The 144,179-nt window shown below is 43.9% G+C and overlaps 1 protein-coding gene across 3 annotated transcripts; it reads right to left on the bottom strand.

The window, feature by feature from the left end:
- Positions 1–28,642: 28,642 nt before the first annotated feature.
- PTPRC (protein tyrosine phosphatase receptor type C) lies at positions 28,643–130,350 on the bottom strand. 3 transcript variants are annotated; one of them, XM_072948787.1, is made up of 32 exons: positions 130,255–130,350; positions 130,057–130,172; positions 83,840–83,866; positions 79,801–79,998; positions 75,945–76,088; positions 75,088–75,168; positions 73,929–73,955; positions 71,980–72,198; positions 70,728–70,859; positions 69,147–69,305; positions 65,007–65,126; positions 60,990–61,142; positions 58,929–59,140; positions 54,369–54,429; positions 51,647–51,755; positions 51,023–51,057; positions 48,261–48,370; positions 47,613–47,703; positions 47,446–47,522; positions 45,024–45,060; positions 44,829–44,926; positions 43,829–43,954; positions 41,905–42,062; positions 41,560–41,695; positions 39,802–39,951; positions 36,800–36,890; positions 35,401–35,534; positions 34,333–34,467; positions 32,811–32,933; positions 32,416–32,594; positions 30,712–30,847; positions 28,643–29,922 (listed from the first exon to the last, which is right to left on the bottom strand). In XM_072948787.1, exons 2-32 carry the CDS (start codon positions 130,127–130,129, stop codon positions 29,647–29,649), a joined length of 3,807 nt encoding a protein of 1,268 aa, XP_072804888.1. In that variant the 5' UTR covers positions 130,130–130,172; positions 130,255–130,350; the 3' UTR covers positions 28,643–29,646. The 3 variants fall into 3 exon arrangements, with proteins under 3 accessions (XP_072804888.1, XP_072804889.1, XP_072804890.1); XM_072948788.1 differs by lacking the exons at positions 75,945–76,088; positions 79,801–79,998; XM_072948789.1 differs by lacking the exons at positions 75,088–75,168; positions 75,945–76,088; positions 79,801–79,998.
- Between the last annotated feature and the right edge of the window lie 13,829 nt (positions 130,351–144,179).

The following is a 144,179-nucleotide window of genomic DNA, read 5'->3' as shown; positions in this document are numbered from 1 at the left end:
TTGCACACACAGTCAGCTGTGTGTGAAGAAATCCAACAGGACAGGGGCCAACTTCTTTCAAAGAAGAAAGGACAGTAGGACATGCCCCAAGTGGGGAGCTTGCTTTGTGACCATCCCAAGCATCTTTTAAACATCAGCCAAGAGGAAGGGCTGGGGGAGCACATTGAATGTGAGGACCTCTCTACCTGGAGGATGCTGAGCAATTCCTTAACTTCTCTGAACTTCAGTTTCTTTGCTGCTTACTGAAGATAATACATTTGTTACTGCTTCCATCTGAAGAAAGCATAAGACTTGCTCATTTCATCTTCTTAAAAATAGGGCAAATAATATTAAGAGGCAGACATTGTTAACTCCATTTGAGAGGTGAGAAAACTAGGAAGTAACAACATTTAAATTAAATTCAGTCATTTCTGAACTCCATACTTTCCTCCTAAACCATGTAGCCTACCGTAAGGCACATTTTCTACATTTCTAAAAGCTTCAGTGGATTTTTAGGTGATAAGAAGTTCCTTCTCCATGGGGATGTTCATTTGTGGGCTGGAGACTGCCCAGCAAGGAAGTAGTATTTGATTGGAAAAGGAGATACATAAGGGTCCTTCTGAACCTGAGATTCCTTGACTGTGTGATCACCCAAGATGGGGCCACCCATGCTTCTGACTCTGCAGAAGAATTCTGATTCCACCCTCGAGTTCTTTCGTGTAACCCATTGTTACAGTGTCTCTCTGTAGTTAGTTAGCTTACCTGGTTATTCCATGCTTCTAATTATATTGAATTATTGAATCCAGAAGAAGGTATTGATTACACTGTGAGCCAGTAAGCTTTGTGTTCCGTGACCCAGAATTAAAACATTAAACCCATCAAGAGTCCTTCAAATGTAAGGATGGATGAATTCACTCAATCCATCTCAAATTCTGGGCAACAGGCGAAGATACATGCGTCCTTAAAAGCAAGTTGGTAGCCTTGTCTTCCTCAACTTCTGGTGTCTCCACATCCAAAAGATATTATTCTTCCTTGGGTGAAAAACAACTCATTGCCAAAAAGAAAAAAAAGAAAAGAAAAGGAAAGCTCCACTTCATGGAGGGTCATTTCAGCTGTATTGTCCTAACGTGCTCCCTAAAATCTGAAATAGACCTGCCCATTTCTGAATTTATACTTAAGCTACACCTGCCATGCTAAGTGGGTTTATTTTTAAACTAAATTCGTAATTAAATAAATAATTATAATACCCACATTGGAACACATCTTTTGATGCAATTTACTTTGCTAATACCATCTGTTGCCTTTCGGAGGCGTTATGAACATGTCAGGCGAAAGGTTAATTCAAGAAGAAAACAGCATTCTCTTTGAAGTATTTTACTGCAGCTGGGCATTCTGCTTCCATCGGTTGTGTAGAGTTTATACACTTTTGTTTTTGAAGAGTCAGGCTTCTCCTGAAAGCAGGACTTTCCTGAATTTGCATTTTTTATTTGTTATGCCTGGTCCTTCTGTTTTTATGCTCAAAGGCCATACTCAGTTCTCATTTCAAATAAACAAGGAAAGATCAAGTTGAATGAATTGGAATAAAGGAAAGATACACACACGGCACTTAGCCACTTGCCGAGATATGGGAGCGTCAACTTTGATCTGATTTTTAAAAGAGATGAGAGTGAGATTCTAGCCAAAAAAGGCCGGGGGCGGGGGTGGGCAGATTTTTTAGGTAAATCTTCACTGAGATTTTCAAGTAAATGAGGATGATACTAACGCAGGATATCAGGCGTAACATCCAGCGTGCTCCAGCTTCTGCTTCACGGTGGAGTGCTGCTCTGGGTGTAAGCGCCCAGCCACTCCTCAGCACAGAAGCAATCTTAAAACTGAATAAAATATGCACGGCGACACTTTGAAGTACCCAACAACAGAAAGCAGAGGGTACGAGCCTTAAGAGCAGGAAACACATAAAATAAACTCCAGGACTGTCCATACTCCAGAGCAGAGATGTAGTGCCCAGGGGAGAACAGGGGTCCATCCCGCAGGCAGAGGCTGGGATCAAAGCTGAGCCGATGAGGCCCCGGGAGTCTGTGGGTCTCGACGTCTGAAAGGTGGAAGCTGCCTGGAGAGAGAAGCCCCTGAGTCTTCAGGGGAGTCCTCTTGGGTTCGAGGCTGAGGGCTGGCTCGTACACACACAAGACCGGATTCACAGCTGAGTGTGGTGAGCAGAGGCAGTGTACTAGGTGGAGACACCAGGTGTTGTGCGGGGCTGGGAACAAGTATTCACTAAGCTCCTACTGTCTGCACCAGGGCACCATGGTAAGCATGATTGTGTTTTTAAACACAATATATAAAACATATAAATTATATGTATGTAAAACATATTAAGATATATGCAGCAATATTTACAATAGCCAAGACATAGAAGCAACCAGGCAGACGATTGGCTTAAGAAAATGTGGTGTGCACACAATGGTGTACTACTCAGCCATAAAGAGAATGAAATATTGCCATTTGCTGCAACATGGACAGACCTAGAGGATGCCCTGCTTAGTGAAATAAGTTAGAAAGAGAAAGACAAATATTAAATGATATTACTTATGTGTGGAAGCTAAGAAAATAATATGAATGAATGTATACAGAAAACAGAAACAATTTACGTTCATATATAACTGAAGAATTGTGCTCTACACTGGAATTTGGCACAACACTGTAAAATGACTATAATTCAATTTAAAAAAAAATTTTTTTAAAAAAGAAAACAGAAACAGACTCACAGACGTAGAGAACGCATTTGTGGTTATCAAAGTGGAGAGGGAGGTGGGGAGGGACAGATTAGGAGTTTGGGATTAGCAAATACAAACTACTGTATGTAAAATAGATGAGCAACATGGATTTACTGTAGCACAGGGAATTACCCCAAATCGCTCGTAATAACCGATAATGGAATATAATCTGCCAAAATTACCAAATCACTGGGCTGTCCACCTGGAACTAACACAACGTTGAAAATCAGCTGCACTTCAATAAAAAAAAGAATGGGCTCAAAATGCAAATAAATAAATACATTTATAAGTATATAAATAATATTTATAGAAATATAGACACTCTTTCTAAATACATAAAATATTTAAAGAAATGTAGACAATATTTCTAAATATATAAAATAAATTTACAAAATCTATGAAATACCTAACTGATATTTCCCTTTTTCTCACCATTTTTTCACCATCTGCCCACAAAGACCCAACGCAGCCTCTCCGAGCCACCTTTCCCAGTGATAGTCCGAGGGGCACGGGGAATGCAAACGGCCCTCAGGAAGGAAGCGGGGTACGAGCCAGCCGTCCACATGAGCAGATGGAGTATTGACTGTTCTGTGACAGCTTCTGAAACAATCTGCCTGTGAAGAAACTCAGGGACAACTGCTTCTTGAAATTAGCATTGGATGGACTGAGGGTAGAGCCGTGCCTGGCGCCGTGGGAGCCCGCACGTCGGCTAGGTCAGTGTGCTGAGTGTTCCATCCCGGGCGGAAGGGCTCCGTCCTTGCCTTCCCTTTGAGGACCTGTTTCCTAAGGACGGAGATAAAATGATAACTTGCTTTTCAATGAAATATTTTTATTCACGGAAAACTTGTTACTCAGTCGCCTGACAAATCACGATTTTGCTCTCTGTAGAGGAAGTGGGAATAAGCCGGCAGCTTTCCCTCCGTAATTCCAGAGGGAAAGGCTCTAAGCGAAGCCGTGGTGTTTATCACGAGACTGGGCCCTGTGACTTTCGTGGTGATTTCGTTTGGGCTTGGCTGATGGCGCTTCCATTCTTGCTGGGCGACCAGTAGAAGTGGGCAGGATTCTTTAAGACCACCCAAACTGGACTAATCTAGAAGGTTCCAAGCACCATGGCAAACACGCTGGTCTAGAATCCTCCTGGGGGTCCCGTGGCTGGGGTGTGTGTGCTAGTCACCTTTCACCCCCAAGCCTTTACATTCAATACCAAGCACTGGAAATACTCTCTTTCTGAAGTGACCGTCAAAGCCTTTCGCAGTTCTGAAATGCTGTGATTCTCTGTAAGTCATATTGTTTTTCTTTTTTGTAGCATGATCTCTTCCTTCTAGCAATGCGGCCAGTTGAACCACTTTCTGAGAAGCTGTCAGCCTTGTAATAGAAGCGTATCTGGTTGTCGTAAGTCTAGGCACAAGAACTTCAGGATGGACTCCCCGGGGTGGAGTTATCAAAGAAGGAATTTATGAAAGCCAGGAGAGCACGTGGATTTAAATGCTCTAAAAGAGTTAAAGGTAATGCACTTGTGATGTATTTTTTAAATTCTTCTAACGTGAGACTTAATTTGTGAAACTGGAGTTATCTAGAAATATGATTTCTAATTAACCCTCGGTCTGCTCCAGGACAATTTCGACCGCCTAGAAACTCCCTGACCAGAGGAGTACACGGGCACCGAATTTCACTGCATCCCTGCTCTTAGTCAGAACCTAAAGATATCCCCCACGACTTAAGAGTTTACAAAGCTCCTCAGCATCAGGGCTGGACGTTATGCTAGTCTTTGCTTTTGAGAATGGAGGGTATTGCGTGTGTTTCTAAAGAATGTGTTTTATTAAAGCTATTTCTGCTCAGCACGTAAAAAGAAAGAAAAAAGAAAAAAGTAAGAAAAGGCCGAGTGGAAAGTGGGAGAAAAGAAAGTAGCAGCTTTTCAAAAAACCCTCATTGACTGCTGGGAAATCTGCGGCGCTCTGCTTTTAATACTCAACATCTGTCTTTGAAAACATATCAATCACATGATCACTAACAGCTGTTGCAGTATTTTAATCAGCCATGATTTTCAAAAGGGAGAAAGAATGCCTTTGGATCAGTTGATGGAAAGTTATAGCTGAGAATGCACCAGCTTGGTCCTGGCAACCAATTCAGAACTTAAAGACACAGAACTCTACCCAGCACCATAAACATGTGCAAAGCGCCTGCTATGAACTGCATAAACGCTCCCGCGTGTTTGGAAGCCTGAAAAGAACAATGCAGGTCATGCCATGTATTTAAAATGATGCGTTTAACGTGATATGAAGCGTATTAAAATGATTCCAAACGGATCTTTACATTCGTAACAAGGCAGGAAAACACAACAGCGGGACACACTGTGATCACAATCAGTACAATCAATACGGAAGCGAATGGGTCCCCCAGGTCTGGGGAGCCTCTTCCTCCCTAGGTGTGTGCAGCTCCTCCTCATGCACCTGGAAGCTAATCATCCACGCGGGAGTGAGGACGTCAGGGGCTGCAGCAAGCTGACACGTACTGGGGACGAGGTTGCTCCTGCTTTGCATCACCTTCCAGCTTTCCCGGAGTCAGCTTGTCAGGTCTGCGCCACGTGCCTTTCCCTGCTAGGCTGTAGTGGCAAGACGCTAAAAATCCTTGCGTCAAAGTGCAGCATGTTGTTCCACATTAAGGGGAAGAACATACTTAACTTCCAGCACAAGCTATTTCTTAATTCATCAACCATTTGCTGCTAGAGGTGGTCACAGGGGAATCAACAGTGTCCAATGAGACTGAAAGAGCATCACATTCACGTGTGGCTCTCTCGGGCAAAGTAACCCTGTTACACCCCAAGAGCAGGCAGAATGGGAGGGTGTCCTCCAGAGTCATAGTCATTGAGACCGTGGAGGTATTAATGTCTCACGTGTGATGGCTAAAATAAATTACAACTAATTTGTAATTTATACACAAATTATATAGAAAGGGAATTTAATAATGAATTCCCTTTGAAGATAGATTTCTAATCAGAAAGACTAGACGACCAAATGACCTTAAATGACCGATACAACAAATTTATCCTTCCTCTTATTTATTTTAAATAAAAATTACAGAATAACCGCAGACGTGACTATTGCACAGCACTTAATTTCTATGTTATAACAGGAAATGATTTCTTGTAATGATTCTAAATTATATCCTACAAGATATATGAGGATAATCATGACAGTTAGCCATCCCATCCCATTCTAGAGCACAGCAGACATTTATTGCAGACATAGTCTACATTAAAAAATGATGATTGAAAAAAGTCTACAAGGACGTGGGCTTGCTTTCCTGAGTTCAGTCCTAGAACAAACACAGGACCATTGCAATTGGGATACAGATGGAGACGAAGACAAAGTGAGAACTTCCATCCTGGAGTGTTGAGGGTCCTGGGATGAGAACCTGAGAGAGCTTTCCTGAGGATGGGACGCTTGTGCTGGGCTCGGCGGTGCGTGCATAGGGCGTCCTAAGGAAAGGAAAGGGCACACCTGGTGGTGTGGGAGAGAGCTATGAGCAGCCAGGGTGGCTCCAAGGGGGACCCCAGCCACAGAAGGAGAGGGAGAGTCAGGACATGAAACTGCACACCAAACCTGGAGTTAGCTGGTGAGTAGCCATCCATGCCAGGCTCTCAGATTTGTAACTCTTTTCTCATCAACGTGGTGGCTCCATCTGAATAAGTCATTCTCAGACTCTGTTCTGAGAGGCCACAGGATTCATCAGGAGACCCATCAGAGACTGCTGTGTGGGTGGGAGAAGGGCAGTGAGTTCAGGGACCTCAATTCCCACTTAGAGTTCAGCCAGAGGTGAGCCTTGCCCACCCACAAAAGGTTACTAAAGGAAGAGTTCTGCTGGGGGAGGAAAAATGAATGAACTAAAGAAGGAAGAAGTTTAAAACCCACCACACTAAGGATTTAGACGTGGGAAGACCACAGCGACTCAGTGTTTCAGTGGGTTGGTTGGCTGGTTGGCTGGTTGGTTTTTGAAGCCACTCTGACGGCTGTGTGAAGAGTGAGTTTGAAAGAGGCAGACACTTGGGGAATCCAGGTGACAATGAATGTGAGAGAGAGCAGAAGCTGAAAACAGGCCAAGTGAAAAACGGAAAGAAGAGGACAGATTTTAGAGACAAATTAGAGGCAGACCACTCAGGACTCACAGCAAATCAGAAGGGGACACGGTTTGGAGGGGGCGGCGTACTGCAGGGCTACTCGCAGCGTGGCCCGGGGACCGGCAGCTTCAGTGCGACCTGAGAGTCTCGGCCCACAGCCTAGACTTCCTTGATCAGAATCACTGGGATGGAGGCAGTGTGGTGGCAGGGGAGCCAAAAATCAGTGTTATAAGAAGTCTGCCAGGTGATCAGCATACCTGCCAAAGCTGTGGAAGCACCGGCACAGAGGGTGAGCCCAGATCCCTAAGGTGGTGAGTAGAGTGAGTGGTGACTGAAAAAGAGAAAGATAAGTTAGGAAACCAAGATATCGTTTCAGCTCTGCATGTGTGCTTAATGTAAGAGTAGCCGAGATTTTTCGAAATCTGGGTCTGGATCTCAAGACAGGAGCTGGCTGGGCTATTGGTTAAGGTAGCACATGCTGTTTTAATACCACAAACTACTAAATTTCAATGTCTTAACCTGTAGGCATTTATTTTCCACTCATAAAAAGTCTCAAACAAGTATTCTTCTTTTTTTTTTCAATTGAACTATGGTTGGTTTAAAATATTGTATTTGTCTCAGGCATACTATGTAGTGATTTGATATTTTTATAGATTATACTCCATATGAAGCTATTATAAAATATGTTCTTGATCAATAGCTTGCTGAAGACTTCTCTGACTGGTGACCTCAAGCTGCAGAAGAACGGCACATAGGAGCACACATGACCGGCCTGAAAGATGCGACATCAGGTAGGAGAGTGCAATCTTTGGGTCACATCTCACTGCAAGGGAGGCGGAGAAATGTCTATTCTAGCTGTGACTCCAGGAAGCAGTTCAATGAGAAATTGCCCAATCTTGGTCACTCCTGAAGATAGCAGTTTTAGCATCAGAGGCATGTATGAAGTGCTCTCTCAGACATGGAAGAAATCAGTGTTTCCTACAAGCGGGGGCCATGGGCCCCATGCTGCTCCAGGCGTGCTCTCCACAATGCCAGAGTCCGTCTCCAGGCTCGTGAGTGAAAGAGAGAAAGAGATGGGGAAGGCACGCCATCACTAATTAAGTTGGCAGGAGCGCTCTGCTCGCAGGCTGTTGGTAAGAGTTGTTCACAGGACCCTCATTCACTTGCACGTGGGAGGGGTACACATCAACCTTTGGCAAGACCTAACGTTCTTTAACAAACTCATTAACAGGTTACCATTCGGCATTTCATTTATTTTCTATCAGTTTCTCCAGCCAAGATCTGTTACCTAGAGCAGGGAAGATCCCCAGAGGATCTTACTCTTCAGGTCTCTGTTTATCCTTTAGATATAGATCATTCATTCCTGTCACCTTTTTCCTCTGGTGGCATTATTCTCTCCAGCGGTGGTCACTACTGTCTCTGTGCTGTTAATTCATTTATCAGTCAATCCACTTACGTGTTTGACAAACTTCTTAAAATGATTGTCCAGACCTGGCCAGGAGGCGCCTGCAGTGTGGTGGAAACTGGGATAGAAATGTGCACAGCTCACCGCAGATGCGCAGCATCAGGGAGGGCCTTCCTCGTCCTTGACAGGTCCAGGAAAGAAGCCTTCCCCTGCAGGGGCGCGATTTTCCCAGAAGTAAAAGCTGTTAGAACTCTCCAGGGCTGGGCTTGGAAGTCCCAGAACATCACCTCCACCGCAGGTTACTGGTGGAAGTTAGGCCCAAGGTCAGGGAAAGGGAAGTGCACTCCATCTCTTGATGTGAGCAGCGGCGTGTGCATGGCGGGGAGGGAGAGCTAATGTCCATCGTCACCACCTAGTTACCCCAAACTACCCTCCTTATTAACCGTGTGCTTGTGTGTATTAGATCTCGGTTGACTACTTTCTAGAACTATTATTTTTTCCTGTTTCTTAAATTATAGACTTTTTTAACTTTTATTTTTCTTTCTTATAATCTCCGTCTGTGTTCCTAATTAGATTATTAACTTCTTTTCCTTTTTGCTTCCCCCCCACTTACTTTCTGACACCTGCCAATTAAATGTCTTAAATATCATTTTCTTCTTCAAGCCCTACTTCAACTTACTCTAAACAGACATTCTAATAAACATGTTTATAAACCCTCTGCATGACTGGGGAACGTCTCAGGACCTTGTGTCCACCCGATCCTTAGTGGATAATTTCCGAATCTGTGCTCTTCAATGACCACTTCTTTCTTTTGCCATTCCTTTTTTCTCTTTTAGGGGTAACATTTATGCATGCATTCTTTGTGGTTTCCTCTTTGAGTATTTGAATGAACCATCAGATTTTGGAAAAATATTGTGAGAGAGAAGTCAGGGCATCAAGAAACTGACTCTGCTCTCAGCAGAACGTTCTCTAATTCAAGGTTGCACATGTGTGTATCTGAATATTCATTTAAACTTTCCTTGTGCATTCAGTTGGCAAACATCAGCCGCTGCATGTAGCTCATATCATACACCCCATCTTCTCCGCTCTGCCCTCAGCTGCCCAGGGGACACCCCTACACCCCTCTCTCCCCGCAGACGCAAGCTTCCTGTGTCCACTGCTGCGGTCCTTCTCTCTCCCTCCACCTCCTCCTTTTTTACCATAGTCCTCGTCTGCAGGCAGCCACAAGCTCCAGTGTTATTGTTCCAAACGGTGAGCCCGTGGTTTTACCCCATGGAACGTGTGACCCACCTGGAGGAATCTGCACTTGTCTGTGGTTTTCGTGAGTGGCCCCTCCCCAAGTCTTCATTCACCCTGAGTGTCTTCATAGGCACTGAGCTTCAAATTTCACTTATAATTAGTGATATTAAGACTTTTTAAGAACTTCAATGGCTTCTTTAAATATTGTAGATTACAGCTTAAAAATAATTCTTCTGCTCTCCTATATGTATATATAGTGTAGGTTGGAAAAGTGGATCTGGAATAAGGAAATGGAGCCGCTGATTCGCATTGCCCTTCTGAGAATGCGAAGTTGATGGAGAAAAAGCCAGGGTGGGATGCGCAGGGGGGATGGCAGCACAGAACGTTGTTCCGGAAACAGGAAAGACGCTGGTGGATCAGGGTGGGCACCGGGAGCAGCGAACGCGGGGCAGAGAGGTGCAGAGGGCGGTGCAGGGCGCGTGAGGCCGCGGAGCCCGGGTCACAGGTGGGGCCCCGCGGGACCCTGGCCGGAGGAGGAGCAGCGCTCCGGGAAGGGGGCGCCGCAGGACGGAGACGAGACGCGGAGGGACCCCGAGTCCCGGACACAGGGAGGCACGTGGAATCCGCTTGCTCCGGGTGAAGCAGAAGAGTCTTACTACGTAAGACCGGTGAGGGGCGGAATGGGCTGGACCACTGAAAATCACAAAGGGTGCCAAACAGTTCAGGAAACAACTTTGTCATCCACCTGTGGCAGCATCTACAGGAACACACCTATTTCTCTTTTATGATTATGATTATTATTATTGCTATATTTTAATAATACTATTCTAATACTATTAATACTATTTTAATAACAGCATTAATATTTATTGCATATTATTATTGTATTATGAAATGTTAACATTAAAATATTGATAAAATAATGTTCTAATAATAGTATTAAAATATGATACTTCAAATAAATAAATCACATTAGATTCAATTACTGTTATTACTGTTGTTTTTGTTGTTGGGCTGTGATTGCTTTGTTTTCGCCTAGTTTCAGATTTACATTCCTCACAATATTAGCGCCAAAGAGCTGAAGGAGAGATTTGCCTTTACCGCCTCCCTGCTCATAAAATATGTTAATAGGCAAAAATAGAAATCAAAGCCCATCTCTCTTTTCTTTTTTTTTTAATGTGAAATTACAGAGCACACGTTTAGAAAACAAGTTTTCCTTTAACTCCAGAGGCAGACCTAAATCTTGAGGGGTATAAAAAAAGGTTTCACATGGGAGGCTGGAATTTTAGGCTAATGAATGCAACTCTATTTTTGATACTATGCTGTGTGTTTATATAAAATAGCGGAGCATTTTAGGCCAATTAGTGGCTTGCAAAACCTCTACTTTTACCAGCAAGGGCTCAGTTTGATGAACTTGAGAAGCTAACAGAAAAGTTGTTGGCAGGAAATCGTGTGGTCGGGTGGATTCAAGGCAACAAAGCCTTAGCATAAATTAGTTTTTATTTGTCCAAAGAAAAACAAATTCTGTTTGTTTTTGTAATACAGTTTGTTGGTTCTTTTAATTTGGGGGAAAATTTGGGGAATTCCAGTTCTCTGAGAAGTGAGAGGCTCAGGCCAGCGGGAGCCAGGGCCCAGCTCACAGGCCTGTGCAAACAGCCACATGCGGCCCCTGCGGCCCCCGCGGGCAGAGGCGGCAGGGCCGGCCTGTTATGCCTGGACCTCAGCTGAGCCAGGCGGGCCGGCCAGGCGAAGACCGGTGTGGGAGGCACACTGGATTATTCAGACCACCAGAAGGGAGCCTCTGGCACCGCCCCCATCACCCATCCGGCTTGGCCTTTGTGCGGCGGCTCTGGGAACCCAGATTCCGAGGCTGCTGGTGGAGTCCTGTCCCTTCATCTTGCAGATAAGAAAAGGCAAGATGGGACGCAATGGTTTGGCGTCATCTACACCCACGTAACACCTGACAGACTCAAGTCCCAGGTCGGAGGATGATATAAGCTGTGTGATCAGCAGCCTCCTTCGCCTGGCTGGCCACGTGCAGGGAACACAGGATGTGGCGGGCTTTCTGAGCCCCAGTCCAGAAAAGATGACCTGCATCAAAGGCAAGCAAGTCGCAGCACGGTTACCGGGAAGGGCTCCGAATGCAGAGCCCCGGCCGGCGCTGGGCGCCTCCCCGGGCCTCAGCCGCGGCTCCGGGGCCAGCTGACGGGCCTGCTGCCACGACTCGCTTTCAGGAGCTGGTAAAAGCTCAGGATTTGTGGGGCCAGAGTTTCTTTAGAAGAAGTCTGTGACTACGGTTAGCTCAGTGTTTGGTTTTTTCCCTTCGGGTCACAAAACTCTCTCAGACTGACAAGGCCTCTGAGACGCGGGACGACACAGCGAAGTGCGGTGGCCGACATTGCTCGTTCTTCCCAACCCCTGTTTTCCTTTTTCTACGACCGCAGAATTCTCATACTAGCAGGGGGTCCCCAGAGAAGCGGAACCAGGAGGATATATATATACAGAGAGAGAGAGAGAGAGAGAGAGAGAGAGACGAGAAGAGAGATGTTACAGGGACTGGTTATGGAGGCCAAATGCCCCACGGTCGCCACCTACACGCTGGAGCCCCAGGGGAGCTGGGGGTGCAGGGCAGCCCGAGTCCGGAGGCTTGAGAACCAAGCGGGCGGACGGGAGAAGATGGACGTCCCAGCTGTAGAAGAGAGAGAGAGAGAGAATTCACCCTTCCTTGACTTCCTGCTCCATTTGGGCCCTCTGTGGGCTGGAGGACGCCCACATTGGTGATTCAGTCCGCTGAATCAGATGCTTATCTCTGCCAGAAACACCCTCACCGCCCCCTCTCAGAAATACTGTTTTACCAGCTATCTGGGTGTCCCTTAGCTTAGTCACGTTGACACAAAAAAATTATTATAATTCCTAATTTTTTATGGGCACGAAATAAAGGCCGCACATCCCAGTCCTAATTGCAGGGCGGTGCGGCTGTTCACGCAGGTGCTGGCCGATGGGCCAAGAGCAGGGGCAGGGAGACGGGCCGACCCGCTGTGCGGCTTCCGTGCTGGGCTGTCGGGTGGCAGCGGGGCTGGCGGAGGGGGGAGCGCAGCGGGCGAGCGCGTGCTCAGCGTGCACGAGGCCCTGGGCCCAACCCCCAGTGCCTCCATCAGATAAACCCAACCACCTCCCCCAAAACAAACAAAAAATTTAACAAAAGAAAAACAAAATTAAAAAAAAAAAAAAGCAAGGGCGAATCCTTCCCCTCTTCCCCTTTCCGCTGATAACACGGCTCGATAGCGCCACGGCCGAGAAACTGCGTTCTCGGTGATTCAGGCACGCCAGCCGAGAGCAAACGCGAAGACGGCTGTCTCGTGCGCGCTCATGGCTGTGGCCGTGGGCGCGTAGGGTGAGCATTTGAAGTTTGCTTCCTTAATTTAAATCTGAGGCACTAACAGTTGCCTCGAGGCCTCTGATGAAATCAGAGGGGTGTCTGTGGAGCGCCCATCACAGGCCCAGCCTGCTTTTGTGAGCTGCAGGCTGACAAGAGCCGGGCAGGGAAGGCGGGGAGGGGCCGGGGGGGCCGGGACCCTGGGACCCGAGGCCTCGGCAGCGCCCCCCGGCTTCCGCCGCTGTGTGAGGCCGCTGCCGGCTTTCCTCGGGGAGCAGACGGGCCTCTGTGGTTAGTGCGGGAACTCTTTGTCCTGAATTCGCAGTAGCGGGAAGAGTGACTCAGTCTCCAGCCTCAGAGGATGGGGGGCTGGGTCTGGTTTGGAACTTCCTGCCCCAGGTCGGGCTGGTCTGGGAAGCAGAAGAACAGGGCTGCGTGTGGGCCTGGTTCACAGAGGCCATGGCGCCGGCAGGCAGGGTGGGAGGGAGCGCAGTACGGGGAGCGAGGGGCACTGGCAACGGGGATTTTTATCAGCCTGGTGCTTTGAGCCAAGTTTTAAAGGCCAGTCGATCTAAGCTCGAGCCCCAGGTCTACTAGTTAGCGCCTGTCAAGGTACCAATTTCCACGTCTTTAAAGGGGTACCGCCTCCTCTGGGGAGTTGTGGGCAATGGCTATCACTGACCGTTCTCTTACTTTGTGTCAATTACTCTTGTAACTTTTTTTTTTTTTTGCCAATTATCCTGGATAATCTTCCCAACAACCCGAGGAGGTAGCTCTCCTGACTTTCGGGAGACAGATGAGAAAACGAGGGTTTGGAGAGGCCGGAAAAGGGCCCGCCGCGCAGCCGCGCAGCCGCGCAGCGGGGCTGCTTGTCCGTCGGGGCGCAGCGAGGAAGCCCGCGCGCGCGCCCCGCGCAGAGCTCGGCCTGACTGCCCTGCGCACACGCTCCTTTAAAAGTGTTACCCCAGCTGCAGAGACGGAAGAGCTGAGCTGAGAACAGCTGAGTAACCCTCCGCGATCACACCACCGCGTGGGCGGAACGAGGCTCGGACTCTCCGCCCCAGAGACTCCGCTGCCCTCGCGTTCTGCCCGCGCCACGGGGGCGCTCGGCTGCCGGAAGGCGGCCCCCCATCCAGGGTGCAGTGGCCAGGCCACCCAGCTCTCGGAGCCCAGGCGGATGCCCCAGCCCCTGAGGACACGGCCTCACGCTGTCACTGAGGATATTTTCCTCGTTGGATGGATCTTACAGCAGCAGCCAAGAGCAGCCTCCGTCCCACCGCCCCGCCCCTCCCCTCCCTCCCTTCCAGGGACCCGAGCTGAGCTGCCGGGAGGGCTGGGGTCACGTGGTCCCTCGCTCACTTCTGTTTATGGAGTTTCTCAGCCAAGAGGAAAACCATTAGGTGTCAAGTTGCAAGTAGACAGCATCCAAGGAGCTGCCTATTCCAGCACGAGTTCCTGCCAAGGAACCTTAAGTAAACTCGGTGGAGGGAAGATGTCTAGGCCTATTCTGTAGGCAGTATATTTAGTTTGTTAGATTCATACATAGAACTTGATTTTGTCTAATTAATTACCTTAGGTTCTAAAAAGCAGAGGAAAACATGGGCCTTCCTCCCCCTTCTCTTTGTGAGTTTTTTTTGGGGGCAAAAGTCTAGTCAATGCACTACTTCAGATAAAAGAAAAATCCAGCTGAAGTGTTTAGTAAGTCTTTCTTTATATTTTTAGCCAAAGGTGAGAGGTAAAGTCAACAATACCTCTAGGCATCGGTGGCCGTGCAGAGCAGTGGCACAAGCAGAGAAGACTTGGACACGTAAAAGGGAGAAGTCAGTCCAGTTAATGGAGGTGAGATCAGGGGCCGACATCTCACCTTCACGCAAAATGTATTTTCCCAGAAGACCGTGCGTGTAGAGAGCGGGCTGACCTCCTCTGTCCGCATTTATTAAAATGCTCCAGGAATAATTTTTTGAAGAAACTGGGTGGAGTTCAAAGCAGGTTTTGAGACTTTCTGGAAAATCAGACAGTAGGAAGAGACGATGGTGTAAGGAAGCGTCAGACGGCTCAGAAGGAGGTGCTGCAAGAAGACAAGGCAAGAGGCACAGTTTAAAGCAAGAACTAAACACAGCGGAAGTGGCAAGCTGGCTGCCTCCCCAGTGAGACGCTAGTGCAGGCAGTCAAGACGAAAGCAGTGGACAGTTACTTGAGCGGAAAGTGGACCAAGGGTCAGGAGGGCAAATAAAACCTTCAACTAAGGGGCAGAGAAGTTACAAACACGAAAGCAGTGAAAGGTCCAGAATCCGAACTCTGGAACCAGCAGGTTCAAAGTGCCAGCCCTGAACAGCGTGCCAAGGAAAACCTCAAACACTGACAGAGGGTGAGAAGAGCGCCCTTCTCCTGGGACAGCAGCAGCTGGAAGAGGAAAAACACATTTGTGTGAAAAGCAAGGTCATTTCTGCCCCTTGGCACAAAACTGTGGAAAAACGGGGAATGCTTGTGAAAGAAGGAAAGAAAGGAGAAAAGAGACCGTGAAAGGCAAGAGTCTACCCCGCTGGCCCGCTCCCCCTGGTGCCCCCCCCCCCCCGCCAGGACAGAGGGCTGTGGGAACAGCCTCGGTACCCAGAGGGGAGAGGCTCTAAGACACAGAGCCTGCGGCGTTGGGATCCGTAAATCAGAGGCCACAGGTACGTGACAGTGAGTCTGAAGTCAGTAGAGACCATAAGGACAGAGGGATGAGCCTGTTAAGACACTCTGCAGACCCTCAGGTCAAGTTAAAGTGGTGTTTCAAGTGCAGAGTATGACGAGAGCAAGGAGCCAGTTTCCCTGAGGAGCTAGGACGTTCCTTCCCCCTCCCTCTCCCCTCCCCCTCCTTTTCTTTTCCTTTTCTGCCCCCTCCTCTTCCTCCTCCTCCTCAGCAGTGGGATTTACAGCGCGCGAAGGTGGAGGAACAGAGGCAGACGGAGAGGAGAGAGACGCGGTGGTGGAAGCGGGGCTGGGAACCCGAGCTCGGGCCGTGTGAGCCCAGGCCGGGGGCTGCGGGCCAGAGCTGTGTTTCACAAATAATTGCATTTGAGTGCTTTGGGGTATGGTATGCGTTTTCCGTGTTTTTGAAGCTGCCACCCTGAATATTTTATCAGCCTTTTCCGTTCATTCCTGTTATTTTGCTAACCTCTGAGGGTATTTGCATTTACATTTGAACAGTTCTGGAAAGATTTTGAGGCCAGCCTTTTTAGAGCTGTAACCTCCAAAGCTGATCAGCTCAGTGGAGATACACTCGGGCCCAAGAGAAGGAGAGAACACGCTCAAGGTGACAACCAGCACGAAGGCAGAAATGGTTCCTCTAAGGACACACTGTCGCTAAGAGCTACTGCACAGCTTCAAATTGTTGTCGTTAAAACTCACACAGATTTATGCACACGTATTTTTCTAAAACCTGTACTTTCTAAATGATCTTTATTAGACACGTTTCTAGTTTGCCATCCTGTATGGTATTGAGTTCTCCTCAATTAAAAATTCTTTTGTTTTCAAAAGGCATCCGAAGAAGATGCTGAAGTACTGAAGCTCCCGTGAGCACCGGCTACCTCTGACGAATACACGTCTGACCACTTTGGCAGGAAGGACCCTTGACTGAGCCGTCCAAGTAGCCAAAATGCATCACACGAACGGGCTTCAGGGGATGTGTTGTCGTATCTGTGAGATTTGTACATTGTTCTGATTTGGGGCAAAGGAAAGTATGACCCAACATGGAGCTCCTTTTATGTTTCTTTTTGCCCAGAAGGGAGCTGGTGTTAATGTGGGCAGATAAAGGGATATGCCTGGGAAGGTTAGAGGCATAGGAGCTACACATGGACGCTCTGACCTAAAGAGACCTCCGCTCCCAGGGCCCTGCTGTCGGAGCAGAGAGACAGAAGTGGGTTCCCAGAACGTGAGCGGAGGTGTCAGGCTAGACCCCTTGGGGGAGATTGTATAGAATGTGCTCTAGAAAGAATTATTCTCTGCAGAAAGAACGTGACTGACTTACCAAGTCGCACCATCTCAAGTCAGCATGAGTGAGCTCAGTCGTATAAAACATCAGCTCGCGTGTGGAAGGAAACCTGTGAAGCAGGCGTGTCTGCTGCGAGTGTCCTGACCTCACACACGCAAGTCCGGGCGTCCGGAAGCCTCCAGCCCTCTCCACCGCGGCCTCCAGCAGAACAAAACCATTGCCAAGGCTGTAGCACAGCCTGGTGGTCGTTCTACGTGGTGCGCTAAGGCGAGAGAAGTGCTCGAGCACATGTGTGGAAGAGCACCTTGCGGAACAGAGTTACCCCAGAGAAAAGACAAATCATGCCCACGAACTGTACTGTTCACCGTTACCTCGTGTTAAAATGTGACCCTAAATCAGTAAAATAAAACGTACATTTGCTCAAATTCGGTTTTGCTCAGCACTCATTCAGAAAGGAAATCTGAATATTTTAGATGAAAAACCGTCCTGAATGGAGAATGTAGTCTCCACAGACTTTCTTGCCTTTTTTTCAGAGGATTAGTTATTTCCACAGAATTAATTGTCAAAGTTATTTTTAAAGTTAGTGGTTTGGTCTTCATCAAAGAAATGGGAACTCGGGGTTTAAAAATAAATTAATATCTTTTAAATAAAGGGAAAGTCTTAAGAAGTCCAAACTGAAACACTGAATATTTGTATTTTGTTTCACTAATATGTGAACCTTCCTCTTAAAGTAATGAGAAAGTTTTAAGTGACTGTGTAACTTACTTACTGGCTTTACTGACCCTGGCCCAGAGACCCCACTGAATTCATTTATGTTGTGTGTGTTTATGAGTTTTGTTAAAACATGTTCTATTTCTCATAAAGCAAAAGCTAAAATAGCTGATTTGACTGACCCACCATCAGGCTGGCAGCTCGGGGAAGATTTACTTTCCAGGGCGCATTTAGGGCCTCTTTCCTCTGACATTGTAGATGATAAGTTCTTGGGGTCAGAACTGTGTAAGTCTAAGAGTTTTAAATCTTCTTCCAAGATTTTTTTTTGTAGTGTTTAAAGAAAATTTTTATCAAGCACATATAGAAACAAAGCGAAGAATGTCCACGTCGCGTTCCTCGTGAGTCTGTAGTCCTCTGTCTTTGGTGATGTTTGCAGTTCCTTTAATGATGGAATAACCTTTAAAGGGTTAAAGACCAGTTTTATTTTTAAATTAATGAGTCAGTGTTACTCTCTGAGTCATTAAGAATTACTACCCGAATATGACTATTTCAATAATTGAAATATGACTGTTTTACTGAAATCAGAATGGAATGTTTATGTAGCTCTCTGTAGGGGGCTCGCCCAGTGTTGGAGACCTTCACACAGTGGGGGAAGAAAAAGGGGGGAGAAGCTTCTCTTTTTAATACTACAAAGAAGTTGTACTTTCCTTTGGTAAAATTTACTTATTTGGGAGGTTATTTCTATTCGTATAAAAATGAGCTATTTCATGTATACAAATGCTTCATTTATTAAAAATACAGATTCTCATGAAAAAGAAATCACCCACATTTTAAGTGCCTATTCAGTAATAAAATCCCTTCACTGAGACTCTGTAAAATTCACAAAACAGTCCATGATTTGCACTCTGCACTGCACCACAGTCGTAATGCCCGTGTGGTTAGGGACCGTGGACTCGCTTTATTGCAGTTCCATGCACCCAAATGGAAGTGAATCACATGTTGATTTTTGCGTATGTCTGATCAAAAAAACAAAACAAAACAAAACTCAAAAACAAAAACTCCAATTATGACTTCCAAGGCATTGCTTTCCATTAGCTGTTTCAAAGAAATCCCCATTTCTTATCTTAAAACTTGGTAGGTAGAGTGTGGAATTTTAAGTGAAGTAAGAAAACCAGGGGGAGAGGGCATAGGGCCAGATGTTTCCCCCCAAGACAACAATTTCCCTTCTAGAGAAGCCTGGAAACGGGCGGGCAAAGTATATTTAGATTCTCATAGTCACTCATTTTAGTTCCTCTTTGAAATCCCCTCGCTGTCCCCCACTTCCTGTCTGATGGCAGGAAGGTGTCCCCAGGCTGCAGACTCCTTGTCACACGAGCAGGTAAGCTCTGGTCCCTGGATGGGTTTGTGGCAGACCACAGAGTTCCCCACAAATTTGCTTCCTTCCACTCACTAACACTCTCATTAGGATGTCCCCAGAGCCGTGTGTGTGTCAGGTGCTTGAGATGCAAGTGACAAGCTCACTGGGGCGTGAGCTGCTTCAAGGTGAGTCATGGGGAAGATGACACACAGGGCTGGAAGGAGGCATTGGTGGGGTACAGACTTGCAGTAACCAGGATTTCCCGGAGCCGGGGAGAACGGCTCAGCTTTTGTCTTAAGGGTGGGTGACTTGATTGAGAAAACATGGTCATGATGCTGGGGATCATCAACTTCATCATCATCAAGTCAGTATTTTCCGTGAGGTTGATGTGAATTTATACAGGCAGACCTTGGAGGTATTGCAAGCTCAGGTCCAGATAAAGTGAATATCATAGTAGAAGGAGTCATATACATTTTTTGGTTTCCCAGTGAGGGCAAAAGTTTGTTTACACTGTAGTCTATTAAATATGCAAGAGCGTTTTGTCCAAAAAAGTACATACATAAGAATAAATAAATAAATTAATTAATAAGAACTCTTGTTAATGAAATTATATTTTAGAGGAAATACGTTAACATAAGATAGAAAATAAAGGTGAAGTTTCTCAGAGAAGGAACTAAAAAGGCAATGAGGTTCTTCAAAAAATAGCAAAGTAAGTATAAAAAAATTAGAGAATTTGGAAATTCAATATAAAAAGAAAATAATTCTCACCTATGACCACACACACACACACACACACACACACGCAGACAGGAGAGGGAGAGAGAGAGAATGAAAAAGGAGAAAGGGAGGCGATCCTTAAAGACGTAGTTTAGGGAAATTTCCCCAAACTGGAAAACATTAGTTTCCGTATGAATGAGCCTGTCAAGTGACTAAAACAGTGAAATCAAAAAGCAAACAAAACAAAACCTGCCCACATCATGGCGCCTCACTGTGAATAAAACATCCTAAAATATCTCAGGAAGGAAAACGAGAAACGTCAGATACCAAGTACCAGGAACCAGGTGGCATCAGACTACTCAGAACAGCAGCCAGCGGTGGGAAGCGAGAGAGATGCCTTTCAAGAGCTCAAGGGACCTGCTGGTGCAGAAATGTGAACAAGGGTCCCTAAAGGAAACCACATGCATGGAAGAGAAATTCAAAGAGACAGTAAATAAAAAAAATCATGAAAAACATAAAATCCAAATATAAAAACTGAAAGTACAGAGAGTCCAGAAATAAGTCCACACGGATATGGTCAATTAATTTATGACAAATGAACAAAGACTATGCAATAAGGAAAGAACATTCTCTTCAAGAAATGTTGCTGGGAAAACTGGAAGCCACATGTGAAAGAATGAAATTGGTCAACTGCTGATTAGAGATTTGAACAAAAGACCTGAAATGATAAAACTCCAACAAAAAGCCATAGAGGTAAGTTCCTTGACATCAGATCAGTCTTAGCGATGTTTTTTTTTTTTTATTTGACACCAATGGCAAAGGCAATAAAGGCAAAAAATGAGCAAGTGGGACTTCATGGAACTAAAAGCTCCTGCACAGCGAAGGAAACCATTAACAAGACCAAAAGACAGCCTACTGAATGGGAGGAAATATTTGAAAATCCTCTATCTGATAAGAAGTTAATATCCAAAATATGTAAAGAACTCATACAATTGAAAGATCAATCAGATTTTTAAAAAGTGGGCGGAGAACCTGAATAAGCACTTTCTAAAGAAGACACACAAAAGGCCAAGGAGCACAGGGGAGGCGCTCAACACCACTCAGCATCAGAGAAATGCTCGGCAAGCGCACAATGACCCGCCACCTCACACCTGCTACAACAGCTGTTACGAGAAAGGCCAGAAACAGCACGTGTGGGTGGAGCTGTGGAGAAACTTGCGCACTGTCGGTGGCAATGTAAACTGGTGCGACCACTATGAAAAACAGTATGGAGACGCCTCCTAAAATTAAAAATAAAGCTACCGTGTGATCTAGCAATTCCATGTCTGGATATTCATCAAAAGGAACAAAAACACCAGCTCAAAAAGATACATGCACTCCCATGTTTATTGCTGAAGTATTTACAATAGCTAAGATATGGAAACAAACTAAATGTCCTCTTACGGATGAATGGATAAAAAGCATGGTCTATGGACACCATGGGATATTATTCAGCCATTAAAAAAAATGGAGTTCTGCCACTTGTGACAACATTGATGGATCTATAGGGTACTATACTAAACGAAATAAATCAGAGAGAGAAAGACAAAGTCCCTATCATCTCGTATGTGGAATTAAAAGAAACAAAAAACAAAGGCAAAACAAAAATCTAAGTCATAGATACAGAGAACAGACTGGTGGTGGCCAGAGGTGGTGGGAGCGTAGGGGGGTGGGGGTGAAGTGAGTGAAGATGGGCCAGAGGTACGAACTTCCAGCCACAGGATAAATAAATCCTGGGATGAGATGTACATCGTGGTGACTATAGTTAACAATTCTGTACTCTATTTGGAGTTGCTTAGAGAATAGTTCTGAAAAGTTCTCATCACAAGAAAAAAGTGTATGCTTTTTCAATTATATCTCAATTTTAAAAATGGTACGCACTGTGTCCCAGGAAGACTTCATAGGGAAAGTCAATACCAAGATAAAGTGGGAGGAGTTTTTGAATTTCAAAGCTCAAGAAAGAGTCATGAAATTATCCAAGAAGAAAACACAAGCGGATGATTAAAAGATAAAAAAGATTTGGCTTGGCTCCAACATTCCACAGCAACAATCAATGACAGAATTCAGTGAAACAAAGTCTATAAAAGTTTCTGGAACCAAAAAATGTGACTCCCAAATTTTATACGTCCTGCATGCTCTCTTTCTAGTAGAAAGTCAATTTTGGACGTTCTGCAGTATCAGATCAGAGGGAAACAGCATTGTAAAGAATACCTGGTAAGGCCCACTTCACAATGAGATTAAATCAGTCAGAGATTAATCAAAATAAGAAATTCAGGCGCGGCGAAGCCCTTGGAAAGGACTCTAGACCCCGATTCAATTTGAGTGCAGGTTTAATGCAGTGCTTGTCAGCTTGACATCGTGAAATTAGCAAAAGAAATAAGAAACACATCAAGGGGTAGAGAAAGATAAGGTTGAAGGAGGTGTGGATATGACAATTCATTGTCTTTAATTGCAGGAAGACAAAGAACAGTAAGTGAAGTTAAAACATTTTGAAGTTTTTATGATCCCTGTTTGCCTCAAGTTCAACGTGAAGTCATTTAAATTTAATACAGGTATTAAAAAAAAGATAATTTAACTATAGGTGAAAATGTTTTTCAACTCATTGAAATTCCTTTTGCTATAATAAATTCAACTGGATTAAATATAATCCATTAAAATTTTTTAATCCAATTATGATTTTCAAATTTTTATGTTATTCTAATTTTTTCTGTGTTTTTCCTAATAAAAAAATTCTTATTTATTCTGGCCTTTTATCCTCCCTCTGTCCCTCCTTCCCTCCTTTCCTCTCTTGGGAACTTCTACAGATAGTCACCAAAACACAGTGATGTTTATATCTGAAAGTACATTCGGGAACTTTAAAAATTTTCATTGTTTTTCAGATAGTAGTAGATTCACAGTTTAAAATTCAGACAGTATGCTAAGATGTACAAGTCCAACCCATGTCTCCATCCCGCTCCGACCCCAGCTGGTAAGTTCACAGTTGAATTCCAACAGAAGCTCCATTCCATTGAAAGGGAGAACCTTAGCTTATTCCGGAAGCTTACAGATGGCCACTGGGTTGTTTCTAGTGATTAGTCCTGATTTAGAGAAAGATATTATAATTTACACACGTGACATTTTGTAGCTACAGAGCTATTTCTTGGAGACAAATCTGGAGACGTGGGGTCTCTGGGTAGAAGTGGAAATCCGTCTGTGAGTTTGATGGCTGCTGGGACGCTGCCCGCTCTGGGGCTGTTTCTTTAGTGCTGGGGGGATCAGGATGGGCTCGCTCCCCACCGCTCTGCGTGTCTCCCACTAAGAAAGATCGTGTCAATGTCCTGTTCATTTGCACCTCCCTCATTTGTGTGAGACTGAGCTGCCCTGTGTTTAGGCCTTTCGTAGCTCTTGTGCTGTGAGCTCTCTTTTCTTCTTCAGCCAATTTTCCACTGGATTCGGGATGGCTTTTTAACTTTTCATTGGTGTTTTCTGTATTGCTTGCTTTTCTATAATGAACGTATCAGTTTTACGGAACAAGACTTACTCTACAAAACACAAAGACCACAGATGAAGAGTTTAGTGAAGAGGAGGGGAAACCTCTTCTGAAAGAGGAGTGGGAAAGTGAAGGTGGTAAGGGTAGAAATACATGCTTAAACGGGTAAGAAAAATTTAGGTGAGTGGCTTCTATTTTTGTTCGTTTGAAGTAAATGGGTCAGTGACTTTTGATGAAATGATCAGCCCAAGGAGATGGCCTGAGCTGGGAAGAGCAGCGAGGAAGATAGTAAAGGAAATAGTCCATCCACCACACTGTGGTCCTGAACCGAGTCTGGGTGCATCTAATGATACTAATAGGTAAGTTTCTTGTTTTCTGGGTTTTTTTAAATAATAGTGGCTCCAAGCAGAGAAGCTCCAGGAGGGGAAGTGGGAGCAGGGAGAGGAGGAATCTGACTCATTCAGATGAACTGTCCGTAGGGCAGGGTACTTCTGGGCCAGGCTGGTGACAAGAACTGCTGATGCTGTTGTCCCCGTGTCTGAACTGGGGGCACAGAAAGAAGAGGGTCGGGACGGAGGAGGAGCAGAGCTCCCCACGGGGTAACCGGACTCCCAACCACACCCCGCTCTTTTCTTCTCTTTTTTGTTTTCTTTTGTGAAAATTCACATCAAAGCATATCTTGCACTTGTAACAACTTCACCTGCTGCATAAAATCATAGAACACAAACCTCAGATAATATTCCCAGAAAAATAACTTACATGTAAATCTCCACAGACTTATGAGTTGCCTACAAATTGTGTCGTCTTGCAACCCTAAATAAAGTCAACTCTTCCTTGAACACTGTATAAATATAAAGTTGGCTTTATTTCTGAAATTCACATGTTCTCTAATGACTACAGGGCATTGAATTGAAACCTACTAGTAAAAGTCTGCAGCGAGAAACAGTAGATTTTAGTAATTTGACTGAATTTGTCATTCATTGACTTGACTGATTTTGACCTTTTTTAACTTCCTGCATTTAAATTGTGAATAAATATTTTGCTACCTCCTGCAAGAACAAATAGAGTTTATTTACCACTGGCTCTCATCAAAGAGAAATTTGACCTCCATGATTTAATGCTACTTTAAACAAAGAGAAAACTGCCAAAGCATGTCTGCTTACAGAAATAACTTGTTTCATTTAAGAAGTCACTTTATAAAACGAAACCTGACTGTGAGCGCAGATGAGAAGCATTAGACTATGTTAGGGGAAACCCACACCCTGGCACAGACGCTGAAAAATCCAGACGAAAGTTCACTGCATTTGAGTCACTGATAAGCATTTCTCGTGGAATTCGCATGATTCTAGCTATCGGAAAGAAACCCCTCTTGTATGTTGAACTAAGTGTGATCCTTTGTGGTACTCCTCTGTCATCCAAGAAGGATGCAGCGTTTTTTATGGTTACCAGACATTCCAAGACAGTGCGGGAGCCACGTCCAGATGCAGCTTCTAAGACAAAGGTCTGATGGCTCCTTAAAGACCTGTAACCTAATCAGAGAAACTACCCTGGGAAAGAACAGGGTAGGGGGAAAAACACACGTTTTTAGAAGATGATGTGCAAATAACCATTGCTGACATGTCCCACAGAGTGTTACCTTAAACAGCTAGCTCACTGTTCTTTGCTCATGTCCACGAAGACCCACCACCATGTTGAGAAACGATGAGAGGTTTATCCACAGAGTCAATTCAGAGTAACTCAAAGCAGGCACCAGATACCAATGAGGAAGTTTCATTTTAGCAGAACCAGCTGGCCAGTGAGCAAGTTTCGGTTTTTTTTTTTTTTTAATTTCTGTTAATTACGATGAAAATATCCAAACTTGCAATTTTAAATCTTCTGCATATCCTGTGTTTTCCATCCCTGTTTAGGTTAAGCTGTCAGTGCAGTGAAGGCAGATAATTAAAGATAAATGGAACCTCCGTTATAGAGGGATTGACTCCATGTCAATTTCCTAGAAAGGTAATCATCTATTTCATCCCTTTCTGTTTTCTAACTTGCATGACAAAAGGCATGAATTGTAATTCATGAGGGATAACCTAGTCTGAATTAATGACAAACCTGGACTGTGGGTCACCAGTAAAAATTCTTGGTATGAAGCTACCTTGGAACGTGGTGAGGAAACCCTATGTGGGTCCTGGGTTAGCGGCTGAGGGACAGGTGCTGAGGGCAGCCCAACTGCTTACCGTCTTTCATCCAGTGTGATGACAGTGGGCAGTGTTTCCCTCCCTGGTGCCACATCCTCTCCCCATCTCACAGCCAAGATTACACAAGCCGTAAAAATTCAAGACAATATTTTCAGTCTTTGAAAGGTCACCAGCCCCTAACGGCAGGATTCGCCCGTCATACCTGAAAGAGACTGAGCCCCACACGTTCTCCTTTCCTGGAAAATTAAATACAGTGCAGCAGAGGTCCCACTTTTACTATTATGCACGTGAATCAAGAAAGCCCTGTTTTTCTAGAGGAAAATGCACGTGTCGTTTTCCATAGGCAATCCGTGTCCAGGTCCCTGGCATCCTACATTGGGGGACAGCTAGATCAGAGAAACCAAGTGCCCTTGGGCTCACTCGCCAGAGAAGGAGTGAGTCATACTCTCCGAGCCATGGTTTCCATTTTATGCACCCTGTTAACTTGCTTCAAATGCTGATTGATGGGTTCTTTGGCAAACGCCCTGAAATGTGATCTTAACAGTAAGAACTTGTTCTGATTACCAAATTGAGAGACAATGGAACAATGACGTGTGACTTATCGCTGGGTTTTACTTCCTGGCTCTCACTTTGGGAATGAAGTGATCTTTGTTTACATGCATTCTGAGAACAGCCCTTTCCCGTAGGTGTTGAAGAGCGTGTTTATTTTTGTGTAATCACTTCAATCTTGTGAGTGAGTTCAGCTCAGCTAACTAGACCATACAGGGTTGTTGAGAGCATATGTTACACGTGGTTTTATTTTTGTTTTTGTTCTAATCACAGGATTGAGAAAAGACATAAAAGAAATTCAGACTGCTTTTTTCCCACTAATTTTCCAAAATATGTGAACAAAGTTGATACTGGGGACGGCAGAAGATCAGGAGCTTATAAACACAGACGTTAGTGTCAGTAAGAGCTGGTTCAGATCCTGAGTCTGTCGCTGACCAGATGTGTTGTAACAGTCCAGGTACCAAACTTTTCTAAGCTTCACATTCTCATCAGTAAAATAGAAATATTAAGAGGATGTGCTTTGGAGAATTTGTCTTGAGAAACAAATACAGCTAAAACAATGAATCAAATGGCTGGCAAGAACTGTGCCTCAATAAATGTTAGTAGTAATAATAATAATAATTTTTTTATTTATTAAGAAATGATATAAGATGCATACCCTTTGATTGGGTTAGTATTGAACTGGGAAAGTGTAAAGAGAAGTATAAAGGGGTTTACAAAAGAATAATGACAGAAAATGGACCTTTTGCAGAATAAATCTTTTCACCCAAAACAGGGAATGAAAAAAATGCTAATTTTGAATGTGTCCCTTTGAAGAACCTTCAGGTCATTCCAGCTGTGAAATCTGCATAAGAAAATGAGTCCTAGCTCCTCCTACTCATTCTAAGAGATATTCCTTTCCTTGCAAGTTGAGCATCTGAAAGTCTTCACATCAAGAAACACTCTGCGATTAGCCAGGACAGTTTGCATCTACTTCCTTGGGCCTAATATAGTGCTATGAGAACATCTGCTAACTAATCTCCAGTGTAAATTAAAAATTAAGACCAGTCTTAGTTATAAGAAATAATAAACTTCACATTCAGTGTTTTAGCAGGAAAACACCAAAAAGAGATGGAAATTTCACTGCGCAAGCATTGCATTCTGAGGAGACACTTACACTTTAAAAACAATCACGGCGAAGACACTCAGCTAATCACTTCATACAGGCTTAGCATTACAGAGAGATTAAAATGTATATTTCTCTTCTGCAAATATGCATTTGTCATATGTAAAAACAATGAATGGCTTGGAAGCTGAATTTTTAGAGTGCTAAGTGTATCTTTTATTCCCAGTGAATTTTAGCACCAGAAATAAGCAAACTTTAAATCGAACGTGACACAGTCTCTTTCTGTCTAATAATATACAATAGGATCCAAGCCTTGCCCCTAAAATGGACCAGGCTTTATTAAGTTGGAACTTTTTGCTTAATTTTTCTGACTAGGTCCTGCAATTACTAATGGCGGTGCCAAAAAGGAGGAATTTTTAATGTCTCATCACAGATTCCCCAGGAAAGCCACCCCGGTCATAGACATGGGTCTGTGCTTCACGTATTCTTTCCCTTTTTAAGATAAAAATCATAGACATGAGTCCCTGCTCCAGTGGGACGGGCCCCGACTTCTGAGCGATACGTGTTCTCACGGAGTAATGGAGCCTCTGACTGCCCACCGTGCTGCCCCTCCTGTTACCACAACTTCTCACACACACAAGGGGAAAAAAATGTGCCTAGCTTGCTTCTGGTAAACTAATAGAAATTCCCATTGCTCTGTTATCTAAGTATTCATTTTGTGTCTTCTTGAAAGGATAGAGTCAAATGGGAAAACACACATCTAAAACCCACATCTACCTTTGGAAGGTGTCACTGGCAGCTAAGGCCTCTATACTAAAACTTCACTTGTGGATAATTTAGAACTGAGACTGTGTGCCGTTTGTGCTTTGAAAGCGGCTCGCGGAAGAAACAGACACACACGACATTAGTCTACTGAACATGAGGACTGTAAATTTCAGCCACATCCTCCAGTGGGAACTCATCAGCCTTCAGGCACTGGGGTTTGCACGGCCAGTGAGGGGGGTAAAAGCAAGTTTCCTTTCTTGCCAGAGCTGATAGCGGATGGTTCACAATCCCCTTTTTTCATTAGTAAGTAAAGAGACAAAAGTAAACAAGGTAAATTAGAAACTATTGCTTCATTCTAAAACTCCCTTCTTGTCTTTGTTAATGGCAAGGTGCTGTACAACGCTGTGAGGACTGATAGCTAATTTTGTGTGTATAGGAATAAAAGAATCAGAAGGATGATCACAAGGCAAATGGGAGCTGATCAGGCAGCAACTGATGACAATAGTTGAGAGATTTAGAATCAGGCAGGAGAGTGAAGACACAGAAAGCGAACCCCCTTAAAGGCAGCGTGTGGTTAAGGGAACAGGCTGATGCAGAATTCAGTAAAGGAAGTTTTGTTTATTACCCTTTGAAAATGACCATTTTTCTTGAAGTTTTTTCTAGATTCAAAATTAAACTATAGATCTTTAAAAAAAAAAATGAGACCTGCAGAGCTGCTCCACAAATGTTAACTGCATGTGCCTATATTTCAATACATGCTTCCAAAATCCATGTGTGAATGTTTATCACGCCTAAAATATTATGTACAAAAAGAGATAATAATTGAATTTTATTGTAATTATTGACATCAATTCCTGGTAAAAACAGTCTAAGCATTTGAGAAATTCAAGATAAACGCACTTTAATGAAAGTCAAAGACAAATTATACGATGAAAAATAAGCATATTCAATGTTCTATGTCTCATATCGACGTCTTAGTCCATAAAAAAATAGCTATATTAGGCCTGGCATGTAAATATTTAGCACAAATACATTTTCATGACTCAGAGGTTTTTAACCTCTGGATTTAATAGAAAATGCATTTGTTTAAAGATATTTAAGTTCAATTGCAACAAACCTATAATTTGGGGTCAAAATTATGCAGCAGTGACTTTTACATATTATACAGACTAATCCGTGTTGCAAAGGTGTAACCACCACATGAGGACAACAAGATAGGCCTGCCTGAAAATTTTAAATTAGATTAAATAAACTTGAAAAGATACTGAACCAAATGCTAACATATGGAACCTAAGGTTTCCAAATTTTAATTTAGTTAACTTTCTTGTAGTAACTATACACACACACTACACTTACGTCTATTTCTAGAAGTAACACAGGAAGGAAGCTCTGAGATATTTAGGTAGAACAAGGAGGCCATCTTGAGGTCATTCTAGAAACGTACATGCTATTCTTACAAAGAGGCCACACGTGACGTGATTTTTAAAAAATAGACATTTAAGCTAACATTTCCATTTTTTCTTCAAAAAAAAAAAGAAAAGAAACCAAAAAGGCAAAGTTTCTCAACAGCATGTAGATTTACCCAAAATCTTTCTCTCTCTCTCTCTCTCTCTTTCACACACACACGCACACACACATACAAAGACTACAAAGAGGTGATTTTTTGGCTGAATGATGGAAAAAACTTTAAAATAAGCACAAGATTGTACAAAATACTTCAGCCAAACTGTCTTAAATATTTTTCTACAGCTGTAAAATAGAAACTTCCCACCAATGTTGGTCCTTGAATGTCATGAATCCACTGTGTACCAGTTTTGCCTCACTACTTCAAGAAAAATAGAAATTATACTTCATATGGGGTTGTGAGTTGCCCCCTGCATGCCTCTTCCTATGCACTTTGAGTTAAAACTGGATTCGCAGGACCATTGGCGGAATGTTCTGGCCCTTCAGAGCCACTTGCTGGTTTGGAGCCTCCATCCTCTTTGTTGCCTTCAGGGGCTTCGCCCAGGGGGCCCGGTGGACTCACACAATTAGCATCCTGGTTTGCTTTGTCCACCTCATTATCAAATTCAATTGTATCTTCCTGGTGGTGGCTTTTCCTTACTTGTCCATTCTGGGCCGGGTAGGTGCTCGCAATGACATCATACAGGAATTGGTACTGCTCCTAATACAGGAAAGAAGGGAGAAATCATGTAAAAGAGGTTTGTGGAATTATTTTTACATCAAATGAAAGTTACCAAGACTTAATCATTTATTTGTGGAATAAATGTGTGTTTTCATAAAAAGAACATTTTGGGGTTTTTTGGGGGGGAGGGGTGGAGGAGATAATTAGGTTTATTTATTTATCTTTAAATGGAGGTGCTGGGGATTGAACCTAGGACCTTCTGCATGCTAAGCACATGCTCTACCACCAAGCTACACCTTCCCCACAAAGGACCTTTTAAATCTCCTTAGGCATCTAAAGGTTTGACTATAGAATACTCTTCAGAATCTCCTTTGCAGCTTCACCAGATTGGCCTCTTGGGATGTTCTGCTACATGTCAACACAATTTGATACAAGATTAAAGGTTGGGGAAATTAGGAAATTAATGAGCATTTAAAGAAATATTCTTCCAGAACTGCCACCACAAATTGCTGGCAAAATCCAATTAGTTTTCTTATTTACGCTGATAACAATTCAAAGTGAGTTATGATGTAAAAATGGAATTTAAAAAATAAGACTAGAAAAAGTGAATAGAAGAGAATGAAAGGAGAGGACCAGAGGGGAGGAAGAGAGGGAAGGAGAGGAGAGGAAATTGGGTGTATCTCAGTGGTAGAGTGCATGTCTACCAGGCACGAGGTCCGGGGTTCAATCCCCTGTACCTCCATTGAAATAAAAAAATAAGCCTAATTCCCTTCCCCTCCCATGAAAAATTGCAAAGCATGTTAAACACCAGTGGTGGCGTATACTTACAAATGTGGGAACCATTCCTGGTCTAGCTTTGCGTAGAGATTTTACGACTTGAAAAACATCTATCACGTCTTCTGTTTCTGCACTTTCCAAGAGGTTAAACAAAGCACAAAATACTCCTGTGTGCTGAGCTCCATCTCTATAAAAGGAAGAAAAGGTAATAATAATAATAATAATAATAATAATAATAATAATAATAATTCTACATTTTATGGAGAAGGTGATACTGGAATAAAATTGGAAGAGAGAAACATAAATATGTTCTTCACTGCAGGTTTATTGTAATTATTTTATTCTAGTCTCTTAGGAGTGAAATACTTCTGCTAAGTGCATTTTTTGTACAAACTTTTCCAACTTGCGAATATAACAGACCTATAGTTTAAAAAATGTTTATCTCAGGCTTTAAAAATATACTTTCTTCTATTTAGTACTCTATGAATGAGAATGCATTTTTATTTACATCCAAAGTTGTTACAACAAATAACATAATGCCACTTTGATGGATGAGACACTGAGATTTAGGGGAGAGAAAGCCATACCCAGGAACTGATGGAACCAGAAATGTTGGACCTGATCTTTCGTAAATTTCTAGACCACATGCTTTTTCTCCTCTCTCCTGCCTCGCAAATGCTTTTTACAAACGTTTAGACCTCCATACCAATAGAAAAATGATGCCTAGTGGAATTATTCATTAAAAAGAGGGCAACCAAATCATTTTCCAAATTGTGAAAGGTGTGTTACATTATTTTAAAAATTCAATTTAAAGAATATGTTATCAGTAGAGCTTCATTTAACCTCACTCATAACCTCACTCAGAACAGATAGTAGGTATTCAACCATACCTTAAGAAGCACATATAGTTTTAAAGCCTAAATCTCCCTTCTTCCACGTTCTTTCCATGTAAATTTTACCTTTGAAAATAAATGCCCAAAAGTAGTCTATATCTAAGGGCTTGATTGTAGTATATGCAATTCTAATAATTATTATCAAGCTTTCTCAAAAATTCTAAAAGCATGTCACTAGATTTACGATTCCCATTTTTGCTGTTTTTCATGTCTCCATTATCTTAACATTTTTATGTAAACACACATCCTACTTTCAGTATTTCTCATTTGAGATGGTTACGTAGGTATCTGCCACAGACAAACATTATGGGTCTGCATAACAGAAATTCATAAACTCTATTATTATGCAAATCTTTGCCTTTGGGGTCAGCCTAGAAAGTCAGGTGATGGGTTTCAAATCGACGTTGCTAAACACTGAGGTTTCAGTTAAGACATGACGAGAGCTGTTCACTGGAGGCAAAGCACTCAGTCCTCTGGAGCCGGCTGACACCTAAAGGAGTGACTCAGCGCACTGAAGCGGCAGTAAAACGTAACGTCCCTCCATCTATCTGCCCATGAATCCTTCTGTTCATTCATTCGTTTGCCGAGGACGTGACATCCCAGGTTCAGCGTTAGGCACGGGGGAGCCAGGGATGGCGCGACACTGGCGTTAAGGACTCGCAGCCTAACAGTATTGCACCGGACCGTCCTGGTTTCTACCGCGTTTCTGCAGAAGCCGCGCTGCGGAGCGCGCGGCGGAGCTGGACTCCCCAGGGGGCTCCCGGCGGCGCGCGCTGCGGCCACCAGGCGGAGCCCAGCCCAGCAGGAGGTGGGAACCGCTGATTCCCGGAGCTTAGGGCGCGGCTCCCCGAACCCCACGCACCTGCAGTGAACGAGGAGGGGCACCGTCTTGTGGTACTTATTCCCGTCGGTGGAATTCTTCCTGGGGAGTTTCTGTTTGAGATTCTGAATCATAGAGGTCAGCTCCTGGGGCTCCGCGGGAAGCCCCTCCGCCGTCCAGCTGCTGAACTGGTACTGGTACACGGTGCGCGGCTCTTTCCTCTGAAAGCGGAGGTCAAGGGGACACGCTCAGAGCAAGCTCGGCCCATGTGATAATTTGATGGTCACATATTCCTCATACTTACTTTCACTTAAGTCATTTAAAAAAATCTACCCTGAAAACATTCAGTTGATGGTTGCTTTGTTTTCCCAACGAACGAGCTTTTTCTACCAGGTCAAGTACACCCAGTACACATCCTCCTGAACCCGTTTCTGTACCTTGGAATGTCTCAGTTCAAATGCGCGGATGGTGTAGGCCGCAGATCTGTTGGTGTCTTTCATCTGAACCTCCACATCTCCGTATGTTTGGGTTCCCTCTTCCCAGTACTGAGCACAGGCTTCCTGGAGAAGGGAAAACCGCTGTCAACAACTACACAAGTGTTCTGTTCGCTTCCTCAGTATTCAGAGCGCCTCTTTCTGCCTTTGCCTTTGTCTCTCCCTCTCTCTCTTTTCTTCCCTCTGTTCTATTAAATCAAAATGATTAACTGTGCTCTAAAATTGAAACCTACTCACAAAAACCTAAAATCTATTTGAGGTCTGTTAGACATCCGTTCACCACATACATGGTGTCTCCTGGTGTAAATCAAGGGAACGGAGGCGTCACCGAGTTGGCCAGGACACCACAGAAGGACCACAGAAGGGCTCTGACATCCTAGGAAGGGGTCAGGCTGAAGAACAGATGGAATACAAAAGGGTTTCTTCCCTCTTCAAATGGTTCTCCACCAACTACAGCTCCACCGTTGCTGACGACAGGCCCATTCCATTTTCTGGCTCTTGCAACTTAGATGAAAGAAAAGACTGCTGGAATTCCATGTTGGAAATCTGAATAAATATTTCTTTTTCAAAAAAAAATACATAAAAATAAAAAAGCTACTTTCTATGGACAGGGGTAGGAAACCAGGGAAAAGAGGGAGAGAAAAAGAAAGCATGCAATACATTTACATGCTTCTGCGGGTATTTATTAAATAAGCTGTAACGTGTGTCAGATAACGTGTTAGGTGCTAAAACTGAGATGTACTGCCAGGAAGACGCTGCTAACTCAGTGTTAAGGGGAGCACCCAGCACAGGTAACAGGCACTGGGGGGAAGATCAAAGTAAGCCTTAGGCTCACCACCAACTGCAGAATTTTAGGACCATAAATGTCCCACGGGTTTAAAGAAGACAAGATTTAGATGCATATTTCAGGAGTTTTATCCTTCTAGGAGAATGGGATCAACATGGGAAGAGAACTTGAGATATGTGGAATGTCAGAAAATTGAGACTCAGTGATAAAAACACAAATGGTGTGTTAAAGATTCAGCCAGTAAACCTCCTTATCCAGAGTGGAAAGTCTGCAAAACATAAAAACGTAAGGAAAATGGAAAGACATCTGAGGGAGGGCCTGATTATTCAGGGTCTTGAATATCAGACTGAGGAGTTTGGTTTTTATCTTGGAAGAAAAAGAAGGAGAACGTGGCTGTGTCTGTTGTGTTTAGCAGAGGTGGTCCTCGGGTGCTGCCGGTCATCTGTGAGCAGTGGGTGGAGCTGAGGAGGGACAAACAGGAGAGGAGGTTGGATCCGGATGCAAAACTTCAGAGGCCAGTGCTTGGATGCTTGGATGGAAAATGGGAATTTCCAATGGAATTGTGCAACAAAGAGTTCAAAAGGAGACAGGTACAGCCATCAAGGAAGTAATCCAAGAATGAAGAATCACATTTTAGGATGGAAAAATTTTTAAAAAGAGATTCTTAAAAGTACCAACCTGGTCTCCACTCCTTAGCTCGGTCAGCATAACAATCACCTTGACTTTCCTTTGGACTACCACCTGCCAGAAGTCACCAACGGTCTCCTTCAGTGGTCCCTGAGTAGCAATCATCACTTCCGGTTTCCAGTAACTCTTAGAAAAGTGAAATAAAATAGGTGAGACTTGGTTACTCCTGCTGACGAGAGAACAGTGCAGCATTAAAATAACCATCTGGAAATGTAGTCACTTAATTTGATATCAATGCTGTTACATAAAAATATTAAGATTCTTAGGTCCACGCGATAATGTGACATCTATATGTGAGGTGCTTTGTTAGCTAATTACAATACTGGGTTAAGAATGTGGAATCAGCGTTGGAAGATATTAGTTTAGAAGATGAACAAAATTTTCCTTCCCAAGTACCATTTTTTCTCTAAAAAAGGTTAATGTGATTGTAAAAAAAAAATAGCAAGAGCATTTCAAATTATCTTCGTGTCTCTAATTTGTGTCTATATATTCTCATGAGAGCACATCATTAAACTCGTATTCTATGAATGTGTGTTTTAGGAAAATTGGGGAAAGAAAGAAATCCAGCTGAGTCTATGTGCAAAAAGTATTTACCGAATAACTGAAATTCCTTGTTTGAATTCTCAGTGCATTTTAAGAAAAGGTATATAACAGACCCACCTCATAATTCAGATAACCTGAATGAAAAATGCTTAACTCTACAAATATACAAATTTGGATTTACTTACAGTTTGGGTTATCTGGGTAAATATAAGCATTTTCAAACATTAGTTTCTGCTCAAATTTAATATTTTCTAAATTATATTATAGTCGTATTTGTCATAAATTGTAAGCAATAGCATTGTTTTATTTCATATCAACTCATTAAGCTTTAACATCTAAGCTTTAGCTTCAGTAAGTTAAAATACAATATGAAAATTGAAACTTTTGTGTCCATCAATACCTAGCTGTGGTCAAGCTCACCATTCTTTGATAAAAATCATTTAATGCAGGGCCATGATAACACAGGCATATTGTTTAAAGTGTTAGATCTCGGATTTTGGAAATGTGCGGACCTACCATAACAAAAGACGCATTGATGTATTTGCTTGTTTCCTCCAAGTCACTGTCATCGTCCGAAGACGCATCTGAATCGTGCTCACTCTCTTTGCTCATTTCCAGCTCGTGTCTAAGTGGCACTCTGTTAAAGTCATCTACGCAAAGCAAATTAGGAGTCAGTCTTCCTTTAAAAGACCAGATCTCTGCTTGATTGTCAAATGGAAATCAGAAAGTAATTTAGAAGCAATAGATTGCATTCTGTAAATATATTGATCTACATGGAATGAGATCCTCTTCAATTTTTATTGATTAGCAAATTACTTTTCAAAAGTCTAATAAAAAGGAGGTCCCAAGAGAGTTCCAGGAAAAAAAACATAGAACATCACTCTATGTTAAGCAAATAGGAGTCATAAAGTTTCATATGACTATTCAATCTTCAATGCATATACTTTATTTTCCATGGAATTTCATCATTCTGCCAGATATAAGTTTAAAAATAGATATATAAGTTAAGAAAATACATGCCTTAGGTAAAAACCTAATTTTTCAATGCTATCCTATTAACATTAGATTAACAATCTTAATTAAATGGGTATCTCAGATAAATTATTACTTAATCAAGAAAATGATTCCATCATTATTTCTCACTATTTCTCAGTTTCTTTCATTTATGATGGCCTGGCCGAATGACCTGATTAGCTATAGCACCACCATTGCTATAGTCTAAGCTATATTCATAAGGACATCTTCAGAAATCAAGTAGGTCAACCATGCATGATCCGATTTATTTGGTTGTCTGGTTTATTGGCCTGGGTTACGTTTCCTCCATGCTAATCTTAGTAAATGCCACTGAATAAAATTCTGCTTGTGCCAGATGTGGTCCTAGCAACATGCTCATAAAGTGGAATTCAAGTCTTGAGAATGATACATGGTTTGACTTGTTAAATTTGATGACTGACAGTTTACAGTACACTTTCCACCTACTTTTAGCCTCCCTGATATCAGGAAGGGATAAAGAGGAAAGAGCAAGGGAACAAAAACGTGCAGGTTTGCTATTCGGCAGTGACTCTGGAGTAAATAACTGAAATAAACTGAAGATGAGAGAGAGCTGGTAAGAGGACTTGGCCTTTTCTTTCTCCCGGCTTCGGAAGTGACATCTTTCTGACAACCCAGTTCTGAGCGAATTGGTAGAAGAAAAACGCTGAACAGAACCACTTTCCCAAAGTCTGTTGTAAATGTTTAGAGTCCAAAGTATTTGCTACAACTGAAATTTAAGCAGCCTACAACTGTCCTCTACTGTCAAACAAATGTCAAAAACTTGCTTCAAGATCATCTGTGTGTGTGTGTCTCACATTAAACAAATCCAAAAGTGAGCTTAACTTTATCTGGTACACAAAACAAAATCAAATAAACAGCATACATGGAATGATGTGAGAATTCCTGTTTTTACTCTTATTTTCTTCTTGTTTGCCAATGTGCTGTGTCCTCCAGCTCCTATACGAAGGAAGTCTCTGAGGGGAAAGAAAAGCAGGGAAACTCCTTTAAAAACAGAAGTATTGGCTTTGTTTATTATTGTAGCATCAGACACCCAAAAAATAACTTCATCAAGTTTTGTGAAATTTGCATACCTTCTCCAAGATCACAAGTTTTACGCTTGCCTCGAAATTTTTCCTTTTAATTGCTCAGGTATTTAGTACTTTGATGCGGTTGGTTTGAACTAAAAATATGCAATTATATAACAGAATAAGCTCCCTGGCTAATAGGTGCCAGACAGCCGAATAGTATGGTTTGTTCTCGTGTAAGTGGAAAGCACTGGACAGATGGTGACTATTATCCGCATTGCAGGAGCAATGGTGAACTATTTTAAATAGCCCCAAGTAAGTTCTCCAGGCAAAGCATTTGCAGACGTCTAGGCTCATGCTTGGAATAATCAGCACGTCATCTCGTGAAGCCTTCCCGGCTGCTCTTCCAGGAGCTAATCAGTCGGCCAGACCTGCCATGTTCCTCGGTGAAGCTCTCCAGTCTTCCTACTCTCCTCTCTCCCTACGTAGTCTAGTCCACTCTGATTCCTCCCTTGGAAACATCATTAAGTGGCCTCTTGATCTTCAGTCTCACTTGCTCTGATCCTTCTAACGCACAAAACAGAGACTGCCCTTCTCAGGCTTCTGGCAGCTTCCTTGGGAAGATTCCAACATCTGTGCAACACAGAAAGCCTTTCAGGTCATGCCCTTGACTGCCTCTCCAGCCTCACCTCCTGCTGGGCCCCTCTGCACTGCAGCCGAATCAACTTCCTCAATCCTTGGAAGGAGCCAAGCTGTCCTTTGATTCTCGGCAAACTCACACAGGTGTTTTCTGCCTGGACCACCGTGGCCCCTCTTGTCACTCTGCTGACTTCCTCACCCTTTAGATATCAGTTTAAAGGTCAGTTTCTTCTGGAAGATCTCCTGCCTGCAGCCTTCTCTTCCCAATAAATAGCTTCAATAAATATTTGTCAAGTGGATGAATAACCCAAGTAGAGGGAGTCGTCCTGCACAGTTTGGTAAGATTACACACGCATATTTGTGTACATATATGTGTGTGTGTATGTACTGTGTACATAGTTTTAAAATATGACACCTTGTTTTGAATCAACACTCCAGTGTCTTCATTTCTTAGCTCTTTCACCCCCTATAAACTCCCTCCACTCCCCAGTCATCCACATTCTCCACTCTACCTTCGTAAGTTTCATTCCAAACATTGCATCACCTTAAAACCTATGATTTCTGCCATCCCTACCCTTCCTATCCTAGTGCCTCCAATCCAGCTCCCTGCAGTCCTATCGCAGCCCTTGGTACATCGTCTTTGCTGCTTCCTCTACATGCCCCGTGTCCTTCTGTGTCCACACTTTGTCACTCACTTGCAAACACCCTCAGTTCCTTTGCTTCCCAACTTTCAATTGGTCACTTTAAAAAAAATCCTAGATGGCTTTGACCCAACTATACTCCAGTGTCATTGCAGGGATCAGAAACACAAAACGAAACAAAACAAACTAATGACTCTCCGTAAATTCATGACCATAAATTTCAAATGATCCCACCGTCTTGTGTGGCAGCCCTACCGCCATTGCTGGGAGATGGCTTTCCCACTTTGCCGTGACGACTTCGCATGCGTCTCTCTCTCAAGCACAAGCTCCTGTTTTCCCTACTCGCTTCTGCGCCACTGAGCTCTCTACCTGTGACCTGGCGCCACAGCAAGGCCAGGCCAGGCGACCAGACACGAGCCGCCTCAACTTCCGTCGCTAATCTGCCGATCAGACTGCATCTCCAGCTCACTTCCTGCCTCCCTTTCTGCTCAGATGGACTCATTTCCCTGTTTCTTTCAGAGTTGTGGTCACTCCCTGTGTTCTGCATGACACTTACTCCCCACGCCCACCTCCAAATCACTTGGGCTCTTGTGTATAGGATTATACACAGCCCAGAGCACAGACTCAATCATATTTGCTCAGTGAAAGAATTTACCCTTTCCTTGAGTGATTTTACATATGAACGTTTAAATTAAAGGTATAAATGTTTCAAACAGTGTATGCGTATAGGGTTAATGTATTAAACGGGATTGAATTACCAGCTTAAAGAGTGAGGACAATCAGACAGCCCCCTAGGGAAGACCACGCTGGTGGCCGGCCAGCTCTTGCCCCCCAGCTCAGTCTTCTGGTGGGTGGTGTCACCTGGTGGTTATCTCGTGCCCACCTCCACACCCCCCACCCGCCCCACTCTGATTCCGAACATTAAGCGATTCTGCATCTGATTAAAAGCACATTCCTGGTCTTGTGAAACTCTCTGAATTGACCAGCTTTGTAGTTTAGAGAAAGGTTCAATGAACTGAAAACCGTAGGGGAAAGAGGAAAGCTACAAAATGTTTTTTTGACAATGGAGCAGTTTGGAGAGAGCCACGCCAACTCTCTAAAATCATAGCGAACTGCATCCTAGGTTGTTTCTCAGAGCAACTGCCTCACAAACAGGTTAGGACACGTGTATTTATCCTTTACTTTCTGTCTACCGGCTCCAGCCAGCTCACCCTCCCAAGCGGCCATAAACCCCTCTAATTATTTCCTTTACAAACCAGAACCAGATGTAGTTTTTAAAGGTGAGATGCTACCTTGCCTTTGGCAGGCCAGCTCTGTGGCCACATACTATTATTCCGACACTTTGTTCTACACCAGCTTGATGAGGGACGATTAAAATGCTGCCTGTAAAGTCGGATTTCGAGGTTGAAACAAATCATAATTGCTGTGTGCTTTCGGGCATTTTCTCTTCAACTCTCTGTGCCTCAGTTTCCTCATCTGTGCTCTGCATTACGGTGAGGTTCCCATCTGGGACCTATGTCACCGGCACTGGAAAATAGAGGTGCAAGTTGTCATTAATGGTGTTTTATCACTGTCACTACCTGGAATTCAGCCTCCAGCGGAGACGGCTCGCTGGGCGGATCTCTTTTCTTCATGTTACACAAATACGAGTGCAGCTCAGACAAGTTCACTTCCGTTTCCCCAAACTGATTGTATTCCACCAGCGCCTGATGGATCAAGATGTACTGTGCCTGCAGTTTCAGGGAAGAATACAGATGATTAATTGGTAACTTACCATCCTATGACTCACATTTAAATAAACTACACATTCCCATAATTTTGCTCATATTATGACAATGGGTGGAAAAGAAAACTGGTGTCTGTGACATTTAAATACTATGGAAGTTGGCTGTCACAGTTTTCTGGGATATGCGCAAGTTCCATCTCAGACTATTTTTCCAGGAAAAAAATTGCTCGGTAGATGGCCAGGCATCTGCCGGGCAGCACGCTGCTTACGTCTTACCGCGAACAGTTAGACGCCGTGTCACTTCCCTCTGTGACTAGCATTGGGTCAGGAAGTTAAATCACTAACATGTAAAGCTATAATAAACTGCGTGCTATATCTGAGAGGAAGAAAAGCAAGTTGCTGCTCCACAGAACATTTTTTCAAAGAGTTTTCTGGAAACTTTCGAATAGAGAAAGTTACTCTAAAAATCACAATACGCCAAGCCCAGATTTAACAACTCCTAACCTCTTATCGTATTTGAATCCACTATTTTCAAATAACTGACGTATTTCTGATGACTTCCCAGCCCCTTTAACTACCACCTCTGGTCCCCCGGGTTTGGCCGCATCCTTCCCCTCTATTTTATTTTTCCATGGGAAATCATTTCTGGTGGGCAGCCTGCTCTCATGCTTCTACACCAGTATCTTTGTGTCTGTAAGCATCGTACGTGTCTGTGTCTTTAACAGTCACACACATTGTGTTGCATACATTTCGCTCTGTGGCCACGTACACTTACTGTTTTCATCTGAGCACCCACCCACACGATCTCCCTGTCCCCTGCAGCACAGCATGCGTTGTGCAGAGTCCACATGTCCACCTTCTGTTTGCCGTTCCTAAACTGACACATATTTAAGGCTTTCCATTTGCTGTTGTCCTAACAGTGCTGATTGCCATGAACATGCCTGCGTGTTGCTGGTTGTGTGTGTTTGCTGATGCTTCTCTTGGGTATGAGCCCACGTGTGGAATTGCTGGGTCAAGTGCAGGCATTTTCGATAAAAACCACCCCTTACTGACCATGTGCACATTCCAGGGGCCTCTCTAAGTGCTTTACTTCGATTACCTTTTGTGTCATAACTCTGTTAGGTAAATACTATCATTATCTCCATTTTACAGATGACTTAACTGAGGCACAGGAACATTAAAAACTGGTACATGGGTGCTGAGTATTAAGAATAAAAAGTACAGTTTGAAACATCTAGCTCTAGCTCCCCAATCCAGGCTCTTAGCCACTGTACTCTAGTCTCCTGTCCCACTAGCTTCAATTTTATGAGATGCCGCCAAATCGGGTTTTGGTATCGCTTTCTCCCAGTCTGATATGTGTAAATAATATTTCATTATTTTTAAAGTATACTTTACAGTCATGTTTCTTCCACAATTCTTGTGGCCACTAGTGCAAAATGCTTCTAATGGGATTGGTGCTTACCAAATGATTTATTAGTTTTCAGGAAATTGAAACTATTTTCAATGACAGGTTGAGAAGAATCTGGATTTCCTTTAAGATCACTTCTGCCACCACGAAAAGATTTACGTCAGAAGGCAAAGGTGAGGCTAGCGACCGCGGGCGAGCACATACCTCCACCTGAACCATCAGGCACCTCTGGCGCCTTAGCTTCACCACGTAGCCATAGACGTCCACCTTGTTCTCTGCCTCCAGGCCTTCCAGCATGGCGTCAATCCCGATGTAGGTGCCTGTGCGCCCCACACCAGCACTGACAAAGCAAAGGTGAAGGTTGACGGCGTGAGTGTGGCAGGAAAAGGAAAGGAAAAGCCAACCGCGGTGACGCAGAGAAAACAATGCAGGTTTCTCCTCCGAGACTGCTTCTCAGGGTCGCAGTTGCAGAAGTGGGGCAGCGGCCCTCCCCGCCCCCGGGGCGCGCATCCGCACAGCCCGGTGCCGCGGGAGCAGGCCTCCCTTTACCTGCAGTGCACCACGATGGGGCCGCTGAAGAAGTTGCTGAAGGCGTTCACTCTCCTGCGCAGCTTGAGGAGCAGGTGAGGGTCTTCCGGGACCCCGTGGTCCGGCCAGCTGGTGAACTGAATGTGGGTCACTGCCCTTCCGGTTGTTTTTTCTTTTTTCTGGTCAGGAGACAATATTTCTTTTAGACGATTTGCTTTTCTCAAGGCAAACTATGGGGCAAAAGTAGGCGGAAGGGAGGGCCAGTACAGAACACTCCCCATGCAAGTTCTTTTCGTCCACGATCACATTTTCCTTTCCAGCAAATAACTAGGAACTGAGCCATCACGCAGGACCGGCAGGCGCTGACCAGTGAGCAGTCACTTACCAGGGAGGGAAGCGAGGTGTGGCAAGGGCAGCCAGAACTGCCAGGGGCTTTCATGCCGCCAAACCAAAACAAGCAAAGAAACTTAAAACACACACACACACACAAAACTGGGGGTTGGTGGGAGGAGGGGGTGTTAAAAGATATAAACTAAAAGCCATTCGCACGGTTGTTTGAAATACTTCTGCTTGGTAGGCAAACAGGACTACTGTCTTGTGAAGAAAGTCTGATTAATCATTTGATGAGTGTTATATTCTCCTATTAGGAATGTCCACTTAGGCTGGAGAGAGAGAACTGAGGACAGGCAGCCCCAAATAACGGCTCGAATTTGCCCTAGTTTCAAAGTAACCACTAGCAGGGGCATCACGCATAGTTCTCTGGCCAGGAATCAGGAAGAACCACCTACACTGAAACATCAGAAGGAACAACAGAACTTGGGTGGTTGCAGTTGTCCAGACAGGAAACAACTGAGTTAATCAGAGCAGTAACGTCAGGCGAGTCAGGGCAACCAGACTGGCACGGGCCTCAGCACAGCGCTCAGACCTGGCACGGGAGGCCTTCCCGGCGTGGGGCTCCGTGCATTCAGTCACGGGCCCCTGCTGGGACAGTCACAGCCCTCGGAGGGCACCGTCACTGGTGATGCCACCGGAGTCTCAGGAGGCCTGGGGAGAAGCATGCGCTTGGTGTTTCTCCTTGCAGAAGGCGTATCTGGACCATATGGAATTGAATTTAGATTACTGAAAATAACCTTCTATAAATGGAATTCAGAGAAAATTTCAACCTTATCTATAATGACCGCCATTTCGACACCTTTATTAAGATATTTTTCACGTGCCTTAAATTCGCTCCCTTAAAGTACAGAAGGTTTTTTATATTTTATTATATATGTTACTATATTGACAGAGTTGTGAGGTCATCACCGCCAGCTAATCACAGGGCATCTCCGCGACCCTGCGAAGAAACCTACGCTGACGGGCCGCCGCACTCGCCCCGCCTCGCCTCGCCCCCAGGCCCGAGCGGCCTCGGCTCAACTTCCCTTCTCCGACCGCTTGCTCGTCCTGAACTCCCCGCAGGAACAGCACCACCTGATCCGCGTGAAGGCCTCCGTTCTCACTACCGCCGAAGGCCTCACTGACAGGCTCCTGAGCTGAACATTCAACACTTTTTCTGCCCTACAGAGATAGAACTGTTTACTTTTTCAGTAGTCTGTCTGCCATTTGTATGAATAGTCTTTCTATAAACCCACTGAGGCTAGACACCCTTTTTGTCGGTCATTCAGTAATTTATTCATTTATTCAACTCATTTAAGGACCTCTTTTCTTTACACTCCAAGGCTCACAGCGTCATCAGCTCCTTCTGATGTGACGCCATGTGAACACTGCTTTCACTAGTGACCTAACTTGACCCTGTTGGCTTGTGCTGTTGCTCTAACCCAGTTCTTCCTCCTGTATTTCATTACAAAGAATTTCCCAGACGTATGTTAATGTCTCACATCTCATATTCTGTAATTACATTTTTAGACCAACATGTGAAAATCGAAGTCATGTCACAGAGCAAACTCACATGTGTAACAGTCAACTTCTGAATGATGTAATCTGGGCATCTTTTGTGCTCATTGATCTCCACCACCACATCTCCAAAAGCCCGGGTGCCCTCTTCCATCGACGGCCAGTACTCTGCACACTTGTTCTATATTTAAAAAAATAATCATCATTCAGTTAAGTGATTTTCTCTATTAAGCATTCTTTGTAAAACAAAACAAAGCAAACATGCATTATTTGAAATTCTCAAAACATTTGTATATTCTCCTCTAAATTGTGGTGCTGAAAATGTGCTCCATTTCCCACTAACTGCCCTGAAGGGTTTCCTTCACATTACCCAGCAGAAGGGTGATCCTCCCAGCTTAGCTGCAGACTAAACAAGGACTTGCTCAGTGGTCCGCAGAAATGATGTGGTGGCACGTGGGTCATTTCAGGCTGAGGGATGGGAGGCTCTCGTGCCTCCTTAAGTCACATTACACAAACTACCATCTATCTGCCCAAGTCAGGATTCACAGGTGCTTGTGAAATCAGCACACAGAAATGCACTGAACTAGGAAAGGAGGGTATAGCTCAGGGGTGAAGTGTGTGCTTAACACGCACAAGGTCCTGGGTTCAATCCCCAGTACCTCCATTAAATAAATAAACCTAACCACCCCCCCACAAAAAAGTTTTTTTTTAAGTAATAAAGTAAAAAAAAATGTACTGAACTTAATACTGTAATGATAACATTTTATAATTATAATAACACTGCAACAAAAAAGGAATCACTCGTAAATCCAGCTAAGCAGAAACAGCTACATTTTACTTGTATATATGTGTATATATATATACATATTTTATTTTTCTACATGTTTGAAAAATTTAAATAAAATGTCTTACTGATTAAAATAGAGAACTTTGTTTTGTCATCAAGCACATACACATAGGACTTTTCAAAACGCAGCTCAGCACTGTCTTCTCCTAACCCCAGCCTCCACCTCGAGGCCCTAGGCCTTCGCTCAATGAATCTTCCAAGTCCTCACCTTGTTCCCTTCTTCACAGCGAGTGACCATGACAATAACCGTGGCTTTCTGTTCCCAGATCATCCTCCAGAAGTCATCAACAGTTTCATCCCTGGGACCTGGGAGGTGAGCAAGTAAACCCTGGTAAGACATGTCTTCTTGAAGGTGCCAGAGAACAATTTTTCGAAGAGAATATTGGGCCCGCAGATAAATTACCTTGTGCAGCGATGTATTTCCTGGGTTCTTTGAAGCCCTATTCAAAACACACACAAAGACACGTCATTTACGGAGCCCTCAGTTCCTCGTTCACACGTCAAACTGTGAGACAGAAGCAGCTGCTTTAGATCCACCATTTCTCGGTTGGGTATTTCCCTCCGCAGTTCCCAGTTGTGAGGTGGATTTTTTTAAACTCATGATCAGGTATTTGACTGTGCCAAACGTGTTAGTTAGCGTTTACAAACAGTATTCATAACCTTCATGTGTCTTTGTTATATGCCTTGAACAATCTTTAAAACCAGATGGGCGTTCTCCTCATCTGGGCTGGTGCAGCAAGTTAGAAGCGTAACCTAGGCATCCTAGATCCTTTAAATCCTTCTAATTACTTTACATAAACTGTGTGTAGTAGAGTGAATAATGTTACCCCAAACTCATGTCCACTCCGAATCTCAAAATGTCACCTTAGTTGGAATTAGGGTCTCTGTGGAAGATGAGGTCATACTGGGTGAGGTTGGGCCTTAAATTTAACGACCGGTGTCTTTGTAAGAGAAAGGAGACACAGTGACATAGAGACACGCAGGGAAGACGGCCATGTGTTGACGTGTTGATGGAGGCACAGACAGGGTGACGCAGCTACACTCCAGGGAACGCCAGGGATTGCCAGGGACCACTAGAAGCCAGGAAGATGCAAAGGATTTTTTTCTCCAGACCTTCCGGAGAGAGTGTGGCCCTGCTAACACCCGATGTCTGACTTCTATCTTCCAGAACTGTGAGATAACACATTTTTGTTGTGTTAAGCCATTCAGTGTGTGGTGCTTTGTTATGGCCACTCTAGGAAATTAATAGACCATGTAAATAAATAAATAAATAGAATTTGACCATTTCATCTTCTCTACTGAAAGTTTGTATATTCAAATAGATCCAAACAAGCAAACAAAACCCCAACCTCAATTGTTTTTTTTGCTTTTCTGTTATTTTACTTTACGAAAAATTTAAGAATGACCTCATAAGCCAGCATATATGGTAGCATGACCAATGCACTGTCAACTCTCTGACTGTCAAAAAAAAATTTGACAGTCACTTTTCTGGTGGTCTGAGTGGAAATAAACACGCATGATTTGCGGGTGGAACATAAATCGGTACAACCCCACTGGAGGACCGCTTGGAAACGTGTTTTAAATTACAAATGCATATTCTTTTTAGCTTGGGAATTCTTCCTTCGGAAGGTCACCCTACAGATACACTGAAACTCACTGCGGGATAACATGAGTCAAGATTAGTCACTAAACCACTGTTGGCAACAGTAGATGAGGAACCATATTTAATGCCCATTACTATCGGAACTGATGGAATACGCCACAGCGCAGCCATGCCCAGAATTACTCCAAAAATATAAAAGAAAGATGCAGAAATGCTCTATGTCCAGAGCCAGCAAATGCCAGCCTGTGGGCCGAATTCAGCAAGGCCTGATTTTGTAGACACAGGTCTTTTTGGAACACAGCCACATTCTGCCTTGTCTGTGGAAGTAGTTGCTCGGCTTGAGAGCTGAGTAGTTGTGACAGAAATGGCATGTGCTGCAAAACCCAAAATATTTGCCAAGTGGCCCCTTACAGGAAAAGCTCGCCTTTCCTGTCTTTTTAGTGATATTTCATTTATCCAGCACATGTTTTAGGCAAATGAAGCATTGTACAGAGCAGTGTGGGTATTATGTTAACACCTTTGGGTAAAGAAAGGATGAACAAATGTTGGAGTTTTCTTGTTTATGTAGAAACTCCCCCAGGATGAATGAGAAACTACACAGATGTCACCTTTCCAGGTGGGTGGAGGCCCCGGGTAAATGGTGGATTGCGTGGGATGAAGATCTTTTTCAAGCTCTCTGTGTTTCTACACTGTTTACATTTTTTAAAATTTGTGTGATGCATCACTTAACAATTGTATAACAAGTTACACATTTATGTATTTTGCATAAGTTAGCCATGCGGCACAATGTCATCAGATCTTTACTAACTGAACACGGCAAAGCAATGAATTAACCAGAGCTGCCCAGTCCCCGACTCCACGGCGAGGGTCAGAGGTGGGGCTCTTATGAAAACTACTCACGTGGATCATTTGGTCTAATACCCAGCACATAACAGGCACCAGAGTAGTTTAACTCTTTGTGTCACTTTGTCTGGAGAGAAAAACCCTACACTACCTAGTGCCAGTAGCAAATAGGAACTATTTTTGCAAGTATCAGTGATCGTGTTGTTTGTACCAATGACACCTGTGCGCTTGCTTCACATTATTTCTAACAGTACTTCTAAAACTCCGCCATGACAGAGAAGGGACCAGATGGAGTGCATGGACACGAGAAAAACGAAAGTGATGGACGACACAGTGACCGAGATGGGGCGGGATCTGGCGGGTGTGCACTTCCACTCACATCGATGTAGCTGGCATTTATATAGTTTGACCCTGCATCTCCGTTTACGTCAGAGAGTTCAACGCGGTTATAATCATCTGTTCCAAGAAAAGAAATACAAGTAAGTGGAATCATGACTAATGAAGCAGCCTCGACATGTGGAAATTCAGTTCTCAACGAGCACTTACAAGGAAGGATGTCAACATAGCGGTTTTTATTCTGGTTAAAGGGTTTCCGAGCATCCTTGATAGAAAACTTGCTGAATACCCGTGGAATGCTCTGAAAGACACGAAGATCCTTCGGGTCACAGCCAATTCAAAAAAACCAGTTCCCCCTGCCACTTCTCATTTGGAGCAAACGAGACATCCTTGAACCTGTTTCCCTTTATACCCATGAACAAGTTGCATATGGTAACTGACACTATGCTATTAGGAATTATGAAAAAACAACACCACTCTTCAAAAAAATGAATGATGGACTACTCTGAGAATAAATCCCATGAGTGAGAGCAAATTTAGCATTAACTGCTCTGCTGCTTTAAAATGTGTTGAATCATAATGTTGTACTGAGAGTACAAGCACACAAATCAGCCAAATTGGTTCCGTGAGACAACTTTGTAACTAGTAATAATACAACAAAGCATTATTTGGAAAATATTGACTAGTTTGATGACCAGGAGTCTTTCTTCTGGCCCTAAATATGTCATCTCTGCATCCATCAGTGGCAAGATTATGTGGGCTAAGTTACCAAGGCAGAGGGCTGTGCAGTGCATGCAAGGAGGAGCCATGCTGATCGCCAAGTCAGCTTTCTCGTCGTACCTCGGGAAGGGCACGCACCTGAAATTCAGCCAGGAAGAGCCTGCCTTCATCCGCGATCTTCCTCTTGTACGTTTCCAGCAAGACGTCTGCGTGGATGGGCTCCACACTCATCAGCTGTTTCTCATCATCTGTAAACACATCAGACATTCATGACTATCGTTACGTCTCTCTTTCCAGCGCCCACACAAATTTCACTAAATTGACACCGTGGAGTCAGTCTTTAGCATCTCTCCTTCTCACACACATTCCACCAGGAAGATCTCACAAATAAAGATGCACGCATAAACCCAGGACTCCTAAATCTCAGGCTCCAGCCCTCTTCTGGGCTTTATATTAATCTTTCCAACTTACACTCAGATTTTTCGCACAGTTATTCCATGGGTGCCTCAAAGCCAAGATGCTCAGTCGTTTATTTCCCCTTTTTTCTAGCATTTTAAGTCTCAGCTAACAGGACCACCATTAACCAAGTAACTTAAGACAAAACTTCCACGTGGTCCATGACTTCTCCCTCTGTTCTGCATCCAACAGGTCACCCAGCACCTTCCGCCCCTGCTGCCTGTGGTCACACTCAGGACCCCCCTCATCCTTGTGACAACATCTTCCTGACGCCTCTCCCTCCCTTCAGGCCTTCCCCGCGCTGATTTCCCTTTTCAACTGCCACAAATTCATCTTCTGAAATGCAAATATGAGCATGCAACTCTACTTGTTGGGGGGAAAAAAAAAACTAACACTATTGTTTGTTCTCTGTTGCCTGAAGGCTAAAGTGTAAATGTTTCCTGCGTGAGCCCTTTCCTGGCCTCCCTGGCACATCTCAGCCACACCGTTTCCCACACTCGTGCTTTACATCTTAGGCAGGAATAGTTTCCAGGGGCATCGCGGTGTCAGGTCCCCGTGTCTCTGCACATGCCGTTCTCCCCACCCAGAATGTCCCTTCTCGCTTTCTCTCTAGGAGCAGATTCCAGACCAAATATCACCACTGGAAGGATGTCTACATTTTTTGTTTGATTGCATGCGTTTACGGCAATTACCATCCTTATTTATCTATATGGTTATGACTATTTTTTCTTTTTATTCTATCTGATTTTAACTTATTGTGAAATATCGTGAACAAATAAATAAGAGAAGATGATTAATATTCTGACACCCAGGACTCCTCTTAGCGTGGTCATCTCTTCATTCTAGATTGTGCACAGACCATGTTCATTGTTATGCCCCTAGAGTGTGAAGCTCAGTATGCGCTACGCTTGTGAAGTAAGTCACTACAGAATGAAAACAATGCTAACGTCAAAAGCTGTCACTGTACTTGGGCCCTGACAAACAGTTTCAGAAGAAAAAGAGAATATAAGCCGCTACACGCGTAACAATTGTTTCTCCCACTATCCCGGGTCGGGTGCGTCTAGCAGTGTTTCTTTCAGGATTCACGTCAAATTCCCCTCTTTGGTTTGATAAAGAAATAAGACGTCCATGCAGTTTGCAGGTTTGTCTTACTGTCCACGGAAATGTTCTATCCAACCCCAACTATCAAATTGGCCGGGCATGTTTCTTCTTTGGGCGGCTGGGGGTCTCCGACCTGCATTCATTCTGAACTTTGGGCCACAGGTGGGGTTTTACGGGGTTTCAGTAAGTTCTAACCATTCCAAGGGGCGATCACTGTCAACCTGGAGGTCCAGGCTCCTTTGACGCTCTCGGGTCAGCCTTGAGCCCTGACAGTGGTCCACCCCCTCCCAGTCTCAGATGCTTCTCAATCATGCTCTTCATCCTTCCCTCGGCCTGTGGAGACTAACCCTCAGGCTGCTTTATCCCCTTCATTTATTTATTCACGGATGTGCATGAAATCCCATGTGCTCCCCTGCGCGCTGGGGATAAAGCCATGACTGGGAAAGGAAACCCTCCCCGCCTTCACAGAGCTTCACAGCCCCGTTAGGGGGGAGGGTTAATGCACAAACGAAATACACCACACAATGCCAGGAGGCAGCCGGTCCTGCAATGGAAAACGAAGCCCCTCGGGGCACTTCGAGGAGCCCACCCCCGAGCGTCTCCTAACAGCCTGGGAGGGAAACCCTCGGCAGGCACGCCAAACCCAGGAGCCGGAGTTCCGAAAGCTGCCCGTCCTGCGTGTGAGAAAGCAACTCATCCTCTTTACTGTATGCATAGCTTCACTTTCTTTAACTCCAACCCATTTTACTGGACTGAAAATCACATTTTAAAAAAGAAATGAATGAAGAACAGTAAAAGTTTGGGGAAAAAAATAGGAAAAAATGGAATGTGTTTTCATTTCCCAAGTCAAATTGCAGTTTTTCGGTCCGTAAAGGCGCCCTGAGTGGGAACACGCGAGCACACGGCGCGGTCTGCACCACGCCCGCGCGCGGCTGCTGTTTGCCCGCGTCTCAGAAGGCCCAGATCCCTGCCTGCCCGCACGCAGTTTTCTACCGTCTGTCTTTCTCTGGAACTGTATACATTGGACAACTGCGGCATCTGCCAAATGTCATATTATCCACGTGGCATCTATCAAATTCTGTCTCTTCTGTTTGACTCTAAACCTTTAAGAGCAGAGGCTGTGACCTGTCACTGCCGTACTTTGAGGACAGGCACCACATTTGGCGTTTCCCGGGCAAGTCTTAGATCCTTGCTGGCTGCATAAATACATAAATGAATTTAACTTTTGATACCATATCCACAGAGAAAGTCCAGATTAGGTTTTTTTTAAAGTTGAATTATTTAAAATGAGTGGATTCAAATGAGAGGGGAGATTCACCAGCAAAAAATACATGCATACTTACCCCTTTCAACAAGTTCCTGCTGTTCATCTAAATTGCTGTGAAAATAAGAAATAGAAGTTTCCTTATTCACAAGAAGCATAGAATTCTGTTGGCAATCAATTTATATTAAATGAATATCTTCAAGGAAGGAGGGAGGGTAAGAAGGAAAGAGGGGAGAGCAGGAGGGGGAGGGGGGAGAAAAAGTGAGGGAGGAAGAAACCAGGGTGGTCAGCCATACTTGGATAGGTGGCTATGTTGTTTTATTTGAAACCTCTTGGTTTTCATAAAATGTAGTTGTTCCTGGCCAAATGAATGCATATACATCCCTATTTCTCTCTCCTGTCTTTTGCCTTTGTCATTTCTAGATCCTTTTTTTTTTACTTCTGACTCAATTTCTTTTCATCAGTTATTATTAAAGGAAATCCATACCATTATTAGTGAACATAGAAAATATTAATATTTCATATAAACCAATAAGACCATACCAAAGTCTTTGATCAAAAGGTCAGTAATGATCTAGACTTCATGCTGTCATCTCTGAATTCACATTTTTCACTTAATTGGTTCCAAACCTGCCTCATAAATGGGGCTTTCATCATTATTACTATGATGATTATTTTTTTTTATTTTGAATTCAGCTCTTACCTGGATCTTTTCTTATGCAGAGCATAGATTTTATAGAGAACAACGAGCAGGGCTATGGACGTCACGATGATCAGAAACACCAGAAATGCAATCAGAGCCTTGGAATTATCTAGAAGTGAGAACACACGAAGGGAGCTTATCACATTGAATATTTTGCTGGATTTTTTGAAAAGTCACCTTTAAAGCACTTACATTTTAACATTTTCATTTCTTTTGAGGCTTTCAAAAAATGCAATTTTTAGAATGAAACCAAACACAATACATTCCTGATTTTGTAAACTTTGTCTGTATTGTTCAGAACCAATAAAAACATTTTATATTTTAAGAATGTAATTAGAGTAGAGAAAAGCAAATCTCTTCCCTTCTGCTGAATAGTGTCCTTTTATGAGGTACCATCATTTAGATTTAATTCTCTTTCTTTCAGTCACTCCATTTGGAAGGAATTCAAAAGGAAATCTAGCTGTAATTCTCAGAGAGAAACTCCCACAGTTTAATTTTAGATGCAGAAGTAGGCAGCCTCTTAAAGGGATCAGAAAGTTCTCTGCCCCATGGAGACAAATCTGCTCGTTGAGGGATAAAATCAATTAACCAAAGGACAAAAATTTTTTCATCCTGTAGTTGAGATTAGACTCAGCCCGGTGTGAATTTTCACTAAGGTGTAATGTGAAGTCACGCCCTCTCTGAGAGGAAGGGCAGAGAGAAGAGAGTGTATTGGAGATCTCCCTTGCCCTGAATTAGTGTGTCATTCTGTTCATCTACAGTGAGAGTGCAGTCAAATAACACAAACACATTAAGGCCTCCATTCTGGAGCCAGACAGCTTGGGTTTGAAATCTATCTCCATCACTTCCTAGTTGGGACCTCGGCCAGAATCCTTATTATCTTTGTGTGTCCATCCCTAATTCCTAAAATGACGCTAAACAAATTTGATTCGTGGTAAACATTCAGCATTGTTCCTGGGACGTGGTCAGTACTAATTATTCAGTGTGCACACAAAATGTTTTGAGTCTTAGTGGGTGTCAAATACTGATTTTGGTGTTTAAGATACTCAGAGAACGAAGTAAAGACAAAGATTCTGGTCCTCACAGGGCTTTCCTTCTGGGAGGAAAGACAGTTAACAATGTACACAATGAATAAGCAGATAGTACAGTAGGTTAGAAGGTGATAGACTGAGAGGTGAGGGAGTTAGTGAGGCAGGCGTCTGGGGGCTGCATATTCCAGGCAAGAGCCTGAAGCCAGGAGCAACAATGCACGTCCAAGGGGCAGCTGCTGGGGCATGAAGAGGGAGGAGGCCATGTGGAAAGTGCATGAGGGGCTTTCAAGCTGGGGAAGCTCCCGCACCCACACATGTGGTCTCACTCTTGCATCTCCTGGGAGAAGGTAAGAGAGTAAGAAGTCCCTGGACTGCCACGCGCCTTGCTACCAGGATTCCCACAGCCAGACCACCTCCTGGGCTGTTTTCCACTCTGCGTCTCTCTGAGTGAAGTGATGCCAGGCCTGGTCTATTAAGATGTTAGTGTGAAAACTTCAGCTGAGTGTATGACCCCAGCATAGACGCTGCTGCTATAAATTATTCACATAATCAGAAAAACCCAATGTAGCTGTGTTTATTGTAAGGGCTTATAACACACAGTACATAGGAGGTAGAGGGTACAGCTCAGTGGTAGAGCGCATGCTTGGCGTGCACAAGGTCCAGGATTTAATCCCCAGTACCTGCGTTGGGGGTGGCGGGGGAAAAAGAAAGTACATAGAAATAAAAATCAAAGAGAGCTGACTGAATTTGGCTGGCATTTCACACCAGGAGCTTTTATTTTATAAATCTGAGCAGATAGAACTAAAACTTCATATAGGACTTGGAAAATAAGCTATTTTTATATCTCTCCTCTTTCGAAAGACTTGGGGAAATAAAGCATCAGTGATTGTGCACATGTGGGTCAGAGGCAAAGACAGAGAAGTGGCAAGAACGTTAGAAACAGGCAGTATTGCACTTGGAGCTTTACATTTAATTTTTCTATAAAGCTAACAAGCAGCGGGCTAAGTCTCCTTCCTCCACGGCCCAGATCAAACATTAATAATTCTGGATAGAGCAGCAGGTAATATTATTTATTCAGAAGGAGGAAACTGTAAGAAGAAACGGTGAAAAGTGGTCATCCCGGAGGGGGAGTGGTAACACACAGCTGTTATTGTCACTATTATAGTGACATTTTAATGTAAGTCAGTTTTTTTCTCTATGCACCTTTATTTCGATTAAAGTATGTTTAAATATTAATGACAAAAAAGTAAATAGCCACATTGTCATTAGGGAACGCTTAACCTGGCTGCAGTTGGGTGAGTCACAGGTTTGCAGGCAACGCCTGCTTCTGCCGCGCATACGTGGAAGGACAGGGAACCGTCTCTAAAACGGTGCACAGGACAAACGTGCTCGTTACTGACGTGAAGAGGTGCCGTACGCATCATTAGTCTACACAGACAAATCCTTTATGAATTATTTTATGAAATCAGCAATCTTTTAATAATTGAATCTTCTAATTTGAATTTAAGGAATTATATTTTAATATGTTCTCCTGCACATGTGTTTGTTCAGACAACTGAAAATATAGTTTCTATGGAAAATGCATAGTTTAAACATTTAATAATTAAACATGCATATGAATGTAAAATAATAAAGCTTTGAAAATGCTAATATGTATTTAATATAAATATAATAGCCAAGCAATGACTTACAAGATGTCGTATGCGAAACACTTTCTGAATTACCACGATGTTCCCCGTTGTCATAATAGACCTGAATTTCAGTAATAAAAGAGAAAATTGTTTTCTTAACATGAATTTATAAGTCAATATAACGCATATATTTTGCATACATTGCTGTTTAATTTCATAAAAAATACACTGGTCAGCTTTCATTTAAAGTTGAAGCTTCAAGATTATGTCAATATTTTACTAGCAAGATTCTTTTAAAGAAGGTATTTAACAATGGAAAAGATATAAAGACATCATAGCCCATTTACCAATAATATCTATTAAAAATAATTTACCAATAATTACCTATGAAGTGATACAGGGTAAAATTTACAGGATAGACATAAGTAGCATAAATACTTCCATCTCAAAATATTGAATTCAAATAAAGCAAAACAATTTAGATATACCAAGGAAACTGCATGGATCCAGAAAGCATTAAGAATCTTCAGCAAAAAGAAAATATATATATATATATATAAGCAAAAATAGATATGAATAATATCATTAAAAGAGATTAATGATAAATATAATAAATCTGGAAAATACACATCTAAGCTTTAGCACTATGGAGAATATATAATTTCCCCAGTACGCACAGAATATTCAAAGCATTTATCATGATGTATGTATCATAAGCTGTAGAAAATATTATAAATTCCAAAAGGCAGAAATTGTAAAAGCCAATTATCTTTTATAAACTAATAATTAACAGCAATAAAAAATTTAAGAACCAGAAATATAGAAAATCTCTTAAAAAACAAATAAATTAAAAACTCTTCCAAATTACAATTCTATAGTCTTTAGAAATTATCAATAATAAGAATATTCTACTTTAAAAATCTACTCATTAAATTTTATGTCAGTCATTGAGAAATTAGTGATAAATAATACAGATATGGGACAGAGTCAAAATTTTACCAAAGGACAATCCATAGCTTTAATTTTTTTAGTTAATAAAAAAAGAGAAAGAAGTAAATGATCAAAAATCACTTTAAATCCCCAAACTAGCAGGACATCAAAATAAACCTATGGTGGGTGGGTAGTGTGTGTAGCTCAGTGGTACAGCGTGTGCTTAACAGGCATGAGGTCCTAGATTCAATCCCCAGTACCTTCACTAAAAAAAAATAAACCTAATTGCCTCCCCCCAAAATAAATAAATAAATAATTTTTTAAAGAAAAATAAACCTACATTCAAGGAAAGTAACAAATCAACATTAATCAAAACAACTTAATGAATTTATTAAGCAGAGAGCACAATGATAAATGGAACTAAAATGATTGCTCCCTCATGAAGGTGTAAATGCAGCAATGGCTTCTTAAATAAAGACATAAACAAGTTATGGGAACTGCGGTGAAGAGCACAAGAGAAGTCCTCGAAGAGGGGAAGTCAGACAGTAACTGAGCAACTGGCTCCGAATTCGAATTCTAAGATTGTATCCCAGTATGATGTTTATCTATATTTTTCCAGAATACTTTATCATGATTAACAAATCAGAGAAGAAAAGTCTAGAAAGAAAGAAGAACATTGAGTAAAATGCCTAAAGAGAGTGAAGCCTGGGTGTTTTGAGAAATGGAGAGGAAGCCAGCGAGCGGGGGGCTCCCTGGGTGCGAGGAAGCCACGGGGGGAGAAGCGGGTGCAGGGTGGTGGCTGATAGCAGAGGGGCTCTTTCACTCGGACTGTTCTGTGGAAAAACAGAGGTGGCACACTCACTCAAAAGGGCTAAAACACCTGAAAAGGACTGTGACACTGAAAGAAAACATAAATGGGTCTCAAACAACCCCTCTGCGGCAAAGGGCTAAAACACATTTTTTCAGTGAATAAATCATTCCTGTATTATTTGAAGTTATAAAACACAGAAAAACAGGAAAATGTTTCCAAGGGGTCTCATCAGGTTAACAGAACTTTTATACCAAAAATATAACAAGGATGACATGTGCCCCCCCATGCCAACATCACCTCTACACACTTACTGAAAGAACTTATTTATGAATGTCTTCATAAAGACTTAGGAAATTAAGTTATTGAGATCAAAAATACTTTTGAAAAATAATACACAATGACAGAGCAGAGTTTTTTCTTAGAATGTGACAATAGTTCAATATTAGAACATCAATCACTATAATTTACCATATAAACAAGACACACCACAGCATCACAACCATGGTGTCATCTAATTTGGTACCACTAAAAAATTGATTAAAGCCCAACCTAATTTTCTGGCTAAAAATAAGAAATCATATATATATACATATATACATGTGCAATCATATATATATATATATATATATATATATATATATATGAAATCACATATATATGAAATCATATATATATATATATATATATACACACATACACACACTTTTTTAAGCAATAAGACTATGAAGACTAGTTGTCAATATCACATTAAACAGTAGTCAACTATGGAAATTCCCATTAAACAAGAAATGAAAGAGATAATCTGACTGAATAAAAATAAAAGGGACATTTGTGTATGGTTTAAAGTGCTATTAAGAAAATAAAAAGGCAAACTATACACTGAAAACAAAATTTGTGACTCACATGAGACAAAGAGTTTAATCCTATTAAGATTCAAGAAGCATCCCCAAAGAATACTGGACAAAGGAGGTGAGGCGCGTGTTATCACAAGGACAACAATGATAATAAAAAAAGTGTTTCTCCTCAACAGTAAATAAAGAAAACCCATGAAAACAATGAGAGATGCCAATATCATATTTACCCACTAAACACCAAAGAAAAGGGGCGTGTTCAGAGTCAGGGAGACTCCGAAGCAATCATTTCACACACGACTACAGGACGGGTAATTTGGTAACGCGGAAAGGAAAAAAAAAGTTACATGAAAAATCTTAAATTAAGTGGAAATTCCTTTTGACCTGATACATTCATTTCCAGGAATGTATTCAAGCAGAAATGACAAAAGCCATAGTCAAAGATTTTGTTATTTGCCCAGTAAGAATGCTTACCGATGATTGTTTTTAACAGAGATCAAAACAGATATAGTTAGTAGAATGTGATAAAGCTGTAAGGTAGAATTTTATGCAACCCTTAAAAACTGCACAGTAGCAGAATAGTTAACATGGAAAAATGTTCATGACGTGGTGATTTATGAAATACTCAGCTTCTCAAACTGTGAGTTCATATCATGAAAGTCGTGAGAAAATGGAAAATAGATGTTGGTCTCCACCTCTGGTTCCTGGCGCAGGACTCCTGAACTCTTGTGTTCTCTAAGTGCTAAGGGATCTAGAAGCATCTTGTGTCCTAATATTTGGTCTTTGACCCTGATTCCCGACACAGAGCTCCAGAAAAACTTGTAATTTCCTGGGTGACAGGAGTGTCTTATTCTACTGAGGTGACTGCCAGGCTCCTGGGTGGCTCCTGGATGGGGGCTGGTCACCAGAAAGACCAGGCCATGGGTAGAGTCTTGGAAGTTTCAGCACCCTCCTCCTCCTCATCCTCTTGAGAAAGGAGGGCTGAAAATGGATTTAACGGCTGATCAGGCCTACGTGATGATGCTTCCATAAAATCCCAAAAGGACAGGGCTCAGCGTGCTTCCGGGTTGGAGAGCTCAGCCACACCAAGAAGTCGCCGCACTTCAAGTCCCCAGGGACAGAGGCCCCTGCTCCCGGGCCCGCCCCTCGCAGGCCTCACCAGAGCAGACAAACCCAAGGAAGGGGTCTAGGGAGCACCCCCTGGGTAGCCAAATTGAGCAGAACTGGTAGGGCCCTGCTTCTCGCGATCGTCACCTGAAGTGGGTGGGACCAGTCCTGTGAGACCGAGCCCTTAACCCATGGGACCTGACGCTACCTCTGGGTAGATGGTGTCAGAACTGAATTAAATGATGGGACACCCAGCTGGTGTCACAGACATTTGACGTGGGGAAAAAATCCTCACACATTTGATGACTGGAAATGAAGTGTTCCAGGTAAACAGTAGAGGAGACTTCCGGGGAAGAAACACACAAGGGGTAGAACGACCGCAGGCTTTCCCTGCAACAGGAGGGAAGGCTGAGCGTCTCCATCTTAGACGTACGTGCAAAATACGGCTGGCAGACAGCGCGCTTACAGCTGCGCTTTATGCTTCTCTACATTCATCAGTCTTTCCTAATATTTATTTCTACTATTTTCTAATCTCAATGTACCTGTAAAAAATTTTTTTTGTAATTAAAAAAGTCATACTAGTAAAGATAAAAAGCCAAGAGGAAAGAAAGAAGTGATAAAGTGACATCCAGTGTGCATAAAATGTTGTGTTACTTGACACCGGAGCAGTAATTCAGGTATAAGTAAATCACGTTGAAGGTCAAAAATATCCCAACAAAATATTTGCTAAAAACCACTGCTTTTAGTACTAGAGATGAAAAGTTTGCAGGCAAACTTTTCAAACGTTAGAAGTATGATCCCATCAGATATTCAAGCTTCTCAAGCCTACGTGAGCACTGGTCTCGGCACTATTTAAAGGCTGCGTGGGAGGGGCTGTGATGCGTACCGGTTCTGCGCTGATTATAGACATTGTAATCTTACCTCAAATGTATACTGTGTTGAGTACTGAAGATCTTCTACCACGAAGCTGCACATTTTGCTTGAGTAAGTTTTAACCAGTTTATCTTCAGTTTTGACTTCCAGATGGTAGTCCTCTGTATCAGGACCATTAAAATGAGCAGGAGGCTTGCAAGTCACAGTTGCACTGTTATCTGTCTTCCGCAGGACTTCTAAGCCCCTGACCGGGCTTGGGGCTACCAAAAGGAAGAAGGATGTGTTGCTTTCATCATTTGGTAAATTCATATTTAAATTACTTGACTCTCTTTGGGTACAATATAAACTATGGGGGTTATGGGCTGGAAAGCTAGGACAGAGCATATGTGGAAAAGCTGTAACAAAACGTCCAAATTAAATCACGCATTCATTCAGTAAATATTAGCACCTAAGTGGTACTTGAAATCATGAGAGTGTTTGCAGTTCCCTTAAGGGGCGTGTGTGGAAATAGAGAATAGAGAGAAAACAGGGGAGTGTGGGGAGGGGACAGAGGGAGGTTGGGAAACCCCAAAGGCCTGCAGACCGCCCAGGTCCTCCTTTCTGGAAGTGCTTACATGACCCTGGTGAACAGCTACCTGGCTGGATTCTTTAGCAGAAGCAATGAATTGTCTTTGCTTCTGTGATAGCACAGAAACTCAGGAACATAACAAAAGCATAGAGCTTGAAGACCTGGACTTTTTATTTATCTTTTTATTGGAGTAGACTTGATTTACAATGTTGTGTTAGTTTCAGGTGCACAGCAAAGTGATTCAGTCATATAGATATGTATACAGATAGTCTTTTTCAGATTATTTTCCATTATGGTTTATTACAAGATACTGAATATAGTTCTCTGTGCTACACAGTAGGTCCTTGTTTATCGATTTGATATCTAGTAGTGTGTATCTGTTAATCCGAAACTCCTAATTTACCCCTCCCCACCTTTCTCCTTTGGTAACCATACGTTTGTTTTCCATGCCTGTGAGTCTGTTTCTGTCTAGTAAATAAGTGCATTTGTATCATTTTTATAGATTTTACATATAAGTGATTAATGATATTTGTCTTTCTCTGTGTGACCGATCTCACTTAGTATGATAATCTCTAGATGAAAACTCTAATTTGAAAAGATACATGGACCCCAATGCTCATAGTAGCACCACATACAATAGCCAAGACACAGGAGCAATCTAAATGTCCATCAACAGATGACTGGATAAAGAAGATGTGGTAGGTAGAGATATATATATATATATATATATATATATATATATATATATATAATGGAATACTACCCAGCCATAAAAAAGAATGAAATAATGCCATTTGCAGCAATGTGGATGAACTGACAGAGGACCTAGACTTTTGAAACCAGAACCTAAATGATATTAAGAGCATTCAGTGCCCAGCCCTGCACAGGACAATTTTTCTTTGTGAGCTGGTGCCAGTTAGGGTCCCTGGAGCTGAAAGCTGCTGCCTTACTCAAGGGCGTTTCTTCTTCCCTGATCCAATTGAATTAACAACGACCTCAGAGACAGACCCACTTTTGGACCAAAAATCCACGGAGCCATCATACAGGTGGCAAGAGCCAAATGAATGTAAAAGATGACATAAAATAAAATAGTAGGTAGTTCACTGTAACAGAGCAGAAAGTGCCAACAAAATACTATAATTTATGAGGTGTTTTGCCAGGTGAGCAGACGTTAGCAAGGGGATGCTTTGTGAGTGAGACGTTATTAAGTTGACTGACAGTAGTCAATATTTCCAGACAATAAGGAAATAAAAATAGGTAATGTATTTTTATCTAACATGATTAGGTACTTAATTGCCTGAAATCTTATAAATTGTGCCAGTCCATAAACTTTTGTACTGCATGCTTACAGTGATTACTTCTGAAGAATACAGAGAACCCAGCATGCGGGGTTTTAAATGGTTGTATTTTAAATGATCATAAACCCTGGATGTCAACCTATGTGCCAGATTAGTATGTTTCCCAAATGAAGCACGGAGGTGGACGTGCTGCGCGCTCCTCCTTGCCATTCACAGGAAAAAGCACCGACGCCTATAACTTACGTGCGGAATCTGTTTTAAATGCACATTTCGCATCAGCTCCGGGACGAAACACGGATCCATTGACAAAGGCATGTACTGTTACATTATATTCTGTAAAAGGTTTCAGATTTCTCAGAGTGTATGTGTGTTTAGTCTCATTGAGGCATACTCGATCTCAAGGGAAGAAAAAGAAAACATTTATTAAGTCATCAAAAGTCAAGAAGACCACACACTTAATTTCGTCGCTACGTTAAATCACTCCAAGCCAACTCCAAAACTGCATGATGGAGAAATAAAAACATCCTTGGTGCTCGGAAGTGCACACAATTATTAGCAAATGGATCAAACACACGCGATTACTAGCAATAGACTCAAATGTACAACGATTATGGTTTCCTATAGTTAATTCGCTGCAAGACGTATTTAATAATTTTAGGCATATCTGAGAAGATGGTCTCCTTGCTTTCTGAGAAAACACAGCCCACAGTGCATATTGTGAAAGGCCTTTTTTTCTGGTACTTTGGTGAAATCTTTTTTTTCCATACTTAACCTCAAAACTTTGAGTATTGGTTTTAGCTCCTGTTGTGGACTTGAGACGCCAAATTCTTTTGATCGGCAATAGACTGGTCCACTCTGTCCTACGGCCTAAGCTCAATAGTAGCAAATGGGGGCTGAGACAATGCGGGAAAGCTTCACGCTGGCAGGAGGACCTGAGCTGTTCGTTGGAAGATGAGTGCAACTGAGCAGGTGTAAGGAGAAAAGAAAACTTTAGTGAAGGAAGGAGCATTTTGACTTTAGGCACAAACCCGACCAGGACAGCAGAGTCTGCCTGGGTGGGGATAGGAGAGAGGACACCTTGCTGAAATACGTTTAAACATTCAGGCAGATGACTGAGCATTTGTTAAGTTGAAAAGTCTCTAGGCACTGACTGTTTCCGAGTAGCCAACTGCCACCAAGAAAGACAGACTAAAGAAAGATGAGAGAGGCAGCGTGTCACTGAGTAGCAGCTACAGTGACGACACCGCTGCTAACACCGCCAACCACGGTAAGAGCAAAGCGGAGACGGCGCTCTGTGCCGAGCGCGGCTCTAGGTGGTCTGCGTGAATCCGTGAGCCATCGCCACAGCCCTACAGGCTGGCACTCTTGATGTCATCCAGTTTTACAGATGAGAAAACTGAGCCTCAGAGACATTCGCAGTCTGCCCGTGATCTCACGGGGAAGGAGGAACAGAGCCAGGATGAGGTCCGGACACTGAGGCTCTGCTCAAAGCTTCACTGTGCATCCCGGGACAGGAAAGGGCACCAACGACTGCACAGGGGCCAGCTCTTTCTTACTCTTGGACACTTGACTTCTCTGGTCCAGCTGGATGTGCCCAGGCACTTGCAGAAACAGCATGAGAAAAGATCTATCACGTGCTGATGTCTCGTCTCAGTTACTTACTCACGAAATGGAGGCTACAGGCGTCTCTCCACCTCACCGTGGGAGGCTGAACAGTGGATGGGACAGAGTGCCTGCTCCAGCCCAGTTAAGCGTCTGTTTTCTCAGAAATCCTCAAAGCTGGACTTAATCAACTTATATCTGCCACTCAGTTCTGCCCTGACCCTAGTGAGAGTTCTCTCTGGGGACAGGAAGAGGGCAGTTCTACAGAGGGACAGGTGGCCCCCCGACTCCTAGCTTCTGCCAGCTCCTGATATGGGGTCTGGCTGCAAGGACAAGGACGAACTGCTAACTCAGCTGCAAGCCACAAGTCATTCTCAAGGTCCATCTGGCTTCCATTCAGTGACTCGATTTTGTATGTTTGTGGGTGTAACCTCACAACCTCACAATTCAGCTTCAAAATAAGGTTCATTTATGTTGCTCTGTGACGCTTTTAGCCAGCTTGACAAAAGTCAAATTGTTGATTGAATTCTGAACAATACATTTTTCAAAAGATATTGCCATTTGGGGAATGTAAGTGTACAGTGCTTAGAAAGCTGGTTCCCAGTGTTCATTTCCAATTGCCAAGGGTTCCAAGCTTTGGTAGAAAGGCCAGTATACTTCATATGAGCCTCTCCGCCTCCTCCACGTGCTGGAACACTTGTCCTCAGGGCTCTGAAGTCAGAAGCACAGGCTGAGTGGGACAAGTGAAGGACTTACTTGACTCAGTGCTTGAAATTTTGTTTTCTTTAGGGAAATAGGGACATGCCTCATTTCAAGTCATGCCTGTGGCTCTGGAAATGGCTAGAAAGGCACTGACTGAGGACATTTGTCACCTCTTTGCTTTTTAGAAAACACCTCAGGAAATCCATGAACAACTTCCCAATCTGAGCTGCTCTTAAAAAAAATAAAAGAGGTAGTTTTACTCTTTAAAAAAAGGCATTACACAAAATCGTTTCCGGTAATGTCGCTGTGACCCTGAGGGGTGCACGTTGGTTTCAATGACTTCTGAAGAACAGCCCTCTGAGCGCAGCCGTGACTTGAGGTCTCGCCCCCGGTACCGAGAAGCCTTCGTTGTCCCTTGGCGTCGTTAAGTTCATACACGACACCGAAGTTGCCCAAAGGGTCTCGTGCTCAAAACATGAAAATACAGTAGCAAATAAAGCGCGGTTCAAGCTGTTGAACTTGAGCACTGATCTGAAGTCCTGTGACCCTCAGCCACGTGGTCTGAGCTCTGAACATAAACACGGACCTCTCCTCCCAGAGTCATTACTGAAATGTTTAACAAAACCTTAAAATAGTCATAAAAACATAGAGGAAACGAAAGAATTGTCAACTACATTTCTCTCCTCTTAATTTGCAGCTTTCAGTGACTGAAGTGATTGATGATGAAATCATGAAATGGAATTTAAGACCTAATTAAAAGTAATAAAAACTACCAGAATAATATGTGAGTATTTTGTACGCCAGATACAAATGGGACAGCGAGTAGAAGATTCAGAGAAGAGAAAAGAAATTCAAAGGATGTGCTCATACAGAAATCAAACAGAGTTTGTACAGGAGGTGCCTAGTGAGGCAGACGACATCCAGTCGTCCTGCTGTTTTAACGTCCTGTAGTTTGCATTCTTCCTTTCTCATAGACGTAACTTTGTAAACACACTGCACAGATTTCTCCTCCACAGCACCTGAGTCCTCTTAGGGTAATATGAAAACCACACATGTGTTGAATTTTGCTTTAGTTGTTCAATTATTAAGATTCAAGAAACCAGCAAAAACAAAATTTTATCAAAATACGAAATAACACGCTGAAGATAAAAGGTTTTCTACTTTTCAAAATTTGAAATTTAGGTCTGGCGCCTACCCACCCACCAAAGAGATGGACTTCGGGGAGATGCTAACATGAACCCTGCCTTAAGCTGTAGGAAAACGATTAGCAAGGGGCTCTCCCAGGTGCTGAGTCTGCTCAGAGACGGCCCACTGGTGCTCAGTGTTCTCTACAAGCATTTTGGATAAATTGTCCAGGACATGTTTATTCTCTAAACTGGCCTCTGATTTGGAGGAACCAGCCTGCTGGTTGAGCCAGTCATGGCACATTTTTTGGACCACCTTTATTTCTGGAGAAGTTTAACGCTAACTAGAACTACGCCCCCAAGATTCTACGTGTCATCAGACTGGCCTCCGTGGCTAAATGGGTGCATGTTCGTTCCTAGTCACTCAGTTTCCTATGTGTATCGGCTGAAGTGAGCGCTGGACGTGGTCTGTTCGTGGTCCTGAACTGTGAATTCAAACCAGTGTCGCTCACTTAAGGAACGTTTGGCAGACAGGTGTGTGTGTGCCGTCTTCCCAGAGGTTCTCTTTCTCTGGGCCGCGGGGTGTAAGGATGAGAACTAAGGAAATCAAGAGAGACAAGCAAGCACCAGGGCGGCGCTGAGCTTCAGTCACTTCCGAGGCTGGGGGGCCCACAGCTGGGCAAGCAGCTCTGCCGTCTAGGCGCCGAGGACGCCCACCCCAGCTGCTGTGCAGGGAGGCCCGTGGCACCCTCTGCGGCTGAACCCGCGTGTCAGCACTTTCCCGCGTTTGACTCGTCTTTTCCTAGGTGGAATTAAATTCCATACAAGTTACCTGAAGCATTCCGGTAACAGAGAGTGAACCCGTGAGAAGTCCTCTCAGGTGGTTCCCAGGAGAGCTGTGCATCAGTTGCACTTACATTAGAATAATTGAGAGACTTAGGGGCTCCTGGGTCTGTTAAAAGAATAAGAATATAAAATATGAAAACCAAGGCATGGAGAAAACATCCTTCACATTATTAGCATGCACTATTAAATTGCCAGATTTTGATTTTAATTATGAATTAATAATGAAATTAAAAGAAAGAGAACTGGTCTTAATAGGGTTGCAGCAGAGGTCATTTAACAGAGTGAATGTCGCTCCGGGTGGCACCGCGGAGCCCACGTGTTCCCCCGACTTGAAGAGACCTGAAAACGCTGTCTCCCTCCCATCATTACTGCATTGTTATGTTATTGCTGCTGTCCAGCTGTCTGGTCATTTCCAGATTTCACCGTGCTGAAAATCTGTCACTGGTAGTGTTGATGAATGGAACAGTCCTCATTTGGAGTAGCACTGGTCATCACTCCCAGTAGCCAGCCATCAGAACTTGAGATGAAGCATGTAATCAATGCTCACGTCAAAATTGTGAGGTGTAATTTACACTGAAACATACTCGTTGGGGTGTAGTTTGATGAGTTTTGACAAATACATGCATCTCTATAACCACCATCATGATCAGACATGAAACATTCCTGTCATAGGAAGGAAGCTCTCTGCCCTTTCCCAGTCAACCCAGGCCCCTTGTCCAAACCCAAACACTCTCCGAACTGCCCTCCGTTACTACTGATGAAGTTAGTTGTTTCTTCCACTTCATAGACGTGAAACCAAACAATGAATGCTTTTCTGCGTCTAGCAGGTTGCACTCCACGTGATGGTCCAAAGAGCCATCCATGTTTTGCGTGTCAGTGGTCAGTCCTTTTACTTGTGAGCAGCATTCCGCCGTAAGGGCAGACCACATGTTCCGTGTTCATCCAGCTTCGGTGGACGCTTGAGTGGCTTCCAGGTTTTTGGCCACTGTGAGTGAGGCTACTATGCGTATCTGTGTGGAAGTCTTTCTAGGGACATGTCCTTTCCTCGTTGGTAAATACCTGGAGTGAAATTTCTGGCTTATTACTCTGCATTCTCACCAGCAGTATTGTCAGGTTTTGTTTGTGTTTTTTTTAATTTTAGCCATCTGAGTTGGTGTGCAGCGTCGCCATCTTACTGTTGCTTTCATTTGCATTTCCTGGGTGACTAATGATATGGGGCCTATTTTTATGAGCTTATTGGCCGTTACAGTATATTCTGTGAAGCACGTGTTCAAACTGCTTGCCCATTTTTAATTGTGTTACTTGATGGCTTATTTTGTTTTGGGGAGATTTCTGTATACATTCTGGCAAAACTATCTTTGCTGAAAAAATTGTGGATATTTTTTAATAATGTGTGGATTGTTTTCTTTATGTCCTTAATGGGTTTACTCAAAGAGCAAGAATGTTTAATTTTGATGAAGTCTGATTTCTAAATTTTTTTCTTTTATGATTGTTGTTTTTTGTGTCCATCTAAGAAACCGTTGCCTACACTAAAACAGCAAAGATTTTCTCTAATGTCTTTGTCTAGACATTTTATAGTTTTAGCTTTAGTGTTTAGGCCTGCAATCCATTTTGAGTTAATTTTTGTGTTTGTTGAGATTTAAAGGCTGATTTTTTTTTCCCCTAAAGGGATAACTGGATCATTTGTTTAAAAAAGAAATTCCTTCTTCCACTGAATTGCGTTTGTACTTTTATAAAAAATGAAAGATTTTTTTCCTGGGATTTCTACTTTGTCACAGTGATTTATAAAGACTATACTAATTTTAGTACTTAATGTCCAAAAACCATTCAATTTTTCTAGTTATGCTGGGGACATAGTGTTTCTGTAGTTTTATTTTTTTTTCTCGTGGTTTTGAGTTTTTGGGGGTGACTGGGAGATGTGGATTTAGGAAGCCCTTTCATCACCAGCTCTCCATCCTTCCACATGAAATCAGAATCACTTTAGTACGTTCTGTCAAAAGATCCTATGACGAACAAAGCTGCTGTAAACATCCATGTGAGGGTTTTTATGTGGACGTGAGATTTCAGCCCCTTTGGGTAAATACCAAGGAGTGTGGCGACTGGATTGCATGGTGAGATTATGCTGAGTTTAACAGGACCTGTCAAAATGTCTTCCAAAGTGACACACTCTTCTGCATTCCCACCAGCAATGAATGCGAGTGCTTGCTGTTCCCCATCCTCTCCAACATTTGCTGATGTCAGTGTTCTGGATTCTGGCCAGTCTAAAGGTGTGCAGTGATCCCTAATTGTTATTTTAGTTTTAATTTTCCTGATTACACGTGACGTGGAGCATCTTCTCATATGCTTATTTGACATCTGTACATCTTCTTTGGCAACTATATACTTGATAATGTACTGAAGGGTCCACTTCATTAAATACAGATTTAGTATCTGTGTTCATAGAAAAGACTGCTCTATAGTTGCCCAAGTTTTGCATCCACATAGCACTAACCTTAGGCCTATCCCAAATCGAACAGTAATCAACCGAGTTGATAGATTTCCATGTTTTCTGTACTGTGGGGTAGTTTGGATAAGATAGGAAGTAACTGCTCTTTGAATATTGGCAAACTTGCTTTTATGGTTTTTCTTTTTTAAAGGGCAGGCGATACAAGCAGACAGGGAGTGTGAAGTGAGTGGAGAGGTACTGAACTATAATTTTAACTCCAATTTTCTAACGCTTTCTAGATAAATGTCCATAAATCATATGTTCTAGAAAGTTATCCATTTTATCTAACTTTTTAGATTGGATGCAAAGTTTCTTCCTAGTCTGTAAAATTTTTTCTGTATTTTTAATTTTCTTTTTTTTTTTCATCCTTGGAGGAGGGGTCATTTTGCTAGAGATCTATTTTAGTATTCTTTTAATAAACAAGTCTTTAAATGTGTTAATAAATTATTGATATTTTTGTTTGTTCCTTCTTTCAATAATTTGTCCTCTAAACTTTGTTATTCTCTCCTTTCTACTATCTTTGCATTTGTTTTTGGTTCTTTTCCAAGCACTCTCCACTGATTTTCATTCAATAAATAGCAAAGCGATAAAAAGTTCCCCTAAAATGTCACTTGATCTTCCTTAAAGCTACAAATTCCCTCCAAATAGGTCTTTACTCAAGCCTGAATATCTTTGTTTCAAAAGGTGAATTTAAGCCATTTATATTTATAGTGACCTTTGATACACTGTGACCTGTTTCTGCTATCTTACATTCTGTTTCCTACTTAGTGTTCTCTCTCTCCTCCCTCCCTGCCACCTTTTTCTTCTTCCTCTCCTGTCCCCTTCCTCTCCTTTCTCTCTCTCTCCCTCTCTCCAACACACTCTCTCTCTCCCTCCTCTTTCTTTCCTCTTCTTCTTTCTCCTTTTCCTCTTTTAACATGTAGAATTTTTTATGCCATAGCTTTCTTCTACTGCTTATAAACAATGCCATCTACTTACCTCTTTCTCTCACGTTTTATAGTAGTTACTTATAAATTGTCTTATGTACAAAGGACATATTTTCCTAGCAGATTGTAAATTTAACCAGATTCTCTAATTCTACTAAGTAAGACTGAAGCCTTAGCACTTTTCACTTTTCTCTCCCCTCACCTTCTAACTGCTGTTGTTTTCCAGAATTTTATTTTCCAATTGTTATCAGTAGTTTATATTGCTGGCATTTTAGTAACAATTATTATTTGCCATCAATCCTTAGCTTTACCACGGTGTTTTATTAGCTTATGTGCGCGCTGTGCTTCTATCAGAGGCAGGATTTGCTAGAGAGGCAGAGGGTGTGGGACACACCAACGAGAGAAGGATGCTACAGGAAGAGAGGAAATGAATCGAGAAATGAGTGAACAAGCATTTCACTCATCTCACAGTTTTGTTTCCACCACAACCTCACCACAGCCTTTAATTTGTGCGCGTGCACACACACACACACAACTTGATGGAGGTTTGGATCCTCTGTCATTTATTTCTAAATTCTACTTTAAAGATTGATTCAAATCCATATTCTGAAACCCTTTCTCCAAATCCATAACAGCATTTTCTGTGATTCTCAAAGAATCATAAGAACATGAAAGGAAAAGAAATTTAACATATAAAAGTAAGTAATATACTCACCTCCAAAATCTGTTGTAATAGTTACAGTTTTGTTAGTAATAGTCAGGTTATTATAGTATAGTTGTGAACTACAAGTGTAATTCCTTTCAGGTTCAAGGTCTTTGAATTCAAATTTGTTACTACTAATTTGTCCACTGCTATTTTGCGGAGTGTAGTCACCTAAAAGAAGTAAGGATTGCATGTGAGTACACGATTGTAACACATCACATTTGAATTTTATTTTGTACTTGTATCTATACTTATTATCTGTTAGATTAAAAACCTATGCAAAAGGCCAAAACAAGAAGTAAAAATTCTGAAACCTGCTATAACAGTGTATGCGTTTGCCATACTCAATTGTAAAGAAAATGTTAGGCAGTAAAACTAAATTTGACAGTGTCTCTCATTTACCTGATGGAATGAGGCGTCAGCTCACTACTCTCTGTTCAGAAACTGAGATTGCACTTGAGTTACTCTTTACCTTGTAGATATCCTAGGTCGTTGGGTTTTTTTACATGTTTTAATTGAAGTACAGTTGATTTACAATGTTTCAGGTGTACAGCAAAGTGATATATTCTTTTTCAGATTCCCTTCCATTATAGGCTATTACAAGATATTGAACATAGTTCCGTGTGCTCTACAATAGGTCCTTGTTGTTAATCTATTTTATGTATAGTAGTGTGTGTCTATTAATCCCAAACTCCTAATTTATCTCTCCCCCACCTTCCCTTTTGGTAGCCATAAGTTTGTTTTCTACGTCTTAGATCAGTGTTTTCTCATCAGTCTGTCATAAGTTTACTCGTGTTTGCCTCGTATTGCTTGCATCTAAGTGGAGCATCTTTCCCATAACATGACGATTACGACCAGCATCATACTCCAGCCTTTGTGTGAGAGTGTGTGTGTTTGTGTCCGTCTGTCCATCTTGCCAACTATGGCGTAGCAGATGGCTTTCTGCCAGGAGAGGGAGATTTCATCTCCATAAATACAAATGAAAGGAAATTAAAAGTTATTAAATCAGTCATCATTAAAACGAAATGTTATCTCAATTGTCCCCCCTCCCATGAACCCAAATTCCCATTCCTAGAAGCACTTAGCACCCTTTTCCTACTCTTCTCTGATCCAAGTCTGCTGGCAGCTGCTCATGGTGGTGCTGAGGGAGGGCCAGCAAGGCAAGCCCTTGGGCCCACGGGTCTCAGGGCTTTCGCTCTAGCAGTACGCGTGTCACGATTTTTTATAACTCTTTCCCCTGATTTTCAACAATGCCCATGTATAACAGTTGCCAAGAAAATTCTTACAAATTATTTGATATTACTATTTCAAAAATCATTTTTCAGGGGGAGTATTTGTCTATTTGGTGAATGTGAAGGGTATAGAGAATACAGTGATTTGATTCCAAACACATCATGGGCTATGAAGGAAAGAGAGAGAGACAGAGACAGACAGACAGAATGGAAAAAGGAAGAAAAATAGAAGAAATAAAGGTAAGAAGGAAGAGAGGGGAGGGGGAGGGAGGGAGGGAGAGAGGGAGGCCGGATTAGGTAACACCTAGAGAAACTTCCCACCATAGAGGAAAACCTCTTCTGGTCAACGCCAGACTCTTACCGCACTGGAATTTGTATGTAATTTTATTTGCATCACAAGCGCTGCTTTCACTTTCTCTCCAAATTAAACAAAGAGATGTATTTGCTTTTACAGGCTCCACACAATCGTGACGAAACTGAAAATGTTCAGGATCTGTCAAGAAGAAGATGTAAAAATAGGTGACGAGTACTTAGTGCTGTTCTGTAGGCTCCGAGATCGTCTTTGAAACTACATTCAGCACACAGAGTTTGGCAAGAATCTAGGTTACTTTTGAAAAAGTCTAAGGCCTCTCAGGGTTTTGCATTTCTTGAATGTTTAGTTTATTCTTTTTGAACGTCACACATATTAGCAGCATTTCATTTAGAATTTATGCTACATTGAAGAAATGGTACTCAAGCAAACGTCCAGATAAAATTGCATTTTTTTTGCCCATTTTAAAACACTCATTCCATTTTGTTTTCTTACTTATATCTCCAAATTTTCGCTTACACTTTGATTGTTTTATTGAATGATCATTACACAGAGCTTGCAGTCTTCCCTCTTGGGAAATGTTATTTTTTTAAGTAGTCATTTTCTATTTTTAATTGGTAATGTATTTCAGAAACATTTAGAAAAAGTGAGTAAGTTAAGTGGCATTTTTTCAAAAACACCAGACTTTGACCTGTTCAAACATTAGCAAGCCAATCAGCGCTCTTGGATTGTTCACAGAGGAGAGAGATTCAGCAAGTTCACGCAGTCCGCGGATCCCTCCTGGAAAGCGCGTGTCGTTGAGGCGGCCTCTGTGGAGCGGGCTCCGGGGGTCGCCCCTTCGTCCCCGGAAGCCGCCCTGAGCGCTCTGACGTGCCCGTGACTCAGCTTTGGGGGTGAGCGCACTTTTGCTCCTTCCACAAACATCAAACCTTCGCCTTTCCGTTTCCCCTCCAAGATACTGCAGCCACACTTGGATTTAGAAGGGCTGCTGTGGGCACATCCGTGTCGAACAACTTGAATTAGGTAGAGGAGGAGAAAGCTGAGCACTCGCTCAGGAGGAGCCACATCTCATCGACGTGAGCTGCCCTCATGAAGCGCAGGGAGGCGGGTGTTCACTCGGTTGTTGGATTAACGGGACAAACGCAGAGGCTTGTGGGCGGTTCTGTTGTCACTGGGTCAGGGGAGTGGGAAGTCCACCCCGCTGGCCTGTTCTCCCACCTACTGATTCCTGTGACCACTGGGAGGCGCCACACGCAAAACTGCCCTGTTGTAAATACACAGACAGAAATCAATGGACATTTACCTGGTGGAACTTCTAATTGTAGAGATTTAGGTGGATCACCACATGACTCATGTTTTATCTCTATAGTGTGATCTGTGCATGTCTCCAGACCAAACAGCTGCTTGTTCCTACACTCAAGGGGGTCACATGTCACATTATCACCAACAGTAAGTGTTGCGTCGTATGTTTTGTTATCCTTGTTGTAAGAGTAACGCACATGGATGTCTTCATATTTATTTTCTGAAAGAAAATTAAACCACGAAGATTGTCCTTTAGTTTTCAGAACGAATAAACCTACATTGCGTAATACAAACTCAACACGTACTTTAAAAAAATAGCAAATCACCAACAAAATATCCCCAGGAACATAAAAAAGGAAAAGGACACACCGGGGGCCTCCATGTCACTCTTTCATAATTCCGTCTATGTCACCGCCCTAGCAAGGACCCCGGCTTGTAAGCTTGTATTTATATGATTGCTGGATTCATGTCTGTCTGTCTTCCTAACTGGACTGTAAATCCCATGATAGCAAAGCCCTGTCTGTTTTGATCATCACCACAGATCCGGATCCCTGTGTCACACTTGTCATGAGCAGGGCCTCGGTGATTGTTGAATTACGCAGCAAAAAAATGCACAGTGCACCTGACACATTCCTTCTCCTGCTTTATCACCCCCTTGCTTTCTGAAACGGAGTACTGGATGGCCTCTTTCTCTCGACATGCAGAACATCGTACTTGGAGACCACAGGTGACATCATTCCTCCGCTTTTGTAAGATTATGGGTAACGATGCCTCCTTAGTGTGAAAATGAGAGTGTAGTCTCACGCTCCCCTTTATTTAAATAGATGCCACTGACTGGTGAATATATCTTTTCAACACCCATTAATATATTCACTCATTTTTTTTTAGTGCAACAAAAATTACGAAGCCCTTACTTAGCTTAAGACACTGTCCCAGGCACTAGGGATACAAACGCTAAGCTTTGGGGACCCTAGGATCCAACGTGGACACAGGCATAAGCAGGAACCACAGAAAACAGGAAAAACACCTAAAATAAGATCATGCACAGAATAACACGGAGGAAAAGGACAGAGAAGTCAGTTCAGACTGTAGGCACAGGAGAGGTGTCCGGAGGAGGTGACTCTGTTTGCATCTTAACTTGGGAGCAGGGCATGGACAGACTGATGGAGGCGGCGGCGCTGGGTGAGGATGGCGTGGGATTCCAAGGGGAGAGGAAGGAGAGCAGGAGGGAAGATGGGGCCCGCAAGAAACGTGTGCTTGAAAAGCTGCGTATGCTGGCATGTTACTTAGTGAACAGTGCGAGGAAGCAGTAACACATGAGAAACCTGGTCACGCGGGGTCATATTAGTCAAGCAAACACACGAAGGTGGACGTTCACTCTGAATGTGCGGAGAGCCACCGAAGGCAGGGACCCCAGCGGTGAGATCTAGGAACACTTGGAGGCAGGAGCCCTGGCCATGAAGAAGGACCTTGCTTCCACTGAGAACACAGGAAGAATAATGGGAAAAGGATGGGCACAAGCTGTTCTCAAGCACCTGCTCTGAGCTGAACCCTGGCAAGACAGAGAGACAGAGACAGACAGACAGGAGGACCGTTCTCTTCTTGATTAGCTGTGAGGTATTATTCACATTTCATATTTCTCATCACCCTGAATCCTCCCCCGAGCCCAAGACAAACTCGTTATCCTATCACTGTATAAAATCCCAAACTGAAGTGAACTGTTTTGCTAGTAACCATCAACCCGGGTCCTCAGAACCAGGTCCAAGTATGACGCCAAAGCTCCTTGCCCTGAAGGATCTTGGCTTTTAAGAACAGGAGACAACCACTGGCAAGGAACCAGAGTCAGGGAGTTTAGCTCGCTAGGGAGTGTTGGAAGCTTGGAATAAAGAAGGAAATAATTTAAGAGCTTTTCTAAAGTGATAGACATTGCCTTTAATTAAACAAACTTACCGCATGCTGGCTTACGAGTAGTAGTAGCTGTAATAGACAAAAAAAAAAAAAGAATTCAAATTATGAAAGCTGCATTTTAGAATATCTCCGCTCTGGTCATTCTGGGGAAGGGCGCTTTACAAAGGTTCATCTCCATAAACTGGAGAGGCGACTGAGCTAGGCTGAGCAGATTAACGCAGAGGTGGCGGTGCCTGGTCCCACGTCTTGATCTCAAAACTTCAAAGGTTGTAAACCAAGGAGCTAGTTCTATAAGACATTTTCATGAATTGACCCAATGAACACAACTGTGACTATGTCGCATTAAGACCTGGTGGACACACATTGATCACAGAATGGCAATAACGTGGCTGACTGTTCGTTTAAAAAGTCTTCATCCCCTTAATGAATCTCAAATACATTTATAGAATCACTACCCCTGGAGAGTTCAGTTCACACCTTTGTTTAAAAAAAAATCAGAGAGTAAGCAAGGGCTGCTTCACTCCCTGGTTTAACCTCTGTAAGCTTCACACAGATACTGGGTCCAGGGCACCAAACTGTGCTCTCCAGCCCCTGAGACATATCTTGTGTGAGTGCGTGTCTTTGACTGAAGAACTGAGTGGAAATGTGCTTTGTGGAGGCTGAAAGCTCTCCGCTAATCTGATTGTTGAGTTGGAGAAACTGGGGGGAGAATGGTACGCTTGCAGGCTCTGCGTGGCTGACCTCTGATGGACACCCACCAAGTGATGGCCGTTCACGCCCTGCCTTTGTCTCCACGCCCCGCGCGCACGGCTGGGGCCCTGTGATCACTCCCCTGCTACTGACCTCGTGAAACAGAGATCCCCACTGACAGAACTGTCCTTTTCCATCCTAATACCAAAACCCGCTCTTAGAAGTCCTAGCCTAGCTGGTCATTTCTCCGTGCGTCTCATGAAGCACACAACTCTTGAGGGATGCTGCGACCGTGACGCTGTAGGTTGTCACCACAACGCCACGCCCTGAGCTCCTTAGCTGCCGCACTGCCGACACAGAGCAGTGGTTCTGACTAGTCCTCGGGATTAGAACCCTCAAGCGAACTTCTCCGGGGAAGAGCCCAGGGGGGAGCAAACGGAAGACCCTTCTGTGAGCGTGTCCCAAGCGCGTGGCGGTGGTGTGACTGCATGACTGGGGGTCAGGTTGTCACCTATGGTTGTGGGAGCTGTTGCAGAGTAAGTGCTTGCTGCAGTGGTCAGAGAGGATGGTGCAGGGGATGTGGAGAGCGAATCTGCAAGGAAATGAACAGAGGAACACCGGTTAATGCGTCTGTCACGTTGCAGGGCGAGGCGGAAACGCTTCAGCAAAGACCAACTTAACCGAATCTCTTCCTAGTTTGAGTTGACACTCACTTGTTTTTTAAAATAAGAAAGTGAGTCAAAGGTTAATCTACACAAGGCTCTTTAAGATCACCAACAGTTCAAAGGATTGGAACTAAGCATCAGGTAAGTTGAGAGGAAGCCGTTCGTTCCTTGGTACAATTCTGCCTTGATGTGCAGTCCTGCCCAGGCTAGTCCTTACCCGATCAGTTACCACTCTCCTTATTTTAATTACTAACAAGGACACCGGTTACACTTTTGTTCTATTCATTTCATACCAGGCTTTTTACAGATTCAGTGCTCACATCCATTGTGTGAAATGAGTATCATTATATCCATTTCTCCAGAAGGGAAAACCGACACACAGAAAGCTAAGAGTCACTTGTCCCAAAGTCAGCTAGGAAATTAAAAGAGGCTGGATTTGCTCTCAGCTAGATGACACTAAAATCTGTTGTCTTTCTTCTTTGCCATAAACTTGTATAACATAAATAATAAAATAAAATATGCCCAGAAAAAGCTTCCTGGTAAATTGAGGAGTGTTTCGCCTAATTTAGTATCAATATGTGAAAATTGGTAAAATGGGAAAGCTGCAAGTAATATTTGGTGTGAAATAAAAGAGCTGCATGAAAGTTTCAAGTTTTTATCTCATCATCCAGCACCTAAAACACCTAGAGCATCACGGTCAAACCTGAGGTGGTATTTTTGGTGGTCGAGTTGGAGATGCGTGGAGGCAAGGCAGCGAGGCTGCTGTGTGCGGGGCTGAGGGTGGTTGCTGGTGAGGGAGCAGTGTCTGCGGGCAAGGTGCGGGCTGTCATCCTCTCTCCGGGAGCACCTGCAATCAGACAGGTCGTCAGCAGCGCCACGCACCCCTGCCGCCCGCGCCAGGGCAGGGGCCACGCAGCCAACGTCCGCATGCCCACTGCTGCTGCAGCCGTCGTGCTATGCCACAACGTATGTGCCTGCAAAACGGGGTGCAGAGCAGCACAGCTTGTGGGAGAGACGAGTTCACGGACAGACAGCTCAGATCCCGGGCAGTTTTCCAAACACGGCACACATTTGGAAATGGTCTGGGATGTCCGCCTGGAGGACTGCCCCGGGGAGGGCTGCTTTAGAGAACCCTGAAAACGCACAGAGTGGGTGCCGCTGGCTGGTGCCGAGACCGCAGGGCTGCAAGTGAGCTCGGAGGGCCAGAGGCTGCCGCCAGGTCTGCACGGGGGCCTGCAGCCCGCCCTGCCCAGCGCCTCGGGTGGGACGCACCTCTCTGGGGAGGGACCCCTGGGTGCAGGCGCTTCACCTAATTTTCCTAAAGCAGAGCTGAAGGGGACGCTGCCCGTGCAGCTGCTGAGCTCGGGTTTTTTCCTTCCAGCTGAAGGTCCTAATTCTACTTTCTCTACGGAGACCAGGAAAACTAAGACGGGATTGGAGCCCAAGAGCCTCCACGTTACACAGACAACATCCCCTCTTCTCCAATCTCATACGTGCTAGCTAGTGTAGACCATCAAGGGTGGCCGCCCACGAGACGCCACCCTGTGTCTGGTCAGGACGTTCCATCATCAAGGTCAGAGCACCTACAGCAGGTCGCACCTTCCTCCCAGCACAGGCGGGCCACGGGCGCTCAATGGGTGCCCACCATCTGCTCAGCACCTCACTAGTGGTCCCGACAAAGGCAAAAGAAATTCGGGCCAGCTCCTATTTGAGTTCATGTGGTTATTTCACCGTTACGATCCCTGGGGTCACTGGTTCAACGGTGTGAGGTTAGTCTGGGATTTGCAGTCAGATCCTCAGTATTCAAGCCCAGCGGCACGGGCACACGTGCTCTGATGCCAGCACACAGGCGGCCTCCAATCACACATGTACACGCTGCGAGGCTTGAACGGGCATCTTCCAAAATTCTGAGTTTGGGTTCTCAGCTCAATCTTCAAAAACCACTAAACTTTCCAAATTTAACTCAATCGTGGAATAGTATGAACAACAGAAACATCAATTTTTCAGCTCTGGCTTCTCAGAGGAAAGTTCCAACAGAGCAAGGAAAAGAGTAGAAAATGCATTTTTTTTTATCCTTTTAAAAAAATTGGAGGCACAGAACTGGCCCTCTGCAAATTTTGGAATCAGCCAGGCTTGCCTTCCTCCACGCTCTTTTCTTCTCCTCTTTTCGCTAACCCGTGTTCTCTCTGCCCCTCCCAGGTGTCCCCGGTAGTCAGGTGGTTCTGAGGGCCCCTCCCCCACTCGCTAAATCCCCCACCTCCCCTTTCATATGAAAACCACTTCCTTGTAGCAGGTAATCTCGGGGATGGCTTAGGAGTGGTAATTACTACTTTAATTACGTTAATTAATCTTAATCGATTTTTAATCAGTGGAATTCGCCCCTGTGAGAGGAAGAATTCTGTGTGACAGTCAGCCCCCAGGTCACGCCTCCTTCTCGGCCACACCCTGGGAATCCATGGATTTGCTAGCAGTGTCACATTTTTTTACTGCGGTTCCCACGGTAGTGGGAGCCAGGAAACCAGGCAGGGAGGTGAGGGCAGATCTTTTCCCAGATGTTTAAAGTCTGTGGATTGCCTGTCATGATTTTTCAGGCCAAGGGAAGCGTCTTAACGCTTCAAAATTATAATTACTTTACTTGATATATATTGCTTCCGCGTGGGATTCATACTGAAAGGAAAGTCACTGTGCTGGCAGGCTCCCCAGTCACACCTGTCACTTCCAGGCCCTCAGGTCACTAATGGCTACACGTGTCTGTGTGCATTTTTAACCCGAGAAACATGCTTGTTTTTCAGGATAAAAAAGGGCACCGTGAACTGATTAGGCAGTGATTTTGGAAAGACCAGGGAGGGGATAGTCTGCAGCTTCTATAGACAGAGGTGCTTAACTGAAAGGATCTTGGTGTTCGAACGGAGAATGTAAGCATCTAATTTTTTTTCAGTCTTTTAATAAACAGTGTACTTGTGGTTACAATTTCTCAGTGTGCTTCGGCGATAAGAGGCACGGCCTGCTTTTCATCTTTCTGTTACTGGCAGGAGGTCCTGAAGTAAAGAACCTGCGTACATATTCTTCATCTCTAACGAAAGGAGGTTTCCACTGCGCAGTAACACTTGTCCCAAACAGAAACAGAGGAAGCCCTGAAGAACCCCGTGAACAGGCTTTTCCAGCGCACTCGTAATTCTCATTCTTCAGTATTTCATCTCCATTACAAGGACCTTTGTTACGCGGTCTCCTGGCGGGAGGGTAACTATGAAAGGATGAATTTCCAAATTCATCAGCCAGCAAATGCGACCCGTGGACCAGCGCTTGGATTCCCTCCCCGCGTCGTTAAACGTCCGTGCGCTCTTCGTAGCTGCACGAGTCTAGGGGGCCGGCAGCCCGGACTTGGCGCCGCCCGGGAGCGGGGCTGACGCTGCGGGGCAGGCGACCGGGCGCCACGGCCGGCAGAGGGCGCCAGCGGGCCCGCGGGCGCCGACAGGTGCGGCGTCCGCGCTGACGGCCGCCGACGGCCGGAAGGTGAGGTCATTGCATCACCACCTCCCCAGCGCAGGTGAAAATTTCAAATACCGAGAGGTTACAAGCAGCAAACTGGTATTACAGTTTACCAACGTGGGAAATGGCTCCGTCTCTTCAAGGGCCAGTCGGCCCGTATTTCAGTTCACCTGGCGGGAGGGCAGCCAGAAACCTCCATCAAGATGGTGCTCAAAACACTGCACATACCCTGGGCCGCAAGTCCGGGCCGGAGCTCCCCACGCTTGTGCTCCAAGCCAAGACTGATGACCTTGCTGAACACAGAGCTCAGTCTCTGACCAGAGCATGTCTAGAAACTGTCTGCTTCACAAAGGACCAACAAGCAGATCAGGGGTGCCCCCAGATTCCAGGGGCATCCGGGGCTACGCCGGGCAGAAACACCTCCTACGGTAGCCTGATACTTTGCTATGAACTTGGCCACAGTACCTTTAATTCTACCATTAGGATGCACAACCCTAATTTATTAATTTTTGAAAAATAATGCAACTATTCCTGGAGGAAATCCAAGTAACTAAACTGGATTATTAATCCTCAGTGTGGTTAAAAAAAATGAACTGTCTGTCTCTGATAATTTTCTGATACTGAGAATCTGAAACTGAACCAAGAAAGCTTCTACTCCGGGGTAAGAGCCAGGGAGGGCGGGGCCGACCCAGACCCGCAGCAGGGAGTTCTGACCTGTCGGGCCCACAGGAAACCTAGGTGAGCGGGACCAGGAGAATGATGTGGTTGGCAGAGACAGATCAGGGAACACCGCAAACACCCCTAACCCGGATTTTGCCCAGGCGGACTTCCCTCGCCCCCTGCTCCCTGACAGCCCCAGGGCGTCACTTCAGTCAGCCAACGTTTCATTCACACCTGGATGTTCTGCGTTTTACACATTTTGTAAGATCACACACAAAGAACCTAAACACTTAACTTAAAGAAAAACTGTTCTGATGGCTTTAAAATTTAAAAAAAGAAGAAGAAATAACGAAAAAACAGAGAGAGTGCCAAGTTTCCCTAACCCCATCTGAGTTAGGATGTCCGCCAACCTGTGACAGCAGAAGTACCATTATGAGCCGTGTGGTTCCAGGAGACTTCCGCGGTGGGACTGCCTGCGTTTAGAGGAGGCACGGTCTCTGAGGCGGCCTTGCCTGGTTCAGAGATGCTTGCGGGTGAGAATGCGGTGGTGCGAGCAGGAAAGGGGTCACTTGGAGGCAGACTTGTGGACGCCTCTGTTGTGTTCAGTCCTGCCACAGTCATGAGAGATGCAGGGAGGAGAAAATCAACAGGTGAGGTGAATCATATCCTGAAACGTCAGCCCATCTGAGCCTACTGACTCCCGTCCATGATGGTGTGTACTTAAATGTGCATACATGTACGTGTGTGCACATGCACACACCACACAGCTGTGAGTCATGGTGTATATGTGTATAGGCGTGTGCATTTGAAAGTGCACACACGTATGTGCACCTGCATGGATACAGCTGTAGATGCCTTCAGAGGTGTAGATATAATAGGTTTAGATCGAAAACAAACTCAGCAATAGAGTGTGTGCCTCTCAAGCAGGAGATCCCGGGTTCAGTCCCCCATCCCTCCATTAAGATAAATAAATAAATACACCTTAATTACCTCCCCTGCACCCCCCAAAAGTATATAGCACTATATGTCAGCTATAGCTCAATTTTTAAAAACTGGAAGAAAAATACTTTGAAAAAATGTCTAGGGGAAGGGTATAGCTCAGTGGCAGAGCACATGCTCAGCATGCATGAGGTCCTGAGTTCAAGCCCCAGTACCTCTATTTAAAAAAAAGTCTAAAATAAATGAAAAAAATAGTAAAAGCCACAGAACAGTGGCTAAAGGTGAAAATGGGGAAATGGAGCTAAAAGCAACTAGTCCCTGCCCTCTTCCCACTTAATTGCTAGATTCTCAATGTGCAAAGCAACTGGGTTCAGAAGGATAAAATCCAAGGCATAAAGACGATTCCAAGAAATTGTAAGAAAGAAAGGAAGGAAGGAAGGAAGAAAGAAAGAAAGAAAAATTGTAAAAGATGTATCAATGAAGAAACGAATAAAGATAGAACTGGGATGTGATTATGCAGAGGGCTAGGGCTCCAGGAGAAAAAAATGAAAGACCAAACTTCTAAAAGGCACACACTGATTTTTTTTTAATTGATCAAATTCAAACAAAACGAAGGCCAGGTAAAAGACTGGAAGCCAAATTTCATAAGCAAATAGACGAATGACCCAAGTCTATAAAATTGGGTTTTTCTTCATGATAACGAAAGAAACACAATCTGAGATACTGATATACCATCTCCCACAGCCCCAGTGCACCTCAGAAAAAGAAAGCTGAGAGGGGGCGGGGTGTGGTGGTGCTCGCACAGCTGGCCTGAGAGCAGAGCGGGCCAACAGGACCGCGTGCTGAAGCCTCTGCGTCGCGCTCTCTTGCCCGGAAACAGTGCTCCTTTATCTCAGAGTGGGGAAGTTCGCCAGTTGTTTTAAAAAGGCAAAAAAGCACTGTGATCGCTGAAGATTGGGATTATAGAGGTGCTTCCCTAATGTTCTGTGTTTGACATGTATTTACTTCTACGAATAGCACATTTTATGTTTTTCAACGTCTAATTAGTGAGAAATGGAGCTATATGCCACTAGTAGTTTTGTTCATTCAGCTCAACAAGGCTGGATGAGACAGCACAGCACAAATAGGGGAAGGGGGAGAAGTGGGGGGAGGCTAGAAAAGGGGCAGAAGTGCTAGGACAGGACAGAACCGAGAACAGGAGCGGAGGGTCGCTGACTAGGAACAGGAAGGTGACACAGGGAGGACCCAGCTTCACTCGTGAATGTCACAGGTGACGTGAAATCCATGTTTGCTAAATGCAGATAAACCCTCTCTGAGCCCCGTCCACCCCCCTCCACCCCCCCGCGCCAGCGCCCAGGAAAGGCCGCAGAGCGGTCTGCGATTACAGAGCCCCAAAGGCTCGCATGGTTGTTCTGTGTGTTATTTTCCAAAGAAAATGTCCAACCCCTAAAATTTCACATCCTAACTCACAAATACATACTTTTACTAATACATTTTCACCCTTAATTACATGCCATCACATCCAACTAAGTAACAGGCAAGGAATGTCTTCCTGTCTTTGGTGTAAAATCATAAATCTAACCTGAGTGTTCATTCGCTCATCGATATATGTTGGCTAAAAGGTGGGAATGACTGCCCTCTCCAAAAAGAATAAAAATTTAAAAATTAAAAAAAATAAAAGTTCTCATCGCAAGAAAACATTTATTAAAAAAAATGTCCGGGAGGTGGATGGGGGCAGAGAAGGTGGAAGAGAGGGAAGGAGGGGCTTGAAGTTCTGTCCAATAACATTAATTCACGTTCATCATTAGAGACTCAACCCATTATTTGTTCGCTGTGTTTAGGCTGAACTCACTTGGTAGTGGCAGGGTTCCGATGATCCCTTTTGCTTTGAGGAAAATGTTGCAACCTTCTCCCTGTATCACCCACTCCATCCTTTTGTTAGATTTGAATTACAGAGAAGGAGAGTCACCCCAAATACCCCACAGGACAGCGCTCTACCATTCTGAAGAGTCGCACCCCTAAGGCACTCTGGTCTAGAGCATATTTAGTCCCTGGTGTGTGAAGAAACAGTGTTCTGAGAACCACCCTCCCACCCAGAAGTCCTGTCACCCTTGCACACATTCTAAAGTTCCGTGCACACTCCCTGGGTTCATAAATAAGAGTTTAATTTAGGGTTAGGAAACGCGCTCCAGTTGCCAATCCCATGCAGTCCCCGCGCGCACGCTTTGCAGATGTGCTGGTTCCCACTGGTCTTCGTCCTGCTGGCGGAGTTTGGCAGGGGCCGTCCTGGATTGGCACCTGGGAATCACAGTTCTAACTCACCTGGCTCCATCCCCGGGAGGCTTGCAGTAACAGAGTCCATGCAGAGATCATGTAAGCTCTCCGCAAGGTGGGGGTCACCTATCGTTTCAAACATTCGCTCCCCTTTCCACCCCGTTCCCACCCCACCTGCAGAAGCAACCGGTCTCTGCGGTTGAGATGAACTTATTCTCCTGTAAAGGTGGAATGCCCAGCTGCGTCCCAGTAGGTGGCATAAACCAATCACAATCCGCTAAGCGGCAGTGACTTTCATGTACAGATGGAACCACTCTGAGGCACTATAAAACTACAAAGTCCCAATATTATGCCTTTTAAAATTAAGACCGCACGCTTCTTACGCATATTCAGGAACATTTTGTTACAGTTCTTTGTTTCTGAAGTTCGGCATGAATTTTTCTTTAATTACTGAAATAGTTCCTTTAATAATCCAGTTCTCAGAACACTGTGAATGTGCCTCACGAGAACTCTGCCTTAGAATGGTTACATCGGGTTATCTTAATGGCTTTACCTACCATTGCATAATGTCAACGATATAACTGATCAGGAAATCAAATAATATAATTTCATAACAATAGCACTTTAGCGATGTAATTAACTTTTAACCAGATGCAATCTAATTTCTCTCTCTCCTTTTGCAAGTGATATATATGAATTTATTGTCAGCATCTGCATTGCTTAAATTTATCTCAGGATTAGGACAACTTGTTAAAACTGAATTCAGTTGTGACAATAGAATTTGGAAATGATTATGACAAACTATCTTAAATAATGTCAAAGCTTTTCTCTTGCAGGAATTTATATATATGTAATTATGTTTAGAATTCTCTCTAATTTCTCATATAACTCCTTCACTATGAAGTTTTATGATCAAACTAAAATAAATAAATTTATTTACAATGTTAAAATTAAAAAAGAGGTTGGAAATCTACCATGTGATTTGCTGTCCATATAAGAAAGGCTATACTTTATACACAAAATACATTTACAAGTAATAATATGTATGTTCAGGTAGTTACCAAAACTTACAAGCAGGCATATTATGATCAAGAGAAGGTCAAGGACCATTCATGATTATAAAGCTTGTCCTTAAAAACGATTTCACTAGATGATAATGGAAAATTCTATCAACATTAAGTATATAAAATTGGCAACAAAAAATAAAGTAAGTAAAATCCAAATATTAATTCCTACCGTTAGTTGCAGTATCCACAACTTGTCCTGTAAAAAAAAAAAAAGGCATCTCTTAGATTCAAACTTCATACACACATGTGTAAATGTAAGTTAGATTTAGGTATATACATGCATATACATGCGTGTGTGTGTGTATGTATATATATACACCTCTGTTAGTTCACATTTACAAAGTGGCAACTTTCAGTACCTTTTACCCCAATGAAACCATATTCCTCCTATTGCTATCACGTTTACAAAGCCCAGGTATGTCAAAACTATGCTGTTAGGTTTTGAAATCTCAGGTAAAATTTAGAAACATAATAGAATAAAGGAGAGCTACTGGAATTAATTTCTTGTCCGCAAAAGACTTTGAAAAGACTTCTCAAAAGGTTTTCCCAAGTGCATTCATTTATTGAGATAATGATTACTGATTGACTGGATAGGTCGGACCCTCTCGTGTTTAAGACACCTGCCTGCCTTGGGATTCCATGCTCTGAGGACACACTGATGGGAAAAAACTTTCTCCCCCAGAAGCGCCATGATCCTGTATTCTTCAATTACACCCCCCTGGTTTGTTCCACGAAATAAAATGTTTCTTTTTATTATACGCACATATACGAAATATACAATATACAAATATGCATAATTATTACAAGATATAGTTTAAAATACATAGACCATGTTCTTATTCTCTCACTATAATTGTCTACTTTTCCTGAATCATTCATACTTAAGTATTGTTTTAAGTTTACATTATTTGCATCTGCATCCTTGCCCTGTTTACTCAGCGTTTACCCTTCTACCTGATATAAAATAACTTTCTTTTCATTTTTATCTTCCCATTAATAATCTTCCTTCTCCTCTCATTTTTTAAAATTTTATGTAGTCTCTCTTTTTCAGTTGGTTTGGGGGGTGGTAATTAGGTTGATCTGTTTACTTTTAGAGGAGGTGCTGGGGGCTGAACCCAGGACCTCGTGTGTGCTGAGCACACGCTCTACCACTTGAGCTGTTCTCTGCCCCTCCTCTCGTTTATTCTTATTTCCTCTAAATTAGGTTCTTAGAGTTGTGATTTGCAAAAGAAGGAATAAGGGAAATGATATCGGTGTAGCAGTAGCTAACATCGCTCATGTTTTAAGCAAAAGGAAGAAGAGCCATCATGGTAACGGCTTGGAAGGAATTTCCCGTATCGCCGCGTTCAAAATGTTCAAGTTGGTCTGCATGTGTGAACACACTTCATGTAATACCTGTCTCCTCTGTATCTGGGAAACAGAGAAGCTTTTAAACATCTAAACCTGTTTGACGTGCTCCTTCTCAATAGAGACACTTAAATCCTTGGAGCTTCAGATGAGTTAATTTGATTCAGTTAGGTCCAAGGCAGATTTATGGTTTTGCTGGCACGCTGTTAGTGGCTCATTTCAAGCATGATGAAGGTTTCCTTTGCCCTGAAAAGCTCATAATCCGTAAGACATATAGATGAACAGAGAGAGGTGGAGACGGCCGTAGCCTCCAGCGGTCTGCAGAGACACTTAGGTTATCCATGCACCTGACTATGACTAAAAACTAAAATTCCTTCCATCTGAGATCAGCAAGAATCATACAATAAGACGAGGAGGCGGGGAGGAGGAACCAAGTAGCCTTGGTTACATAACAAAGAGACTTGCACATAATAGGTGGTCGATAAGTCACTGTTGGATGATACGGAGCATGAGCAAACGCAAGGGAGAAATCCAGCAGACCTGAAAACAACAGCCTGGGGAGACACGCCAAGAGCAAGTGTTAGAAACTCTGATACAGAGGCTGGGTATTTTTTTTCCTGCATGACGGAATCAATTAATATGGAGGAGAAATCAAAACATAGATCTGATGACAGAGAAAAGAGGAATCTTAGCAGTGCCTGTGCTAGCTCCATCGCTGATTCCACAGATCGGACAGTCTACTGCTCCCACCCGCTCATCTGTAGCCACTGAAATATGTAGTACAAAGGACACGGAGCATTTTATAAAAAGGAATTATAATTTGTCACCTATTTATTGGGGACATGAGAAACACGATGGGGGGCTGATAAGGAAGCTGTTTCTTTTCTCACTTAAGCGCTATGAATCCTAGAGTCAATACGACAGAAATGTTTCTGACCCATTTATCAGGCCACGTACATGTTAAGAGCTCCGGAGATATTCATTTAATTCCAATCGGTTCGAAAGCAATGCATGTTTTTAAAGGCAAGCGATGATGTGTAGCGTTTTAATCTATGTTTTGAAAAGGACAGCAAACTCAGTTACCAAAACGAAGATGAAAGTTTGTAGAGATTTATCTTTTTTAAGAATGTTTCAAGAAATAATATTTTATTTTAATAATATTTTATTATTATTCTAGAATATATTATCCTAACAGTATTTTATTGTTACTAACCGCTAATATTCATTGTTTCCTGGGTGCCAGGCACTACGCTAAGCCCTCTGCTTGCATTTTCTTTCCTAAGCATCACAGTGGCTCCCAGAAGCTCAGAGACGGCAGGGGCCGTGGCTAAGTTCTCGGGGCTGGTCCATGCGAGCCCGGACTTGGCCTGAGTCCATCTGACTCCACAGGACCGGCTCTCCACCTTCAACTCGTCCTGTAAGCTTTTCCTCACATCCGACCTTTCAGCAAGGACATTATTCTAGCCAGTGCTACAGGTTCCATAGAGACTGGTGTTTGTTAACAGCTCAAAAGCTAAGTAAAAACAAAAAAGCAGAGCAAGTGATCTGTCTTGCTACACCTGCTAAAGTGAACTTTACACTGAACACAGACTTTCAGATTAAATGCAGTGTGCTGAGTGAATGCTCTGTGTATGTCACAGACAAACAGAGAAAATGCGGCGGTGTGTCCATCTACTGCAGGATGTTATTTCACCAGGAAAGTCAACCAAACAACGGTAACGTCCAACAATGTATTGCAGCTCCCCACACACCTCTTGTTTAGCTGTGAAGTGGCTTCCGGAGCTTGGAACAGAGTAATACCTCTTCCGTGTAACTACATACCTATCTGTGCTGCCATCTACGTATTCCTGATCTGATAATGCCCTCACAGCCAACATTTCCCCCGAACCCTTTAATCCTCAATACAAGAAAATCCAGCATCCATGGAAAACAGCGTAGTATCTAAAAACCGATCACTCTCCCCGTTCTTCTGCCTTCGTGCTGGCTTCCCACAAAGGATCCTCGAGTTGAATATGCATTTTTTTCTACCAGTCTATCTCAGAATCTGATCCTAAATTCTTCCACCGAGTGATAGTAAAACACAATAGCGTTCCTCACGCTTTATTTCACCTTCTTTGTAGAGGACTACACACACAGACACACGCAGACACACACAGACACACAGACACATACAGACACACAGACACAGACACACGCAGAGACACCAGCCTCCTGTCATTTTGAAAGACAACTCTGAGCCCTCGGCATCACAGTTGAGACTTGGGATGCGATTAAAATGACTTGTTTCACGGTCACAGAACCCCTATAGGCAGATACACCGTCTCTGTAACACACAGGTAATATCTAAAGGACATTTTTCCCCCTCCCCCCAAAAATGATCCAACGACTTTTACAGAAACATCAGCGGGACACCAGCAAGCATTCCCGCAGAGCCTGGCTCCCCCACGAGGAAAGGCAGCGGGTAGGCGAAGTTATGTGCATCCTCAGAGGGGGCCGCAGTAGCAGCCGTCTGCACAAGGTGTCAACATCTCACCCCATTTTGTAACTCTCCCTCAGTTCTCTGAGCAGTGATTTCAAGTGCCTGTTGCATTTCACGAACCGGACATCATCAGAACATGAGCAAAACCACAGCAGGAGGGACCAGCGCTGAACAAGGCCTGGTAAGAATGCTTGTAGGAGTCGTTTAGTTGTGTCACGATCTACCCATTTGGCTGCTGGGTTTGGCCCCGGAGTGATCTGCCTGGCCAACCAGGTCACCTCCGCTGTCTGGAATAGGTGACAGCCCCGTGCTATTTATACCCTAGTTCGTGCATCACTTGAAAGCAACCATTTACAGTTAGTGGAGTCACATGAACCCAAAGCTAATGAAACATCTGCCTAAAGCATTCAATAACCAGTGCATAATAAATGCCCGCTTAACATTAGGAGGCTGTGTCCATATAAATAACGTTACAACGTACGTAAACATTATCTGTGAATAATGCTGGGAGGTTGTGGAACGCAGGGAAAGAAAAATATGTGAAACAGTAAGAATTAAGAGGGCACGTACTTCGGATGTGACAATGAAAGAAAAGCAGCATCAAACACCGCGTTTCTCTAAGCCTGAGCTGCGCCGAGTGTGCCCTTAAGCTCTGCGCCCACGTCTGGCCAGGCGAGCACAATAAAGCTGAGCGCCGTCGTGCACCTGCGGCTTCTGTGTGTTACCCTTTGACTTGTACTCTTCCGGGGGCAACATTTTCTACACCTTTTTTTTCCTTCGTAAGTGCCTGTTTTCATCATTTGGACAAAGGAATATTTAGAAATATCCCAGTAGGTGGCGCCATAGCACCAGAAATCTGTAGATCATTTGTGCTTTAAACCTGTGCCTGTGACTCACCCATGGAACTGACGAGGTACAAGAAACAGAGGAAAATGTAGATAACAGACCACTTGATCTTCAAAGCTGTGTTATTCTAACACATGTATTGCTACTGAATTTACCTTTCCCAATATGTTTCTTTTACAACTCAAAATGTTTAAGTGATGGCAAATCAAAGTTACCTTGAAGTCACACCCCTAAGTCCCCCATCAGAGATTTCAGCAAAAAACTGAGGAATTAATGGAATGAAAATGACATTTCAAAAGACGTACTCGGGCTTTACATAGCAACCATTACCACCACCCCTCTCCCCTCACCCCAACCATTCCCATCTCCCCTCCCCCACCCCTCCCCCACTACCCCAACCATTCCCATCTCCCCTCCCCCCCCACCCCTCCCCTACCTCTGCAAAAAGAATGGAATGCCATTTCCAAAGGGATTTAAACCTGTCTAGTTCAGTAAATCTGAGAAAAATACAAAGACAGAAGGGTGACACAGAAGAGACGACATGCTTATTTTCAGCGTCCAGCCTAAAATGAATGATGGCATGTTTTAAAAGTTGAGAATGCAAACCTGACCTCCATAGATACAAAGGCCACCCAAAAATGGAAAAAAGCAAATCAGGACAAAAATAAGAGTCCACAAAAACGGATATGTACTGTTTTCCTTGCTCACTAAGGTATATAATAATAGTAAAGCAGAAAAATAAAAATGAAAGGATTGCACTTTTACTTATTCTGTAAATCTAATATAGAGTTCACAGACAGCAAACCCAAGGAGTCACAACAAATTAATAAGCGTCTCTGGAGTAAGCTCTCCATGCAAGTGACAAGCGAGGCATTATCTGGATTTCAGAGACCACAGGACAGTCTTCCTTCCCTCCATCAGTAAATACAATAATCGCAGGAACAGTTTACCAAAACAGTGTGTATCAGACAGTATGCAGACCGCTTTGCATGTTTTTGCCCTTAAATATCCCAGAAAGCTGATGAGTTGGCAATTATTTTTCCTATTTCACAGGAAATGAAACTGAGACAATCATTCGCAGACACACTTAGGAAGCAGCAGATGGACAGAAGACTGTCCACGGCTCGTTTTCTTATTATTTATGCAGACTTTGTGCTAAAGCATTGGGTCTATTGTTATCAGCGCCCAAAATCCCACAAACAAACCAGAAAATAATTTTAGACATCTCAGTGGGTATAGAAACCTAAGATTTTAGTATCATTGACATGTAGCTCCTTTGATAGATAAGGAAACTAAGGCCCAGTAAGTTTAAATGCCTTTCTGACTTCATGCAATTTAGTTACAGCCGTAATGTACACGTTCCACCAATTACACAGAATTTCAACAGACTTTTTGGCGGCCTCACTCTTAAATGCAGTGGTCATCCAAGAAACACAGACAGAAGCCTTTAAGGACAGAGACCAAGAGAAACAGAAGGGAGACCTGAGAGAAACAAGACAGTACAAGACCCTGAAACCAACTGCAATTCATCTTCTCAGAAATGAGACAACATTGCATCTGTGGGCAAAACAAGGGGAGATAAAAACAATATTCCAAAATCAAGCAAGGAAGTCAATAGATGCTGTCTACAATTTTTGAAAAAAAAAGAAAAAAGAAACAGCAGGACAGCAGAAAATACCATCTAAAGGTGCTGAAATCGCCTAGTGTTTGCTTTGGCTTCTGGGAAAATGGAGGATGGGGAGGAGGATGGGGAAGACAATGGGGGGAGGATGGGGAGGAGGATGGGGAGGAGGATGGGGAGGATGGGGAGGAGGATGGGGAGGATGGGGAGGATGGGGGAGGAGGATGGGGAGGATGGGGAGGATGGGGAGGAGGACGGGGGAGGATGGGGAGGATGGGGGAGGAGGATGGGGAAGATGGGAATGATGGAGGAGGATGGGGAGGACAGGGGAAGAGGATGGGGAGGACGGGGGAGGAGGATGGGAAGGAGGATGGGGAGGATGGGGGAGGAGGATGGGAAGGAGGATGGGGAGGATGGGGAGGAGGATGGGGAGGAGGTTGGGGAGGAGGATGGGAGGAGGATGGGAGGAGGATGGGAGGAGGATGGGGAGGAGGATGGGAGGAGGATGGGGGAGAACGGGGGGAGGAGGATGGGGGCAAGGACCAATCCTACTTACTGTAGACCTTACAGAACTGTTTAAACATTCAGCTCACATACACACACATGTGAATAAAAACACAAGTAAAAAGGAAACGTATCAGTCTGCAAAGCTGAGCTGACAATAAACAGGGCAAATACACAGGCCCCTGGGAGGAGACATAAAATTTTAAATTCATAATTTTTTAAATGCAGCAATCACACCCAGCTGTCTCGCAGCAGCCGTCACGTGCAACGACACAAACATTCCTGCTTGTCTGTAGGTGCACGCAAGTGTGCACTCACCCCTGAAAGCAGGCGTGCATTTGTATGTCTTTTATATTCGGCTTAAAGCATCATGTTATCAATTTCTGCCATTTCAATTAACTAAACAAATACCAAGAAAAAATTAATACACACAAGATGACCATCTATAAACGATTAGTCACTTTGCCTTACTTTCTATCTTAAAATACTTATCTATAAATCACAGGGGGGAAAACAAGATTGTTACTTCCTGTGTGATGACAGCCAGCCTGAGATCCTTGATTCAGATTCGCATGTCTTAAAATGGCCCACAGCCAAACTCTTTCTCAGAAGTGCATCTTGCTACGTGACCCTCGGAGAGATTTATACAGTGTGTTAATGCAGTAGAGGCAGAGAAATGCATGCAGCTCTGCTCAACCCAGAATCTCCCCCAAAGCATTTGCCACAAACCTGTTTCTTCCGTGGATATTTTGTAGACACTGTCGTGGACATGAGGACCAGGGGACCTCAGTGTCCTGAGATCCCAGCCTGTGATGTGCAACTGTACGTATATATTAAACATAGAGATGAAATCAGATTAAAAATCCTGGGCTTCACCCCTGCAAATTCTACCGAGTGGATCTGAGGTGAGAGGTGGCTGGGGCAGTGGAATCGTCTTACAGCTCTGATGGTTCTGGCGGTGAGAAGCAAGAGCTAAGGGTGATTGGTGAAAACACTTCCTCATGCGTGGCCTCGTTAAAAACATTTCTCCGAATAGGTTTACTTTTGTATTAAGTGTGTCTTTATTTCTTAAGAAAATGTCCATTTTCCTTTATAAAAATCCAGGGATAAATACCAAATTTATAAAATATACTCAGGATAGCAAAAACTGTATTATATTATATTAATCTTTGGGAAGCATATGTTTTCATACCTCTTCACTTCCTCCAGGGTGGGGCACGAGCATAATCAAAGAAACGAAGAGTCACCAAAGGACGCTTGCCCAGGTGGTGACATTGTTTTATCAGTGTCTTCGGTACTGTTAGTAGTTTTTGCTGTTTGTTAACCAACTACTGGGTGGGCGGTGCTATGGTAAACAAGGGCACGCATTTATCCAATCAGAAACCCCACAAAGCAGATAGCATGGTCCTCTTTTTACAGATGAAGGCTCTATCTAATAAAGATATTCATCTATTTATTAATAAATAGATGAAGGCTAAAGAGCTCAGAGCAGAAAGAGTTTGGTTTTGAATGCAGATCCGTCTGACTCCAAAAAGGTCCAAGCTTATTCAGCTAGACACTCCCACAAGGGGAACATGCTAAATTCTAAATCCAGTAGCTGCACTAAAGAGATCCAAGATGAGTAACGTGTCGAGTGTGAACCATCAAAGTGGGATTCGGAGTAAGTCACGCATCGAAATTAAGTTTTACAGAGTGCAAATAGCTGAACAATGGCTATAAAAGAGGTAGATTCTTACTGTTTAGAAAGGCGGGGGTGGGGGTGGGGTGAGGGGGCTGTGAACAGGCCTGTAAAAAACCCAACACCAAGCTATGAACTTAGCCTTCAGTGTTTTCACCCAAATCTTCAAAGAAGGAAAAAGAGAACATGCCGGAAAAGGGCTTGCTCTGATTGTGCCCATGCTTCAAAACGAAACAACGGAACAAAGAGCTTGCGCGGGACCAAACCTACGACCCCTAAAAGGAGTGGGCGAGGGAAAGAGGGGGCTTGGGGGGCGGGGGGCAGAAAGGGGGGGGGCGTGCATGGATCCAGCGATGCGTTCAATGAGTTACGGCACCATCCACATTTTTTAAACGAAATTTAAATTACGCCATTTTTTTTGGTGACCTAAATACAAGATAACAAGGAAAACGCAGATCAACACTAGGTTGCAGTGAGGAGTCTGCCCAACAACTGGTTTCCCGTCTCACAGAAGGGTCCGAGGGTCTGCTGAGGCCCCAGGAGTGCAGGGAAGTAAAAGCAAACGCTGGGGCGGGGGGTGGGGGACGACGGGGTGACGGAGGGATAAATGGGGAGCTGGGGATTTGCAGGCACTACTGCTGTGTACTAAACATATAAACAGCAAGGTCCTCCTGCACAGCACAGGGAACTGCAGTCAGTACCTTGCAATCAAACAGCTTATAATGAAAACGAACACGAAAAGGAGTATGTATGGACACCTGAATCACCAGGCTGTGCACCAGAAACTAACACAACATTGCCAACCGACTAGACTCCAGTTAAAAAGAAAGAAAAAAAAGCAAAGGCTGATAAACGCACTACTAACTTCTCATTTCCTGGTGCTGAAAGCTCCCAACAGAAACACTTGATTGACTTTCAGAATCATTAAAGGAGCGGGGCCTAACGGGAGCAGCTTCCCGCTCAGATAGACGAGGTTTCAGCGGCTCTTGCCCCCGACGGCTCCTCGCACGGCCAGAGCAGCGGCAGCGGCGCTTCTGCGCCTGCGGTTTCTCCCCTTCGCTGCACTTCTGTTTTTCTGGTTCTGAGCCTTTATAGGAAAGGAAGAGGTGTAGCCTGTGCGGTTAGGGAGCGGGCCTCTGCAAATGGTGCAGCGCGTCACCATGGCGCCGGCATCCTCCGCCCCACGTCGGGGAGAAACCACAGCGTCTCCAGCCGACGGTGGGGCTGGCTGATAAGGCCAGGAGCTGCTGCGAAGCTGGATGCAGGTTGCTGTGCTTTTGTTTCAATGAAGAGGTGGTTCCAAAACGCTGAGGACGAGGAAGAGGACTCGTTTCCCTTGGAAGCACTTCGTTTGGAAAAGCGTTTGCCAATGACATTTTAATGTGCAAAAAAGAGCTCGATCCAATCTTATCTCCAGTAACATAAAAAGTCACCCCCTCCCAGGCCCGTGATGAAATCTGATTCATTAATTACGTGGTGCAACTTGGAGAAAAGAGATTGCCAGTAGAAGAGAGATGGCCTAGAGGCCAGTGAGGCAGCCGCCCTGTTTGTAAATAGAATGCTCACTCCTCTCACCTCAAGACGATGAAATGGCCAAGCAGAGTGGAGGCGAGGCTATTTTGAAAAGTGCAGAACCCTTCACCATCTCGTACAGCTGTTCCTCCCCCCACAACATACCACATCAACCCTACTGTCCCGAGCTGGAGGAGGGAGGTGACTTCCTTAGTGTCACACTTGGAGTCTTGTGAAAGGTCACGCCGGAGAAGCAGAAGCGTACGGAGGGGCTCGCTGCCTTTCCACGTCACCTGACACTCTTCAATCAACAATTTTCCACGCTGAGTATTTCTACTGACTGTCTAGGTCGTTGCTAAAAGTAATAGTTTCAGGGCATAGAAAATACTAACCTAGTGTATGAACATCCAGAAATCACCCGTCCTGGAAAAGGTCAGGAGACCATTTTTATTTGACTTTTACAGAAAGGTTCATATTGGGTGAGTTTTTCATGCCTTTTTCTGTCAGGAAGGTTTTCCTCTGTCTTGAGTGAAAAAGGAACAGGTTTTTGAATGCCTGCTCCCCTCGTCCTACCTCTGCGTGATCAGCGGTGTTACTCTTGTTTTATAAACAAGGAAAGAAAGAGACGTGACGTTGAAACAAATTGCTCCAATACAGAGTGAGTGAGTAACTGCCAAAACTCAGTCAAGTTTGCCAGACCCCAAAGCACCTGCGTTTTTCACCAACTGAACAAGGCCACCTTCTGGGAGTGGAGGACTCCACATTCACTTGACGTGATCTTTGCACTTTGAGTCCACGGTCCGAGAACACCTCCTCTCTGGGCTCTGGGCTCCTTTCCCTTCCCCCGCCTCCTCCCTGGTCCAAGCACCCATCCTGTCCTCATTCTCCAGCCTTTGTACTCAGTTCTGAACTGTGACTGCCCCACCCCCCACACGCATGCCGGATACAGCCACTGCGTCCACCTTCTTTTTCTCAATGGAGGTCCTGGGGGTTGAACTCAAGACCTCACGCATGCTCAGCACGCGCTCTGCCACCCCACGAGTCCACTCTTAGAAGGTGCTGACATGCGCTGTTCTCATTCAATTATTTTAGTAGCAGATTCTAAAATCTTTACTATTATTACTGAAAACCCTTCCCAGTCCAGCTCTGACTTGCCTTCCCGATAAAAGTATCAATGTGCTTAACTGAAATCACTCGTTTCACACTCAGCTCAAATGCAATTTATGGCAACCCAGCAGGATTTAAGCACTTGGCGCCTTTCTCCCTGTCAGTTTAACCTGACCCTAGCCTGCAGTATCTTTCCTTCTTTTAACAACCCTGGAGCCATCCTCCAGACTTGGTTCAAATTCCAACTTCATAGCAATTTCCTGGGCTCCCCAGGCCACTGAGGTCTTCTGACTTTTAGAATAATAATTGTGTCGCACTCATGGGGATGTTGGTCATAAACTGACTTTAATTAGTTATCTTTTTATGCAGACTGGTCCAGTTAGCTCACAGACTGTGAAAACAGCTCAAGGGAGTGTGACCTTGGACAGGTGACATACCCTCTCTGAACAGCAGTCCTTCTTCAGTTAATCTGTAATATCTACTCATCAGGCTCTATGCCTGTTCGATAAGATACTGGCTGTGAAGCTCTTAGTTAAGCGCTCAGCCCTTGAGTAAGCGCTGAGCACTTCCTCACTTAGGAAATCAAAAATGGTCCTAATCACTGCTTTTGTCACCACCATCGCAGCGACCACCTCTGGGCACTGGACTTCTTAACTCTCTGTGTGTCTCCTACAGGCGCCGGTGAAACCGGCACCCCTCGCATTTCCGCAGCAAAGGCTCGTCTACGGAAGGTAAATAATAAATACCTCGGGTTTTGGTCTTAGTCGAGCTCCCGCACGCGTTCCCTCAGTGACACAACTTTGAGCAATGTGATTTTGAAACTCCCTGTAAGATATGGGATGTGTAATTCCTCATTTCACAAGACGGTATTGTGGTTCCTCTTGCCATTTTCATGTGCTTTTGAATTTTCATATACATCGATATTTATGGCCTGCGATGGAGAACAGAATGCAAAACAATGCCCAGAACGACCTGGGCTTTCCTTTGGGCTCAGCTGGCCTGGCTTTGAATCCTAGCTCAGCCCGTCAGGACCTGGTGCAGGTTAAAGAATGCCTGTGGGCTTCGTTCTCCTTGTGCAGAGACAGAATCACACACCCAGTGTGTGTGTGAGTGAATGGGACGATGAGACGTAGTGGTGGCACAGGGCTTCTCGAAACAGACAGCAGGCACACAGGTGGTGTCAAATAAACATTCATTCCAGTCAACACCATCCATCCCTCTGCCTTTTCCTCCTGGTGGCCATCGATGGTGACCCTTTTGCAATGGGCACCAGGGACCCAGTGGTAGTTAGAGCTCTTCTAAGAGGCTCTTGGGGCTGAGCCATGTATTCATTTACTTGGCCCGCCAGATCTCATTTTGTTTTTAATTATGAGGTAGGTAAAAATCTGTACCTGCTTACTGTCTTGAATTCTGAATTTCCGCATGATTTTTCCTATGGTTAATGCCACTTGTGCTGGGCAAGAAATTTGAGAGTCCAGAGTTCACAGGCAGAATGCGGTATTCCGTGTGCCCTTGGCTTGGATGCTCTTAGCACAGGCAGTGCTGTGTTTTATGCATTCCTTGTGCACTCCCCTCACCGCGTGGAGGGCTTTAAAAACATCTTATCGAGATCAAGGCTTATAAGTGACAGCAAAGATACCAGCCCTCAAACACACATGACTTCCCAATCACCTCTCACCCATGATTCTATCTCTGTAGCAGCAGTGGACACGGCTGGGCCCCACGGGCTCTGAGTCCCAGGCTGCCCCTCCCAAAGGCGCTCGGACACCAGGGCCGTGTCGTCTGGGTCCCAGACATCAGGCCATCACCTAGAAAACTACCCCAGAACCCCTCACTGACCGCACAGATGTTAAGTTTGACACATGCACCAAAAAAAGATTGTCACAGCTGGACGGAAGAAGACACAGCCTCTTGTCAGCCTCACGCTCAGTTCACTGTCCCTCCTCACTGACTGGCGGAGACACTCCCCAAAGGCAAAAGAACACCATAGGCTTTTAAAGCGGTGCTAAGATCATCGCCCTTTCAGACCCTCGGAGCACGGCTTCTCTCTGCCTGAGAGCTCGGTGGCCGGGGCCGGCCTGGGTGTCCACACAGCCCGCCAGGCTCCATGCGCTGCACTGAGGCTGGTTCGACTGAATCAAGTTATTTAAAAAGCACAAAACAACAACTGCAAGCCCCTCAGTAACACTGGAGAGAGGTCACGGAGGGGCCCAAGTAAAACTGCTCTTTGCGGGTCTGTTTCCCACGACAGCCGAGTCTTCTACTGCCTTTTTCACGTTAAGGCGCAGTTTTAATCTCACAGAGCACCCACAGCCTTGAGTTTGAGGCACAGCCCTCAGTTCTGAGGCAGGAATGGTATTCTGATCATCGGCAGAGCTCTGGACATGCTTATGGGACATCAGCAGGGAGAGCAGAAGTGAGCCCACCCGTTTCAGATCCAGGCACGCAGCCGCCGGTCAGATAAAGCTGGACTTTAAGAGTAAGGTTGCCTGGGGGAGGGGAGAGCTCAATGGTGGAGCTCATGCTTAGCATGCATGAGGTCCTGGGTTCAGTCCCCGTGCCTCCATGAAAAAAAAGGTAGAATAAAAAAAAATTGTTTAAAGACCGAGTTGAAGATTAACCTTTTAAGAAAAAGAATAGGGGCGCTGTCATCCTTTTGTAGTGATAAACCCTTCCAGAGAAAATGGACCACTTGGGTTTGAATGATCAGTTCATTAACGTATTTTTATAACTTACACCAAATTCACAAAGATAGAAAAATAATTCTATGCCTGATCTATGAAAAGGAAAAAGATTTATTTTCATTTTGTGCATCACTTTGTCTGATTATGCTCATCTACTCCAGTTGACCCTAATCAGGGGGGCGATGAGGCCCAGATCAAGTGGGTTCTTATTGTTAACGAGATGTTGTCAATGGCATAGACTTTTTAAAAGAATAAAAGCTAAATGTGCTCACAGCTTTTCACAGATGTGGACAGCATCCTTCACCTAAGGCAGTGACGGTGAACTTGAGATACTGGTCCAGACGCCCATAAAAAGCAGACACAGTCTTGAGGCCAAAGAGGCAGTGCCTTTTTTACCACATGTGAGGAGTAAGGAAATGAGGGAAATAAAGGTCTTTGGTTTAAGAAGATAAATTTGGATTCAGTGGAAAGTGTGTAGATACAATTTTTTCCAAAAAAGTTGTAATTGCTCCTTTACGGTATATCCAGTGAATGCACAGAAGTCTGCTGACCAAAGAACCTTTCCTTTAGGGGTTTAGCCCCCATGTGTGCACGTAATTCATCCACAGTGTGAAAAATCAGTGAATTAAATGTTTGGAGAGAAGTATCTGTGAATATTTAGCGACTCCAAAATTCTTAAATTTGGGTTTGCTTTTTAAAAGATACCAGCAAAGTGAAAAAAAAAAATCTATGTCCCACAAACCTTTCTGTCTCAAAAAATCTATGTCTCACAGAAGCTCATTTCTGGGGAAATTCTGCTTCATTTTGAGAATATATTCTTCTGCATTCTTTCCTCCTACTTTGTTGATTTTCCATAAAAGACTGCATTCCTTAATACCCCTGGGGGGGTGAGAAGAACAAACTCTTCCATTCTTCAGAATAACAAACTGAGGGTGAGAGCGTGGACTTGGCCTCTGTCATGGAAACAGGCAAAACAGCGTCTGTTTGTTTATTGAAAACAAATAGTTCCCTCTTTATTGACTCACCCTAAGTATTTTCAAGTTCATTTGATGTACATGAGTCCATGTTCGATGCTAAGGACATGCGGTCCTTGGCCTCAAGCAACCTACAGGCTATGAGACACACAGTCACAGTGATGCAGTCATAACAGCACTAACGCACCCAGCACGTACGTGCCAGGCGCCGCGCCAGGCGGCCCGTACCACCTGTGTGTGTGGACCACGTGTGTGAGCATCCTCCATCACCGCAGTCACATGGGTATGTGTGACCATTATCCCGATTTCAGAGCTGAGGAGAACACAGCATCACACGGCTTGTCCAGGGCGCTTCACCTGGTGCGCGGCAGAGACAGGGCTGAGACCAGACAGGACGGTGCCGAGTCCGTTCTCCCCATCACTGGGCTGCCACCACCTGGCGACCTGCCAAGTGCTGCAGAGAGCCAGGTGCAGCGTGCTGGGGAAGGAGAAAGAGTGCCTAACCCGGCCTCGGGGTGATCGTGGGTGATACCCCCCAAAAAAGCAATGTCTAAGTGGAGGGGGACCCGTGGGCGTCGGACAGGAAGGGAAGACAAGTCGTTCAGAGCAAGAGAAGAGCGTGGCCACAGTGGAGAACCCAGCACAGCTCAGAAAGTGAAAGTTGTTCTTCGTGGCTGGAAAGCCAGCAGCACGGTCGGTCAGAAGGCTAGCAACATTTCTGGAAGCGAAACGCACGGCCGCTGGCAAAGGGCGTCCTGTTACAGCCTCAGGAGTCTGAACGTTATCCTCAGGCAGCAGGAGCCACGGCAGAGCCCTGAGCCGGCGAGTGGGCCCTCCTGGCCCGTGGAGTTCGGGGAGGGGAGAGGAGGCCGGGGCCAAGGAGGCTGCAAGAAGCTTCCAGAAGGCTGGCTGCTCGAACACTTTCAGTTGCAACTAACAACAGCAAAACAAACCCAACTCAAACAGAATAAACACTAAGGGACTGATGATTTCACCAAAAAGGGCCAATTCAGTGGCTCAGCAACAGTGCCAGAGCCCAGGGTCCTCCTGTATTTTTTCTCTGACATTCACAGGCATCAACCTCAGTGCCCTCAAGGTCTCAAAGTGACGAGGTGTCACATTCTCACAAAATAGCAACCAGAGACAGGAAAGGGGCCTCGCCGTCCTTTTGTTTCTTTTTAAGACCCAGGACGCAGCTTCCCCTAAACCTCTTAATGTCTCATTGGTCTAAATCGTATCACTGTCAAAGGAAAAATGGTCACCTTGATTCACTTTGACCAACCAGGACCTAAGTGTAGGTCACATGGAAACAGCAAGATCTAACTAAACTTTAAATCACTCGGAAAGGCATGAATAGCTAAATAACTAAATAAACACAAAGTGAATTTCTTTTTTTAAAAAGGAAGTTTTCATGAGCCAGAAAAACACAGAGGTGCGGGGGGCGGCGATCTCAGGCCGTCCCGCCGGAGGAAGCCAAGCGGTCTGCGGCGGCGGCCGTGGGCAGAAGGGGGGATTTCAGCTTTAAGGCTACGGTCTCGGGGATGTTTTATGACTAAATGCTGAGCTGCGGGAAATGGAGAGATTCAGCGCACATCCTAAGTTCCTGCCTTGGAGCCTAGCTGTGGGAAGGCCGACAGCATTCACTGGGCCGGGGAGCGCGAGGGCCGAGTGGGCCAGTGGAGGACGCCGCGGCGTCCGGCTTGGGGCGTGCGTGTCCGCGATGCCGGTGGCGCTCCAGCCGGGGGCGTCCGCCGCGCAGCTGCACCAGTGGGTCTCAAGGCAGAAGAGCAAGCAAAGCTGGGGAGACAGACGTGGCAGCCAGCACCCTGCAGAAGGCGGGTTGGCGGCGGGATGGCCCCGGGGAGACGCCGCCCCAGCGCTAACGGAGCCAGCAGGAGAGGCGCCGCCCGAGCGCTGCGGAGAGCGCGGCAGCCCCGCGAGGCCGGGGTCGCGCCCTGGGGCAACTAGGCGAGGCGGGCGTCCCAGCGGGAAGAAAGCTGGCGATGACGCCCGCGCGCCCGGAGAGGCGGAGGGAAGCGAGGCTCCCCTGGTCCAGGGCATCTAGCGTTTCAGAAGCCAGGCGGCCGGGTGGCGGTGCTTGGCTGTGAAAGCCAGCAGTTTCGGGGGCGGATGGGGAGAAGCGGCCAGAAAGCAGTAAGCAGGTGGGTGGACGGGAAGCGAGAGGGCGCAGCCCACGAGGCTGGAAGAGGCCTGTGAAGGGAAAGGCAGAGCTCAAGAGTAACCGAGAGACACAGAGCGGGAAGAGGGTTTTAATCTGTCAGCTATGCTGCCCTTACAGTGACTTCTCCGAAATTGTGTTTTGATGATATTAGTTACAAATTGTTTTGGAGCTTACGGGGGAAAAGATCCCTAGATTTAAAAATTGTAATGTAAATATTTCTGAAACATATTATGTACTAAATTCATTAGGAAATTATTTCAGCCTTTATTTTTCAGCCTTTGTTTTTAATTTTAAGTAGTCAGTGTGTCCAAAGCTATCTTATGTTTCACTTTTCAATGTATTTCTTCAATAGGATTTTCTTTTATTACCAACCTTTAAACCCCAGACTGACCAGGTTTCACATAGGAAGGTGAATATAATTTTTATACCTAATGGGATTGTAGAACATTATTAATCAGATATTATAAATATGTTATCATGAATTTGGGTTTCAATGTCTTTCCTTAAAAATGCTGATGAAAGGCAAAAATAGGAACATTCATATTCAGTATTTAAGCTGGGTCTGTCATGTGGCCCCCCCAAGCTGTGCCAGAGGTGCACTTGTGTGACCACACTTGCAAAATGTCTAGATCACTACCAAAACTCCTGAGGTAAGTATAAAAATGAATTCAAAGCAGAAGCTAGGAAATACTTTTAGATTTCACTTAATGTCAAAAAAAAAAAACCCAGCATTTGTTCTCATAGTTGTGAAATCAGATGTTCACAACAGAAAAAAAATAAAAGGGGAACATATATTAGCTTTTCTTTATTAAGGTCCTTGGAGTGTTGCCAGAAAAGTATCTGATCAAATCCATCCTTTTCCAAGTGCACTTTTCAGGACGATGGGAGTGTGAGCAGATGTGGAGAAGAAGAGGGTGTAGTTTGGGAAAAAATGACTCCATCGTTTACTGGACGTTACAGCTCAGAGACTTGCTTATGAATTCAGTTAAAATAAAACTTGTTTTCAAAAAATTTCCCAGTAGTATCTTTGTACAAGAAACAGATTTTTCATCTGCTCATGGGGGAGAAAAGGGGTCTTGGAGTGACTACAGGAAGCCCTGGATTTGACCCTGGCTCTGCTTCTGAAAGAACAGAGAAGTCAAGGGTCCATATCTGTAGGATTCAGCAAGGGGAGGCTTAGCAAAGGCAAAACATGGTGTGAAAGCAATGTAAAAATTTGAAAAATGAAGCGGGGAGGGTAGAGCTCAGTGGTAGAGTGTGTGCTTGCACGCAGGAGGTCCTGGGTTCAGTCCCCAGTCCCTCCATTAAATAATGAAGGAAATGAGCCTAATTATCCCCCTAAATAACCAAATAAATAAATGGCTCCAGAATAAAAACTTGAAAATGAAGGAACATATTTTAAAAGAAGTACTTAACTTTTAAATCTAATTCTATCATCTCTTTCCAAAGAAGTAAGTCATCTCTTATCTCAGACTTCATACTTTGAAAAAAATCTTGATCAAACAATTCAATTTTCTTCCAACCTCCTACCCAAAGGAAACCTATCAATAGACTTTCTAAGTCATCAAATGACTTCCTCGCAAATTAAAGGAGTTAACATTTTTTTCCTAATTGCCTAATAGCTTCTAGTTAGTGTCAGAAAATATGCGCTAGCCTCTTCTCCAGAAACACACACACACACACCCACCAGCAAACACAATCGTCATCTGCTAAACACAGTGATTCATTAATGATTGTCTAAATGTCATCTTGAAGACTGGGAAAGGTGAAGAATGAGGATTGTCAAGGTTTAAAAACAAATCTCATTTTGTGAGCACACAGCAGGTGAAGGAGGGAGGCCCCCACAGTGGGAGCAGGAGGGCCAGAGGCTTGAAAGGACACTGGGTGCAGGTGGGTGGGTGTGAGCGTGGGAAAAGCTGGCAGATGTCCAGTGTGAGTACCACCCCTCAGAGAGGCAGAACCATGCACAGGATTTTGGCGACTGAGGTGACAACACTAAGAGTTACTCATTTCCACACCTACTCTCAGATCTATCATGATTTGAATTCTGAAAATAAGTGTTCATTTTTTGTGGTTTACTATGCAACCATTTAGCTCCTTCTTTGTCATTCTGACCCAGAGTGCTAGCTGTGGGTACCAGTTCAACCATGTTATTTGCACAGAAGTCACTCCTTTGAAACCACTGCCATTAGGCTGAATTATATAAAATGGTGTCTTCTGTAGACCAGCCAGGACCCAAGATTGTCAACTCTATGGCTCAGACTACAGACCACGTGTCACCTACTGGACATATGAAGATACCCTTGGTGGTCTTGTTGCTGCTTGCTACATGGACGGGAGGCTTTTGTTAATCTCACTTAATCGCCCTTAAGTATATCGCTGTTCACCAAAGGGCTCTAATGCTTCCATTGGGAGAGATGGCCTCCCCAGTTCTGAAAAGCGAAAACACCGACCTTGGCCTTTTGGAGTCTGAAAGCTCTGTGACCCCCAAGTGTTTGCCTCCACCTCTAGGACCCTCAGTCTTAGCCTTCTCGGATCCTTCCCTTTGGTTCCCATAAACCTTTCTCACCTCATGTAACAAAATCTTTCATTTTTCTCCTGGAATACGTTTTAGCTGCCGCCATATTCCTCGCTTCCCTTTTAAATCACCTTTCCCGACACAGCACCCACCCAATACCTTACCATCCACTCGCACCTCAACCTCGACCACTTGTCTTTCCTCCAAACCACGCAACTGGAATGATCCCACTTACTTGGTGTTTACTTGCCAAATGCAAGCAGGAGCCTTTTTTGTGAGGACTCAGCCCCCTTCCTTCCTTCTTTTAAACACTGTCTATTCTGAGTAGCTGTACGGCAGGCGTCTGGCAAAGTTCAAGCGCTTGGTGTGCTTGCGGCCCGCACCTCAGACGTCTCAATGCCTCTGTCTCCCCTGGGTGCTGCGCCTTCCCCTCTTCTGCGTCCAGCTGACTCCTACAGGGGCTTTAAACTCCAAGTCAGCTGGCTTCACTTTTTGCTACTGTGTCACTCTGTGTGTATGTTCGCATGAAACTTATCACACTGTGTTTTCATCTTTGATCTGAGTACTGGGGATGCATTCCCCCAGAGAGACACATGGTCACCTCTCACCATTTCTGCTCTTTGTCCAAGGTCTCCGTCTGCGAGGCCACCCTGATCCCTCTGACAGTCAATATTCCACATCTATGAGAGCGCATTTTAACTCCGACTTCTGCTTTTGGGGTTGGCTATGAGCTAAACCCTTGAGTAACTGTGTAACATTCCCTCGCTCTCTCTGCAAACAAACGTGGTGCCAGCCCCCTGTGTTTATTTTTATGACCATATTTGCTCATGCTAGGCACTGCCTTCAATGCCTGGGACGCAGCAACTACGTAGCCAAGCCTTAGGATTTAAAATCTATCAACCACTTGAATATCTCTGAACATTCTAGCTTTCACCGATACGTTTTCCATACTTCTGTGGCTCGTTGTGAATTACCAGTTTGCATGTGTGTGTCATGCTGTGGCCCACAGATAGAGGCGATGTGCTTTTAAAGCAGAGACCATGACTCTTTTTCTTCAGTCATGCTCTCCCTGGTGTGGAGCCCAGTGCTTTGCAGCTAGTAAGGACTCAACACCACGGCCACCGTGACCCAGAGACTGGATGAATGCCCGTCAGTAAAGCCGCCAAGCCAAAATCTTGGCTTCCCAGACGCATCTGGCCAAAGAAGCCGGCCTCTTCTACCACTAATGGAATTATCCCCATGTGAGGCAAGCTCACCATTTTCCTTTGATCTTTGCGCATCAGGAAGCTTGTCAGATAAGATGTCCTAGTAGACTCAATCACGTGAAGTGACTCCCAACTATGGCGGCGAGCAGACGCGATCAGTACTCAAGAGCTATGCCCAAGCCCGTTCTCCCTGGTCTAGTCCACAAGAGAGGCTGGAAAGCTAAAATAGTTTATTTCTTCAAGACTCCTTCCCACCTCTTTTTTCAGTGGGTACCCCAGGATTTATTTCTGGCCAATTCATGTAAACAGAGTCTCGGGGGAAGTTTTCCATCTCTGAAAAAAAAAGCAAAAGCTCACTAGGAAAAATCTCCTCCACTTTGCCCTTCCTTTCCTTCTTGCCTGGAATGCAGATGAAAACTGTGGATGCACAGCAGCCGCCGAGAGACATGAGATGGCAAGCATGAGGACAAAAGCCTATCACACAGAATGGTAGAGGAGACCCAAGGAAAGAGGTTAGTTGCTTAAGCCATCCCTATGCCTCTGTGCTGTCTGTGGATTAAATCCTCCAGATCTCTAGTTGTATATATTTGAACCACTGGTATCTTTTGTTTGCTAGCTTGATACAAAGCTGACTGATACAATAACCTGCAGGACCATTATTGAGCTCTTTGCAGATATCTGTATTCAAGCGAGATATAGTTAACTTCTCAAGACAAATGAAAATGAATCTACTCTTTTATAATGTATATTGATGGTGGGCGTATTCATAATCTACCTTGAAAATACTGTTATGTTACGATGACTTTGCTCTTGGAATATTTTATGCCCTTGACCCTTGTGTCTGGTCTAAATAAAATCTGTCCGCATCCTCTCTGTCACAGCCTCTGCACAGTCAAAGGCTGTTCTTACTCCACCTTTTAAAATCAGCGCGCGCTCCTGTGCGTGGGCCCTGCAGGGCCGGCCCTCCCGCGGCTTCGCTGACTCGGCTTCCTCCTGGCTCCCCCACCCTTGCACAGAACTTGACTTCTTTGGCGCATTTTGATGTCAACTCATGTCCATCAAAATGATAATAAATAGCAAAACATAGTCCCCTACAGAATATGATATTCAAATGGTTATTAAACTGTTATAAAAGGCAGCAGGAATGATCCAAAGCTGCCCCCACCCCTTGTACTGGCTCCAAACCCATTCAGATTCAAGCTAACTCTCCAAATTGGAAGACCTGGATTTTTCAGGCCTTAACAGGATAAGAGAGCGTTTTCCTTCCTCTTCTCATCTGCGTGGATACGAGTCTATCACGAAGCCAAAAGGAAAGCGCCCTGCCAGCCCTTTTCCTGGTGTTGGAATTCGCAGGGGCCAGAGGGAGGGGCCCAGGGCAGTGGGAAGACAAGTCCTCGACTGGCCACCTGGCAACCCCCGGGGCCGTAAGCAGCCGCCCATGGGAGACGCGGCCTTCTTTCCCGGAAGCCGGCACCAGGGCTTCACACGCTGGCGGGAGTCGCCCTCGGAGGCCGAGATGGAAGCCGCTCTTGGCATGTATCTAAGCTGGCATTTTCCAGGTTTCCAAAGTGCATTCGTTCACCCAGTCTCACTAAGGGTCACTCTACTTGACTTTGTTTCCAAGTAACATGACTATTAAAAATTATTAGTTGATTTAAAAAAAAGAAAGAAAGAAAAGACCACCACGCTTCTCTACAGGGAAACACCTTCTACACTGGGCCCCGATGAGGTAGTTCTAAGGGCACAGGAAAATTGCGTGTCCTCGGACACCTGTTCTCGGACAGGTGGGGCCCGGGCTTTTCTGTACACATGGCATCTTTGCATTGTTTTCTTGCCAACCAAATAATCTACTTTGCTGTTAAAACGCTTCACAACTGCAGCAGAATACACAGCCATTTTGAACCAATCACTCCCCATTGGTGTGCAGTTCCCTTTCAAATGTGGGAAGATGAGCTGTTCCGCATTTCTCATAGCCAGCTGCAGACACTGGGGGAAACAGAACGAAAACCCACGCTCCCGCCTCAATTATCCACAGTCCCATCTTCTTAGAGCAGCTAAACTCATGGATATACATGTAAAACCTAGAGTCGTACTGCCTTAAATTACATCACGGCCCTTCCTGCTCAGCCCCACGTGTTCTTGCTATTTGATGTTCTGCTCCTTAGAAGACCAAAGGCGTGGGGGCGGGGAGAGACGGATAGCCTGAAGCATCAGAAGCATTTATTGCTGTGATGAACTCGTTTGTGTTCTGCTCTGTCGACAGGCAGGTAACCTGACATCAGGCATAAAGGAATGCTTACTAAAAGGATACTGGCCTAGCAATGATGATGGTGATTACTAATGTACAGTCAGTACTCTCTCTGTGCCAGCCATCTCGTCCTGAGTACCTGTGAAGGAGGCCGTTCACAGATGAGGAAACTGAGGCACACAGAGGTGAAGCAACTCTCCTAAAAAATACAGGACGGGGCGGAGCTGTGATTTAAATTGAGGAAGTCTAGGTATTAAAGTCCGCATCTAGCCAACCACAAAACTACTCTGTGGCCGATGCGACCCCGCAAGGCCCCAGGTCAGCCCTGGATTCGGAGGGAGGCTGCGTACCTCCAGTAGCCTGGTCAGGGCATCAGTCATCGGATCGACTTCTGTCTTTTTTCAAATTGAAGTCTAGTGGATTTACAACGTTGTGTTAACTTCTGGTGTACAGCGCAGTGGTTCAACTATACATACATATATTCATTTCCATATTCTTTTTCACTATGGGTTATTATAAGATGTTGAATACAGTTCCCCCTGCTGTACAGTAGGACCTTGCTGTTTATCTCTGTTGTATGTAGTAGTGTGTGTCTGGACCAGCCTCTGACTGAAGCCTCTTTCAACTGTTTCCAGAAGCTTGCAGTGTCTCCACTTATTCAGACCCAGGATTTTTTTCTTCTACTTCCACAGACCCACCTGTGCCCCTTTATACTTCACAAGAAGTTTCAGCTTATTTCATTCGATAAAGGAACCTTACAGCTTAAGGTGCTCCTCAGAATGCTATTTTTTCAAGAAAAAGTTGAAGACCACTATTATTCAAATTGTTACCACTACCAGCTTGGTTTGGTTCCATTAAAGGACTGAGAAGAATGAAATTCAGCAAGGGGTTAAGGGGAGCAGGTGTACCCAGCAGGGCTCAAGTCTAAGGAATTCAGAAGTACACAGAGGATGTGGTGACCAGTCCAGCCCTGCCTGCCGAGCCATTGTGCTGGGCGGGTGTGTCCGTTCTGCGGCAGCGTGATCACACACTCAGGAGTGCGGGGCATCTCCTAGGCGCAGGGACCAGGGGGGCAGGACACAGATGCTCCATTTCTCCCGTGGCCCGTGCCCTGGCTGGGGACCATGGCAGTTCAGCCCCTCCCCCCACATCTGTACAGGGGACACAGCAACTGCACAAAGGGAATGGTGAGTCTGGAGCAAGGGCTTGAAATGAAGTCCTAGGAGCTAAAGGAGGACCCATAACTTTCCTAATTGCTATGAAAACAGAGGCAGGCGTGTTAAAACAACAGACACATAACTGCCAAGCAGCTTAGAACACCTGCAGTGTCTGCAAGGCTGTCCTAGAAAAAGGAGAGCGTGACATGGTCGGGGTGTGGGAAGTCACTGGGTGGATTTACAGCTGACAAAAAGCAGGGGTCTCCCGAATAAGGAGAGGATGAATTTCAGAATTTTCAGTCTTCATAATTACTCTTCCCTTTCTTCTCTCTCTCTTCCCATCCTCTTCTGTGCCTCCCGTCGCTTCCAAGTCAACCACTCCTACCACGACATCCCAGTCTAAAACATATATTGATATGTGTGTTGATTCAAATACAGGTTTACATTTGCATTTTTATATGTTTATCTAAACACGCAGCTCCCAGAAAACCCCAAGTCAGAATGACTCTGGTGTGGGATCAGATCTTGGCTCTGTCTCCTATTGGCTCTGTAACCTCAAACAACTTCCCTAACTTCTCTATGCCTCCCACTCTTATCTATAAAATGGGGTTAATAAATGTGGGTACCTCATAGGATTATTGTAAGAATTAGTGAGTGGATGCAAATACGCATGAAATACGGCGTCCAGCACATTTCGAGTGCTGAATAGCGTCAGCAGTTTTCATGATTATTCTGATGAATGTTACTATTAAAATAACCAGTGCTGCAGGGAAGAAAGGCCACCTGCGCGTGGCTGGGTGGGCTCTGAGTTCCCCGGGGGCTGCACATGAGCAGCTGGCCTGCGACATTGGATGTGGTGGTTTCTCGGTAGCCGTCCTTTGGAAGATGTATATTTGCTGAGTCAAAGTACGAAGTCCCTGAGGAGCTGGGTCCAGCCCAGGATAAATAACACACGTTAAGAGCAGAATTGAAATCCAGGAGTGTCCAGAAAAGACGAACTCGAGGGCAGAAGGGTGGGGAGGGTGTAAGACAGTACGCCAAGCATAGGAACTTAAGAAAATGCAGGACATTGTTCCCTAAGATTAAATAGTGTAGGTGGGGATACAAGAAATGCATTCAAATAGTTGAAATACCATTCTGTGGAAGAAGGTATTTTATGCTGATGTGAAGGAAAGAATTGTACCCAGTTGACTTAAGCCAGTGGTCATTAAAGTGTGTCCTGGAGGCCCAAGGGAGTCCCAAGAGCCTTCCGAAATGTCTTCAATAGCACAGGGAGCTAAGTTTAATACTTTGTAATAGCCTATATTGAAAAAGAATATGAAAAGAAACACACACACACACACACACACACACGTATGACTGAATCTCTAGGCTGTATGCCAGAAATTAGCGCAGCACAGTAAACCAACTGTACTTCACTAATTTAAAACAGTGTCTCGAGGTCTAAACTGTTTTCATAATACCAAGGTATTTTTGCTCCTCTTCTCTTTCATTAGTAGAAGATGGGTATCCCAGATGCTATACTGTATCCACTACCACAACAGTTGAAATGGAAAAGCACACACAAGGATCGAGCTGTCTTCCACTAAGATGGACGTCATGGACACTGGTAAAAACGTCAAACAGTGCCACCATTCTTACTAAACCTTTCTTTTATAATATGTGGTCATTTTTCATGAAACATGCCATTTATATTAATATAGATTGGGTTTATTCTTATTATTAAATTAATAATAAAGAAAAACTACAAAGTCTCACTCTTTATTTTCATTATGGTAAATTGAGATCTTAACCCACAGAAGGAACAGCTCTTTAGGGTCCATGATGAGGAAGAAGGGAGTTAATTTTAAGGAATGTTTAAGAGGGAGGACTGAGACTAAAAGGTGTGACAAGACTTGGAAACCACAGCTTTTTAATAATTGGGGCTGTTCACCACTCGACAAGGCTTTCCTTTTAAAACAGTAGTCTTAGAAAATATTCAGTCAGGGAGGGTGCTGGCCAGAGGGGCGAGGGCGCTGCCCTTGGTGGCCTCTGAGATGCCCCTCAGCTCAGATGCTGCAGTGCCCTGGCGAGAGAAAATGAAAAGGGAGGCTATGGGGAACACGGCTGTCACGAAGCTGCTGGGAGAGCCAGCAGGTAGCACGCGGCTATGGGTGGGAGTGTGAAGGTGAAGCCAAATGAAGCGTCCCAGAGCCAGGGACGATGTTTTTTTGCTTGTTTGTTTTGGCCAATGCACTTTGGATCGCTGTGCGGCAGGTTCCTGAGAAGGCTCTCGTGAGCCTCTGGGCTCACTGCCAAAGTCACCTGCGTTCCCTAAGGGACCTGGTCCTGCGTGGATGGAGACTGGTTTCCTTGATGGCTGCGCAAGTCTGCCCTGAACGTTCCAGCAACTACTTGTTAAGAATTTTTCAAAGAGGAAAATTGATCCAAACACATATGGTTTCTCCTCTAGACTAAGTCGCAGCTGATGACCTGGGTCCTGGTTCTAACATTTGAATCAGCTGCGAAAATACATATACGTATATTTCTGTCCTCTTCCATGCAACTTTATATCAAAATTTAGACACAGCTGCACCAAAGACACATGTGCAAACCACATGAATGCAGTTCCCAGGAAGGAAATGCAAATGATGATAAGCAAATAAAAAAAAACACAATAAAAATCAAACCCAATGCAAAATAGACATTTTAAGGAATACCAGTTGCACCTATAAAATTAACACGTTTGAAAATGACACAAATAAACTCCGGCAAACGTCTGTGAAAGGAAACATGTACACGTCGCCAGGAGGAGCCTGGGGAAGAAACTCTGCCTGAAAAGCGAAGTTGCTAATATGCTTGAAGAGACTGAACACCTCCCTGGCCCTTGACACAGAAATTCCAGGTCGCGAACTTTGTCTTGAAGAACTGATCGTATACTTATGGACAAGGGTTTCTGCATAATTATATGCATGTTAAAGAAAAGCTGCCCAAATGTTCTCCTTTGACAGCAAATTAATAAACTAGTTCCACAGGAAAAATTAAATGAAAAAATCCTTCAGGACCAAATGGGCTTGGTCATCAGGTACCCACTGCCCGTGTGCATCCTCAGACAGCACCTGTCTGGTCTCAGAGTAAGCAAGGGGTGCCTCTGCGCCTCCACCGCGCAGCACACAGGAAGCCTCTGTGGGGGGAGGCCACCCATCTCCCGTCACTGCTGTGTCTTCTGTCCCCTGACATGGAGTGACATGTACATTTGTTGAGGATTTGTAGGAAATGTGAGCAAATGATGGCTCTGATATGGTACGTATCTCGTGATGACAGACGAGACAAGAAAGCAGAGGTCAAAGTATGAGGACACTGGTACTTCCTTCTCAGAGATGGAGGACTTGTGTGGACCAGCCGTAGGCCCAGAGGTCTGTACTGGTCCACCTTTTTTTCCAGTTGAAGTGCATTTGGTTTACAATGTTGTGCTAATTTCTGGTGTACAGAATAGTGATTCAACTACACATAAGTATATATATATTTTTCATATTCTTCTGTATTATAGGTTATGTTCATAGCAGCACTATTTACAATGGCCAAGAAATGAAAGTAACCTGAATGTCCATCGACAGATGACTGGATAAAGAAGATGTGGTATATCTATACAATGGAAAACTACTCAGCCATAAAAAATGAAATAATGCCATTTGCAGCAGCATGGATGGACTTAGAGAGATCACACTAAGTGAAGTCAGTTGTCCACTGGTCCATATTAATCTGCCTCTGAGTTTCTAACCTTAAGAAAATACAATCTCACCTCTCCAAATGTGTATATTTTACTTGAAATAACTTGGTCCTTTATTTTCAGTTCACCATTAAGACTTGTAAAAAAATGTTATGTTGTCAGCTCTTGTCTGGGAAGAATATCATTGTTCTCACTTATCACTGTGAAGGCAGAACACTCTCTACCAGGGCAGAAATTTCCCTGTAAGGTAGGACCACATTGGTTCTTTGACTCGAACTTCTCAAATGGTTAGAGTGAAAAAAACACTTTTCCTTTGAGAGACTTTTACTCCAAAGGGAAGAGAGAGCTGGGTTTCTTTTCTGATTAGTATGAAAAACTTCCAGACAACTCTGCCGCGGTCTCTAACATCTCTGCAGGGGGCCTGAATTATCACAACTTTCTAGAAGCTTGCATCAGGGCAGTCTGGCCATGTGTGTGTGTGTGTGTGTGTGTGCTTGTGTATGTGTGAGATGGATATGTTTTATTTAGCATCCCCAGGTAACAGATAGTAAAGTGTTAAAGCATTGTTTTTTGGGGGCGGGCGGGTGGAGGGTGGTGAGAGGGACAGGAAAGGGTGGAAGAAGCACAGAAAACTTGCTACTTTAATCTGTAAGAGATAAAGCCAAAGGATATGAACCACTTCGTGTGGAAGAAATATTTTTCTCATATACTGGGGATTGGTCAGTCACGGTAAACATTCCGGGGTCTGCACGTCATTCTGTCTTGGGATGTAAGGCGTCCATGTATTGTGGTTTTTTTCATGGGTACAGTTATTCAAAGTACACACTGCCATATTTCATCCCCTCCTGATATAAGAAAATAACAGAATAAGATAATACACAAGCTCAGTAGTCGCCGTGTTCCTATCAGGATATCAGTCCTCAGTGTCAGTGTCTCTACACAAAACAGTCTGAAATGTTCACAGGGGAGGGTCCAGGTCAGTGGTAGAGCATGTACTCAGCACGCACGAGGTCCTGGGTTCAATCCCCAGCACCTCCATTAAGTAATAAATAGATAAACCTAACTATCTTGCCACAAAAGAAAAAAATAGAAAGAAAATAAAATATTCCCATGATAACAAGTTACCTCGAAGAGTTGTAAGGGTTCATGAGTTCATTCATTTGCTGCGATTTCGACAAATGTATGTTTGAAAGCAGTTCTCTAATGCTGGGCACTGAGGATACACGTAAGGAGAAGTCCCTCCTTAGGGGACCTACAGTATTGAAGGGAGAAGGTAAAAAGTAGGTGAGGAGAGGCACTGAAGTGAGACAGGGGTCAGAAGGACGGGCCCCGGCACGTGGGGTGGCTGAAATCCACATGCTTATCAACCTCTTCCCTAAAAGTGAGAAAACTGGGCTTCCCCACAGGCTGGTTACCTGGATACAGTTTAGTGTAACGCATTCATCAAGTATCTAAACATAATAAGACTATTTCTGGATAATTGTGGAAGAGATGCTACCAATGCATATTTTTATGGAGCACGGAGGGAGCCAGTGGCAACAAGAGACCGACCAGAACGCGTTCCGGATGAGGGCAGGGAGGTGACAGCGTGCAATACTGAAGGGGTGGAGGGTGACCAAGGCCCTGCCGCGGACAGGCAGAGCTGAAACGGGCATGTAGCAAGAACGGACTTTCCTCTCAGACTTCTGGTATTTCCATTTGACTGGAGATTGGAAAAAAAAAAAAAAAAACACAGAGCAAAAGTTTTCTCACAATGTTTTGCAACTTCTGCTTCCGGACTCAGTCAGAACCCGGAAGTAGCAAGACAGTTGAAAACGAAAACATTGCTTATTTTTCTTAAATGACAATTGATTTTTTTAACCCACAAAACTGGGTATACGTCATTCAGATATGTTTGGGATTGGGGGTAAATATCTATAGTGAATCTATTTTTATTTTTTTTATTTTAATTTTTTAAATTTTAACCTAGGGAGAAATAAAATCTCGCTTATTTGACTCCAACCTAAACAGAAAATAGTACAACTTATAAAAGTTGAATTTCTTTAATGGAAAAAAAATGAGACAACTGAGGAACCAGCAGTCTGTGAGAATATTCAGTATCAGGAAAAGTTTCTTCCTCCATTAGTAGACTTGGAAAAACTTAATTTTCTGGAAAACTGATTGTCAACACTATGATGAGGAATACAATCCACGTAATTTTTCTCTGTTCTAATAACCAAATGTTTTGGTTATCAGCCCAAACTTTGCTTCCCTGGAAAAAGAGAGATCAAAATCTTGATTCTGGATATTCATATAGCTGTATACAGTAGGTGCAAAACGATCTCAATGCCAACATAGGCTGCATTTAAAATGCTCTATAAACAGAAGACACAATTTAAACAAAATTGGTTTTCCCCCTCTAATTGCATCTCCTTGTTTTGTGCATTTTGCTGTTCCTTCTCGACAGAAGTCTGTCTACTTAAACAATTTTTAGTCACAGGATGTGGCTGCCTCAATTTTTATCTCCATCTGGCACAGCATCACCAATCCATCCGAGCTCTCAGCTCCTACTTCACAGCACCTAAACTTTCCCTGTGAACCTGCCCCCCCCACCACCACGATGCGCATTTCTTGCAAAACAGTTGGTATAAGTCAGGAAACTTGGCGGCAATGAATGGCCAACAAAGTGACCCCGGGGAGTGCAGCGGTGAGGTGGGGGGGCCCTCAGACGAGCACCCGGTGCTGAACAAGGGTCCGATGCCCCTTAGCAGTGACTGCACATGCGCTGCTCTGAATCAGATGCTCATGTTGTTCTGGCAGGTGTCTGGATTCGGGGGGGGTGGGGGGTGGGATGAGGATGGAGGAGGCAAAGAAAGGGAAGCAACCATATCCTTCCATTAAAAACCTGAGGATAAGAGGTATCTCCTTCTTCCCTGCGCAAAAGATGAAACTCCGTCTGTGACCCTTTTCCCTGTGAAACACTTAATGTTTGTTCTCACAGATCTTACCAGAAACAACTGCCCTACGTGGTCTAAGTGATTTTAGGAAGGAACCTGGCTGGTGGACATCTATGACTGAGCGTGGGTCCCTATTAATCTATGAAATAATGACCGACTTGTTGTGCCCTTTGGACACCTGGTAAAAGCACAGATAATTTTTACATGAAAAGAACATTATGCCACGTCTGCTGAAGAAACTTTTGCATTGTTCGTTAAGCCTTCTTAAACCTTTCCAATACCTCAGATCTCATTGCTATGATAAGATTCTCACCTGCGAGTATTTCTGAATATTTTAAGTTGCTAAAAAATATATGTCCCTTTTGGTCACTGTAAACTGTACCCAGCAAACTTCCTGGTGAATAACGCTCTATGAGTCTTTCCTGGTGAAGCAGCATCCAAGAATTAGCCACATGTCCAGAATTGCACAACGTCAGTGCTGGGTGAGTCCCAAAGAGATGATTTCAACTAAACCGCAACTTCTCAAGGAAGGTGGTGAGAGCTGGCAATTTTGCCCTCAAGGGACATTTGGCAGTGCCGAAAGGCATTTTAAGTTGTCATGAACTGGCCAGGGAGGAGGGGTGGGGAAGGGGCATGACTGCGTCTGGTTTGTGAACGCCAAGGGTGCTGCTAAACATGGTGCAGGGCACAGGACCACCCAGTTCTCCCGCCCCAAACCTCAATCATGCCCAGGCTGGGGAAGTAAATGGGCAGTTCATTTCACTGAAAAGGGAACTGAGGCTTGAAGAAGTCAAGTGACTTACCCAACACCACACCTCAGAGTCTCAGCCTAGAGCCAAGGAACTGGTGATTAAGTCAAGATTCAAAACTTGTCCTGGAACGTCTAATCTGATACTCATTCCGTTCTGTCAGGCAAATGGCTAAGGACCTCGTGATGTGGTCCAGGAGGAGCTCTGGACCAAGACCCCTCATTTTTGGTAAAACATAGGACAAATCACTAAATGTTCTTGAGTTTCAGTTTTTTCCCATGTGAAATAGAGGAGTTAACACGGATGATTTGGAAAGTCTTATCATTCCTTTAAAATTTTATCAGTGTGTAAATAACAATGCCTTACACTTAGAATAGCCTCCATATTCCCAAACTCCCTTTCTCTTTCTTCTTAAGCTCCTCTAGGAATCCCAGCCCGGAAAGGAGCAGGAAATATTGCTGCCAGTTCAACACAGAACAGTGTCTTGACCAATATTTGACTCTCAGGAAACAGCAAAGAGCATAATAAAATTCAAAGGCACTATCTCAAAACAAAGTGACAGGAATAGAAGGCATCCTCCTTGTCCATGATTTTAATAGGAAGACAAGTTCTCCTGGTCCTTTTATATCCTGACATAGTAACTTATTTTGACTACATACATGCAACATAAGGAAAATAAAAACAAAAGAAAATGAATGACATAAGCAGCAAGGTGTTGTTACTGAATTAATTGAATTTGTTTGACAGATGCAGGCCATTGATGTATTTCCTGAGATGAAAAGTTCTCCAAAGCATTCGTGGGTCTATAATTTGTTCTTGGTAATTTTAATATTATAGATAAGAAAAATTAACCAGTGTTTGACTGATTTTCATCTCCACACTCATACATTTAGCAGGAGAGAGGGACCAAAGTTGCTGGTTATGTGCTGTATTTTGAAGAATAAAAAGTTCAGTAGATTAATGGCTACCATTGTAAAAAAGAGCAATAGCTGAAAAGAGAAAATGTATATAAATTTGGGGGGTACCAGGCAACCCCTAAGTTCTAATCTTAAATCCTCTTTCATTATAAAACCAGTATGAGAAATTTTAGAGGTCAGATGGTTGTTTCATTCCACAAGCTATTTTTTTTAATCAGAAGAAAATAAGCTAGCTTTTTTTTTTTTTTTTTTTGCAGAAAAAGAATTTTAATCTCGCCCAGGTGCCATCATTATCGTTAACCTCTGGACTTTTTAACATTTTGATGGATCTTAAATCCATTAACACTCCCCAGGGAAACATCTGTGGCCCTAATCCCTTTCAGAGTGGCTCTTACTATTGCTTTCATAAGGAACTTAAAATGTATTTAATAAAAAAAGAGCCATTGAAGATTCTATAATGCACTGTGTGTTAAAACAGCAGATACGAAAACCATGTCAACTTTATCAGCAAACGTGAAGCACGTGTATCTGCAAGAAAGGACGATTAGGAAAGTCAGCGGAAGGAAGTGTTTTCTCGCCCATCAGATCCAGATGTTCAGCCCGTGAAATGGAAGCCTGGAGTGAAAGGCGAGTTATGGTGTCTGATACCCTTCAGAAGTGCTGCTTCTGAGAAAGTTCCTGGGCGAGGAAAGCCAGCGTCGATTTTTAAATGAATTCCATCTTACACTTGTTTTAGAAGCCTCGTAGAACTATTTTCTACATTAAATAAGGAATGGAATAAAGGGTGAATTAAAGTAAAAGGCACATGAATTTTTTTCAGAGACAACATTATGCAAAGCCTTGGATTTAAAATATAAATCTCTACTCTTTTAGCAAAAAGATAGGTCTATGACAAGCATGTTCTTTTCATAAACTGATAAAACAGATACCAGAGCGAAGACTCCACAAAAGCACGGCTTAGTGGGCTGCACTGATTTTTTTTTCTTTTCTTTCGCCCATTGCTTTTTGGCAAATACAGATGTTTCTAGAATAGTTTAATTACAAAACAGGAGTCCACGCTGTCAGTGGCTGAACATTCCTTATTTGTACATTTTGATTCAAAGATTAATATGCACACCATGTCTTGTTTTTTAAATCGAGATTTCAACTTTTCTTCCAGTTCTTCAAGGAGAAGCTAGCGATAACAGCAACAGCAGAGCTGGGGCTCCTTTGTGGTTTTCCAAATGCTTGCGTGAAGGATCCCTGATCTGACTGCATTCCATTACACTTTGTGAAGTGCTTTCCTACTCATTTCCTGCAATCACCCCGTCCTTGGAAATGTAAATATTAAAATTTAGTGTAAGAGAAGGCATTCTATGAAGGCTAACGGAAAGGTCATCCTGGACCCCTCAAGCACAGTGCATTTTTATTGTTGTTGTTTTGAAAATTGCCTAACTAAGATAGATGGGGGAAATGTGTATAGTTAAATTGATGAGAACAGAACACATCTTTAGTCGTGCAATGCTCCTGAAACATAGAACGCAAGAAAATTGGCACCGTTTCCACGTTTGACAGCTAGAGGCATTTTTACTGGTGTTTGCCCGTCTTTGAAGTTCTCCTTGGTTGCATCTGATTTGCTCCCCAGCTGACTGAGGTCCCGGCCTCTGCTCTCTCACCAGCCACGCCCCGCAGCCCCCCGCCCTGCCTGCCAGCCGCCCTCGGCACAGCACCACCTTCTCATCCCAGAACAGGCGTAGTCTTGTATTTCAAAGGCTTTGGCGATTTTCCGCTGTGGGTCACCCTGAGAATGATCTTCCTCTGAGTGAGAACCTCTCTCTCTTGACCCTGCGGATGGACTTGTGGGTCCCATCGGTTTTCTAGTTACCAGGGAGCAAGCGGGCATCGCAGCTCATCATGTGGAGAGGATGCGGGTCCTCTTACTTTGATGGAAAGTCATCTCCTTCATGCTAACATTTATCCTTGGAACAACGGCAAATAAAGGGATATTTGCTTTGTAATTGAGCTGACGCATCTGAAAATGGATTTTTTTTCTCTCCCTCCAACTTACAACCAGATAGCTTTTCTGCATGACAGCAGCTCTGCTTTCTGATTCACTGAGGGCAGAGCCACACGCACGGTTATCCGTCTCCCACAGGCTAGGGTACTGCTTGCCATAAGCTGGTCCTCCTGCTCCCCCTCCCTCCTCCGCTCTACCTGCCCCGCCTTGCACACACGTGGGATGTACCAGGTGTGCTTACACTCGGCTTTATCTCCGTGTGAAAATGCAGCAGGGCCAGGAGAGAAAGTGAGCTGCACAACTTTCCCCCCTGCTGAGCCTTTTCGGCACAATTTCATTATCGAGATTGCAGCAAACTGCCAGAACATTCGACGTGCCCCTTTTTCAGCTTAAGCAAAACACCACAACAGAGACACATTCTCCTTTTCCTCACTGGCTATGCCCTCTCTCTGTCTTTTCCTACGCCCTCCTTCCAGCCCCTTCAAATAGGACATGTCTCAGGGCTTAGGAGTGGGTTCTCGGTACTTCTCCATCTGAACGTTCTTCCAATTTGGTCATATTTATCCCTTGGCTTTAAACCCCTCTGTACATGGTGACTCCCAAAGTCATGGCTCCAGTCAAGACCTAATGAGCCCCACACTCAACTCCAGCTGAGTTCTAGAGACTCCTAGGTGGAGGTCTAATGAGAATTCAAGCATTAACATGCACAAAACAGACCCTTGATTGTCCAAGTCACTCTGTACAACTTCCTGCTTCTCCTCCGGCAGCCACTTCTCCAGCTCCTGTGCGTCTGCCCTTTCTTTTACTGTCAACATTTGGTCCAGATTACCACCCCTTTCTCCCTTCCACCAACTCAGCTGGCTTCTAACTGGTCCCCAAGCTTTGTCTCTCTTCCAGTCTGCCCTCCTCACACCAGCCAGAGCAGTCTCTTCACGCATAGAAGACATTAGGTCATCCTGTGCTTAAAAATGCCAAGCGGCTTCTCCCTCTCCCACTCAGGGTGACTCCAAGCTCTCTCCATCCCCAGCAGGCCCTGCGGGACCTGCCTTTCCTGGCTGTGTCCCCGCTTCCCCGCTCGCCACTCAGCCTCCACCCGCCATGTTGCAAGCACCGTTCCTCCCCTCTGTGCCTTGAACCCGCCAATACTTTTGCTTTTTCCTAAGGACCGCTGCACCTGCCAGTGAAGACGCTCACATGAAACTTTACACTCCTGTCAGCCAACCGGTCGCTTAATGACCCTTCTCCAAAGAGGTCTTCCCTGACCACTCCGTCTAAGCAGCCCTCCACCCAGCCTGGCTGGTCTCTATCCAATCACACTGTTTCATTCCACGGCACCTGCCGACATCCGGAACTTCCTCAGTTACTGATCTGGGTTTCTTCTCTCTCTCTCTCGCTAGGAGGGAAGCTGCATGGAAGCCGGCATCTCTCCTGGCGTCTGCACCACTGTGTCAGCACTTAGAGGAGCAGGGGCTCGAGGAACAGGGGGAGCAATGAGTAAATCTGCTCATTTAACACGACCACTGTTACTCCCATTGTACAGATAACGAAGCCAGGGATTCAAAAGGTCATTCTCTGAATGTTCCCTAATTGGAAAGCTCGGAAGGGAGTCTGGCCAAGATTCCAAAGACTAATTTCTCAAGCGCTTTCAAAGCAGAGCTCGTCTGTGTTCAGCGTTCCTGGCGTCGTCTCTTGACATCATTTTCATCCGTCCCCTGACCCTTTTCTTCTCCTCACCTCCCTCCCTCGTACCATCACTTCCTCTCAGAGTCAAAACTCTGCCCTGGGGTCTCTGCTTTATTTATTTTTTCTTAGCCATTGGATACCTTGATCATGCCTGAAGTATCAATAAGTCAACTCAAAAAATTTTTAAAATGAATTGGTAAAAAGTAGGAAGACAGTGTGTATTAGGCATAAGCTACAATCTTAGTTTAGAAACAAAAAGCAGGCTTGGAAACCCAAGTCTAAGAAGTCTGTGTGGAACACGTGGCCTGAATTACCTGACTGGCAACCCGTGTATTTTATAGCAAGCGAACAATCAACATTGTTCCTTTACTTTCCCTTAAGTTATATCCATCGTGTTCCTGGAGTAGAAAACGGTCTACCTGATTGGTTCACTATGCCTTCTGGATGACTGTGAAAAGATGATCTGGTGTCTACGCTTCCTGGAATAAGATGAGAACCTCATAGATTTTCCATGATCAAAGCCTTTAACAAAGGTCAAGTTACTTCCCTTGTGTTTCAAAAACAAAACAAAAAAAAATTGAGATACTTTGGTAACTTATTCAATGGTTTTCACTTTATGTAATATCAAAAACAAATTAGGTCAGGGAAAATCCATGATTTCCATCTGATCACTCACCTTGAGGCAGACTCGGCCCTGGGCTTTGTCAACCTCCTCCCCAAGGTTATGGCAACACATCACTTTTGCACTGTTAACATGGCATCAGCGTTCACAGTGAAGACAACTTAATCAGAGATGTCTTTTTGCGCTTTAAAAGAGACACATGGTCTCAGGCCTTGCTAAAGATATGGAAATGGCTCAGGGAACAATGGTTCGCTCAGGCAGCTAAATCAAGTGGTTGAGGATCAATGCATGTTTCACACAAGTGACCTCTACGAAACCACCAGCTGCCCCTCAGTCTCGGTGCGATCTGCCCACCGTCATGGCGTCCTGGCCTCCGTGACCGGGTTGTTAAGCTGCCCGCTAGGAAGGCTGGGAAGAAATAGAGCCAGAACCAGAGAGACTCAGCACGGACTCTCAGCCCTCACCCCCCAGCCCTCACTCCTCATGAACTGGGGACCTCGGAAAATGACTGTGAAAGATCACTAAAAACAGGAATTTGTTTGTGCGGTGTGTACTTGTGTCTGCGTAAAATTCTCTCCAAGTAAACCTTTTCTTTGCAGCTGAAACAACAAAAGAAAAAGCTAACCAACACCAGGTGGGACCTCGGCCCATCTACCACTTTCATTTATTCAGTGTCTAAGAATCACCTGCAGAGCTCCGTGGTGGCAACTCCAGTATTCCTATGACCGAACGCCTGCCAGAGCGGTCTGGCTGGCGCGGGGCCCGGGGTGGAGTCTGGCCAGAATAGAGTAGTGGGTTATACGTAGATTTTAGAGGAATAATTTATAATTTGTACAGGATTGTGAGCACAAATAGTTATCTGTTGCAAGGTTTATTATCATTCTGAGGATGAAGCTTATGGCGAATTTGAAAGACTTCACCGCGCTCCCTCCCTCAGCAGCCCCTGCCACGCTGAGATTATATGCTTCACGAGGGAGGACGCGGGGTACGGTGTTTCCAACTCACGGGGCCAGGAGAACGCCCGTAAAACATCTGCTCATGGAATGAGTAAGTGAATAAAATACATTAAGCTAACCCGGTAAAATAAAGTACTCAGAAAGTTTCTAGGTGATGGGTACTGGTAATCTGTGAGATTTTTATTCTCCTACGTACTTATTCCTGTATTTCTCAAATTGCCTGAAATAATCATGGTTTACTTTGGAAAAAATAATGGGACATGCAATTTGATACACAATGTATGATCAAAAGAAAGAAAGAGAGAGGGGACAAGAAATAAAATAAAATGTTAGCAAAGATGTTACACATTTTTTTTCTTTCTTCTATTCCCTGAAATTTTCTATCATGTAGAAATTTTACCATAAAAAATTCACTTAAGCCACAGCAACAACAAAAGGACCACTAAAGTTGTTTTTAGTGAGTTATTAAGTGGTTTCTGTGTACAGGATTGGGCTACACTGACAGACCATGCATTCGATCAGCTCACTGGGGCGTCAGCAGAGGCCCAGTGAAAACCGACAGGAGCTCACCAGCCACTGTGAGAGACAGCCAGGTGAGGAGGTCACCAGTGCATCAGCCACAGGACCATCAAGTCAGAAGAGCACCCGTCCAGGTGCGAAAGGGGTGGAGGACCAGAAGGCGTGCAGGAGGGCTGCCCAGAGGAGGTGACCTCTGAACTAAATGTTGAATATATATACACATACATATTCATATGTGGAATTGAAGCAATCATAATTTGCCCAGTTAAAAAATTGTGGAGGGAAGAAAACACAGTGTGGTCAACAGTTTAGAAGCAGAAAAACATATTTTTGGGGAAAATGAAATTTACAAGAGGAGTATGGAGTACTTGCCACAAAGTGACCCCAGAACAAAGCTGGAGAAATCTCGAGGGATTCAGTTAGAACCATGTGTGCCGTGTAACTGCTTTCATTTTCCCTAAATGCAGAGACTGAAGGAGGATGGTCTGACAACTAATTGTGACCTCACCTGCCCTTGTACACTGAGAACATTTCAAATCTGTGTTCATCTTTCTATTTACTTTTTGTTCCACCAGTTAGTAAGAAGTTGGCACAAGGTATGTAAGTTAATTAGAAGAACGTCATGCAAATGAATAAGAATTAAAACCTAACAATGCTAGACTATATACACAGTCCTATAAGTATTTCTCAGGTGTCCCTTGGCTCCCTGAGAAATAACCCGGACTCTCAAAATCTCAAAAGGAATCTTGCTGAAAGAGCTCACAATCACAAAATGGATGTTACCAATAGAAATATCAACGCAAAATAGATGTAAGAACGGCCAGTACTGCCCCATCTAAAATTTGACAGAAGTGAAAAATTGTATTACATAAATTACATTTTTTGTAACATTGAAATGCAAAAAAGAAAGAAAGAAAGAAGCCAACAGTGGCTAAAACTGCACACAGGAAATGTTGTTTCTGGCTAAATAGAAACATTTAAACCTTCTTGGGGAATTTAGATCTGTATTGTTTCGCAGGGAAAATCACATTTTGAAAGATAATAACCATAAAGGAAAAGTCTCACAGGCATAAACTATAATCAATAAAATGTGATGTGGGAAATAATTGATTCATAAATTTATATATATATATATATTTTTGTTTTGTTTTAGTGGAGGCACTGAGGATGAACCCAGGACCTCGTGCATGCTAAGCATACAGCTGTACCACTGAGCTGTCAATTGATTCATAAATTTAACAGCAATTGTAAAGTTAAATGAAAATTGATGCTGTTGAACTTTAATTCAGTAAAATAAAGATATAAAAATTGGTAATAACTTAATCAGGATACATTAAAATACTCAGGGAATTAAACTGGTATAATGGAGGGTTTTGTGTGAAATCTATTTTCAAGGAAAATTCATGAATGTTGAGATATTCTAGTTAAATGTTTATTTTCATAAATGTTGAGTCAAAACACTCTTGAGATCAAAATCCCAGGACAGGATGCTCTCTATCCCACAGGGAGCCGAGGAAGGAGGCGTGTGCAAAGGTGCGTGTGCCTTTTACGAAGATTATCCTGGTAGGGACTGAAGGGAGACGAGATTACAGGCTCTCGTTACAGTAAGAAACAGTACAACTCTAGCCAGGAGCTGTGATGTGGGTGGATCTATAAACTATTTAAGAAGTAGGATCCAGAGTAATCGGAAAATCCCTAAATAGGAGAAACAAAGTTAAAAGATTTCAAAGATCTAGAAGGGTTTATTCCTCTCTCACACAGCCTTAAACTGTCTTCTCAGACTCTCTCAAAGGAAGAGATGAGATGTGGAATCATGTTTCAATGGTAAGGACCTGTGTGTTGTGATTTCATGGGATTACACAAATAAGATTTAAAACTTTGCCAAGCATCTCGCAGTTTTTAAAGTACTTTTGCAAACAGTATACCTTTTAATGCTTACAACACTTTATAGATGAGGAAACTGTACATCAGAGATGGAAAAATGATTTGGATCAAGATAAAAAATTCATAGAATTTGATTTCCGAAATACTTCTCCACTGCAGCTACCATGGTCTTCTCCAACTTGGAATGGCTCCTGCCTCATTTGCTGTGATGTTTAATAGTTCTTTTATCAGTAAACAAATCATTGCTTTTTTAAGAGGAGATATTTAAAATATGATGACCACATTTATTTACATAGGTGTCTCTAGTGGAAGTAAATTTGTAATACACGAATGACAATCATCTCTTGAACATTGTTGCATGTAGTTATGACTTTATCAGACTTGCAATTATTTACAGGAGAAATTGAAGTTTTAGTAAAGTAACTCTTTTTTTATTGCAGATACTTGCGTCTCATTTTTAACAGGAAATGAGTGGGGGTTTTTTAATCTCTCTCTCTTTTTTTTTTTTTTCAAATGGAGGTTCTGGGGATTGAACTCATGCATGCTAAGCAGGTGCTATACACTGAGCTAGCACCTTCCACCAAGTGTTTGATCTTTAAACACTGTATACTTATGCACCGTAAAAGCTGTTAAAGTCTGTTTGAGCTTGAGTCTTCAGTAAATGATCTAATAAAAGCATTGATAATCTTGCTTATTATCAGAAGTGAATTAACTGAAGACACTATACATGGAATGAAAGAGGCTTAAGTCTTTCACCAACACTGACTGTTTCTGTATTTACACTTGTCCTGGCTAAAAAGAGGAAAAAGGTTTTCATTTCTTTGGTTTTTTTTCTTTCTTGTTTTTGTTGTTAGTCCTGAACACATGATACTCTGTTTATAATAGCCATTCCCCAGACTCTTGACAGACTGAAATTAAAGTAACATTTTGATATATAAAAGAAATACATATTAAAGATTTTAGATGATAATTAGATGTTTTCTAGTCTAAATATTGGCTAGGGCCATGTACGCAAAATCTAATGATCATGATAATTTTTATTTCTGTATATTTCAGAATCACATAGAAATAGATATCATATGATATTGCTAAATGAATAGCCTGCAATATTTTTCTCTTTTTAGACTTTTTTAGTGTTTTATATATATTGCAATATTTTACTTTTTCTTTATCCTTCCATAAGACTATGATCATCATGCATGCCAAAGTCATAACACTCATCTTTTGGTGACAGGTAACTAGTATGTGCTTGGGTATCTATACTGGCAAAATGATTTAAATAAGATTGAAATGAAGTTTAAACTGAGATTAAGTTACATTTCCATGGTCTTTTCTCCTGTCTAAATATTCCCATAAACTTGCAAGATTGAGAAAGATCAAAGTTCTGTGGTAATGAATAAGTTCTATCTCTGTACCAGTAACTTACAGCCACATGGTCTGAAAACAAAACCTTGTCTATATTAAAGGTATGCTTTCATTAACAAAGCCAATCTTCCTGACAGCAAATCTCTGCTCTCTCCCTACTCAGACTGAAATGTGTTACCACGTTATCTAGTAAGAAATGATGCCCAGATTCCTGGAGACTTTCTGTGAGCATATAGTGCATCTTGCAGGGGCGCCATTCTTCCTCTGCCCTTGGAACCCATCCCAGGGCACCACAGCGAGCATTGCCCACGCCAGCACTTGTAAGACTGGACCTGACCCTGGGTTCTTGTCCCCTGGCTTCATGAGCATCCCCTCCCCTTCTTCCTGTGGAGTCTGGATCTGAAGAACAAAGCTGACCCACCAAATGAAATGCCACCTGCAGGAATGTCCACAGAGTAGGTCACAGATAATTTAGGAACCACATTCTTGAATGATGGCTTTTTAAGAAATCAAGAGGCTTTTCCAGATAAGAGATAAAGTCAGGAGATACAAGAAGGAAATAGGAACCAAAAAAAGGCAAAACCTATAAAGATCTAGACCCAAAATTACTGTATTTAATCTTGATGAAATTGTCTAACTGCTCCATCCTCCCATTTTGTCTCTGGCTGATTTTTTTTATCTCATGTTTCTCCCTTTTCTGTCCTTTTCTTCCTGAAAATGTTCTCGTCCTCCTCCTTCTCCCCCATGACTAGAATCTGCAGTTCTGTCCCAAAATGCCCATTACTTCTTCAGGGCCTGGTAAGAAATCAAGTACAGATGATACACAAAAGCGCAAGACAGTTTCTGCCTCCACGAAGGTCCCAATGGCAGTAATGCCCTGATTGGTAAATGATGCCGACAACAAGTTGAAATAGTATGTGAAAAGTGACCAGGAAAGGCGATAAAGAGTATAAAATTTCAGTGGAGATGTTTCATGGCAAAAGTGATGAAAGAGAATTTTCGAGGGGAAATAGGATTTGCACAGAGCCTCAGAAGTCTTGAGGAAGTGCTGAGAATCAGCCAGGGGTTGAAACTACCTCCTACTTGTTCTATTTTGGTCAATCATTAAAAAAAAAAAAGAAGAAGAAGAAAAGAAAAGAAAAAAGAAAAAAAAAAAAAGAAAGAAAATTAAAAAAAAAAGATCACGCCCAGCTCCTGGCCCTGCGCATTGCCGGACTCAGTGGCAATGAGTTTAGCGCATACACCAGAAAATAAGAAGATATTAGAGGGGCCTTTTCCTCTTTTACTTAAGTTTAAAGCTGTGGGTGTGAAAAGAAATACATGTGACTTTGGACAGATTAGGAAACTATTACAATTCTGCCAGTGAAAAGTGATGAAGGCATGAATTAAAGCAACAGCAGTGGGGATGAAAAAGGGAGAAAGATTTTAGAGGTTATTAAAAAATAAAGTGATAGTCCTCAGGGAACATTTAAATATATATCTCAGATTCTCTCTCTCTCTTTCTTTTTGCAAAAACACAACACAACAAAACAAGATTCAGTTTAGGAAAGAGGGTAGGCTCCCCCCCCTGAGGGGTGACACTCTGGAGACAGAGGACCAGGACCATTAATATGCACTAGGTGATGATAAGGAACTCTGAATGCAAGAAACAGGCTAAAACTGGCCAAAGACTGACGCCCACAGAATCCCAATATTTAAAAGTAGACAGTATGGGGTGGGAAGGGATAAGTTCGGGAGTTTGAGATCTGCAAATGTTAGCCACTATACATATAAAAACAGATAAAAGACAAATTTCTTCTGTATAGCACAGGGAAATCTATTCAATATCTTGCAACAACCTTTAATAAAAAAGTATGAAAATGAATATGTATATGTACATGCATGACTGGGACACTGTGCTGCACATCAGAAACTGACACATTGTAACTGACTGTGCTCCAGTTAAAAAAAAGTAGATAATATGGAGAACCAGCAGATCGAGGACAGACAGACCAATACATACACATATATGTACCTGTGTGTGTGTGATGTAACACACATGTAGTATGCAGGATCTGTAACTCACACAAATGTAACTAGTATGTCTATACATGTGTGTGTGTGTGTGTGTGTGTGTGTGTGTGTGTGTACGAACAGGGTGGAAACATCTACATTGTCACACTAGTTAGCTGTCCCGGGTGAAAGGACACCAAGCGGCCGAGCGCAGAGGGAAGATGCGGCTCCAGCCGAGTGCTCTGACCCTGGGCTCAGTCACAGGAGCGCAGAGGGAAGATGCGGCTCCAGCCGAGTGCTCTGACCCCGGGCTCAGTCACAGGGAACCAGGGAGGAAAGGACGGCAGACCCCTGGGCTCCCCTTATCCTTCCTGTAACAAAGCGCACTTGAAACTCTAGCGACGATGAGGATCCCAGGCAGGTTTGTATCAGGAATACACTTTTTAAAACATCAGTAAGTAACCATATTCACACCCCCAAGTCTCTACATTGTAGAGAATCCAGAACTTTAACAGCATTGCTCACCAAATTCAATTCACAGTTAGAACTGGATGCCTGTGGTATGCAAGGCAAGGTGCATGTTTGTAACATGAGCTATTTCTTTTCTGTGTAGATGAAAAAATGCAAACCCAGGTCCAGGAAACGGCTCTTAACCGTTATGACTCATAATTCACAGCACTCGTGTACTCATGGCTGTCATGTTATGAAGTGGCAGATTTGCCTGGCCTGGCACCTTTACTGGAGGCAGAGATCACTCGTCCCTGCCTGCACTCTCAAAACCATCACTGTCCCCTAGAATTATTGGGAAACATTAAACAAAGTGTTGGTTTCCAGTTATCGCCGCAAAGAAGCACAAAGCAAAGAGACGACCAACTTTTATGTAAAAATCAACCCACCATTGTTCCTGCCCTGGCAAAGCTGAACTTGGGTCTTGACCGGATTTGTATTTTAGAGATTAAATAACACATCTGAGTCGCGCATCAATTTATCCCTTGATGTCTCTCTACATTTGCCCCTATTTCTTTATGCCTTTAGAACATACAATATAAATTTGATGTCCAGGATTTCCTATACACACTGAACTCAATTTCGACACATTAGAGTAAACATATTCCAACTCATACACTGCTAATAAAAATATATAATTTAAAGAATTAATAACTTTCAAAATTACATATTGAATCACAAAATAGCTCTCAGAACTTAAAAGTATGATAAACAAGATTTGCACACTCAGATAATTATGCGTATATATATTTTTTCAAAAATAAGTGTATATCAGGAAGACTATTGATGCCTTTTAGAAAAATGTTTGCTGTCAATATTTATATGAGCAACTGAAGTTAAACTCTGTCTTTCAAAATGAATCTATGTATATCTACCCATTTATTTATAGTATAAATTATTCAGCAAAATTGGTTTAATGGCTTCTAGGACATTTTACTCTCTTATTTTCATTATAAATTCAAAGATATTTCTTATGGTAAACATTCTTGGTAGACTGAGTTGAAATTTCTATGATGGTTTGCTCTGTGGCCAACAAAATATTTTAGTTTTTCTTTATGTTCATTTAGAAATGTTTTACAACAGTTACCGAGTGGGAATTTTTAGTGGAAATTTATTCTGATCTGTGATAATACACAGATTATCACCCTATTAAAATGATTACTCTTTATCATTTTTTGTTATGATAACCAACTTTATCAGAATGACAACTTGATAAACATTTTCTGTCCTGAGACAAAATGCTGTACCTATGTAAAAATTTTTAATCTGTCTTCTTCAGTTACAGAAAAGGAAAAAACAAACAACAACAACAACAAAAATAAACAAAAAAACACGATCCACAATGCTTTCTACTGTCCTTGGTTACATAAAATATAAATCAACAATGTAGCACGCTCAGAAGACAGCTACTGTCCTGGACCTTGGAGTGGACAGGGAGCGATGGAAAGTCAAAAAGAGATTTCAAAGTGAATTACAAGAAGCAAGATATTTTTTAAAATAATTTTTCCTGTTTTTTAAACTTACTTAGAAATCTACAAAACTACCATTTTAAATATCCTTTCAATAATAAAAAATAACTTTTAGATACTACACCATAAGGAATAATAATAAATATCAACCAAAATACACTCATCGACCCAAACTGAAACCATTCAAGAAATGTCCATTAAATAGACCATAACTGTATAAAGATCTCAAATTTAACAGGTAGCAGAACATCTGCTTAGTACATTTTCCTATAGAATACAGCATTTGCATGATTCTTAAGAGTTTAAGTATTTTTATCTCGTTAAGGCTGTAATATTTACCCATCACCCAGGAAGGGCGGTGGCCCCATAAGAATTTTCAAAGCAAATAATCATTGCAACAACCGTAAGGAACCAAAAACCTTGATTTCAGATACATTCAGTCATAAGAATTCACAAAAAGTGAATATTTAATTAAAATACCTAAGTGTATTATTTTAAATTACCATATAGTGAAGTCCTCAATAAAGGTTTTCAGTCACAATCAAAATTTGAGGAAGCAAACTGCTGGTCAGAAAGGAGGAGGGCTTATGTGCAAGCAAAGCCGTATTATGGCTTTTTTGAAAATGCATTGTTTGTTAAGAAAGAAAAAAAACAAAAATACACTTTTTTTGTCATTAGAATCTACCTCTTGCTCAAACACATTTGTGTCATTTCAGGATAAGGTAACAGTGTTGCTTTGGGGCTATCCTTGAAGAGTTTGTAAACCAAGATACAGAGAAACAATGTTTGCCTTTTAAATTGTGAGTTCTCGGCCTTTTTAAACAGAAACAATGTGTTCTTCTCATAACAAGCCATGCCTCTCTGAGCTCAAATAACCTTGACCCTTATCCAGCGGCTCTGTCACCTCCAGTCACCAACACGCAACTGATTTTTCTATTTCAAACCAATGTCCTTCCGCCAAAAAAAAAAAAATGATAATAATGTTAATCAGTAAGCAAGCGTGAGCTGCCTCGTACTCACCTGTAACCAGCACTGCGGAGTCCAGCGAGGCAACGCCGAGGGCCAGGAGTTGAAGCCACAAATACATGGTCATATCTGGAGATCAGCCGTGTTCCCGGGAACCAGCATGCGTCCGTCTGAAAGGCAAAATAATGGTTATCTCCGTAAAAGGTCTTCTCTGTGGAACCGAATCAAACAGTAAAAGAAAGAAACGCGTACGCTGCTCTGGTGTCTTATCAGACGGGAGCGATTCCGCCCGCTGTCGCCCTCAGAGCTCAGCGCCCGCCAGCGGCATGGGCTGCGAGGCACTGCGTCAGATTCGGTTTCACCAAGTTCTCCAAAAGCGCTGCAACGGGGCCTCTTGGCAGGAAGTGGAGAAGGTTGTTCAAAGTCACTGCAAAGGCATCTTACTTCCTCAATTCAAGTAACTAGACTGAGTTAGTAGGCCTTAAAACGTTTTCCCTTCAAGGAAGATGTGCCTTAAGTATACAGCTAACACTCCCATGAGGTGGTCATTGTAACTTTTTAAAAGTAACACCTACTCTTCCCCCCAAAATCCACAATATTCTTACTTAAAGATGATAAAACAGAGTCAGCATGGCCCTGACAAAATGGAGGCTAGTGAGATGAAATGCTCATTGAAGTGGTAGGAAATGCCTGTCTTTGTTTTAAAATGGCCAAACGAGTGAGTCAACAGCTACCTGTCGGGTTATTTTTGGTGACCAGGGTCTTTCACCAGCCAGATGGCGGGTTTAGCAGTTAAACCATTTCCCAGGCCAAAGCGTCCTCAGAGAACTTAACGGCTTTGCCCCACATCTTTCCCAGCTCTCCTTGCGGGGCCAGGAACGGAGTCAGAAAGTCACCTCCACTACAGCAAATTCTGCTTCAAAGCAAAGACCGCTCTGTGGCTGGGGACATTCTTGGTGCTGATGAGGGCGTGAGGGTCATTAAATCAAGAGCTCTCTTTGACCAAAGTTAACTTTTGTTTTTCCCTCAGCAATGTTCTCCCAATCTTTCTGATTAAAAGACAACAAATAAACACACAACGTTCTTCAGGATTCTGATGGTGTTCTTAGTCCATTAATTACAAAAACGCCTGCTGGCAGAGAGCCTCTGTGATGTCAGCAGCCCAGGGAAGTGAGCTGGTGTCATTGTCACAGTATCTCTATGCATTTGAAACCCAGAGTGGGCGCCTGCAGAAGGCTTTATTATTTGAACTATAGATAATGCTTGTGGGCCTTGGAGATGGACAGAGTCCTTGCAGCCACTAAAAATACCTAGGTGGGGGTAGGAATAGCTCAGTGGTAGGGTGCATGCTTGGCAGGCACAAGGTCCTGGGTTCAATCCCCAGCACCTCCTCTAAAAATAAATAAATAAATAAACACACCAAATGACCCCTCTCTCAAAAAAAAAAAAAAAAAAGAAGAAGAAGAAAGAAAAAAAAAAACAAAAACAAGCAAAAAAGAACACTGATAGCATAAAAATGGTCTTGTTCTCTATTTGCAAATGTATTTGCAAGTAAAGTAGTGTGAATGCCAGCACTGCTCTTGGGCAGGGAGGCCCAAGGAAAAGCAGGTGTCAGAGGTCACGAATTTAAGAACTCAGCCTTCTTCTTAAAAGGCATTTGCCATGGAAATCTATTTGGGGGTGAGCTTTGGGTATCTTTAAGCAAATACTTGTGCTCTGATAGTCTGTGATCATGGCGGGATATTTGGTAAAACTAGAGGCCAGGAGGGAAGTGCGTGGCATATAGTCTTTCAGAAGGAAGTGAATTCAATCAAATGTACTCTTGAACAAGTTAAGGAGAGGGGTTGGGAGCCTTAAAGAGACATTTTGAAAAGGGCTTTGCAGATCACAGCTTAGAAGGAAGAGTAAGAAATTAAGAGGTTCAATCCCATTTCACACAGGTGGGCAGAAATTCTGCCCAAGGAATCCTGAGATTCTTTAGGAACAAATGAATCAGATTATACGTTTTACTTTCATGTGTTAAAACTGAGCATCGTGTCTACAAGGAAGAGTAGAGCTGGGGGTAACAAAGTGTCTGATGGATGCTCTGCAGCCTGGTGTAGAGAGACGGCGCTGGATGAACTCAGACAGGATTCAGGGCTCTCAGCAGGGAGGCAGTGGGGAGCCAGAGGTTCAAGACCCCTGAGAGTGAAGTGTCAGGAGGGAGGCAGGAAAGAAGCAGCCCACTGGGGGACAGAGCACAGCCCCCACTTTGGCAGTGGACGGCATTAAACTGGACATGGAGGCAAGGGTCTGACGAGAGGTGGCCAAGGCAATCTCCTCTACTTGACCCCAAGCAGCCGCAGAAAACCCCCCTAGAAACAGAAGGAGCATTTGTGACACTGATGTGGCCCCCCTCGTTGACTCTGAGACAGGGACGGGCACTTTGTAAGGACAGCAGAGACTGGGAAAGACCAGGAAGTGATGTCAGAGTCTCCATGGAGTAAGGAGCGTGGTCCTTCTTGAGTGGAGGAAATGGTATGGATCCAAAACCATCTCCAAGTTTCATCAGTAATTTTCAAAGTAACCACAGCTGACGGACTTATAATAGTTTTTTTTAAGCTGTGATATTTTTAAATTGTAAATAACATTTATTTCAACTCATCCTCTTTCCCAGATTTTTAGTTACATATCGTAAAGGTTACACAAGGACAGAAACAGATTACATGGGATTAACTGCAGAAGGTGTCATCCGTCCATTCATTCAACAAACACAGCCATCGCCTGAGACAAGGCGGTCAGCTTTACTGGTATTAGGAAAATAGTGGTGAGTGAAATAAAAACATGCTCCCTGCCCTGTGGATTCTACGTTAGTGGAAGACACAATAATTAACTAGCTAATTACCGTGGTAAGTTCAGCACACAGGAAACACTTGATGTTATGACTGAAGTATCTAATAAGGTATTCAATTAAGTCATGAAGCCAAGGAAGTTTACCTGAAACGAAAAGCAATTTAAATTGGGAGTCGGAGGTTTGCAGACACTATCAACTATTTATAAAACAGATGAACAGTAAGGACCTACTGTGGAGCACAGGCCACGATATTCAATGTCTTTTAAGTAATAACTTATAATGGAAAAGAATCTGGAAAAGAGTATATTTGTACATAACTCCGTATATGTAACTGAAATCATTTTTCTGTACACCGGAAACTAACACAATACTGTAAATCAACTATAGTTCAGTTAAAAAATTAATTTAAAAAGACTCATTCTCTTGACACAACATTGTAAACTGACTGTAACTCAATAAAAATTTTTTTTAAAATAAAATAAAAAGACTCATAGTCTAGTCTGGTGTGTTTACAGTTTTTCGCATGTGAGCTCCTGGTTGCTGGTTTCAGTTAGGCACGATCTTAAGGACATCTTTTGGTTGGCAATGGAGATATACCGAACTATTTGGAAGGGGTTAGAATCCTGTATTACTTTTTAAAAAATGTAAAACATTATTTCTCATAAAGCATTTTGTTTGTGTGAATAAGGACCACGCACGGGGAGACCTGAAGCCGCCTCGCCCAAGGGATCTTTGACGCCCAGCCCCTCCTGCGCGGCCCCTCTTCTGGCAGGAGGGCAGTCATGGAACGCCTGTGCCCAGAGGGTGATTCATGCCAAAGTCCCCTGGGATAGATTGTCCGGGAGGACCTGGGGCAACACTGGATGTCTACGTTCCACCTGTTTCTTACAAACCAGTGAACAGAGCGCTTTAAGAGCTGCAAGACTCTGCCCAACTCAAAACATCAGAGCTACCACTTCCGAGAAGAAGAAGGTGTGAGAAAACCTGCCATTTGGACCGCGGAGTTGCACAAAGAACCTCTCAGTGCACGTGTGACTTCTGAGAAGCCAGCTTTCTGTGGGGAGCACGTGGCTCTGTGACTTGGTGTGCCACGTGTGCAAGGGGCCCACACTCAGCTTTCCCTCCGGGCTGGTCTGTGGTTCATCTCTTACTCTGACTTCTGTGCGTTTTCCCCTCTCCGATGTCATTACAATAGGCTGTATTTCAAGCCGTTGTTGAGGGCATCCAGCTAAAGAATTAGAACTCTGGCAGCATAGCTAGATTCAAGGGACCTCATGGTCTTGGAAAGGGACCCAGTGGACACACTGGGGATGACCCGTGGGAAACAGAAGGTGAAAATCAAATAGATTTCGTTCTAGAGTTTCCTACCTCAGTTTGTGGCATCACCAGCCATCCTGTTGTGAAAACAGAAACCTCAGAGTCATTCTCGAAACTCACTTCCTTCAGTCCATTGTTAACTTCTCCCTATGTTACTCCCTCAGCCTATCTTAAAATTGTCAGTTTCTCTCCATCTACACCACCACCGTCGCAGTCCAAGTCACTAACATCTCTTGAACAAACAATCAGAATGACCTCCTAGCAGCTCTGCCTGTATCTGCTCCAACATTACTTCTCACTCCTCAGCTCCCTTTCCACCATTTATTCAGAGACATCTTTTCTCAGTGAAACTGTATCTTGGGCACCCAACCCCCGTTCTGTAGATTGTACATATAATGTCCTCTCTACTTTAAAAACTCTCCCACATCTGGCAATATTCTTTCAGTCCTACAGGTAGACCAATTGTCCCTGTCTCTGGAAAGTCCTCCTTTATTTTTCTGATTAGACCAAATGACCTCCCATCGCTCTCCCAGGGTTTTTTATCCCCACAGCCACATTGTTTGGGTGATCATTTGATTACTTTCCTTCTCTCCCACCAAACCACACGCTCCATGAAGGCTGCTAGGCCAGCCCCTGGGCAGAGGTGACCTCTAGTTAGTTGTTAGATGAATGAACATCCACAGCATCCTTCCTGGTGTTTCTGGGCTGTTCGAAACGCTAGCCCTGAGAGGAGGGTTAAGTGTCCCGCCTTTCCTCATATCAAATGGGCAGAAGGCTAGGTTTCATTTGAAATACAGAAAATCAAGAATGTGACAATTTTGGGGACACTTCAGTTAGGGTCACAAAGATCATATCTTCTCTACAACTTAACGATGGTTCAGCTTAGGACTTTCTGACTTTACGCTGGTGTGGAAATCACACTCAGTAGACAACACCCCTCAAATTTGGAGGTTTGATCTCTTCCCGGGCTAGCTGCACACTCTGCAGTGCTGTCTCCCGATTCCAGGCAGCTGCAGCGAGCCGCGGCACCAGGGCAGCCATGAGGCCGTGAGAGTGACGGCTGCCACATTCACAATCATTCTGCACCCGGACCACCACTCTGTTTTTCACTCTCAGTACGGTACTCAATCAGTTCCATGAGATACTTCACACTTTATTATTAGCTGTGGGCTAATGCAAGCGTCTGGGCGCAGTAAAGGTAGGCGAGGCGAAGCTCTGATGTTCTGCAGGCTAGATGTATTAAATGTATTTTTGACTTAAGTTACTCTTCTCTATGTGGTGATTCAGGGACCAGGTTTCCATCTGGAGACTTCAAACTCCCTGGCCTTGCTGCTGTCTGAATATAGCAGCAAAAGAAAAAGGAAGCATGGGTGAGGCGCACACAGTTCTTTCAAGCCTTGGCCTGGAAGTGACACGCATCCCTTTGCCACCCCTTCTGTCGACAATGACGCGTCGCGTCGTCAGATCTAGACACGGTTGGGAGGGTGATGGGAAAATGTCATCTCTGGTCGGACGTTTACTCGCCAGGACAACTCTATACTATGGAAAAGGAAAATGCATAGGAGTCTGGGAGGACAGCTAGACACTTTTGCCGAAATGTGGGTTTGGGTAAGGAAACAAAATGTCCAGGAGAACTTGGAAGTAGAAACATGAGAGGGGAGAGACATTTTGCTATGTGTAGAGTACAGTGCATGTGAAAATGAGGAGGGCATTACCCACACCACCTGGAGTGCAGGCCAGGGAGGGCGAGGACAGACGCCCCGCTGACTACAGGTTAAGATGGTGCGTCATAAAGACATAATGGATGTGTGTGTGTTCATCAATTTTTTGATGACTATGAGATTTTTTTCAAGCCTTCAAGATATGCCTAGATCTTGAGGATTATCTTCATTTTCTTTCAGACCATTGTCAAGCCTTGGGTTTTAATCTTTACAGGAGAAGAGTCAGGCACAGCATTTGTGACACCTTAGCACCTGTCCAATAAGATTGACATTTTAGTTTTTTATGGATTGCTGACACGTTTAATATGTAAGGGGGTAAATTTTCATGGTAAATAAAGATCACGGTAAACTAAGCAATAGGACAAAGTCACCAGAGTTGCGAGTGGAGTGGAGTGAAAATGGAAAAAAATCACGCACCTGCACGGTTCAAGATTGCATTGAAAGTACCAGCAGGGAAGCTTCGGTTTTAATCAGTTATGTCGTCTCAAACACTATTAAAGTAGTAGTGGTCGTCGTACTAGTAATGGTGGCGGTAGCGGTAGTGGTGGGCGTGACACACAGCGGAGGTAACGGTGCGGTGCTGGTGGTGGGAGTGGCAGTAGTAGTGGGGGGGGGAGTCATGGTGGTGGTGGTGGCGGCGGGAGCAGTAACAGTGGTAGCAGCGGGGGGGTAACTGCGGCGCAGTGGTGGCCGCGGCACCGTTAGTAGCCGTCGTGCACCCGTCGCTCACGACGGGCCCCGCACTGTGCTCCCGTGAACGTGAATTTTCTCACGGCGCCAGTAGGAGGCAGGTAGCATTACGCCATCACGTTTTCCGGTGAGTGAACAGGACCGGGTTGGTATTTCATTTCTTCTATAAGAGACAGGACTTCCATGTGGACCCAAGTCCTGGCTTTTAGACCCTGAGCCCCACCCAACGCCCTACATTCTACACTGAGGAGTTTTCACCTGCAAATAAGTGGAGTTCTACGTAACTCAAATGGAAACAGAGAAGACACAAGATCAAGAACCGTTTTCCATCGAACGGACTTTCCTGCCCCTCAGAAGTGACCAGCAGTGCAAGCACATTTAGCATAAAAAGCAATGTGTCAGGGCTTTGGGGTCCAGTCTCTTCTATCCGGCTTCTGAATTTTGTAGCTCAAGGCTCCATACTTCCTCCACACTTTCTCCCAACATTATCTCATTCACTCCCATGAATTAAAACACCATAGATTTCCACAGATCCAAATATTCATCCATATTTTCTACCCTCAGCCCAGACCTTGGCTCTGTGGCCCTGTTCCCCACGGCCTACAATGGCTGGGCCCTGGGAGGGCCACAGACAACCAGGTGGACCCTGAACTCCATGTTTGGGGGTCCCCCAAGCCTGCCCTCCTGCCCCAGCAACACCACCCGCCCCATTACTCCAGCCAGGTACCTGGAAGTCATCCTCATTCCCATCGGTCTCAAGCTGCCAAGCCCAGTCCAGGAGCAAGTTTCCTCCACTCTGCGTCTAAGATGTGTGTCAGTGGGGTCTCCTCCGCACACCCCCTGCCGCCATGTCTGTATGCCATCCCTTCCGTCCTGGAGAGCCAGGACAGCCTCTCACCGGTCTCCACAACAGAGCAAGAGAGTCTTCTCAAACGTAAATAAGCCTGTGTTACATCCTCGCATCAAATCTGCTTAAAGGTTCTGTTTACTATTCAAATAAAGTCCAAACCCCATATGTGAGCCCACAAAGCAGTGTAAGGTCCAGCTCCAGCCTGGTTCTCACACATAGTCCAGTTAGTAAATGGCAGAACCTCCCTTAGCTCAAAGGCTATAAAACAACAGGCTTCAGGGTGCATTTGCAATTTTTTAACGGACGTGTAGTATTTACAATATTGCGTCAGTTTCTGGAGTACAGCATAGTGATTCGGTTATGCTACATATTTTTTTCAAGTATTTTTCATTATAGGTCATCACAAGCTATTGAACGCGGCTCCCTGTGCTCTGCAGTAGGGCCTTGTTGTTCATCTGTTTTATAGACAGCAGTTCGTACTTGCAAATCGCAAATTCTTAACTTATCCCCCCTCCCTTTTCCCCTTTGTAACTGTAAGTTTGTCTTCTTGTCTCTGTTTTAAAATAAGTTTGTGTCCATTTTTTGAGATTCCTCATATAAGTGATATCATATAATATTTGTCTTTCTCTGCCTGACTTACTTCTTTCACTTAATGATAATCTCTAGGTCCATTCCCGTTGCTGCAAATGGCAGTATTTCACTCCTTCACAGAAAGAGACGTCCAGCCCGTCCTCACACGCTCCCGTCCTCACATGTCTGCTATCCCGGCTGAGGTCCCAGGTATGAGGCCAGGTGAGTCTTCCGAGCCGGGCCCTATCCAAGTTCCTGGTCCCTAGAAGGATGAGACATGATAGTAATAAATTGTTTAAGCCCTAATTTGGGGGACAATTTGTTAAGCAACCATAGATGATGAAATAACACTTATAACAAAACGGCAATAAAAAAAATCTACCTTTAAAATTTTTGAAAACTCAGCACCTATCACACTAGTCTTCACACTTACAAATGCCCTCTTCCCTTGGGCCATCCGAATCAACAATTTTGATTGTGTTCATCAAAGTAAGTAGTTTCCTTGGTGCCATAGGTACAACTCCATTATCAAAATGAACAAAGTTTTCATTTAAAGTCACCTTGGAAGGTCTGAGTTGCGTTTGAATCAGGCTGAAGTAAGTGTTCTGATTTTGCCATGAGCACTTAGGCAATGAATGAAGTTCTCCACTTCCCAAATCTGGGTTTAAAGGAACAAGTGTTTCTTTCATACCCTCCACTAACAGACCTGGGAGTTTGTATCATCCAGTTGTAGCTCTCTTCCTTCTGGGACCCCACAGGGTGTGCCCCCCTCCCCGCCCTCAGCCCTGGGGCACTGGGGAAGCTGACAGCCCAGCCCAGCCACGTGACTCCGGCCGGAGGCCGTCGAGGAGAGGGCGCGTCCTCCTGGCCACAGAGCCCCGTCAGAGTCAATTTGGCTCAGGCAAAACTTTGGTATTTCTGAGAAAGAACTCTCACTCTTTTTTTTTTCTGGACTGAAATTTGAAAAAATAAAAAAGGCTGGAGTTAGCACCTTTCTCCTGCTACCATTTATGATTCTAAACCTAAGTCAAAACAGCTGAAATGCAAGCGTGGGGATGGGAACGCAGAGATGTGGCAAACCACGATACGTTGGTCTGCCCCGTCTTCGGACGTCTAACCCAGCGACACCCCTTAGTGTTTATTCACCCTCAGGTTCGCTCCAAAATTACCTCTTTGCTGAAATCAGATTTGAGTCAAGTCTTGTGACAGCTGCGACAGGAAGCATCCTGAGTCACCACGGGGGGAAAGGCTTCCTTGCAGAGGACTGTTCCTGCATTTCCTCTTCCACTGATACCTTTAGAATTACATCTAGCATATTCCAGGCACTGGGGACGGGACACACGAGCACAAAAATACGTAGGGGCAAAGTCCACAGCTACCAGAGCTCCCTGGTGGAAACAGACGGACAAACAAATAATTCAAATACACTGTGATAACAGTGCCACACACTGCGGCCTGAAGGAGGAAGTTATCCACTATGCCTGAGTGACAGCAGAAGGTGTGGAGATGCGAGCTGGTGGGGGAGGGGCAGCAGGTGACCCGCACCGCCCGGAGCTTCCCAGCAAAACTTCTGTTTGAAGAACTGCACACATTTCCATTTCAAAGCATCAGAGTGTGCAGGGGGAGGAATTTGGAGAAACGGGCCCTGTTCAGGTCAGGAAAGGCCTTGGGTGTGACACCAGCAGTTTGGACCTCAGCCTGCGGGCACTGAAGGGTCACCAATGCCTTCCAAGCAGGGGCAGGAGATGCTAACATCTACTTTCGGTAACTCAGTCTGTCAGTAGCTTAGGCGATGTCACCCCGATGGGGGCCAGGACCAAGGAAAGACCATGAGGCTGATGGTAGAAGCCAGAAGCCAGAAGCCAAAGAAGCTGAAGGTGTCTCTTTAGCACGTTTGGGACCGTCCGTAGGAGGGGGTGAGTGAGGACGCTCAGACGGCCCATCCCCATGAACGCACGCGAGTCAGGCCTGGGAGGCGGTTTGGGAGGCGCGGATGCAAGGAGAAGCTGCCTGTTCTGACTCAGTTCTAACAGCTCCTGTTCTGTATAATTTTGAAGTTTTTTTCTTCCTCTCTGCTACCCACTTTCCATTTTCCCTCAAGAATGTACAATTTGATAACTTCCTTTTCAAAAAAAAATTTCATCTTCTTATGTCACAGGCCTTCTAATAAACCTTTGTTTGTACTTGCTCTCTGTCCCTGGCCCCCCTTCCTGCTCTCCCTCCCCCTTCTCTCTCTTCCTTCCTTCCTTTGTCTTTTCTTCTTTGTCTCTCGCTCAGGCACTCAGAGCGTGTCCGGGACTGCGGCAGGGTTGGGGAGTGGAGTTAATGTGTGCGGCCGCACCACAGGGGAAGCCAGGAAGGCTTGTGGAGGAGAAGGTCCTTAAACCACCCCCCCCTGCCCTTTCAAGGCCAGGCCTCTCTGCATTGTGTCCGTGTGCCACCCTCCACCCAACACAGGGTATAGGAAGTGGCACCTCGGTCTCTAAGATGTAAAACAGCTAATGGGGGGCTCAAGTGTCGCTCCCCACAAACGCCCCGGCTGCTTCTGATGTGGGCGGAAATGAGCTCAGCCTACAGTGCTCTGCTGGTCCCCCACCCCTACCCCCGCGCCAGGCGGTGCAGCTGCAAAGCGTGTGCTGTGACCCTTGGGAGCCACAGAGCCGTGACTTGTGGGGCTAAGTCAGGAGCCAGCGGAGAACCGGAGGCATGGTGGCCTGAACCATAGGAAGGGGGTCCTGTCTCCCCATAGGATGCCCTCCCCACCCACAGCGCCTGCTCAGGGAGCAGCGCCTGCAGGGAGCTGAGAGCTCTTCCTTTGTGATGCACTGACAGCCTCCACTCTGCTGAGAGCTGGCTGAGCTGCCAACTCACAGGAAGTCAGCGGTTGGCTCCCCTTTTCACAATACCTGCTCGCACGCAGCCTGGCCTCTCTGACTGCCTGTGAAGCCTCTCTGAAGGGACAGGGCAGCTGGCTCTGTCTCGACCCTGCCCTCCTATGGACCGATCTCCAGCAGCTGGTGGAGCGGCGCTGGGATCAGGAAGCAGCAGCCGGGCTCCCAGCACAGCTTCCCCCCAGATGATGCCAGCACCAAGCTCCCAGCCGGGGAGCCGAGTTCAACGCCAGGCAGAGCCCCCCAGGTCCTGGCGGAGGCAGGTTAGCAGAAGTGACAAGATCAAGGCTCATTATGTGTCCAGGCGCAGTGTGGACAGCATCCCCGCCCCCACACCCTGACACAGACAGGGCTCACCCCCATCTCTGCCCTCAACCAACATGCACCTCCTTCCTCTGGATGGAGTCCTTCTCCATTTAAATAAGAAGGTACAATCTGAGGACACTTCGACTGGGTTGAAGTATCTATTAAGCCCAGAAACAGACGAGTGAGGAGAGAGGGCACCCCGGTTACCATGACGCCGTGGTCCGTTTAATAGTGACGTGATGACTGCAAAGGAAAATGGGGAGGGGCGTTGAATAGGACACTATCAATGGCAAAACTGACTTGTCTCAAGTGTCTGGCGAAGAAAATTATGTATTCTAATCCTAGTCACTGATTAAAGACAACCGAAGGAACTCAGTTCCTCCTGCTGGAGTCATCCATGTGATCTCAGCAGAGTCAACCAATAAAATCCCAGCAAGCTAGCTTTTTTCTTTCTTTTTCTTTTCTTTTCTTTTTTTTTTTTTTTGTCTATTATAATCTTTGTTTCTTTGAAATACAAGAACCAGGACCATGGTTTACTGTGCTTGAAGACAGTGATACTCTGCGCAGTGGTCCAGGGTGGTGGTTTTAAAGGATGTAAACGATTCTAGGGTTTCTGAACAAAGAAGTGAGTCCCACAAACAGGAGGAGCTTCCATGCCAGTGGTAGAAACAGCTGTTTTGGCTTGAAGCATACAAACGTTAACACTGGAGACAGCAGACATTTACCACAAATAAAGTGTAAAGAAGATTATGTGCAAAACTGCACATGGTTGTGTGTCCTACTGTAATTAAAGAGAAATTGTTTCCTAGCTTTAGAAAGTTGACTTTAAAAAAAGGCAATTCTCTATATTAAATGATATTAGGGATTATATTGTAATTTTGGTATGTATGTGGTAATAATATGATGATGATATGAAAGTGGATGTAGAAAAATATTCATAATTTTGTACACGCTGGCTGAATTCTTTAGGAGCAAACTGTCAAATGATGTTTTTATAATGTTCAGGAAAAAAAGTGGAAGAGATTAAACCAAGAGATTGCTGGATAGGCAGACAGACAAAGAAAATAAAGCAAAATGCTAAAAATTGGTGAATGCAGGTGAGGGATATGGGTGATCAGCATACAATTCTTTTCTTTTTATTTGTGTTTAAAATTTCATAATACAACTTTTTTTAAAAGAATGTAGGTAACCAACATGCAAATTTAGCTCTCAGGCTTGGCTTCCAATTAATAATATCTTACTACAGCTATTTGATATTCACCCTCTGAAATATTAACACTCAGTGTTACCTTATTCAGTAGCATCCACTTTGCTACTATGTTAAAAACATGTGCCACTGAAGCTCAGTGAAAAAGGTTACTCCCAAATACACGTTCACAGGAAAATTTCTCCATCGTCCTATAAAATGACTCTGTTTATTGATGGATGTAAAGAAAGGTTCTGTAGAGCACATTTTGTAAGAGTTCGTTGGTATAAAACTCTGTGTGTGTGTCTGTGTGTGTGTGTGTGTGTGTGTCTGCGGGTGTGTGAACATGAATGTGTTCATAGAAATGACCAGAAGTACATTTGCCAAGAAGCAAGCAGTGACCACCTCTGAGTGCTGGGCTGTCGGCGAGGTCATTCTCTTCCTTATATGTGTTTCTCTCGCTTGGTTTTTTGTAATGAGTGTTTTATCATTTTAAAACACAAAAGACTAAGAAAGCAAAAGATTTCTTTTGGACTTTAATCGCATGGACTTTAATCATGTCCTATTTAAGAAATACATGGACCTGTTAACTAGAAACATATTCTGTGCACAGAGTGTACAGGCATGGTACTGAGTTCTGCAAGAAAAATGCAAAGGCACTGAGCTATTTTTAGGTTGTACTTACACTCATATTTCTTTTCCTTTTCCAGTTAGGATGGTACCTGAGTGTGTGGTTTTTATTTCAGAGAGTTTGAAATTGTAATAAACAACGTTCTCCAACACTGTATGTTCCTCTCTACCTAAGGAAAGAATTATTCATCTCCTGTTGGCAAGCTAAACCATAAGAGAAATCAAACAGGCTGTTACATTTTCAATGAAAACCCTTTCTACTCATTTAAATTATCACCAGCAAGGCAAGTTCGTGCATTTCCACAGACCTACCCTTTGACTTTGACTCCCACTTCACGGTGTGTAAGTTGCACAAACATCGTTTTCATTTGATGGACGTAATTACGCAATTGAGTTAATTCAAAATCACATCATTGTGAAGCGTATACTTTCCCTCATCAGGCTCATTACGGTGATGAAACTTATTCTTAATTGTTAACATCTACAGCCATGTTTATTAGATGTTTGCTGTGGCTAGACTTGGACCCCACCTACAAAGTGGTTCATTTAAATATTTTTAAAAATGAGTAATTTGCGATGAGCAGAACATGATAAGAGCTGTTGCCTGGGGAGGACAGTGATGACTTCCTTACCTTCTTCCTTTGTGGATTAGAACCTGCTCAGCGCCATTCAAGCCAATGTACTCAGGGTAGCACATGCAGCATAGAGCGAAACGACCCAGTTCCTGGTGCCTTTCGTTATGGTTGCTTTCATTCATCCTTCTGAACTAACTTCTTTCATTTTAATTTCTCTTAAAAGACTAGAAGACTGTGTGCTCCCTTAGGGCCTATATTTTTACAAAACAATAACATGCTGAAAGTGCATAATGGATGCCTTCCCTAAACAAGACATCAACTGTCCTCTAACATATATTTTAGTCGAAGGCAAACAATTCGAATTCAGCTTGATGAATTTTCACAAAGTTAATAGGAAGTTAATTTTCACAAAGGTAAGACATACCCAAGTCAAGAAACAGACCATCAGCAACACTTCCAGCCCCGCCTTGTGCTCGCTTCCAGGTATTTCCCCGCCAAGGTCTTCGCTACCTTGACTCTAGCACATAGGTTATTTTTCTCCTGTATCTGAATTTTACGTAAATGATACACAATTTATTTTCTGTGTGGGGCTTCTATCACTCCTCACT

The sequence above is a fragment of the Vicugna pacos genome, chromosome 23, assembly GCF_048564905.1.
Source record: "Vicugna pacos chromosome 23, VicPac4, whole genome shotgun sequence".
Classification (NCBI taxonomy): domain Eukaryota; kingdom Metazoa; phylum Chordata; class Mammalia; order Artiodactyla; family Camelidae; genus Vicugna; species Vicugna pacos.
The sequence above is the reverse complement of the archived record's forward strand: the minus strand, read 5'-3'. Positions and strand labels throughout refer to the sequence as shown.

Coding starts and splice junctions, on each gene's coding strand:
- PTPRC (XM_072948787.1), bottom strand. CDS start 130,129: ATGACCATGTATTTGTGGCTTCAACTCCTGGCCCTCGGCGTTGCCTCG. Junction 51,058..51,646: donor CTGCATAAGAAAAGATCCAG/GTAAGAGCTGAA, acceptor TTATTTTCACAG/CAATTTAGATGAACAGCAGG. Junction 43,955..44,828: donor GCTGTGAAGAAGGGAACAAG/GTGAGGACTTGG, acceptor TTTTAAATATAG/AACAAGTGTGCAGAGTACTG.